General features: G+C 45.7%; 2 protein-coding genes across 3 annotated transcripts in view; both read left to right on the forward strand.

Annotated features, from left to right (window-relative positions):
• The first annotated feature begins 247 nt into the window (after positions 1-247).
• On the forward strand, positions 248-81,007 carry mxi1 (max interactor 1, dimerization protein). Of its 2 annotated transcripts, none has more exons than XM_056280653.1 (6): positions 248-554; positions 3,242-3,344; positions 9,809-9,838; positions 51,152-51,266; positions 78,859-79,069; positions 79,415-81,007. In XM_056280653.1, exons 1-6 carry the CDS (start codon positions 329-331, stop codon positions 79,576-79,578), a joined length of 849 nt encoding a protein of 282 aa, XP_056136628.1. In that variant the 5' UTR covers positions 248-328; the 3' UTR covers positions 79,579-81,007. The 2 variants fall into 2 exon arrangements, with proteins under 2 accessions (XP_056136628.1, XP_056136629.1); XM_056280654.1 differs by lacking the exon at positions 248-554 and adding an exon at positions 2,617-3,085.
• Positions 81,008-132,880: 51,873 nt separating this feature from the next.
• Positions 132,881-132,930, forward strand: part of dusp5 (dual specificity phosphatase 5) — a 6,770-nt gene continuing 6,720 nt past the window's right edge. Inside the window, exon 1 of the mRNA XM_056279743.1 lies at positions 132,881-132,930. This exon is cut by the window's right edge and continues 437 nt beyond it. The gene's annotated coding sequence lies outside the window, so the exon portion shown is untranslated.

Below are 132,930 nucleotides of genomic sequence, written 5' to 3' on the forward strand. Positions count from 1 at the left end.
ATAGGTTAGCGCCTTCGAAACCTGCACCCTAGAAAACAAAACCAACAATTACAATTGGGGTTTAGCTCCTTTGGGGCTTGCATCTAGAATAACAAAACATTGTACATGGCGGGCGCGTGGACCATGTGGAATTGCTTAAATAAGCGAGGGGGAGGCGCGCACTCATTTCCCTATGCGCCACAGTCCACAGACATTGGACAGTGCCCCAGATCACACCCCGTATTCACCAAAGTCCATCTGACTAGTGACTACGTCCACTGGTCCACTCAGAGGTTGTGCTATTGTTCTATTCAGAAAGTCGCTGTAAGCCCTATAAACTACGGCGAAAATGGCCAAAAGTGAAAGGCAAAGAACAGGTCTGAAAGCCGAAGAGGTGTTTCTTGATTCCGAAACGTCCATGGATCAGCACGATTTCGAGATGGCTAGTTTTCCTTTCAATGACGTCTTCAAGTCAAAAGACTCCCCTATGGATCGGATCAACACTTTTCTGAAAAATGTGCAAGTTTTACTGGAAGCTGCTAGTTTTATTGAGAGCGCCGAGAGAAAGGACGGAAGTGAGTGCATTTGTGTTGCGTTTGATCGTTTCGCTTACTTCTGCGTATCAGGAAAACGATTTTTATTGTCCCCAGTCTCAGACAACAAAAGGCTGAGTTCATTCAACTAAGCACCTCTTGCCTGTTATGACGAGCGCATCTATTCATGCGCAGTTGACTCATATTTGCTTAACTACATGCTTTTTTGGGAGGAAATGTCGAATAGTATTGCTAATTTTCAGACATTGCTGTACTTTAATTTCCACAGCAGCCAAACCGATAATCCTAAATCGCTTCTGCAGTGGAGATATATATATGACATAATAACTGTGGGCATGTTGGCAACCATGCACACCAATCAGATATGGTAAACCTAGCCACAGTGCAGCGCCCTCCAACTCAGTTTGGGGTGATGTCATTGTACACTGGCAGACTAGTCGAGAAAAAAAACTACATCCATCGAAAAAGCTATGGAGGCTACAGATTCTGACATGTTTAAAATTAGGATGTTTTGGCCTTGCGATGCGCTAATGTGTGCCTTAATAAACTGGGGGCATCGGTAAGCTATTTGCACACGTTTGAATCTAATTGTTCTTCGAAATGATAGCGTAAGACAACGTGTACTACTTTTCCTATCTACGTGTCTTGGCTTATTATTTGATTGTTATGTGTCTCAAAAAGCTATTTTAATTTTTTATTGTCTCGTTTGAAAAAGTCCAGATAAAACGGGATAGACTGTGGCATATTTCCCCTTCCTCCATGCGTCAGTCAAGAGCAGAGCATATAGGCTAATGCATTTTGCAACCCTCTAAACAACTGTACCCGTTATAATGTAACAGGCGAATCTTGCACCACCAAATCGCTGCTCTGCTGTTTTCTCGGCGGATTGTTTGCTTCCTGGTATTTGTGGGTGTTTTCGCACAGCTTCCACATGGCCCAGAATCGTTCCTGGTTGGTCGAATGTAAGTTGGCTCTTAACGCTTATCAAAACCTGTCACCAATCAGGTGCTTTTCTTATAGTGATGTCATGTGTTGCTGGGCCAGGCTTTGACAGGTAGGCACACCCCCAGCATGCTGATGAATCATGGGACTTGTAGGATTGTGGGACAATTTTAGAGTAGAACGCGAGTACGTTACTGTATCACAAATGAATAGCTTTCCCATCAGTCCATGAGGACGCGTTCTTACATTTGTCCCCTTTATAGTCAGGCTGTGAAGAGAACACCATGTCATTTGATACCGTGGTAGAGCTGTGATCCTTAATTCAAAGGCAGTAAACAAGAAAGCCCTCCTCTTTCCCACTATCCCCATCATCACTTTACACACCCATGACCTGCATATAAACCTACATAGAATAAGGAATGCTACATTTTGCCACCTAGTTACATAGTCGTTATGCAGTGCTTATTGCATATGAATAATCTTACTATTTTATGTATGCTAAATCGGAAATACGGCTATTACAATACTAAATTATAATCCACCCATTCGTTTATATTGCAGCGTTCACCGCTGTTAAAAAAAAATAAAAAAGCAACATACATTTCGAAACGTACAACTAAGCGTTGCTTTATTCGCGGCTGTTTGTCGGCCACAGCCACGCTGTCTACACCGTCATTAAACCCCACCGACGAGTCGCCTGTCTCCAGAAACGCGACCCACTAACCCTTGACCCCAGCAACAGCGTGCCGCCACCCGGAGCAGCAAAGCGTCTCCCCCCAACTATGTACAACTAACGCTTATACCCTCGTGAACACGCTACAATATACTGTAGCGAATGCGGGGGACAACGCAACCACAGGAGCTGCCGCGGCCGGGAAGCGAACCCGTATCGCCCGCACCGCAGGAGACATCGCTAACCGCTCGACTAAAGGGTCAGGCCCGCGAGCCAGCGGCCAGCGTGTCTACTAATCCATGCACGTTACAATACTGACCATCACAGTCGCGTGGCTACGGCGCGTTATACATTTCAGTTAAACACTCAGTTTCCCAGAAAGCATCGCGATTAAACGGCCCGCGCTCTCCGCGCAGTCCGCTCCTCAATGGTGGAGCGAGGTAAACAAACAGGGCAGGAGAAGAGCGACCGAACAGCTGACAGTTTGCTGGGCTCTTGGGGGATATTTTATATTGTTTTTTTTACGTTTTTCACCTCGTTTCCTAGACAATTTTAAGATTACATTGGTTGGATTTTTGTTCACCAACTCTGGCCAGGCTTTGATGCTGTTTGCTAGGTTAAAACACGGGCTCTTTTTTCTTTTTTCTTTTTAAACAAAAGCTGTTCAGCTAGCTGGGACCCTGAACCAGATATTTAAGAAATACAAAAAAAAAAAAGAAAGAAAACAAAAGCAACGTCCTCTGTCGCTCCAAGCGAGGCGCGTTGTATTATTCTCTCTTTAGAGTCCACCAGTCGGACCTGGGCTTCGGATCGCGACAGCAAACCCAGAGAAAAGACGGAAACGCCGGTCTCCCGTAGCACAGAATGACGGCGGTCCAGCTGATAAATATCCAGCGTTTATTGGAAGCTGCGGAATATTTAGAAAGAAGAGAAAGGGGTAACGCTTTTGTCGCCTAATTCGTTGTTATGGCAGACACATCTAGAAGTGATGTCTTACATGGACGTTTCCGTGGCAACATTGCCGCATATGGTTGAGAGTTCAGGCGTGAAGCTGTACACGAACTAACCCGGCGGCGTTTCTCTTTTCCGCCAGAATGCGAGCACGGGTATGCTTCCACGTTCCCGTCAAACCAGAGCACGATCTACCAGAGGCAACGGAAACTGCGAAACAAGAAGTTTAACAGTAACAGCAACCGGTAAGAATCAGTGTGTTATGACATTTAATCCCCCAAATAAAGCTTGTATTGCGTGGCTTTATTAAATGTCTCGTGTGTCGATGTCCTCGGTTGTGCGCTGGACAGGTAACACAATGTTGCGCGCGCAGCGTGTGATCGCCCCCTCGAATACTAAATGTAACGCTTGGTAAACAAGGGTGCCAGCGTCCATCCCTGAATGTGTTTGCTAGCAGCATACTTTTGGTTGTGTGTGTTGGGTGGGGGTGGGGGGGGGGGGTACAGCTGTTCCAGCAAGCGCTCCTCAGCTGATTGCCAAGCTGCCTGCAGTAGCGTCATTAAAAATTACATCCGGAGTGCGCAATTAACGCTGCGTTAATCTTTCAGCGCCTTTGTATTAATTTTAATTCACACAATAGCTTATTGGTGTATCATTTTTTTTCAACGTTTTTCTTATTTCTAGTTGTTGAAAATCATTTTCATGCTATTGCTAATTTCGGCTGCCCCCGTTAGGGGGCGCCACAGCGGATCATCCGTTTCCATCTCTTCCTGTCTCTCCATCTTCCCCTGTCACGCCAGCCACCTGTGTGTCCTCCCTCGCCACATCCATAAATCTCCTCTTTGGCCTTCCTCTCTTCCTCTTGCCTCCATATTCAGCATCCTTCTCCCAATATACCCAGCATCTCTCCTCCACACATGTCCAAACCAGCTCAATCATGCAAGAGTGGTTTGTCTCCAAACCGTCCAACCTGAGTTGTCCCTCTAGTATACTCATTCCTAATCCTGTCTTTCTTCATCACTCCCAATGAAAGTATTAGCATCTTCAACTCTGCCACCTCCAGCTCCTCCCCCTGTCTTTTCGTCAGTGCCTCCGTCTCCCAACCATAGCTGGTCCCACTACCAACTTGTAAACCTTCCCTTTAACTCTAGCTGGTACCCTTCTGTCTCAAATCACTCCTGACACTCTTATTCACCCACTCCACCCTGCCTGCACTCTCTTCTGTACTCCCCGTTACTTTGAACAGTTGACCCCAAGTATTTAAACTCATACGCCTTCGTCATCTCTGCTCCTTGGATCCTCACCATTCCACTGTCCTCCCTGTCATTCACACATGCGTATTCTGTTTTGCTCCTACTGATTTTCCTTCCTCTTCACCACTGTCACACTGCCCTCATACATATCCTGCACCACTCATACATACTTTTCTGCCACTCCCAACTTCCTCATACAATACCACACCTCCTTTCTCGGCATCTTGTCATATGTTTTCTCTAAATCCACAAAGACACAATGTAACTCCTTCTGACCTTCTCTATACTTCTCCATCAACATTCTTAAAACAAATATCACATCTGTAGTGCGCTTTTGTGGCATGAAACCATACTGCTGCTCGCTAATTGTCACCTCTCCTCTTAACCTAGCTTCCACTACTCTTTCCCATATCTTCATGCTGTGGCTGATCAACTTTATACCTCTGTAGTTGCTACAGTTCTGCACAATGCCCTTATTCTTGAAAAGTGGTACCAGTATGCTTCTTCTCCACTCCTCAGGTATCCTCTCACTTTCCAAGATTGTGTTAAACAATCTAGTTAAAAACTCCACTGCCATCTCTCCTAAACACCTCCATGCCTCCACAGGTGTGTCATTGGACCAACTGCCTTTCCACTCTTCATCTTCTTCAGAGCTGCCTTAACTTCCTCCTTGCTAATCCACTGCACTTCCTGATTCACTATCCCCACATCACAGATTCTCTCTGTCTCATTTTCTTTATTCATCAGCCCCTCAAAGTACTCCTTTAGCCTTCTCAACACACTCTCCTCACTTGTCAGCACATTTCCATCTCTATCCTTCATCATCCTAGCCTGCTGCACATCCTTCCCAGCATGGTCCCTCTGTCTAGCCAATCGGTACAACGCCTTTTCTCCTTCTTTAGTGCCGACGTTTCATACAACTCACCATACACCTTTTCCTTTGCCTTTACCACCTCTTTCTTCACTTCACGCTGCATCTCCTTGTACTCCTGTTTACTTTCTTAAGCTCTCTGACTATCCCACTTTTTCTTCGCCAACCTCATCCTCTGTATACTTTCCTGTACTTCCTCATTCCAACACCAAGTCTCCTAGACTTGCTTCTTCTGTCCAGATGACACAGGAAGTACCTTCCTAGCTGTCTCCCTCACTATTTCTGCAGTGGTTGCCCAGCCATCCTGCAACTTTTGACTACCACCCAGTGCCTGTCTTAACTTCTCCCTGAACTCCACACAACAGTCATCCTTCTTCAACTTCCACCATTTGATCTTTGGTTCTGCCTTCACTCTCTTCCTCTTCTTGATCTCCAAAATCATCCTACAGACCACCATCCGATGCTGCCTAGCTACATTCTCCCCTCTCACTACCTTGCAGTCTCCAATCCCTTTCATATTGTGCCTTCTACATAAGATATTGTCCACCTGTGTGTACCTTCCTCCACTCTTATATGTCACCGTGTTTATTCACTACAGCCATTTTCATCCTTTTCACAAAATCCTCCACCATCTGTCCTTCCACATTCCCTGACACCATACCTACCCATCACCTCCTCATCATTTCTGTTGCCTTCACCAACATGCCCATTGAAGTCCGCTCCAATCACCACTCTCTCCTCCTTGGGTACACTCTCCACCACTTCATCCAACTTACTCCAGAATTCGTCTTTGTCTTCCATCTCACACCCAACATGCAGGACATATGCGCTGATAACATTCATCAATACACCTTTGATTTCCAGCTACATACTCATCACTCTGTCCTACACTATCGTCACCTCCAACACACTCATGACGTACTCTTCCTTCAGAATTACCCCTACCTACCCCATTTCTCCTATCCGCACCATGGTAGAAGAGTTTGAACCCACCTTACTCCCCTTACACAAAGTATACCTACCTTCCTTCTCTCCATCATATCAACCAGCTCTCTCCCTTTACCAGTCATAGTGCCATCATTCAAAGTTCTGACTCTCACCTCAACACTCCTACCCTTCCTCCTCTCTCGCTGCCTCTGGATATGCCTTCTGCCTCTCCTTCTCCTTTGATAAACAATTGCATAGTTTCCACTGGCACCCTGCTGACCAACAGTACCGGTGGCAGTCATCTGTAACCTGGGCCTCGACCAATCCGTATGAAAATCTGATTTATGATCCGCATATTTGATTTGGCAAAGGTGGTATGCCAGATGACCTTCCTGACGCAACCCTCCCCATTTATCCGGGCTTGGGACCAACATTAACAATGCACTGCGTGAACTTCCTCAGTGGCTGCGTTAGTTGAAAATCATTTTTAATCACTGTATATGAATTCTCCACTTTAGGAGCGATGGGTTGTTTCACCTCTAGCCCTAAAGAGTAAAAAATATTATTTATGGTCGTGCTGTTTTCAGGAAACAAGGTGAATACAAGTCCTTTGCAGGACTGCTTGTGGGTCTGTGAATTAATTATAGATATGTCTAATACCTTAAGGTGATTTGTATTGATTTTTTTATTTCGTGAAATTTCCCATCAATAACTATATGTAAAACATACTATAGCTCTTGTATTCTTGTTTTTACAAGCATGCTTTTATTTCTGTAAATGTATTTTGTGTAACATGACTCTGAGAGTCAGATCATTATTCAACCAAATTCAGCATTGCTTTGTTATTGAATCATCCATTGCTACAATTTTGCCCAATGCGTTGCTTTCATCATAGTGAGAATTGTGCAGATAGGAGTAGGAACAGGGGGTGGAAATCTCCAAAGATAGACCAAAACCGATTTGCATTGTGCTCTCCTTGATCACAGCACATACTTACTTTAATCTTTCTATTGACTTCCATACATCCCCCACCTCGAGGACCCATGTAATATTAATGCATGAATGAGCCACAAGCAGGAATTGTACATTGCTCATCATGAGTGAGGCACACAGCCTCCTAGTCTGTGCATGGCAACAGTCCTGATCAGATAAAGGCCTGGGCTCTCTCCAGGTAAGGCCACATTCTTTGTAGCATGTCATGGCTTAATGTGGGCTTATCTGATTCTGTACCCTTTCACCTGCTGTTTGCAGCAAGACCGGCATTCACCAACCCTGTGTGTGCAAATGTGTGCGTGTGCACGTGTGTGTGTGTGTGTGTGTGTGTGTGTGTGTGTGTGTGTGTGTGTGTGTGTGTGTGTGTGTGCGTGCGTGCGTGCGTGCGTGCGTGCGTGCACATATGCGCACGTGTGAAGACCCATGTAGACATGCATGCCTGTGAAAGTAGTGTGCATGTGCCCCTGTGCCTGTTCATTCATTGACGTAATCTTCATCTGCAGTGCATTGTTGTCGATCTCCAGACATGTTGGCAGTCGATATGGTAGGCTGAAAATGAATTTTTAATGATCGAAGCCTAAAGGAAATGGTGCCGACTTCAACAGATCTTTCTAAATCAGCTCTGCAGGTCCATTGAAAGTGGTGTGGTGGGCTGACATAAGGATCGCCACTGATTTAGAGAATGGTCTCCACCATCTCAGTGTGATGGATGGATGGATGGATTGCCTCTGGTCGACTGATTCAAAAACAGAAATTCAAGGGCAATACATGAGAACGGAATGAAGTCTTGCTTCCTGGAATGAGAGCAAAAAAAGTTTTGGAACTTGTGGGAATTCTTTTTGGCATGCCTTTTGTGGAAATTATAAGCACCCAGATTCTTTAGGATAAATATTTTGTTGAAATACATAATTTTTTGTTGATGATGTTGGCACAACAAATTGCTCTATCCATCTGTTTTAATCCCCATTCAGCCCTCACTAATGGTCATGAGCTTTGGGTAGTGACCGAAATGGTGAGGTCGCAGATACAAGCAGCTGAAATTAGTTTCCTCTGTAGCGTGTCTGGGCTCAGCCTTAGAGATAGGGTGAGGAGCTCGGACATCCGGAGGGAGCTTGGAGTAGAGCCGCTGCTCCTTTGCGTCAAAAGGAGCCAGTTGAGGTGGTTCGGGCATCTAATTAGGATGCCTCCTGGGCGCCTTCCTTTGGAGGTTTACCGAGCACGGCCAACTGGGAGGAGACCTTGGGGTAGACCCAGAACTCACTGGAGGGACTACATGTCCAATCTGGCCTGGGAATGCCTTGGGATCCTCCAGGAGGAGCTGAAGGGTGTTGCTGGGGAGAGGGACGTCTGGAGTGCCCTACTTAGCTTGCTATCTCTGTGACCCAACTCCGGAGAAGCGGCTGAAGATGGATGAATGAAAGTCTGTTTTAATTTTTTTTTCTATAAAGAGAACTCAATTTTTTTTATATATCATTGATTTCAAAGTCAGTACGTCAAGAATTTTCACTGCTTTTACATGTATGTACTAAAACAGTCACCAAATGTGAGACGCTTATAGCCGGTGTAGACAGAGGCACAGCAGTGCTGATGTTCAGGGTAAACAAGGAAATGTTTAGTGTCACTCCTTCCTCCTCACCATGTTTTTTTACTTCACCGTTAACTGTTGGGTTTAATATAGAATAACCAAATACAACAGAGAAGGAAAAAAAAACATGCAAAGTTTGTGAATTGGCCCAAATAAAAACAAGCATTGTCGGGCATCCGGGTAGTGTAGTGGTCTATTCCGTTGCCTACCAACACAGTGATTGCCGGTTCGAATCCCCGTGTTGCTTCCAGGTTGGTCGGGTGTCCCTACAGACACAATTGGCCGTGTCTGCGGGTGGGAAGCTGGATGTGGGTATATGTCCTGGTCGCTGCACTAGCGCCTCCTCTGGTCAGTTGGGGTACCTGTTCAGGGGGGAGGGGGAACTGGGGGGGAATAGTGTGATCCTCCCACATGCTACTTCCCCCCTGGTGAAACTCCTCACTGTCTGGTGAAAAGAAGCAGCTGGCGAGTCCACATGTATTGGAGGAGACATATGGTAGTCTGCAGCCCTCCCTGGATCGGCAGAAGGGGTGGAGCAGCAACCGGGCTGGCTCGGAAGCGTAGGGTAATTGGCCAAGTACAACTGGGGAGAAAAATCCGCCCCCCCCCAAAAAAAAACCAAACAAACAACGAAACAAGCATTGTCCACCCACCCTTTCTTCAAACTGCTGTCCCCTGAGGCAGTGTGCGGTGCCTTTAGTTTGGATAGGAAGCCATTTAGCATCAGGACTAGGACTTGTCACTCTGCAGCATCGTACAGCATAAAGAAGCTCTGAGGACCAGCTGATTCCCTTTACATCACTAACAGAGCACTGGATGCTGGTTGCCTCATTCAGCTGCTGTGTGTGTGTGTGTGTGTGTGTGTGTGTGTGTGTGTGTGTGTGTGTGTGTGTGTGTGTGTGTGTGGGCTGGGGATTTACAATGCAGTAGGGGTTAGTCATGGCATCGTCATGTAATTTAAATGTAAATTGGGCTGGTTCATACCAGGATTGGAGTGGTGTGTTATCTTCTTACAGTGGTATTCTATAAAACAGTGGTTTAGCTTGTTAAGTGATCATTTATTTTCTCTTTTCTTTACAGGTCCACACATAACGAGCTGGAAAAGAATAGGTGAGCTTTTACGCCATTTTAATCCTTAGCTGCATGAGGAGCACGCTCCTTGCCCGAACAAGTCACTGGGATCCTACTGTCAGGTTTTACTGCTCCCCTCTTGAAAACATGTCTTCAACAGGTTTTAAAACCACAAACATGGGGTGGCCTACTTCTGTTGAGCTAAGAACATTCTCCTTTCCTCTCTTCCTCTCCTCTCTTCTCCTCTCCTCTCTTCTTCTCTTCTCTTCTCTTCTCTTCTCTCCCCTCTTCTATCTTCTTCTCTTCTCTCCCCTCTTCTCTTCTCTTCTCTTCTCTTCTCTTCTCTCCTCTCCTCTCCTCTCCTCTCCTCTCCTCTCCTCTCCTCTCCTCTCCTCTCCTCTCCTCTCCTCTCCTCTTCTCTCCTCTTCTCTCCTCTTCTCTCCCCTCTCCTATCTTCTCTTTTCTTCTCTTCTCTCCTTTCTTCACTCCTCTCTCCTCTTCTCTTCTCCCCTCTCTTCTCTTCTCTTCTCTTCTCTTCTCTTCTCTTCTCTCCCCTCTCTTCTCTTCTCTTCTCTCCTCTTCTCTCCCCTCTCCTATCTTCTCTTTTCTTCTCTTCTCTCCTTTCTTCACTCCTCTCTTCTCTTCTCTCCCCTCTCCTCCCCTCTCCTCTCCTCTTCTCTTCTCTTCTCTCCTCTTCTCTCCCTTCTCCTATCTTCTCTTCTCTCCCTTCTCCTATCTTCTCTTCTCTTCTCTTCTCTTCTCTTCTCTTCTCTTCTCTTCTCTTCTCTTCTCTTCTCTTCTCTTCTCTTCTCTTCTCTCCCCTCTCTTCTCTTCTCTTCTCTTCTCTTCTCTTCTCTTCTCTCCCCTCTCCTATCTTCTCTTTTCTTCTCTTCTCTTCTCTCCCCTCTCCTATCTTCTCTTTTCTTCTCCTCTCTCCTCTCCTCTCCTCTCCTCTTCTCTTCTCTTCTCTTCTCCTCTCTTCTCTTCTCTTCTCTTCTCTCCTCTTCTCTCCCCTCTCCTATCTTCTCTTTTCTTCTCTTCTCTCCTTTCTTCACTCCTCTCCTCTCTTCTCTCCCTTCTTCTCTTCTCTCCCCTCTTCTCTTCTCTTCTCTCCCCTCTCCTCTCCTCTCCTCCCCTCTCCTCTCCTCTCCTCTCCTCTCCTCTTCTGTCCTCTCCTTTTATTCCCTCTCCCTCTCTGCCCTTCTCTCCCTCAGACTTGCGTGCGTGCGCGCACACACACACACACACACACACACACACACACACACACACACACACACACACACACACACACACACACAACACACACTGTTGCTGTGTGGCGTTATAGGACAGTGTGGCTGTTGATGAATGGGGGCAGCGTGAGCACAGCAGGGTGCATGTGAGCCGGACTGGAACTAGAAACAGTCGCTCAGTACCACGTGTCAGGCAAAGCTGTTTATTTTTATTGTTGTTTTTGTGATGTTGTTATTGTTGTGTGTTTGAGGAGTGGATATTTCCCAGCAAATGTAGTCCCATACTGAACCGATAGCTTCCACACTGCACCCTTTTTAGTGTGTTATCAGATGTGAAATAGATACCTTTGAGCTCAGCATTCTCTGAAAGATTGCGTCTACACATGGGCAAATTCGGGTATTGAAGGAGACCTTGGTTGTGGGGATGTAGCACATCTCATCTGAAGAGAGCAAATAGAGTGGTTAAATATAAACAACAATTGTTGTGTCGTATTCCTGCTCATATGCGATACCATCTCACACCATACGGCTAGCTGGTCAACCCAGTAGTCCAGCACATACTGGCACCCATGTGCACCTGATTCACCACTGTGCCACATACTCTCACTGCTCATTCCTACTGTCCAGCTTCAGGCAGTTTTATTTTATTTTAGGAGACACTAGATTCACATCCTTTTAACTCTTAAAGGCCCCAGGAAAAGGAAAAAAAATGTGTCATTTGTTTCATTTTTTCATACTCTTTGGTGTACACTTAATTTCCATCTTTTCACACTGTTCTTGAAACTCACGAAAATATTGGAATTTGTGTATGAGAAATGTTTTTTTTTCTATTCTTGAAAAATACAATAATTTTCTAATTATGTCACACTACACTCGCGGGTGTACACTAAACAAAATTTGTCCAGTGAATGGCAAGCAAGATGAGTGGTCTTCCTCCAAATGGAAACTAGCCACTAGCATATCAAGGTTCACATTCTCCTAAAAATGCTTGGTCATTATTGGCTGTTAATCAGATCAAACTCCCTTCCCTCAAAAAATCCCATCTGACCATTTGGATATATGTTGCATATAGGTGGTGCAAGTAGGTTTATGATGCTTTAAATGGTATGGCACCTTTAAATTGTGGGCTGTTCCTTATACATTGGCAGCATTTTGGGAGTGCAACAAATTAATGGCTGCTGCCTGATTTTGAACTATCAAATTACCATATGATCAGAAAAGCATATGACAGGGTGCCAAGAGAGAAGGTGTGGTATTTATTGTATGAGGAAGTCGGGAGTTGCAGAGAAGTATGTAGGAGTGGTGCAGGATATGTATGAGGGAAGTGTGACAGTGGTGAGGTGTGCGGTTGGAAAGACAGATGGGTTCAAGATGGAGGTGGGATTACATCAAGGATCGGCTCTGAGCCCTTTCTTGTTTGCAATGGTGATGGACGAGATCAGGCAGGAGTTTCCGTGAACTATGATGTTTGCAGATGACATTGTGATCTGTAGCGAGAGTAGGGTGCAGGTTGAGGAGAGCCTTGGAGAGATGGAGGTATGTACTGGAGAGAAGAAGAATGAAAGTCAGTAGGACCAAAACGGGATACCTATGTGGGAGTTAGAGGGAGGACAGTGGAATGGTCAGGATGCAAGGAGTAGAAGTGACGAAGGCGTATGAGTTTAAATACTTGGGGTCAACTGTCCAAAGTAACGGGGAGTGCAGAAGAGAGGTGAAGAAGAGAGTGCAGGCAGGATGGAGTGGGTGGAGAACAGTGTCAGGGGTGATTTGTGACAGAAGGGTACCAGCAAGAGTTAAAGGGAAGGTTTACAAGATGGTTGTGAAACCAGCTATGTTTTATGGTTTGGAGACAGTGGCACTGACGAAAAGACAGGAAAGCGGAGCTGGAGGTGGCAGAGTTGAAGATGCTAAGATTTGCATTGGGATTGATGAAGAAGGACAGGATTAGGAATGAGTATATTAGAGGGACCGCTCAGGTTGGGCGGTTTGGAGACAAAGTAACAGAGGCAAGATAGAGATGGTTTAGACATGTGTGGTGGAGAGATGTTGGGTATATCGGGGAAAGGATGCTGAATATGGAGCTGCCAGGGAGAGGCAAAGAGGAAGGCCAAAGAGGAGGTTTATGCATGTGGTGAGGGAGGACATGCAGGTGGCTGGTGTGACAGAGGACGTTGCAGAGGACAGGAAGAGATGGAAACAGATGATCCGCTGTGGTGACCCCTAACGGAAGCAGCCAAAAGTAGTAGTAGTAGTAGTAGTATAGTATAGGATGCAGTCCATTTACTGTTGCTGAGTTATAGAAAATGTAACCACTGTGATGAGCTCATAAATTTTCTTTGATACAGCATCAGTTTTACATTAGGGTTTGCAGCTGAAAACTGTAAAAAGTTGCCTATACTCAGAACAACTCAGGCCTGGAACATGACATGCCATTCCCTGCAGCAAAGCACCAAGTCATGATACACTGAGGTTGTGTACGGTTTCGTGTTGATTTCATCATGCTTGATTGTTATTTGTGATATTTGAGGCTGGTGTTGGTGTTTCCCAGATAGCATCCGGATGTGGGCCACTTCAGGCAATGATGTGGCACTGATGGCCTTCTTCTGGCCCTGACAAAATGGATGTGAGCCTGAAGTGGCCCATATGTATAATAGAAAATTTGGCCCATATATGCCAAGTCAAACGTGGGCCTTTTTTGGCAAAGATGTGCTGCTCTCGGCAACATGTAATCTGGATGTGACCCTAAAGTGGCCTGTGTGGTAAATGGTCCAATGGCCCAAATATCACAAAACAAATATGGGCCACCTTTGGCAAATATGTGGCACACACAGCATTGCTGCCCAAGTGCAAGTGCCATCATTCCACTCAGTGTGTGGGCCGGATGAGAGTGTCGGGTGTGGGACAGGTCCGGACCACAGCAATTTTGCTATCTGGGTTGCTATTTGAACACCACTATCCTAATTAAATTTTCATTTGCAAATGAAGGGACGAGAAGAAAATGAGATGGTAATAAATCTTTTTAAGAGGCACACATAAAGGTAGAATGAGTAGGATTTGTCAGTTGAAGTTTGCAAACACAGCATTTAAAGTTGGCTCCCCCTTCCCGGCTCAGCGACACCAGGAGCGCACATCCCCTGATCGCAGTTGCCAGAACACATCCCAATGTACAGGCTAGCTCCACTAGGGCCCCAAATAGTCAATCAAACGTTAGTTGATGAGAAAACTCTCAGTTGATAAGGTTTTCAGTGGTTGCTTAATCACAGAAAAAAAAATCCCTGTTAAAACCTGTATTAAACGTATGAGGGCTTTTAATTTGAAACAACGGACACAGGAAGTGGCCATACTCCCACTCACTAAGTGAGTCCGGGACAGACATTCACATGTACACGGCTGGTTCCTGCGGTGATAAGAGAATGTCGGGCAAAGTCCAAAGAGTGGGATTAAAGGCTGTTGTATTTATCATTTGTTTTATAAAGTTATCCAAAGGATATAAAGTTATTGTGTTGGTGTTACAAGTTCATAAGTTGCATGCTGTTATACTGTGTTGAAATCCATCCATCCATTATCCGAACCGCTTATCCTGCTCTCAGGGTCGTGGGGATCCTGGTGCCTATCCTGGCAGTCACTGGGCGGCAGGCAGGGAGCCACCCTGGATAGGCCGCCAAGGCCATCACATAGGGCCGACACACATACACCACTCACATTCACACCTAGGGACAATTTAGTGCAGCCGATTCACCTGACCTACATGTCTTTGGACTGTGGGAGGAAACCGGAGTACCCAGAGGAAACCCACGCAGACACGGGGAAAACATGCAAACTCCACACAGAGGACAACCCAGGACGACCCCCCCAAAGTTGGACTACCCCGGGGCTTGAACCCAGGACCTTGTTGTTGTGAGGCGACTGCGCTAACCACTGCGCCACCATGCCGCCCCTGTGTTGAAATAAATTGTTCAATCTTCATGCACCGACCCCCCCCCCCGACACATTCAGAATCAATAGTCATTACGTCTTTTGCTGGCGTCGTTAACAGGCTTTACGTTTTATGTGTGCTCTTGTAAAATTTTTGTTTTAAAGGCTCATAATTTATTGTGTTGGTGTTACAAGTTCACAAGTTCACTGAAAGTTGAATCAGTTCATCTGGACACGTTTATTGGGAGAAATTTTTGATCATTCATCTAAGTGACCTCTTCAGTCTCAACTGACTGTAGGTATCCCCACCCTTATAATTAATTAATTAATTTACCTATATTAATCCCCTTGGGGAAATTCATTTACTGCAAATTAACCCATCCTAGCTGTGATCTGTGTAGCTAGGGGCAGTGGGCTGCCGCATTCATGCTGCGCCTGGGGATCAACTCCACTTCTTTTCCCGTCACCTTGGTCAGGGCATAGACAGGCGTATAAACCCTAACATGCATGTTTCTTTTTGATGGCGGAGGAAACTGGAGCACCCGGAGAAAACCCACCATAGACATGGGGAGAACATGCAAAGTCCACACAGAGGACGACCTGGGATGACCCCCCAAGGTTGGACAACCCTGGGGTTTGAACCCAGGACCTTCTTGCTGTGAGGCGATAGCGCTAACCACAGGGCCACCATGTCGCCTAAACAGCACAGTTGCATAACGACCATCCCTGAACTGGGGGGGCTAAGAGTACATCTGTCACCATCTTGCAATGCTGTGATTGCAGCTACTACTCATTCCTCTGTGAATAGTGAATAGTACACATGGCCATTGTTACTCTACTTAATGATCATGTCAACTTGCATATGAAACTGATCGTTGGTTTGGGTCGTTATGCCACTCTATTGTTTATAAGGGTGGGGATACCTGTAGTCAGTTGAGACTGAAGAGGTCACATAGATGAGTGATGAAACGTTTCTCTCAATAAACGTTGGGTCCAGATGAACTGATTCACCTTTCTGTGATGTCCTCACCTGGATTATGGAGCATGCATCAAGACAAGTTCATAAGCTGTGTGATGTGACTATGTTGGAAATCAACAAAAATGTTCAGTCTGCTTGCTGGTTGTTCCGACATATTCAGCATCATTACCACTTTTGCTGGTGTTATTAACAGGCAGCTCACTTCATGCCCCCGCTTGTAAAATGTATATTTTAATGGCTCATTATTGTGGTTTTGTATTTCTCTGCGAAGTAGCACAGGTTTAACAATGTTACTTATGACATTCTTTCTCAGCCCTGGAACTTGAGTCATTTTCTCTTATAAACGTGCGATAACTAGTCGACTAATGGCTCGAACTAACGACTATTAGTCGACTGGGAAAGTCTTTGGTTGGGGGCAGCCCTATACTCAGCGTCGCTCTTCGTTCTCATCCTCTCCTTCAGCACTCACCAGTGGGTTAAAGGTAACCCCAGATTCGCTCTCGTTATGGGACGAGCTTTGTTCGCTTGGCGTTTCGCCTCGCTATATTTGTGTCTTTTTGGTGTTGTGTCCACTATTGCCATAGCCTCCTCTTCGATGCGTGTCGTACCTGGTCAATACATTTTTTCTAGAGTCCCGTTGCCCAAAGGTTAACTCCCAGGAACGTCCTGTACACAGCAAAATAAGAAAATACAGGCAGAGGACAGGGTCTCTGCAGATACAAACACCGCCACACACATCTAGTGGGTCATAAGTGATGATTGAGAGGGCTTTTTTTTTTTTGGCTTTTTTTTCCCTCCTTTTTCTCCCCAGTTATATCCGGCTAATTACCCCACTCTTTCAAGCCATCCCAGTTGCTGCTCCAGCCCCTTTGCCGATCCCGGGAGGGCTGCAGACTGCCACATGCCTCCTCCGATACATGTGGAGTCGCCAGCCGCTTCTTTTCACCTGACAGTGAGGAGTTTCATCAGGGGAACGTAGCACGTGGGAGGATCACGCTATTCCCCCCAGTTCCCCCTCCCCCCCGAACAGGCGCCCTGACCGACCAGAGGAGGCGCTAGTGCAGCGACCAGGACACATACCCACATCCGGCTTCCCACTCATAGACTCAGCCAATTGTGTCTGTAGGGACGGACGCCCGACCAAGCCGAAGGTAGCAGGGGGATTCGAACCAGCGATCCCCGTGTTGGTAGGCAACGGAATAAATCGCCCCGCCGCCCGGACACCCCGAGAGGGATTATTGTTGTATGCGGCTATATATTGATTCTTTGGAAAATGCTACTTGTTCTGCCTTTTAAAGCAAAATCTCTTCTACCCTCCTTTTTTTACTGTAATGAAACCAGTTCCTTGTAAGTGCATACCCAGCTGGAAGCTACATATGGATCAGGCATAGTTGTGCACTCAAGTGTGAGCAGTTTACATATATTCTACAACAGGAGCAGCCCTGTTCCACCCTGGCAGTCTTGAAAGTGCTGTAAATATGAAGATTACCCCTTTCACAGGGGCCCCGGCTGGGGCCTTTTTTTTTTCTTTTTTTTTTTTTTTTTTACTTATCAGCCTCTAATATCTCCGTTGGACATGAAGTCTTGCCTTTTGGAGCCAGCACAGGCTCAGATAACGCCAAAAGAGACCAAAAGACGACTGGACAGAAGAGATGGCGAGATAGGGATGAAAGAGGTGCCTGACTAAAAACACATTCCAGATGCTTGCGTAGCATGGCCCAATGAGATCATGCTGTAGCCTCACAGCTTTGATCCTGTGCTTCCTAACCACACCGTTTCACTTCCTCACCTCACTACTGAATTACACTGTAGGGCCTACTGGTATGTATGATGATGCTGTACTGAGTGGGGGGCCAAGGTAGGGATTATATGCTCCCAGTAGGTCAGAGTCGCACCACGCATTTGATCGTAATGACTATTAGGCGTTTTTCTTTTTCAAAACGTGCAGATGACAAATTCCATTGCATTAACAGGCCAGCTCAGTCTAGTGGTTTGGTGAACCTTGTTTGGTATAACACGGCTGAGGTTTTTCACGGCACAGGGTTTAATCTGTGGGATTTGAACAGTATGGTTTTTTTGGGGTTTTTTTTTTATTAGTGATGTCTGTGTTTTCTGATAATCAGTAGGACAAGCTTTTACTCACCCACGTAAATCCAGGAGAGTTTTCACTCATTACCCCAAACCCATCCCTCATTTTAAAATTGTTTATCAGGGGGCATCCGGGTGGTGTGGCGGTCTATCCCGTTGCCTACCAGCATGGGGACGGCGGTTTGAGTCCCCATGTTGCCACCGGCTTGGTCGGGCACCCCTACAGACACAATTGGCTGTGTTTGCGGGAGGGAAGCCAGATGTGGGTATATGTCCTGGTCGCTGCACTAGCGCCTCCTCTGGTCGGTCGGGGCGCATGTTGGGGGGGGGGTAACGTGATCCTCCCACATGCTACGTCCTCCTGGCGAAACTCCTCACTGTCAGGTGAAAAGAAGTGGCTGGCGACTCCACATGTATCGGAGGAGATATGGTAATCTGCAGCCCTCCCCGGATTGGCAGAGGGGGTGGAGCAGCAACCAGGACAGCTCAAGAGTGGGGTAAATGGCTAGATACAGTTGGGGGCGGGGGGGCAATCCAAAAAAAAAAATTGTTTATCAGTCCCTGTTCTAGAAGAAAGACTGTAAATGACATTGTCACTGGCACCTGCATCATAGTCAAGTCAAGTCAATTTTATTTGTATAGCCCAATATCACAAATTATAAATTTACAGTATTACAATAGTAACAATATTCATTTGTCTACTCAATTTTTTTGAAAGGTACAGTTGTGCAAACTGTTGTTTTTTGATACCTTTTAAAGGGAAATTTTGTCAAAGGTTTTGTGCATGTGCGGTCAGTATTGATGGGTAATTCTGTCAATCACAGCGATAAAATCAGTGTTCTCCTGCTCACACAGCCCTTTTGACAGTACCCACATGTATCAAAATACATTGTGCGCAAGCTTCTGTTTTGTCCACGAAATCCTCCGCACTCACAGGAAGTCATTTCCACCGTCGGGACACATAGCTCAGCTGAGAGAATGAGAATGTATGTTTTCAATGATATTTTTAGAGTATGGTGGAGATTAGAAGCCAAACTAAACTAGGCGGCAGTATTTCATCCAGCAGTTGACATCACAATACACTTGGCAGACAGAAAAACACCTGTTTCACTGTCGCCCCAGAGATACAGAAATGATTAGGAACAACTGCATGAGTTTTTCATATAGTCATATAGTTTGCATATAGACAGACATAAGGTTGAAAATCAGCAAATATTCCCTTCAAGCATAAGATGTCTCTTTCTGGAATGTTATCTGAAATGTGGTCTGGCCCGTTGCCCTTGGGTGGCACTCAAAGATCATCCTGCCCACTTAGTATTAGTTTGGGCTCGGTGGCACAGAGTATAATAAAGATAGTCACACCTCATTTTAGAGCATCTTGGGAATGCGTTGTGGGCATTCACAAACAGTTTAATTTTGATGGGATTTTTTCTTGTTTTGGGAATGCTGATGCACGCATGACCTGTTTAATGTGAATATTACATTTTGGGTGTCATTAAATGAGTGGGCTGTGAATTCTCTGGGCCTTTTGTGTCCCACTGTTGTACTGTCTAGTGGGCCACCATCTTACCTACCTTGAAATTCAAGTCCCTCCAACAATTTCTGTTGTATTGATAACATTCATCAGATTGTAACAGTTTCTTATGTACAGGCCTTAAGAGTGTCATAACCACTGTAACTGAATAGTGAGTTATGCAAGGCAATCATTTTGTAAAAGCAGCTGTCATTAATTCATGATGGATAACTCCTTTTGGAGTGAAGCTCTTCCATGTGTTTTCTTTCTTTCCAGCCAATGGGCTACAAAGATAATACGTCAGCTCCTGCTGTTGGTTGGCCTTGAACAGTCATTCACAAATGAGCCTGGACTTTCTCTTCTCAGGATGTGCTCTAATGCTCTTTGAAGGGAACCAAACTGCTGCACCAGGCTCTCTTTTGTCTGCCCAGTGAGTGTAGCCTATTCTGGGGCTTCGCTTGAGGGCCTGAAACCAGGACCATTTGTTCACTCCAACGTGACTTCTAGTAGACCTAAGCTTTTCTTGTCTCTGGAAAGCAGCTTACAGGACTTGATCCGTGGTCTGATGAGCCCAGCAAGAGTGCTGCAGAGCACGCACACATGCTTGGGCAATACCCCTCCCTCTGGCCATCAGTGGCTGAGGCCCCAGATAGCCTAACCTGGCTAAACGGATGACAGTGTCAGAGAGCAAGGAAGTACTTGACAGGCTGATGGGAAGAGAAGAGGAATAGGTCAAACACACCTGACTCAGGAATGCCTCTTGCCACACACGAGCCATATCTTCTCCCCCAGTGTTAGTGTGAGCACAGTGAATAACCCCGTCCTGTAATTAACACAGACACATGAACCAGTACCACAGTGGAAAACTTACACCAGCCACAACTCAAACACTGGTTAACATTGTTTGTTTGTCTTCTCAACCAATATTAGGAAGTCCTACTTTATACTCAAACTCACAACTGATAAGTGTTTGGTAAATTTGGGGATTTATCAGTTGTCATGGCCTTTGGACAAGTTCCCACCTGGCCTTGCCATACATAACTAATAAACATTGTGAGAATGGTAAAGGTGGACTGATGATCAGACCCGACAGATAAATCAACCAATATTTAACCTTTTTATTAATATTTGCATCAGTTGATGATGCTCCTGAAAAGGCCAATACCAAGTTGAAAGGCAGCCCTATATCACATGGAATGAAACTAATTTTGACAAATGCAGTTCTTACCTACTATACTTATCAACAACACAAACAGTGTGTCACAAATAAGTGAATGGTGTGAGGGCTACCTAGAAGGAAGCCATTTGGGCATAGTCCTGAACTCCCAATGCTACTATGCATGCCTCTGGCAGACCTGGAGATAGAGCAGCTGATGGCCATATCATGTAATCACCAGCTGCAGCTAGTCTGCAATCACTCTACACAAGCCAAAAAGATCAAGACTTTGGGGAGAGATGGAGTAGACTGGAGGGGAGAAACGTGAGTACAGCTTGTTGAAAAAGGAGATGTGCGTTTTTGACAGTATTCTGTGATGGAGGCATCGGAGGAAGAGTGACCCCGGCAACCACATGGCAGAGTGAGAGATGACCATGGACAACAGATGAATGGCAAAGACGGCTTGGTACCTTGTTTCCCTCGTGTCTCACGCCCTCTCCTTTCTGTCTTCCAGAGTGACCCCTGTTAAGTCTCCCAGCACACCGTAAAGAAGGACCCCAACCAGGAAGAACCTCAGTTTGATTCAGTCCCACTCCCTGACCCACCATTTAATTAATAAAGTGTATTTGAGTTTGGCAATGCTAGTGTATCCCTGTCAAGCATTTTTCCCAGACCAGGAGCCCACACATGGTGGAGAATGCAGGCACTGTGATTGTCACAATTGGCCAAATGAGAAATGGAAGCAGCCTTTGCAGAACTTTTAAAGAGCCAAGCCACGCTGGCAATGGCCGTGCAACGACTATCCCAGCAGGGCCAACACTCCCAGGATAGAACTCCCACACTCAGAGAGGTACTGACTAAATTGACAGCTGAAGACGATGTAGAGGCCTACTTGGAGATATTTGAGAGGACTGCACACCGTGCAGGGTGGCCACAGGCAGAGTGGGAATCCTAGCCTCGTTCTTGACTGGAGAAGCTCAATGAGCCCGTTAGGACCTGACCCCACGCAGGCCAGTTCTTACCACACCCTGAAGACCACCATCCTCTCCAGGTATGGATACAGTCTGCCAGCTTGGGCACAAAGGTTTAATTCATGGAGGTATGACCCCACCCAGGCCGTCCGTGCTCAGATATCATCCTTTTGCTGCCTGGCGTGAAATCGGCTGGCAGAGAAGGATGGGCCTTCAGCGGTTGATGTTGGACCGATGCATCCGAGCCCTACCATCCGACACCAAAAGGTATGCTGCACAGACCAGCCTACAGAGGGTAGATTACCAGGTGAGCCTTCTGGAAAATCATCAGGTAACCATGGAGATGATGCGGCCCGCCAGAGAAGAATGGCTGAAAGGGGGAGTGGCAGCACAGGCTGGTACCAAACAGACCGACCTGAAAGAGGGAAGTTCTAGAGGACGCTGGCCGGGGGAAGCCCCACCCAAAGAAGACAAGCCACTGAGAGGGATGAGAGGAGGTGTTATACATGTGGAAAAGAGGGCCACATAGCGTGGAATTAACCAGACAGAGATGTGACCATGCTGTCTGCTGACTCAGCCACTCTAACCTGCCTTTATGTCACATCCTGCTGGGAGCATGAAGACGTGAAGGCCTCACACATCCCCGTACGGGCATAGACGGAAGAGACATGAAGGGCCTTCTAGACTCCGGCAGCAAAGTAACACTTTGTTAGGGTTAATACTCCTGTCTGTGCCCCTGACCGAGGCATTGCAAGACGAACTGGAGTTGGTCCCCGGGCACTGCACTGCAGCTGCCCGCTGCTCCTCGCTACACAGCTAGGATGGGGTTAAATGCAGAGAAAGAATTTCCCCATGAGGATTAATTAATACATTATTAAAAAAACAAAACACTTGTCAGACCAAATTATGCAGGAGAATCTATGGCAGGTGAGGTTGATGTATCCTCTGTATGGTGATGTAAGGGCTTACCTGCTAACCTCTGTGTACCTTCAGACCACCCAAGGATAGACAACGTTGCCCACCAGAGTGGTCAACAACCTCCCAGTTCCTGTATTAATTGGTAAGGACTGCCCTTTTTTCTCCTGACTCTGGAAAAAGTCGTCCCCTACCTATTATCGAAATCCCATTCAGCAGTTTAGCCATAGACATCTTTGCCCTTTGCTGAAGTCAGCATGATGTCACCACTACATCCTGGTGATCCTAGATTACGCTACCCGGTACCCAGAGTCCATACAATTGCAGACCGCCGCTGCCAAAGCAGTTGACAGGGAGGTATTTTTACTCTTCTCCCGGTTGGGGATTGCCTCAGAAATATTTCAGAAATATTGACTGATCAGGGGTCATGTTTTATGTCAAAGGTGATGAAGTGATACCGAAACTGCTAAAGGTTAAATGGCTGAGAACCTTGGTGTACCAACCTCAGACAGATAGATTGGTATAAAGATTTAATAGAACAATTAAGGGGATGTTGAGGAAGCTTATAAACATAGATGGGAAACACTGGGATCAGTTTTTCAATATGTACTATTCTCTATCTGGGAGGTACCCCAGAGCTCCACAGGCTTCTCATCCTTAGAGCGGCTGTATGGCCGGCAACCCAGAGGCCTACTAGACATAGCCGAGGAGATGTAGAAACAGCAGCCCTCACCTCACCATTCCGTGATCAAGCATATGGACTAGATGCAATACTGCATGACACAGATCTGACCAATGATGAGAGAACACATGCAGAAAGCCCAGAAGGGGCAGGCATGGATATTTAATTGCGGGGCCCTGATCTGAGAATTCCTTCCAGGTGAGAAAGTGCTAATACTGGTCCTTCCCACTGAGTGTAAATTCCTAGCAACATGACAGGTGTCATTTGAGGTGATGGGGGAAAAAATGAGTCCGGTGAACTACCAAGTAAGACAACCAGGGCAGCTAAAGGCCCGCCAAACGTATCATGTGAAGCTCATGAAGAAGTGGCATGACCTGGACCTAGCCCCTGCAGCAGCCCTGATTGGCCCAAGGTCCAAATTTAACACAGTAGCCTATTTCCATGGGAGACCAACTCTCGGCAAATCAAAAGCAAGACCCGAGGGAGTTGACAGGGAATTCCGAGATGTGTTCTCCAACCAACCAGGTAGGACCACAGTAATGCATCATGACATTGTCACAGAACCAAGAAGAATGCTGCACCAATAGCCATATCATATACTAGGGCCCAGGAGCAGATGGTGAGAGAGGAGGTTCTGAAGATGCTTAAATGTGTGCCCCAATCTAAATCTAATGGCACCATATGTGTGTAGGTACTTGGATCTAGTGGTTTAAAGATTGTGTAAGCATTGCACTGAGTTAGGTCGGCTGATCGGTTGTGAGAGTGTTTCAAAGGAGAAACTGATATACTGTACACGTTGCAGTTAGTTATGAAACTGCTCATTTATTCTCGGATCTCCATTTTTCCTTGTTGATGATACCCCATAAACATCAGTTCATGGTTGTGCTATATCATGGATATTGTCACTCTGCATGCACAACGTAGCACTCCCTCTTGTGTCATTTTGCTTAAGTAATCTCAGTTACAAGGACATAAAGTCTTCCACTTGAATTACAGTTTTGCACCAATGCATTTCTGTTGTGTGATTGAAGCGATTGAAGATTGTGTTACCTTACACAGAGTTCCTCATTTTAGATGAAACACCACAGTAGTGTGCCATGGGCCTCTAAAAACATGCCCCACCCTCCCTTGTTCAAAGCAAGAAAGTGTGGTGTCACTAGCAGGGAACGGCTTTTTAAAATTATTCAATTTGAAAACTAATAAGAGGAAGGGGGCTGGTGCCTTGTCATAAGGCATGTTAAGCACCTCCTGTGCAGCAAGCAGCTCCATCCATACCGCTAACAGCAGCTGGTCAGGCCTGTTCATATCACGCCAAGCAGCAAATGGACTGGGGTTGCTATTGCAAGATGTTCCAGAATGGAGTGCTTCCTTCTTCATGCTTAAAGCACAGTACCCTAAACGATAGAGCAGGACAATGAGGAAAAATAGAGGAGAAAAGGGTGAAGAGGAAAGGAGGAAAAGAAAGGATGCTTTTTCTTAACACAACACAGGCTCAATTAGACTCACTCTCAATACCTGCTCTACTTTTATTCTCACAGCTGGGTAAAAGGGGGAAAAAAACGGCTCGCTTTTGACCAATGACAAAGCCCCCTGGAGGGTAGTGGCTCATCAATGAAAGCACATGCCCCACCCCCCACACTCAACCTCCAACCCTACCACCTTAGATCCTTTTATTCCTGACATGCATGGAGGGAATCATGCCCATCCATCCATTATCCAAAATACTTATCCTGCTCTCAGGATTGCATGGAATCATGCCCAATGGCTGTTAAACCTACTGAGTTGAGTCAAGTGACTAGACATTAGCCAGGTCAAGTGTCATACCATGTTCATACACATAGATGTGTGTGCTTGTGTTTATAAATGCCTCTCCCCCTTTCCAAACATGTAGTAAAGCAGCCATGAACAGATCCATAGCTATGGAAAAGATAGGGTCAAATGGGGACACAGAGCCAACATCTGGCTGGATCTGCCTGGGTTAACACAGGCCCGTTTCAGGAGCCAGGCCATGTTGGGGTTTTAATCCAAAGCTTCTAGCCTGACCCCTGAGGCATCACCCCAGGCCAAAGCAAAAGTGTAGGATAGGGATGAGAGACGTGATTGCGAGGAGAGCAGCCAGAGAGAAATAGGAAAAAAACAAAAGGGGAGATTGTTGGCAGGATCCATAATGATGCAGACACTTGTTTTTGAGTAGAGAAGGCTATCAGAATCACATGAGCTGCTGTGATCCTTGACACGGGGTGAGTGTGTGCGCTTAAGAGAGGAGCAAATGCGTGCTCTTTCTATCCGGTCTCTCTTTGTCAGTGGAGCAGATTAAAAGGCAGTGTGCACATTTGAACTAATCCATTTGTTAGTGATGGGTCTCAGCCCAGTCTACTCACACCACAAACAGCTGGCATGTCCCAGAAACACACACTCCCCCACCCTTTTCTCCCCTGTATATGCAGCGCGTGTGTGTGTGTGTGTGTATATATATATATATATATATATATATATATATATATATATACACAGCGTTTTGGGTTTTTTTTCCCCGAAACCATCAATGGTGTTGAGTGCTCGACTAATGAGCGGAATATCAACACAGATACAGGAAAAAAGATTTTTATGCATAGCAGTACAGGCCTGTTTCGTGCGTCTCACACTCATCAGCTGCTAATGTTTTATTCACAAAGAATCATACAGTTACATTGCCTAGCGTCACACCCCTAATTTCAGTTGGACAGCGACCAATCAGATGGGGAAACATTCAAATTATAACAGCCAATGGGGTAGGCACTTAAGATGCACAGCAACCAATGGAGGGGTAGAAAACATTACAACCAATGGGACTGGGGTTTGTTTTGAAAAGCATTTAGGGGCCAGGGTACTGTTGAAATGGCGTACATTAAAAATATAGCAAGGTAACTTATGTCAAAGCATCAGCTACTTGTTGATAGAGCAATCACCCAAGACTCTTAAGATCAGACAGAAAGCCTACGATTTAATGCCCCACACCTGGTTACTGGAGTGCTTGGCGCTATACAAAGCCAACAGGACACTAATAGCCTTCATCAAGAACTCAGTGCGGTAGTGGAAAACAACACTAGAGGTCAACTTGAAGACAGCCACACAGGTAACCATCAAATGTGGCATATACCAAGGTGATGCACTATCCCCGCTACTGTTCTGCATAGGCCTGAACTCCCTCAAGCAGATCATCAAAAGGGTGGATATGAATACAAGTTCAGATGTTACGACTCACGAATGAAGACCAGAGACCAGTGTAGCAAAACCCAAAGGCAGGCGGACACAGAGTACCAAGAAACCCGAAGGCAATTTTAATGCAGGTTAAAATAAACAAACTGCCACCAAATAATAACAGGAGAATCTAAGGTGGGGGGAATGTATGGTGCAAAAAACTTCTGTTAGTGGGATGTGTGAATAAACTATGTGTGGTGTCCAGCGGTTTGCGTATATGACTATGTGTGAGTGTTTCTAGCCTATGTGTGGTGCGGTATGTAAATGACAAGGTGTTGAATAATGTGCGTGCACCTGGCAAACAAGTCCAGTCCGTGATCCGAAAAGAGTGAGTCAGGGCCCGATGCGGGTCCAAGATCCAGGAAGTCAAGTCCGAATAGGAGGGGTCCAGGTAGAGAGGCACGGAGGGAGATCGCTGGAGAGGGCCAGGGGAAAACGTGAAGGTCGCTGGGGGCGAGGAGCGAGGGAGACGCGGGGAGCCGTGGGAGTCGCGGAGGGAGAGTCCTGGGAGGGAAAAAGGAGAGACACGAATATAGACAATGGGAAATAAACGGAATAGCAAGAGGGCAAGGAACGCTGGAGGGCTTATCAGAGCTTTACCGCAGGGTTCAGTACGTCGAAGCACGGAGAGACGTTCTGGCAGGCTTCTTGCAGAAGGCTGCCTGATTACCGCAGGTGTGCCTGATGGAAGATGGCAAAAACCTGGTGCAGCGCAGCGCTCGTCTCCTCAGAGCGTGAGCCGAGCGCTCGGATGTTTCCGGCACGTCCGAGCTGGGGGAGTGACTTGAACGTGCCGGGGAGGCAGCTCGGGGTGGTGTAACCACAACATCAGAAGTAGAATTGCCATCAGCCACCTCCTATACATGGATGACATCAAGCTTTATGCCAGGAATGAGCGACACATTGACTCGCTGATCCACCTCACCAGGCTCTATAGCGACAACATCAGGATGTCATTCAGACTGGACAAGTGCGGTCGAATGGTGGCAAAAACAGGAAAAGTGGTTAGCACTAAAGGGGTTTGAATTACCAGATGGCAGGACATACAGGACAGTTACAAGTATATGGGCATTCCAAAGGCAAATGGAAACCACGAGGAGGCAGCAAGGAGGTCAGCTACAGCCAAATACCTCTAGAGAGTGAGGCAGGTCCTGAGGAGCCAGCCCAATGGGAAGGATCCAAGCCATCAACACATATGCCCTACCAGTCATCAGATACCCAGCTGGAATAATAAGCTGGCCAAAGGAGGAGATAAAGGCCACAGGTATCAGGACACAGAAATCCCTCACAATGCATGGAGGCCGGGTGAGTTTGGAGTGGAGGATATCTGGGACGATGGTGTTGAACACTGTACTGAAGTGCACAAACAGGACCCTTGCTGTCCCTAGGGAGTCGAGGTGTTGGAAGATATAGTCCTCTCATGAGACAGAGAGTCTCTAAGTTCACAGAATGGAGAAGTATTTGACAGGGACGAAAAGAAAGACATGCGATGCTTCCGAGACAAACAAGACAAAGTGCTTAGCTGATGGTAATCAACCAAAAACCAAGTTAAGAAAATATGACGAAGCCTATCTTGCCGTTGGGTTTACAGTGAATGTGGCGGGAAATGAGGAGAAACCAATGTTTATTTTATGTCTGAAAACTCTGGCAGCTGATAGTGTGAGACCAAACTAATTAAGAAGACACAGAGACATTATACCCCAGTCATGTCAGTAAGCCGCTCGAGTTCCTCAGAGAAAACTTGGTGCATACCGTCAGCAGGAACACTGCTTTGTAAAAGCTGCGTCAGTGAACAAAAAAGCACTAATGGCAACAAACAAAGTCACATACAGAATTGCCCAGAGCAACAAACCACACACAATAGCAGAGGAGCTCATACCTCCTGCGGCTTTAGATATGGTGTCAACTATGTTTGATGAGACAAGTGCTGCAAAATTGAAGGCTGTCCCTCTGTCCAATGATACAGTTGCAAGATGTATATATGCGACATTTCAAATGACCTTGAAGAACAACTCATTGAAAAACTGAGACAAGCGTTTCACCTTACAAGTGGACAAGGCTACTGACAGCAATAAAGGTTGCTTGTTTATTGCTTATGTTCATTTTGTCATGTCAGTCACTGTGTGAGAATTTGCTCTTTTGCAAGTACGTCCCAAGTACAGCAACAGCTGATGAGCTCTTTAGCCTTCTTGGCTGTCTCCTGACAGAACAAGGGCTGAAATGGGAGAAATGTGCAGGCATTTGCACGGATGATGCGCAGACCATGGCAGGGAAAATGAAGGGATTGCAGGCACTAATCAAGAGGGTCTCACCAAATGTGCAATGGACGCACTGTGTCATACACAGCAAAGCGCTAGCATCAAGACAGATTAGCCCTGACCTAAACGAGAATTCTCTTTGAGAATTTGTGTGAATTTGCTGAAACCAGTGATTCTGGAGCCACCACAGTGATTTCATGTCTTAAGGAGCACATCTCCTCCCTGAGAGGATTCTTTCAAAAATACTTCCCAAACAACAGTGCTCAGTATGGCACTGTTGTTTGGGATCCATTCAATGCAGCAGCACCTGCTGATTTCAGCTCTGCTGAAGAGGACCAGTTCATCGAGATGACATCTGACTCCACCCTGAGGCTAAGCTTTACACTTCAGGCACTGACCGAATTCTGGCTTGGTGTGGAAAGGGAGTATCCACTTATAGGACAGAGGGCTGTGGGTATTCTGCTTCCCTTTGCCACATCCTATCTCTGTGAGATGGGCTTTTCTGCTGTTGCCTCACTTAAAGTACAGATCTAAGCTCAACATTGAGCATGACTTGAGAGTGGCAGTATCAAGCCTGCAACCCCATTTTGAAGAGATGTGCAGTGTAATACAGGCTCATTGCAGCCACTAATGCAATGATAAGACCCGAGCTCTCACAATTGACTTGCTCATTGTTTTTCTGTTCTTTTTTTTTTTGCACAGATTGAACTTTTTTTGTTATTGTTCTAGCAAAGTGATTTTTACATTTTATTTCGTTTTTCTCTCTTTTTGAAAAAGCACACAGAGTGATGAAACAATCTTGTGACAAATGTCCCAAAAATAGGTTTGATAAAATTGAAGTGGAACTTGCGTTTGTTATTTGCACAACCGAAATTATTGAAAGAAAAGTGAAAGGAAGGTTCATGATCTTGATGTTATTTAAATAAAGTTAAAGTTGGCCCATTTTGTCACCATTTTGTTGGGTTGGGGGGCATGAACTTTTTTCTTCCTCCAAAGGGCATGACTGAAAAAGTTTGAGAACCACTGTTATAGTGCAATCTCATGTTGACTGCATCATCCACTGACCTGTTTGCTTGGTAGGCAAACTGCAGGGGGGTGAGTAGGGAGCCTGTAATTTCCTCCAGTCTCTCAAAGGATTTCGTAAGACTTTAGGGCAATGGGCCTGTAGTCATTTAACCCTGTGATACAGCATTTTTTGGGGACCACGGTGACAGTAGAACTCTTGAAGCAGGATTGGACTTAACACAGCTCCAGTGATCTGTTGAAAATCAGTGTGAAGATGGGGCCCAGCTGGTCAGAACAGATTTTAAAACATGAGGGTGACACACCATCCGGGCCCGATGCTTTCCTGGTCTTCTGACTCTGGAAGAGCTGGTGCACATCCTCAACACAGATCCTGAGTGTGGGTGGGGGTTTGGTTGGGAGGGGAGAGTGGCTTGGAGGGAGTGCAGTTGGTTGTGAGTTGTGGCCGGAGAGGGGGAGGGGTGTGAAAGTTTGCTTTTCAAACCTGCAGTAAAACCCATTTAGGTCGTCAGCCAGTTGATGGTTCCCTGCAGTGTGGGGGGATGGTCCCCTATAGTTGGTAATGTCTTTCAAACTACTCCAGACTGATGATGGGCCATTGGCAGAAAACCTGTTTTTCAACTTTTCAGAGTAGCACCTTTTTGCTATATGTTATCACTCCAAATTTCAGTGCTTTAAAACTTATTTTTAGAGAAAGTGTTTTCAGAGCAGGTTTCACAGGTAATCCCTGACTTAACATTTCACCTCATGAATTCTGCTCCCTGCTTACTTGAGCAACACGCTCTCTTCCAGATGCTACATCTCTCGCTTGCTCCTTTTTTTTGGGGGGGGGGGGGGTTTGACATGCATTTGTGGAGAGGGTGTGTGGGAAGGAATTGAGATCAGAACAATAACTCAAGAAAAGCATTATGAATCTATTCAACATCAGGAAAATTAGACCCTACCTTTCTGAGTATGCAGCACAACTCCTGGTACAGGCTCTTGTTATATCACGTATTGGCTACTGCAACTCCTTACTGGCAGATCTCCCTGCCTGCACTTTCAAACCTCTGCAAATGATCCAGAGCACAGTGGCACATCTGGTCTTCAGCCAACCCAAAACAGCACATCACCTTGCTGTTCCTATCCCTCCACTGGCTCCCAGTTGCTGCCCGCATCAAATTCAAAACCTTAATGCTCACTTACAAAACAGCAACTAAAATAGCTCATGCCTACCTGAACTCCCGCATTCAGGTCTACATTCAGTCCAGCTCACTACGCTCTGCCAATGAAAGGCACCTGGCCCTTCCGCCACAATGGGCCCTAAGTCACTAGCTAGACTCTTCTCTTCTGTAGTTCCCTGGTGGTGGAACGAGTTACCAAACTCCATTCGATCCACTCAGTCCCTCTCCATCTTTAAGAAGAAGCTAAAGACCCAGCTCTTTCTCAAACATCTCCACACCTGATGGTATTATGATATATTTTTTTTAAATCGTTTCTATGCATCCTATGCATTGCCTTTGTGCACTGCCTGATGACGCCTATGTCCTATCAGACTTGAACCTAGCTTTTTGGCACTTACTTGCATTGTTGTCTCCTGACTAGAGCCTTGCTTGTGTTGTATTAACTCACAGATGTACGTTGCTTTGGATAAAAGTGTCTGCTAAATGAAATGAAGAATCAGAGCGGCACAACATGCACACACAGCAGTTAACACACACACACACACACACACACACACACACACACACACACACACACACACACACACACACACACACACACACACACACACACACACACAGAGTTGACTTATCACTCCTCTGCATCCCCCTCCCCATTTCATCTTATTTTCCTGAATGCAGGATATGGGTCATTGTTTTGTATAGGTTGCTTGGAGCGCCAAGATGTGTTAATGGTTACTCCGTTCTTCAATTGGAGAGGGGGGGGGGGGGTTGGCAAGGGCCTAGAATACTTTGAAGGCTAGAGATTCCATTCATTCCTTAGACCTGTTTGTTACATGTAACAATTGGCCACCAGCTTAGGTTAAACACTGTAAAGCCCTCAATAGATGAGCGTTGAATCAGTTTGTACAGAAACAAGGAGCTATGCCTCCCAAGGCTGAGTGAAGGCCAGATCTAGCCTGCCTTCTGTAATCCTCCCAAAGTTCAAGGGCTGATTATTTTAAAGCACAACTCTATCAATGTATGGCAAGGTGTCTTTGGCTCAGTGGTCTGATTAGCTGCAAAGGGCTGGGGGAGTTGTTTAAGTATTGGAACAACAAGAGGTTATTGCAACAGCCTTCGCTAATCCTGGTTTACTTCAGTTAGTCTGTGGTTCTTTATAGCTCACTGTAGAGTGTGGCAAGGATCTGACAGTTCCAGAGTCAGGGGTTTGTTTTCCCTCCAGGGTCAACATCAGAAAAGGTTTTGGACTAGATGTTTCATTGAATAGTGGGGTCTTGTTCACGAGTGAGGGTAGAATGGAGTGCGAGATTGACAGGCAGATTGGTGTAGCATCAGCAGTAATTTGGACACTGTACTAGACTGTTGTGGTGATGAGGGAGTGGTAAAGCTCTTGATTTACCACTCAATCTCTGTTTCATTTCATCTATGGTTATGAGCTTTGGGTAGTGACTGAAAGGGTGAGATCGCAGATACAAGCTGCTGAAAAGAGTTTCCTAAGTAGGGTGTCTGGGCTCAGCCTTAGAGATAGGGTGAGGAGCTCGGACATCTGGAGGGCTGGGGCATCAATTGGGTATGGCAAGGTATGGCAGCTGCCATATCTTGGCTGCCTGGTCAACGTGAAATAATATATTTCAATTACACATTTCTCAGTGTTTTATATGGTCCTGTTACTGTAGCAAAATCATTCATTGCACGAAGTAGAATAAAATCGAGTGAATCGGCACCTCACTTGACTCAACTCCTGTCTTTCGGTTGTCACTGACTCAATAGTGAGAGGAGCTGTCTCTCTCTCTCTCCCTCTCTCTCTCTCTCTCTGCGCATGTGTCAGGTGTGTTGCTAACTGACGCGGACGCCAGAAACAGAGGGGAAGAAGAGCATGTGTACTGTGTAGCTAGCTAATAACTGTAACATACGCAATGGATGACTTTGAAATTAAACAAAAACAAATAGCAACATAGCTTTTGACCGAGCTTTATTAGTGTTTTATTTTAACATTTCTTGTTTGTATTTCTTTTTGATTATAGGATCATAGGCTATGGCAGTTCCATATTGACAGGAAGCTATGTTTATATGATGTTTTAAGAAACTCGAAGAATCAATTAATTGGATAGCTTTAGTAGGCCTTTGTTTTTATTTATGGAATTAATGTAGGTTGATAGTAAAACGTAGCCTATTATTCGTCTATAAAAAGTTACAAGAGAGTGTTCAAGAGGATGCAATAAACTAACATTACACTGTTCTTTCTTTATTTAATGCAAACAATAATACTGTAGCCTAATTGTGGGTGCAACCGCAAAAGGAAAATACTTCCACAATAATTGCCATTAGCATGCCTAATGTAAACAAAGTAGTTAAAATGTTAAACCATAATCTGCGCATGTTATTGGACATCGTAATTGTAACAGAATAGGCGGAGGAGCACAATAGAATGTTCATGCAGGCCACGTATTTTCGCGCTCACTATATCATCTATTTTTGGCAACTGCCCCCCCCCCCTCCATCAGAAAGTCAAACTACGTAGTTGGAATTCCCAGTGGCATAGAAACATTTTGAAACATCGATAATCTTGGAAAAATAAATTGTTGACTGTGTGGTTTTCTCCAGTGGGGTTTTGTCCATTTACCGGTGACCATTTTTTTTATTTTTAGTAACCATCTTTAATTTTGTGAAAAAAGTTTCACTTTGAAGACATGAAAAACAATAATACATACTTGCCGTATTATAATCTGTAGCAGGGCCAAGACGTTCCACCTGTGGCAGGGGATACAAATTCCGTTGCGGGTGATGAGGAATGTCTAGGTGAATCAGTCAAGGCTCTGACTGTATTACGGTGACGCGATTGTATAAATGAAAGAAATAGTTGTAGCTAACTGCCAGCACACAGCCACATGGTTGAGATGGAATGAGAATTTGAGGGAGTTGATTTGATGTCGTGTGATGTCAGATGTGACATCATCTGACTTTGCCATACCTTGGCTTCTGGTGAATTGACGCCCCTGCTGGAGGGAACTCGGAGTAGAGCCGCTGCTCCTTTGCATTGATGGGGCCAGTTGTGGTGGTTCGGGCGCCCAGGAGGCATTAGGATGCCTCCTGGGCGCCTTCCTTTGGAGGTTTACCGGGCATGGCCAACTGGGAAGAGACCCTGGGGTAGACCCAGAACTCACTGGACGGACTACATGCCCAATCTGGCCTGGGAACGCCTTGGGATCCCCCAGGAGGAGCTGGAGGGCAGTGCTGGGGAGAGGGACATCAGGAGTGCCCTACTTAGCTTGCTGCCACCACGACCTGACCCGAGAAGCGGCTGAAGATGAATGAATGAATAGCATGTTACATTAGCCCAGTTACTGGTGGAGATGTTGCTTTGATCCCTCCATTTCTAGCTCTCTGTAGATCCCAGTGCTAGTATTGAGGGCAGATTAAGCATAAACAGAGCTCTCATCTCTCTTTCTTCTCCATCTCTCTCGCTCTTCATCTATCCCATCTGTTTGTGTTTCATAAAAGAGAAGAGAAAAGAGTCGGTCTGCCCGTGGAAGAAAAGCTACAGCGGCTGTGAAGCAGAGCCTATACTAATCTGAGTGTGTGTGTCTCCCTTTGTCTGTGAGCATCCATGTCTGTAAACCTAGAAACCTAACGGATTAGCTGCCTTGTCACTATTGGGCAAAATGTTACTTTGACCACTATGGCTTCAATGTATGGGTCAACCCTGGACATTCCAATTATGGACTTGTCTTTTCTAGGGCTGCAGCGAATGATTATTTTCATTTATCTATTGATATTTTTTCTGATTAACTGATTGATCATTAAGTTTTTGCTTATAAAATGTGCTTATAAAATGTCACAAATAATAACAAATGTCCATTAAAATTCCCATTTCCTAATGTCTCATTTGAGCAGCACAAAGAAAAGGTTATTCATTTTATAATGATATGAATCAGAGAAAAACAAGCAAATCTTCATATTTGTTAAGTTGTAACCAGCAAATATGTAGTAATTTTACTTGATAAATAAGTAAATGATTAATTTGATTACTGAAATTATAATTGATTATTTTTTTGTCTACTAGGGGTTGTGTAACCGAGAATGTTTGTTTATTTACCGATTTTTTTTTTTTAAATATCCCCCCTCTTTTTCTCCCTAGTTGTACTTTGCCAATGACCCTACTCTTCTGAGTTGTCCCGGTCTCTGCTCCACTCCCTCTGCCGATCTGGGGAGGGCTGTAGACTACCACATGCCTCCTCTGATACATGTGGAGTCGCCAGCTGCTTCTTTTCACCTGACAATGAGGAGTTTCGCCAGGGGAACGTAGCACGTGGGAGGATCATGCTATTCCCCCCAGCTCCCCCACACTCTTCCCCCTAGTTCCCCCTCCTCTCTGAACAGGTGCCCCGACTGACCAGAGGAGGTGCTAGTGCAGCGACCAGGACACATACCCACATCCGGTTTCTGACCCGCAGACACGGCCAATTGTGTCTGTAGGGACGCCCAACCAAGCCGGAGGCAACGCGTGGATTCTAACTAGCGATCCCCGTGTTGGTTATTTACCTAATTTTGAAAGAGTTGATTGATAATTTTTACGGAGTCGACATAAGGAATTGGCTTTGTTGGCTTTTTGAGAAAAGTGACATTCCTGTTATTTACAGTGCAGAGACTCTGGAGCGGTGAGTGTATTGCATGGCAAAATTCAGATAAATTGACATGTGACTGTCTTTGCTAAAGCATTATGAAAATGTTATCTACATGGCAGGCAGCTATCTTGCTGTCTATTTAAGTAAGGCTACTGACATTTGAAAAAGTGCAAGCGATTTTGCTAACACACGTACATGAAGTGGCGGCACGATGGCGCCGTGGTTAGAGCAGTTGCCTCACAGCAAGAAGGTCTTGGGTTCGAGCCCCCGGGTAGTCCAACCTTGGTTCTCCCCGTGTCTGCGTGGGTTTCCTCCGGGGGCTCCGGTTTCCTCCCACAGTCCAAAGACATGTAGGTCAGGTGAATCAGCCGTACTAAATTGCCCCTAGGTATGTGTGTGTGTGTGTGTGTGTGTGTGTGTGTGCACGCATATATCGGCCCTGTGTGATGGTTCTGGCGGCCTGTCCAGGGTGTCTCCCTGCCTGCCACCCAGTGATGGCTGGGATAGGCTCCAGCATCTCCACAACCCTGAGAGCAGGATAAGCGGTTCGGATAATGGATGGATGGATGTACATGAAGTTCCAGTATGAATAAATGGCATGTTTGTTTCAGTCTTTACATCACTTTTGACAGCAGTATAATCCACGGATGCACAATTCCATCACAGAGATTATATTTGTTAACACGAGCACAAATATGACAGGTAAAAACAGCCTATGACAAGAATTTTGCAACTTTGTCATTCAAAGTGAAGGATCATGATTTATTAACCCACTGCTGTCCACCAGTCAATTAACTGATATCATATCAGCATTTATCTTTTTCAACAAAAACAATAACCAGGATGTAGTTTGAACTCTCATGCAATACATGTTCACAGTCAAGGACATGTTCCTGGACGTGCTGTCCATCATGTGTCCATGAGGTTAAGCGTGGAGCGCCATCACGCATTAGACAATAGCACATCAACTATTGGTCAGTGTTTTGTCCTTCGTCACAAAGCACGTAGTGATGCAGAATGGGTAGAAACCTAGAATAAGCTGTCAAGGCTGAGGGTGGCTTCCAGCCTTTTGTCTTCCTCCCTTCCAGAACTAGACCCATTCCAGATCAGGGCAGATGGAAACATATCTATACTTCCTGTGCATGCCAGCACATGTGGTGAGGTGAAGCTGTGTGATGACTCTTACAGCAGCTACTCCAGCTAACAGTCAGGTCCCACCACCCATCTGTAGGGGCAAACGTGAACATGGCTATAACCCCATCGCAGTCATGTGAGGGGGGGCAGAGAAAGAGTGAGCGATAGAAGCCCACCCCTCTTTGAAAGAGAAGAAAGAAAGAGAGAATGGAGAAGCACCGGGATGGACATTTGCGCCAAGAAAAAACACAACCCTTCCCATTGTGTTAGCTTAGCCAGCTAGTCAAAATAAAGACACGTTAGTGAGCAAACACAAGGAAGCATTGTGTGTTGTTGTAGGAGAGACTGGTGTGTGGGCACGTGTGTGTCTACGTAACCCTGTGACCATATATGTGTGTATGGGCCCCATTGAACAGAAGTGGACAGTTCATCATGTATAGTCCTAGATGTGAGTTCACCCTCTACGCTGTACAGCAGGGTGTTTACAGCTGGAATGCCAGCAGTTGTTGAACAATATGCAGAAGTAAGGAATAAGAAAGTTAATTCCTCCAAATACCACTCCTCAAATAATGGCGATTGAAACTGACGATGACAGCAACTAGCAAAGTAATCCTTTATTTTTGTAGACATAATTGTGTGGTGGTGACAGGGTGTATGCTGGGTGTCCTGGGTGTGTCCAGCATTTAACGGTGGTTGCTATGGTCACACAACCAAGCACTTTAAAAAGCCTCTAGGCTGCCAGCGTGTTTAGCCATACTCTCCACACATATGTTGTGTGTCACCAGTTGCCATCTTGCAGAGTACTGTGTTTCCCTTGGATTTTTTTTTCCAACAGTGGCACCGTTGTGTGCGTCATGTGTCCACGAGCATGCAACACTGGCCTGTATTCATGTGCTTAGGTATAGCTGAAAAATTGTCAGCATTTTCTCTAGGTTTGTGGAAGATTAGACTTAGGTACACACATTTGGCGGTGGCGGGAGGGTATGGGGGTCCTCCCCCAAGACAATTGTACGTTTTTCAATAAAAAAAATATGCATTTCAGGCATCTGGGTGGCATAGCAGTCTATTCTGGTGCCCACCAACACGGGGATTGTGGGTTCGAATCCCCATGTTACCTCTCGCTTGGTCAGTCATCCCTACAGACACAATTGGCTGTGGCTACTGGTGGGAAGCCAGATGTGGGTGTTTGTCCTGGTTGCTGCACTAGTGCCTCCTTTGGTTGGTCGGTCGGGGCGCCTGTCCGGGGGGGGGGGGGCTGAGGGGAATAGCGTGACTCTCCCATGCGCTACATCCCCCTGGCGAAACTCCTCACTGTCAGGTGAAAAGAAGTGGTTGGCGACTCCACATGTATCGGAGGAGGCATGTGGTAGGCTGCAGCCCTCACCTGATCAGCAGAGGGGGGTGGAGCAGCAACCAGGATGGCTCGGCGGAGTGGGGTAACTGGCCGAATACAATTGGGGAGAAAAAGGGGGGAAATCAAACAAAAAAACTTGTATTTCACATCATTTTGGACCATTATTATTACCATATCTGTGTGTAAAAAGTTGGAAAAACTAGAGCAGATAATAAATAAACAAAACTCAAAAAGCCCTAAAGATAAAATATGCTAAAGAGGCCCACTGGGAGCCATTAGATCTAGGAAAAGACACTTAGTTAGTTTTGATGCTCTCCACATTGATTTTACATTCATTTGCCTTAGGTGGTGCTCAAAATGGTTTGAGTGCTGTGCCAGACTAACAACTTACTGCTAACTTGCTTTGCTCGCATTCACCGTCAGTTTTCTGCTGCTCACTCACTCAACACTCGCTCAACCACACACTCACTATGCACACATGTTGCGCACTGCCCTACTCCTTAAAGTAACCATGCTACTCATATAACTACCTTTCACATAGATGTCCTTTGAAGAATGAGAAGAGGGAGGATTCCGGGATTTGATGTCGATGACTTAAAACAATTCCACAGCGATGCAGGGCGTTATTGAACTCGCACAGTCTACTACTACTTTCGGCTGCTCCCGTTAGGGGTCGCCACAGCGGATCATCCGTTTCCATTTCTTCCTGCCTTCTGCATCTTCCTCTGTCACACCAGCCACCTGCATGTCCTCCCTCACCACATCCATAAACCTCCTCTTTGGCCTTCCTCTTTTCCTCTTTCCTTGCAGCTCCATATTTAGCATCCTTCTCCCAATATACCCAGCATCTCTCCTCCAAACATGTCCAAGCCATCTCAATCTTGCCTCTCTTGCTTTGTCCCCAAACTGTCCAACTTGAGCAGTCCCTCTAATATAAGAGTCCTGGTGGATCCAAACTTCTTCCATTTACGAATGATGGAGACCACTGTGCTCTTCAGGACCTTCAAAGCTGTTGAAATTTTGTTGTACCCTTCCCCAGATCTTTGCCTCGATACAATCCTGTCTCGGAGGTCCACAGACAATTCCTTTGACTTCATGGCTTGGTTTCTGCTCTGACATGCACTGTCAACAGTGGGACCTTATATAGACAGGTGTGTGCCTTTCCAAATCATGTCCAGTCGATTGAATTTACTACAGGTGGACTCCAATCAAGATGTAGAAACATCTCAAGGATGATCAGTGGAAACAGGATGAACCTGAGCTCAATTTTGAGTGTCATAGCAAAGGGTGTGAACACTTATGTACATGCAATATTTCAGTTTTTTATTTTTAATAAATTTGCAAAAATTTCTACAAAACCTTTTTCATTTTGTCATTATGGGGTATTGTGTGTAGATTGATGAGGAAAAAAAAGGAATTTAATCCATTTTGGAATAAGGCTGTAACATAACAAAATGTGGGGAAAGTGAAGGGGTGTGAATACTTTCCGGATGCACTGTATGTATTCATCACAGCCATTTACATCCTTTTTGCAAAATCGACCACCATCTGTCCTTCCACATTTCTCTCCTTGACTCCATACCTTCCCATCACCTGCTCATCACCCCTGTTCCTTTCACCAACATGTCCATTGAAGTCCGCTCCTATCACCACTCTCTCCTCCTTGGGTACCCTCTCCACCATGTCGTCCAACTCACTCCAGAATTCTTCTTTCTGGTCCATCTCACACCCAACTTGCGGGGTATATGTGCTGATAACATTCAACAATACACCTTCAATTTCCAGCTTCATACTCATCACTCTGTCTGACACTCTCTTCACCTCCAGCACACTCTTGACATACTCTTCCTTCAGAATTACCACTACCCCATTTCTCCTCCCATTCGCACCATGGTAGAAGAGTTTGAACCCACCTCCTATACTCCTGGCCTTACTCCCCTTCCACCTGGTCTCTTGTACACACAGTATGCCTACCTTTCTTCTTTCCATCATATCAGTCAGCTCTCTCTTTACCAGTCATAGTGCCAACATTCAAAGTTCCGACTCTTACCTCCACATGCCTACCCTTCCTCCTCTCTAGCTGCCTCTGGACAGGCCTTCCCCCTCTCCTTCTCCTTCGCCCAACAGTAACATAGTTTCCACCGGCACCCTGCTGGTTAACAGTACCAGTGGCGGTCGTTGGTAACCTAGGCCTCAACCGATCCGGTATGGAAATCTTATTTATGATCCGCATATTTGATTTGGCAAAGGTGTTATGCCAGATGACCTTCCTGATGCAACCCTCCCCATTTGTCCGGGCTTGGGACCGGCACTAAGAATGCACTGGCTTGTGCATCCTCAGTGGCTAGGTTATCGTGCTCGCACAGTGTGTGAGTGAAAATCATTAGCAGCTCGTTGATATTAATGATCGTGTGAAATTTTAGCAGTGGCATGCATAATATAGGGGAATCACTGGAGCAGAACTAGATTAGTAAAGCCTAGAGTAGAACTAGATTAGTAGAGCCTAGATTAGATATAACTAGATTAGTAGAGCCTAGAGTAGAACTAGATTAGTAGAGCCTAGATTAGATATAACTAGATTAGTAGAGCCTAGAGTAGAACTAGATCAGTAGAGCCTAGAGTAGAACTAGATCAGTAGAGCCTAGAGTAGAACTAGATTAGTAGTAGTTCGCATGCTCTTCCTCATTATGATCAGGCTGGGGGACACAATAAATGCTGTTTTGTTGGATTGCAGTGTTTTACAATGTTGGACTGCAAAAAGTCAGCACTGTATGCTCACGTGTACTTTGTACCACTGAAATTGTGGATTTAATCCTTTTTCAAGGCAATTCACTTGCACCAATAAAGGAAAAATGTCTCTCCCATGTGTCTTGATGTTGAATGGCCTGCCAGCCTGTACAAAGTAGGATCATTTGGAGGCTGATGTGATACTGGGATTTGTGGACAAAGTCTAGTCTAATTTTTAAACTACAACTACTGTTACAATAATAGTGGACATCACTTCCTGAGTTATGATTTACAGTCATCCCTAATGACCCTCCACATTGGATTAGGAGCAAAGGAAAAGAGATTCTTTTTGCAGCTGCAAGGCCTGTCAGATTTTCTTTTTTCTTTTTTTAAGCTAACGGGGCCCATGTAATGATAGATTAATTTCCATGCACACATCTTTTTAGGAAGTTGCGCCACAGAGATTGTAATTAGGGATATGTAATTTGTGTAATAATTGGATGAAGGGTCATATTTCCACTCCCTCAGCGAGGACTAGAAGTAGGTCAGTAGGTCAAATGGGGGACTTGGGCGCATACGTCAACTTCGGTTTTCATGTGTGTGTGGTTGTGTGTGTGTGTGCGCATGTGTATGTGTGTGTGTGTGTGTGTGTGTGTGTGTGTGTGTGTGTGTGTGTGTTAAATTTACTTGAGAAAGTTGGTTAGTTTGCCAAAGGAGTGTGTCGATGAATACCCTCCCCTTCAAGAGAACTGTCAGTAATTATCGGAGTTGGGCAAGTTTCAAACTGAAATATATTACATATTATGAGCATAAAGATTCAAGAACTTCATTGTCATTCTGCCAAGCACAATGAAATTGCAGTTGTGTCAACCTCAAAATGGTGAATACATAAAAGAGATAAGAAATATAAAATCTCAGCAGTGAAAAACACAGAGTCTAAATAATATAAGTGCAAAATATAAGCAGTATAAGGTATAAAATACAATACAGTTAATGATAAAATACAATTTACAAGGGGCAAAAACATCATCAGCAAAAATGCAGTAAAGGTGCGGTAGACATATGAAGCGGCTTAAAGTGACGTGAGTAAATATTGCAAATATTGCACAAACCTAGCGGTGGCAGCACATCAGTCTGGTCAGACTGAGGAGATGTCTGAGTTCAGTAGTCCCTCAGCTTTTGGAGAGAAGCTGTTTTTCAGTCCGTGTGTGGACAGATTGATCTGAAGCACCTACTTGATGGGAGGGGCTGAAACAGATGATGTCCAGGGTGTGTAGTGTATTTTATGATGTTGTTAGCCCTCCTCACACAGCGAGCGCTGTGAAGATGTTCTATTGAAGGCAGCTCAGTGCCAACAATGTCCTGTGCTGTTTCCACAACACACTGGTGGGCTTTTTAGTCGACTTTGGTGCAGCTGCTGTACCAGGCTGTCATGCAGTTTGTCAGGATGCTCTGGATGGAGCATCTATAAAATTTGACAAGCAGCTTTTAGGGGAGATTAGCTCTCCATAGCATCCTCAGAAAATAAAGGCATTGCTGTGCCTTACACACCACTGCTGAGGTGTTGTCAGCCCAGGAGAGGCCCTCTGTCATGGTGACCCTCAGGAACCTGGAGCTGGGGACTCTTTCCACAGCCTTTTTGTTGATGTGGACAGGACTGTGTGTTTGATCTTCTTGGAGTGCCTAAAGTCCACGATAATCTCCTTGGTCTTTTTGTTAAGACCAGGTTGTCAGCACATCATGTTGTCAGATTCTAAACCTCCTCCCTCTATACATCTTCGTCGCTGTCTGATATGAGCCCGATGACTGTCGTATCATCCACAAACAATAGTGTTTGAATTGTGGATGGGTTGGCAGTCATGTGTGAACAGTGCATAAAGGATGGGGCTCAGCTCACAACCCTGAGGGATGCCGTTGCCCAGGATGAGGGTGGAGGTAGTGTGCTTGTCCGATGTTACAATCTGGGAGCGGTTGATGAGGAAAACCAGTCTCCAATTGCATATGGAGGGAGTTAGTCCTACTTTGTGGAGTTTGTTGACCAGCTTGTTCGGTATGATGGTGTTAAACACCAAGCTGTAATCAACAAAGAGCATCCTGACGTAGGTGTTTGGTCTTTCCAGGTGAGAGAAGGCTGTATTTAGAGCCACACAGATGGCGTCCTCTGTTGATCTGTTTGCCTGGTAGACAAACTGGTGTTGGTGTAGATCAGCTGGAAGTGTCTTTGATTTGGGTGAGCATCAGTCATTCAAAACATTTTGAAATGACAGGGGTGAGAGTGACTGGCCAATAGTCATTGGACAGGTTACCACGGGTTTTTTTGGGAACGGGCATGATGGTGCTGGATTTGAGGCATGCGATGACTGTAAATAAGGATAGAGAGAGGTTGAAAATGTGTGTGAATACCTCTGCTAGCTGGTCAGCACAGGCCTAGAGTACACATCCTTGTACACCATCAGGCCCCACTGCATTCCATGTGTTGATGCTGCGGAGGGTCTGCCTCACCTCTGGAGTGTGTAGAACATCCACGATAATCTCCTTGGTCTTTTTGTTAAGAACAGGTTGTTAGCACATCATGTTGTCAGATTCTAAACCTCCTCCCTCTATACCTCTTCGTCACTGTGATATGAGCCCGATGACTGTCGTATCATCCACAAACAATAGTGTTTGAATTGTGGATGGGTTGGCAGTCATGTGTGAACAGTGCATAAAGGATGGGGCTCAGCTCACAACCCTGGGGGATGCCGTTGCCCAGGATGAGGGTGGAGGATGTGTGCTTGTCCGATGTTACAATCTGGGAGCGGTTGATGAGGAAGACCAGTCTCCAATTGCATATGGAGGGAGTTAGTCCTACTTTGTGGAGTTTGTTGACCAGCTTGTTTGGTATGATGGTGTTAAACACCGAGCTGTAATCAACAAAGAGCATCCTGACATAGGTGTTGGGTCTTTCCAGGTGAGAGAAGGCTGTATTTAAAGCCACACAGATGGCGTCCTCAGTTGATCTGTTTGCCTGGTAGACAAACTGGTGTTGGTGTAGATCAGCTGGGAGTGCCTTTGATTTGGGTGAGCATCAGTCATTCAAAACATTTTGAAATGACAGGGATGAGAGTGACTGGCCAATAGTCATTGGACAGGTTACCACAAGTTTTTTTGGGAACGGGCACGATGGTGCTGGATTTGAGGCATGCGATGACTGTAAATAAGGATAGAGAGAGGTTGAAAATGTGTGTGAATACCTCTGCTAGCTGGTCAGCACAGGCCTAGAGTACACGTCCTTGTACACCATCAGGCCCCAATGCATTCCATGTGTTGATGCTGCGGAGGGTCTGCCGCACCTCTGGAGTGTGTAGAACAAGGATCTGTGGGTCTCCCAACAGTCTGAAACTTGACTGGAGGTTGGTTATTGTCTTTGTCAAACCGAGCAAAGAAGTTGTTAAGTTCCACCACTAGGTTGGCAGTGTTGTTCGCTGGTGTATGCTTTGTGTTATTTTCCCTTTTGTAATCTGTGATGGCCTGGAGGCCTTGCCACATCCTCCATGGGTTGGCGTTACTGTTGAAGCCCCCCTCTATTTGTGGTTTGTAGTTGTGTTTTGCAGATCTGATACCTCTCTTAAGGTTTCTCTCTGGCAATGCCGTAGGCTGAAGTGTCTCCTGATTTAAACACTGTGTCTCTTGCCCTGAGCAGCTGTTTGACTTCACTGTTCCTCCATGGTTTCTCGTGTGGGTACACTCGATATTGTACACTCGGTGCTAATCTTTACAAGTTGTTGACAACTGTAACAAATGTTTGCCCTCATTCCCTTGACAAGGTAGATGATAATAGTCAATATTAATAACAACAGAAATAATAACTACAAGAAGCACTAGTAAGAGGCGCACAAAGCTGCTGCATCTGTGCGCGCCACCACCCGTCACTAGCTTCTTTCATATGTTAACTGCTTATATAAAGGCTTATATTCAGGTTACTTGTGCTATTTCTCACTGTAGAGAGTTCCCTCGGCTTCCCTTGACATAGATTCAGGGTGCAAACTACATGGGAGCTAGGGGGAGCTTGACTCTTAATAAGACATGAGTTTCCCTGAAAACATGATTTGTGAAATTTGGGGGGGTCTATAAAATATTGACGTATGCTATTTCTGTCATGCATTTCTATTTTTCTGTATCTTCATCATCATGGATCACGTGTAAAGTTACCCTATTATTAATATATGATTCATGCATGAAGGTGAGTCATCACTAATTCACTTTAATAAAGAGGTTCCCCCTTCACTGTGAAGTGCTTTGGGTGTCAAGATAAAGCGCTTTATAAATGTAATCCATTATTATTATTATTATTATTATTATTATACCGCATGCATGCTATTCTTGCCATCACCATCAAAGTGCGGCAGCACAATAGGTCACTTTCACTCGGAGATCAGGGAAAAAAAACTTTCTTAGTCCCACTCAGTCTGTGCACCAAATCACCATTATTCATTTCTCTGTTTTGTGGTCAGCATACAGATATGTCAGAAAACAAGGAAGCTGACTTGCAAATTTTGGATTTACCAAACCAAATTTAAGCCAATCGACTCTGAAGAGCAACCAGAGACAGGCTTCTGTGGTTGCTTCTGTTTTAAGGTAAGGGCTAGTCCCAATTAACTGTGTTATTCACTATTATCAATGTATGTGATGGGTGCTGATGAGGACTGGAGCCCTTGTAGGCAGCCTGGCATATTTCTGTTAGTATTTACAAAGCTCATGCATGTATGTAGTGTTACTATAGGCTGGTTTGTTGATTCGTGACCCTCGCATTTGATGTTTTAATTGTACTGAGAAATTATTGTGCTCATCTGTATGTGATGGATAACTTTAACCGTTGTTGAGGAGGACTTGGTCCCTTACAGGCAACCTGGCAAGCTCTGTTTTTGATTTAATGCTCATACATTTGTGTTTTGCTGTTTGACCTATCCGTGTACAATTTGTGCCGTTGAACTAAATTATAGAATATCCCCAGACCCTCCCAGTGCCTGTCACCTTGGCCAACTCCGGAAAAGTAATGAGTCCAGCCCCTCTCCAGCAATTTGGTACCAGAGCCCATGCTATGTGTGGAGGTGAGCCCAACTACATCTAGTTGGTACCACTCCACCTCCCGCACCAGCTCAGGCTACTTCCCTGCCGGAGAGGTGACATTCCATGTCCCAAGGACCAATCTGCGAAACCAGAAGTCTGCATTCCCCAGTGCCCTTTTTTGCCTGCTGCCCAGCCTGCATTGCTCCCTACCCCAATGCTCATCACCATGTGTGGTGGGTCCAACGGGTTGGTGGCCCCATGTTGTTTTTTCGGGCTGGGCCCAACTGGGCCCCATGGGCCAAGTCCCAACCACCAAACGCTTGCCGGCAAGCTCCCTTTCCAGGTCTGGCTCCAGGAGGGGGCTCCGGTTTCCCTTTTCTGGGCAAGATGCTGTAACTCTGCTGGTGTAATTTCATTGGGTTTCTTGGGAATCGGTCTTAGTCTGGCCCCTCCCCTGGGACCAATTTCCCTTTAGAGACCACACAGCTCCCAGATCACCGGGACACACAAACCCCTCCACCATGTTAAGGTGGCGATTCTCGGAGGGGATGCCTCACTCTGCAGAGTGTACTGTGCCTCGTTTTAGTGGGTCGTATTTGATCATACCGTGATGTTCGGTTTCGATACCTGTGTGGAGGTTCGATGTGGTCATTAAATGATTGTTATATCAGATGTGCTGCATAAAGCAAGTAGGCCTACATGCATGCAGGGCGCAATGACGAATGTTGGAAACGCCTCTCTCAGATCTGGCACTGTTCCCCACATTCTAAATATGGCTGCTGTCTTGACCGTTCTGAAACAAGACCTTGACCCGAATGACCAGATTCTATACATGCTTCTCCTTGCCATGCTGATGACACCCAAATCTACCTCAACATTAAACCCCCTACCCACCTCCCCCTACCAGTCATCTTCTGAGCCCTGTGTCCAGTTCTCTAACTGTAACCCTTTGCATTGATTTCTAATGTTTTGTATCATCTTGTTTCTTCTCTTACTGCAAACAGTATCCTTGGTTTTATGGAAGTTGCTTCATGGATTCAATTGATTATTAATTGTTATTAACATTAGCATGCAATCCATTCAGCGGCAAAGACAAAGGAGGGGCCTGTTGACTCTTCCTGCACATTTCTTTGATGATTTCCAGGATCCTCTCGTGTTGTAGCTCTTAATCAACCTTCCGCCAAGCATCTTCTTAACCTGCCAGAGATAGAGGTGAAGTTCTTCTCTGCTCAGTTTTTCTGTAGCTGTTTATATAACTAGCCAGTCTCTTCTCGGAACTAATGCAGTAGTCCCCATCGCCACTTACTGTGTTACATCTGCTAGGAGGGCGGCTCCACTGGCGTAACATATTTATTATGGGCCCTGGTGCAAGCAACCCTCGTAGACCCCCCCCCCCCGTCTCTCTCTCACTCGCTCACACACACACACCACCACCACCATAGGTGGGTTTGGTAAGTAATTTTAGTAATTTATTTGTATAGCACCTTTCACAGATATACAATCACAAAGTGCTTCACAGCATAAAATATAACAAATAAAATAGAAATATCAAAGTAACAGAAAAAGTTTCCACAGATTAGCTATTGTAAAGGTCAGTACGTCAAAGATTGGCTACCCTTCAGAACCACGGAGAGCGGACGCACCACGGACAGAGTTCGGAAACCTAAACAGACGGTCTCTAAATCAAATCAGTCGACAAGGCAATGAAACAAGTCAACAAAGCAACTAGGCTGTAATATAGCTAATAGCCTTGTCATTCGACAGTAACGGGAGCACACATCAGACTCAAAACCTGCTACATTGCATGGTTTGGCACGCACGCAGCACACATTGCAGCTTTTCTTTTTTCTCCTTACTCTCCTTTCTCTTTTTACATCCACTTTTATGTGTGTAACTCATGCTTGCTTGCTTGATTTTATTTTTCTAACGTTACTTAGATAGGCTAGATAGGTAAATGATATTGCGCGCGCTAAACAAGCTATCATCACATGCTCAAAACAGACACGTAACATTGGACTAGGACAATGCATGCAGAAATATTGACGGGCCCCCCCTAGCGACAGGCTCTGGTGCCACTGCACCGGCTGCACCACCTATATTTACGCCTCCAAAGCAGCGCACAGGTATTCAAAACCACAAGTACTGGTATTGTCGGCTGTAGAGTGCTTAAGATCTTTGGTTCCGGGTCCACATGATAAACAAGCACCTTCATGGATTTAGACCTTTGACCTGGCTGATGATCAACACCAGTTACCAGGATCTTGTGACATTTAACCGCTTGTGCAGTGTTTTCAGATAGTGGTTGTTGTGTAGAAACCTGTGATAGACACACTATCTGTAGGCATGTCTGTCTGTCTTGGTGCCTGTCACTTTCTCTCGCTCCCCCTCTCTCCCTCCTACGTGTGTCTCCCTCCCCCTCTCTCCCTCCTGCATGTACCCCCCCCTCCCACATGTATCTCCCTCCCCCTCTCTCCCTCCCACATGCATTGTCTTTGGCCTCCATGGAGCAGTGGTGTAAGTTTTCCAATGAATTTATGTTTGAATTTTACTTTGTTATATACTACTATAGGGTGGCACGGTGACGCAGTGGTTAGCACGGTCGCCTCACAGCAAGAAGAGCCTGGGTTCGAGTCCCAACCAGGTAGTCCAACCGCGGGGGTTGTCCCAGGTCGTCCTCTGTGTGGAGTTTGCATGTTCTCCCCGTGTCTGCGTGGGTTTCCTCCCACAGTCCAAAGACATGTAGGTCAGGTGAATCGGCCGTACTAAATTGTCCCTACATGTGTGTGTGTGTGTGTGTGTGTGTGTGTAAGGATAAGCAGTTTGGATAATGGATGGATGGATACTACTATAGACTTCCCTTTCTGTACGTGTCTCCTCTAGATTTCTCTCTCTCTCTCTCTCTCTCTCTCTCTCTCTCTCTCTCTCCCTGGTTATGAATAGTCCGTGCCTTTTGTACTCATCAGAATGTTCCACAGAGGAGCGCTTCATACATAAATGCATACAGACATGCAACACAAATATACATAGCGTACCTGTCAATCAATGTTGACCCACTCCCTGAACCCACAGGGTGTGTGTTGTACAGTTGAACAGCACCAGCAGCTACTAGTGTTTTGATGAGAGGAGTGCACACAATACATTAGACAGCTTGGAAAAGACACACCTTGTAATGGTAACATCATGTCGGATACCCACGGTTCAAAGCTGTCACAGCAGAAACGGGGGAATCAACAATCTTGACCATAGAAGCCTCTAGTTACTGCACTCCCTAAAACAAGTCCAAACATACACTGAGTATATAAACACAAATGATAGCACCGGGTCTGCACAGCTGGGTTATACATACTCAACATGCACCCTCGTGTTCCGGTGGGGGTAATAAACCCAGATCCTCGGGTGGGCTATGACATGGTGAAAGACAGAAAACTGAAGTAAAAGATAACATCTTCATCCTGGTATAGTGCCACGTGCTACAGTGCTGGACACCGCTGCTTGTGTTTGCATCATTATAAGAATTACAGATGTCCCCTGTTCATATACTTATATAGAGCATGTTTTGGGCCTTAGTCCTAATAATCATAACGAGACATTACTTGCTCACATATGCACCTAGGGACGTGCAGGAGATGCTGGTGATCCTCGCCAGTGTTTGTTTGATTGGGGACCCTCACAAATGCACACACACACACAGGTCCCACACACTCGTCACCATGTCATGTGGACAGAGTGAGTGGCGGTGTGGTAAGTGGAGGTTATCTGAAGTCATTGTTTTAAGCTTAATAAGAGCAGAGGAGGTGAATGAAGAGAAGGTGAACAAGGCCCCTACCCCCGGAGTCTGGAGTTCAACATGACACCCAGCCAAGCAGACAGACAAGACACGAACGTCCAGAAATGTCCCCACGGCTGCATCTTGGCATACTCTTGTTGGGCAGCAGGGTGGCTCAGTGGTTAGCGCTGTCGCCTCATAGCAAGAAGGTCCTGGGTTCGAACCCCGGCGTTGTCCAAACCTGGGGGTCATCACAGGTCGTCCTCTGTGTGGAGGTTGCCTGTTCTCCCTGTGCCTGCGAGGGTTTTCTCCAGGTGCTCCAGTATCCCCCACCATCAAAAAGACCCCATGTTAGGGTTGATACTCCTGTGTGCGCCCCTGACTGAGGCACGGCAAGACGAACCGGAGTTGGCAAACACACAGGGCTTGTATTTCTACATGTTCTAAGTACGTTCTCACAGATGCCTGTTGTACTGTCCTACTTGTGTGCTTATCAGGACCGTCCATGCATATGTTAATCGTTCTTCCACTACCCCAGAAATACACACACATACACTTGCATGTATACACACACACGCACGCACGCACGCACACACGCACACACACACACGCACACACACACACACACACACATGCACGCGCACTCATAATGCAGCTATCCAGCCCAGTTCCCTCTGGTCCTTGTGGTCCATCATTCAGGCACTTGGCCATTGAAGGCCATGGGAATGATGGGAATGGGTAGCTTCACTTATTGAGCCCTTCTATCTTCTTTCTTATCCCCCCTCGGCTGCGTGAAAGGGTAGCCCCTTGCTAATGGAGTCTGAGATGGCTGTTATAGAAATAATGATCTGTCTTTACCTCTAACATCTGTGACGTTAGCTGGAGGGCTGGTGCTCAGGGCTCTTCCACGGGCCCACACTGAGGAACCATGATGGATAGGGAAACAACACCAAAGAATGCCATGGTACCTTTCCTTCTTTCCCCTACATCTATCAGCTGACACTAGTTTTCCTGTCATTTAGACCAGGAGGGGGACTAAAGCTGGCCAGGTTGGGAAACAGGGAAGAGATACCAGCCCAGGATTACGTTGCTGGCTTTTCCTGGTCTTGCATGACACATATATGACATGTGAGCTACCAAACACCATACTGCGAGCAGCAGCTTGTCAAACCAGAGTACAGGGCTCACAGTGACTTATGGGCCCGCTGCCACAGGGTGGGTGCAGCACTTTAATAATGAGCCCAGATTCCAGCACATTATCATTTGAGAAAAACATGCTGTCTTTGGGAAATGTAGGAGCAGCAACAGTGGAGAGAAGCCAGATCGTGAAAGAACGCAGGTTTAAATCCCAGACCATCTGTACAATTAGGAAAGTTACAGTCAATGAGTTTTACTCTCTCCTTCATGATGTTGCCATTAAGCAAAGTGCTCCCCCATTCTTCGTGTAAGTCCATGGCCTACACCATGTTCTGTACTAAACCACTGGATCACCTAACATCTCTGTCTCTCCTTCTCTCACCCTGCTTCTGTCTCTTCCTCCTCTCTCTCGTGGGCAGGCGAGCTCACTTGCGGCTGTGTTTGGAGCGGCTGAAGGCTCTCATACCACTGGGACCAGACTGCAGCCGCCACACCACACTGGGCCTCCTCAACAAAGCCAAAGCACACATCAAGGTAAACGACTCACCCGCCGCCATCCTCTACATCATGCAGTACATTACATTATGCACCATAGCTGCACAGGCACGCCATGTTCTAGTACTGTTTATTATTGTAGCTGCAACAGGGTTATGGACCCATCATTTTACCAGGTGGGCACATGGAATTACTGAGCAAACTGAATTGTGGGTTGGCTATTGCAGTAGCATCACAGAAGCCAACAAGGCCAGCCCTCCCACGGGGCACCAAATAGGTTATCAAATGAGCCTCATAAAATGATTAACCCTTAACTTTGGTGTTTGATATTTTATAATTAGCGGCACGGTGGCACAGTGGTTAGCGTAGTTGCCTCACAGCAGGAAGGTCCTGGGTTCGAGCCCTGGGGTAGTCCAACCTTGGGGGTCATCCCGGGTCATCCTCTGTGTGCATGTTCTCCCCGTGTCTTGCGTGGGTTTCCACCGGGTGCTCCGGTTTCCTCCCACAGTCCAAAGACATGTAGGTCAGGTGTACCGGCATTACTAAATTGTCCCTAGGTATGAATGTGCGTGTGTGTCGCCCTGTGTGCTGGCCTGGCGACCTGTCCAGGGTGTCTCCCCGCTTGCCGCCGAGTGACTGCCGGGATAGGCTCCAGCATCTCCGCCACCCTGAGAGCAGGATAAGCGGCTCAGATAATGCATGGATGGATATTTTATAATTAAACTACTACAATTTATACAATAATCTAGTCGTAACACTGTGCTACAGCGTTAGCTGTTGCACTACTAACATTAGTAACATTACGAAGTCTATGACACTCATCAAACTACTAGGTTGATGAAGGCAATGAGGGTATTTTTCTCGGCAGAGGATGGCTTCAGTGAATATTGTAGCAAAAACAGGCAGGACATCAGCTTATTCCAATTAAAAATGTATTAAAATAATCAACACTAGTTATCAAACTGATACTGATCAGGTACGATCAATAATGAGCAGCAGTGATCAAGGCACAGAAGCGATACGAGTTTTTGAGACTTTGCAAATATTCCGGTGTAGGAGTGAATGAGTGTAAACGTGGAGATGTGCTAGGATGACAGAGGAGGTAGGTGTGTGTGTGTGTGTGTGTGTGTGTGTGTGTGTGTGTGTGTGCGTGTGCTTCACTACACACAGAAGGGAGGACAAGGAGAGAGGCTGTGTGCATGTGCACAGGTGAGATGTGTATAATAAAAAATTTTGGAAGGGGGGGGGCTGTGGAACAAAATGGAGTAAGGTCAGGTTTCCCGAAGCTCTCCCAAAAGTTATTTAACTTAAAGCACAGTTTCACCTTAGTTTATGGAAATACTGTTTTCTATATTCAGGGCCTGAATTTCAGTGTGGGATTGCAGGTGTTGTGCGTAATTTCGTGATTCCAACAATTCTTGCACTCATAATGCGGGAACCTCCCGCACACATTTACAGCGATGTGTAATGTTCAGTCAACATTTGCACTGGTGTGGTATGCAGGATGGGCTGGCTGGAAGTGACGCATCAGACTTGCAGCCTGGACACCACACTGGGGTGCACTCTGTCACTCTCTCCACGAGGCTCTGATGCCCCTCTGCTGCTGCAGCATCACTTGCTGCCATATAGAGACAGCAGGCTGACCTTACACGTGGGACTTTTTAACGCAACTTAGTCACATGCAACTGAGTTTCATCAGAGTTGCATTGCATATCAGCCCTCACAATTAACTGAAAAGTTGCGAGAAACTTAGGTGCATCAGGTTGAAACTACTTCAGCTTGATGTAACACGGTTCATGCAACAAACAATCAGAGCATACCTGTCGTTTGATGTCACATCATGTCGCAAACCTGACCCATTCTGTTGGGCTTTCAAAACCCGATGTTAAACCATGATGGAGCGACATCTACCAACATGGACCGTAAGTCAAGTCAAGTCAATTTTATTTGTGTAGCCCAGTATCACAAATTACAAATTTGCCTCAAGGGGCTTTACAGCAACACAACATCCTGTCCTTAGACCCTCACATCGGATAAGGAACAACTCCCTTAAAAAACAAACCTTTAACAGGGAGAAAAAATAGGAAGAAACCTCAGGGAGGGCAACAGAGGAGGGTTCTCTCTCCCAAGACAGACAACGTGCAATGGATGTTGTGTTTACACAATTTACACAATACAACATTGAAAGGATACAACATTGGGCGTTGCTGGGGAGAGGGACATCTGGAGTGTCCTACTTAGCTTGCTGCCACCGCGACCCGACCCCGGAGAAGCGGCTGATGATGAATGAATGACCTTACACAAGGAAATTTGTTTAAAACTGTGATGTCCATGAAAAAGACATTTTTAAGATAATAAATCAGTTTAAGAAACAGGTGTTAATTTGAACAGCTCTGCCATTTCACATTAAGGGCATACAGCGCTTTTGTCTCACTGAATGAAATTTGAAATGTGTCCACTGTTCTTACCTACAAAGTATAGGCTGGCAATTACATCTTCAATACGTGAGAGAGTAAAATGAATATTTAATGGCTATTTAACGGACAATCTATTCATATTGCTCTGACTAATCTCATTGGCTGTTGCACATAGTTTTGATTGTATTTAAAATGCTTGATGTAACTGTAGCGAATTTGGGGGGGAGGCTGGGATGCAAACCCGGGTCGCCAGCACCACGGGCGACTGCGCTAACCAGTCAACTAAAGGGTCTGACCCGTTAGCCAAGTGCTAGCGAGTCGTTATCCATGGTCGTTACATTACCCCACCTCCTTCGGGAAGCGCGTCCCCATGCTTCAGCATATCAGCTCCCTCACGTCTCTGGGCGCACACGCTTCCTATGGCCTCACAGTCTCACCATCCCACTTCTGACACCAATGTAGCCAATTCAGGGGGCAGCCCGGGAACCGCCACAGCCAGGGCGTGAACCTGGGTCTCCCGCACCACGGGCAACTACATTAACCAGTCGACTAAAGGGTCTGACCCGTTAGCCAAGTGCTAGCGAGTCTAGTTATCCATGGTCGTTACATTACCCCACCTCCTTCGGGAAGCGCGTCCCCATGCTTCAGCATATCAGCTCCCTCACGTCTCTGGGCGCACACGCTTCCTATGGCCTCACAGTCTCACCATCCCACTTCTGACACCAATGTAGCCAATTCAGGGGGCAGCCCGGGAACCGCCACGGCCAGGGCGTGAACCTGGGTCTCCCGCACCACGGGCAACTACATTAACCAGTCGACTAAAGGGTCTGACCCGTTAGCCAAGGGCTAGCGATTCTATCCGTGCACATTACACTACGGTTGTGTTGCACACACATTATGCAGCTTGTAACTCAAATGCAACCAAATTGCATGAAAAAGTTTATCGTGTAACATCGGCTGTAGGAATCAGAAGAACTTTGTGGTTTCAATGATATGAACATGGAAGACAAGCAAACATAGACCACTGGCTAAAATGTAAATCTACATCATCTGAAGTTGAACCCACTCAGAAAAAAACACAGGACCCCCAAAAGGACTAGTGCAAATGGCAGTACCAGTGAAGTCAACATTAGCAATGTTCATCTTCAGGATCCTCAAGACAGGTAACGTTACTGTTACTAAGGTAATATTACAAATTTCAAGCTAATTGGCTCAGAATATATTCTTGGCTCAAACTTGACAACATAGACAACTATGTATGTAGTTCAGAGAAGCCTTAAGTTGGAGGAGAGCAAGAATAGGCAATTTGAGGTAAGAATGGGATATGGTAAGACCTGTAGTTAAGCTCACAAATAGCATCCCCCCAAAGTGTATAAATCCCCCCATATGAAGCGTTCGAAGGGGCATTCCCCCCATTTTGAAAAAGGAATTTCAGGCCCTGTATATAGTATCTGCCGATCCCTGTTGCTCTTTCAAACGACAACTGATGGCTGTAAACCACTTTTGAGTGACTACTGTTGCAGGCTGTACACAAAACCTTGGACTGTCTTGAGCCAGCTAACGTCACCCAACGTTGATGGGAGCTGCGGACACAACTAACCCTCATGACCACACTTTCTTTCATGTCGGGATTTGTTTTGCTTGCGGAGGAAGCTGACGTCATTTCCCCCCTCCAAAATAAAGAAAGAAGTGAGTAAATTGTGATACTAAATAAAAACGCTACTTCCCTGCTAGCACTTCTACTAACATCGCTCACTAGCTAATATTACCACTAACAAGAGATACTGTCACGTAGAATAAATAGTGATCTTTATCAACTGGTCTGTAAACTGAACATTTCTATCAGACTGTATTCTTAGAAGTATAAACAGAACTTTGACCGCCTGATAGATTGCTAGAATGGGTGACAAGAAAGAAATCTCCAAGACTCGGCCTAAAAGGAACCCTTGCAGAAGTGGGCCTCAGCAGACCCCAGTCTTCCTCAAGCAATCAACCTCGCAAAACAACTCCCCAATTGGGGAGGAAAATTGTAACAACCAGGATGTGCCACTTAACCTGGAGACGTTCAACAAAGCACTTGAAGGGGCATCCAGGTAGCATAGCGGTCTATTCTGTTGCCTACCAACACAGGGATCTCTGGTTCGAATCCCCGTGTTAACTCCGGCTTGGTCGGGAGTCTCTACAGACACAATTGACCATGTCTGCGGGAAGGGAAGCCAGATGTGGGTATGTGTCCTGGTCGCTGCACTAGCGCCTCCTGTGGTCAGTCAGGGTGTCTGTTCAGAGGGGTGGGGGAACTGGGGGGATAGCGTGATCCTCCCACATGCTATGTCCCCCTGGTGAAACTCCTCACTGTCAGGTGAAAAGAACCAGCTGGCGACTCCACATGTATCAGAGGAGACATGTTGTAGTCTGCAGCCCTCCCCGGATCGTGAGAGGGGGTGGAGCAGCGACCGGGATGGCTCGGAAGAGTGGGGTAATTGGCAGGATACAATTGGGGAGAATCCAAAAACACTTGAAGGGCTGAAGCAGGACAAACTGGACTGAAAATTTGACACATTTTCCAAAACACGGGGCTCAGAAATGACTGAAATAAAAGATGAGCTAAAATCATCCATGGCTACATTACGGACAACAGTGAACTCACAGGGATCTGCCATAAAGGACCTTGAGCTGTCAGCTACAGATATCACTCCATTCATTTGCAACAATTACTGCAGCGGTAAAGGCCGCACCCATAATCACCAGGTAGCGAGTGTGAGCAGTCCAGTCTGCAGTCTCTCTCTCTCTTTGGTTCGAATCCCCGTGTTGCACTGGTGTTCCAACTAACTTCTATGTAAACCCATCTGAGGCAATCCTTGATGCTCAGGGCAATTGCTGCAGTCATCCATTCTCTCCAATATTAACCCGACCACGGCATTATAAGACGCTTTACTGCCTGGAATTATTTTCTTCACCAGCCCAGTTGCCAAAATAAAATGTTGGCATTTTATGTCGCTGCAAACCATGGATACATGAAAATCTTGACATTGCTGAGCGAAAACTATGTTTCATATCAACATTTCAACGTATAGCCAAGGTTGGTGGAGCCTGCATCCACGTCATGTTACTGTCAAGTTTGCCTGCAGAAAGAAAACTTGGCTGACATTCCTTTTATTCTCAGTGGAAAATGCAATATTTTAAGATATTTTTGGCATTAGAATGCATTTTGATAGCATTTATAGCGAGAACTGTGCATTTTATTTTCATAATCTTCGTTCAGTGAACATAGATGATCTTTAGTTGGTTAGTTATTATGAAGGTTTTTTCAGGTGTAGCCAGAAATTTGTCTTTACACCTGCAAGATCACCGTCCCTGAAAAGACCTCGGCACGTTGTGAACATCGTGACAATGACCTTTCTCATAAGCAGTATTATGACCATAAAAGAGATTATTTTGGAAATTGGGTTTGGGAAGGAAAATCCAAGCGGGCTAGATCAGACGCCATACAGGACCTGCTGTCATCCAGTCAAGACCATACCAGCGGGAGTTATGCACCGTCGACTTTTGATGATCTCAAAGACCACTTGGTTGGAGAGATTGAAGAAACTGAATGTACCCACCGACTGATGATTAAGACAACGGTAAGCAGCATAATTTAAAGTTACCGTCATTACATCATTACATTACTGTAATAATTCGTTTTAAGTATTCACATACCCAGTTTTGTGTGGTATTGATGTTGTGAATACAAAAATGTAATGCATCACTAATTATCTTCTGCACATGTTTGCATGTTTCCCAGACAAAACAGCAGATGACTAAAGTGTTCATCTTTGCCTTGATTCCAGCGATTCAGATTCAGTGCAAGATGAAGAAGCAAACATCTCCTGGTTTTTTTTTTTTGTTTTTTTTTGGTAAGGACAAAATTACCTTGGAACATAAAAGTAAAAGGTTACATACAGGCTTACCCATCCACATATGCCTTTTTTTCCCACATCAGCTTTACACTCACAGTATAGTTTAAATTTCTGTTGGGGAACTATGAAGTAGATTCTATAATAAACAATTGAATTACAAATAATTCTAAAGGCACCCAAGTGACGTTCCTACGGAATACTTTTTAACAGTTAAAGAGTGAATAAATGACCACATTCATTGCACTGAAGCACAGCATGGTGGTCCAGTCAGTGGTTAGCACTGTTGCCTCACAGCAAGAAGGTCCTGGGTTCAAACCCCAGGCCATCCCAGGTCCTTTCTGTGTGGAGTTTGTATGTTCTCCCCATGTCTGTGTGGGTTTCCTCCCACCATCGAAAAGACATGCATGTTAGGGTTGATACTCCTACCTGTGCCCCTGAGCAAGGCAATGGAAAGAAGAGCTGGGGTTGGTCCCTAGGTGCTGCAGCTGCCCACTGCTCCTATATAACAGGATGGGTTAAATGCAGAGAACACATTTCATTGTAACTAAACAACTGAACAATGGCAAAATAAAGTGGCTTTCTGTATTTATTCTCTGAAGCTGTTTTAGATGTGCACTGAAACGGAGTGAAAGTCTTTTAACTCTCAAGTGGAAATATTCATGTGCTTAAATTTGTACTCTACATTTACATAGGATGAGTATGTGACTGAGGAGGATGAAGAGGAGGAAAGCCTTGCAGAGGAGCAGAGTGAAGCCCATCGTAACATGCAAGTTGGAGAGGGACATGGAAGTGATCAGTCTCCAGAAAAATTAGAAGAATTACCGATGAAACTTGGCCATGATGATTTAGCAAGCAACCTTCAAGATTTATGACAATGCTGTCACCTCACTTCTTTTGTGTATCAAACAGCTCATGAGCCAGTTTCCATTTCAATACAATTTGTGAAGCAATTTCAGCAGAGTCAATAGCTTAGTATGCCAAGGACATGTGAATATGGTGCAGGGCATGTGAATATGGTACTGAGTACGTGAATATGGTGCAGGAGATGTGAATATGGTGCAGGGCATGTGAATTTGGTGCAGGATATGTGAATATGGTGCAGGACATATGAATATGGTGAAGGACGTGATTATGGGGCAGGATGTGAATATGGTGCAAGGCATGTGAATATGGTGCAGGACATGTGAATATGGTGCAGGACATGTGAATATGGTGCAGGATGTGATTTGGTGCAGGACGTGATTTGGTGCAGGACGTGACTATGGTGCAGGATATGTGAATATGGTGCAGGGCATGTGAATATGGTGCAGGACGTGAATATGGTGCAGGGCATGTGAATATGGTGCAGGACGTGAATATGGTGCAGAACGTGATTTGGTGCAGTACATGAATATGGTGCAGGAGATGTGAATATGGTGCAGGACATGTGAATATGGTGCAGGACGTTAATATGGTGCAGGGCATGTGAATATGGTGCAGGACATGTGAATATGGTGCAGGACGTGAATATGGTGCAGGGCATGTGAATATGGTGCAGGACGTGATTTGATGCAGGACGTGAATACGATGCAGGATATGTGAATACGGTGCAGTGCATGTGAATATGGTGCAGGACATGTTAATCTTGTGCAGGACATGTGAATATGGTGCAGGACATATGAATCTGGTGCAGGACATGTGAAAATGGTGCAGGACATGTGAATATGGTGCAGGACATGTGAATATGGTGCAGGGCATGCGAATATGGTGCAGGACATGTGATTTGATGCAGGATGTGAATCTGGTGCAGGACATGTGAATATGGTGCAGGGCATACGAATATGGTGCAGGGCATGTGAATATGGTGCAGGACATGTGATTTGATGCAGGACGTGAATATGGTGCAGGGCATGTGAATATGGTGCAGGGCATACGAATATGGTGCAGGGCATGTGAATATGGTGCAGGGCATGTGAATATGGTGCAGGACATGTGATTTGATCTAGGATGTGAATCTGGTGCAGGACATGTGAATATGGTGCAGGGCATACGAATATGGTGCAGGGCATGTGAATATGGTGCAGGACATGTGATTTGATGCAGGACGTGAATATGGTGCAGGGCATGTGAATATGGTGCAGGACATGTGATTTGATGTAGGACGTGAATATGGTGCAGGATATGTGAATATGGTGCAGTGCAAGTGAATATGGTGCAGGACATGTGAATACAGTGCAGGGCAAGTGAATATGGTGCAGGACATATGAATATGGTGCAGGACATGTGAATACAGTGCAGGGCAAGTGAATATGGTGCAGGACATATGAATATGGTGCAGGACAGGTTAATCTGGTGCAGGACATGTGAATATGGTGCAGGACATGTGAATACAGTGCAGGGCAAGTGAATATGGTGCAGGATTTGCCAGTATTTTGGGAAGACAAATGGTTGGGACGTTGTCACGTGATGACACAGCTTTATGTGAAGCACGGTGTTTTGGTGTCAGCAGAAAGACTTCTCTTAGAAAACTGTATGGTGCTGCCGCTGTCTTCGTTCCACCAGGTCATCTTGGATGAATTTGACAGACATGTAATGTTGACAATGAATCATCACATTTACCCTGAAAACTGTATGACTGAGGTTGACTGTTCTGCCATGACATGCAGAAGGGTAACATATCGAATGTAACTTTCTCCACAGATGGGACTAGAGCAGAAAGGTCAGCATATATATATATATCCACATGGTTCGGTTCTGGGTCCTCTCCTTTTCTCCCTGTACATGACATCCCTGGGTTCTGTTATTCACTCGCATGACTTCTCTTACCATTGTTATGCCAATGACACCCAGCTGATCTTGTCCTTTCCTCCCTCTGACACACAAGTAGAGACACGCATTGCTGTGTGCTTAACTGACATCTCGGAGTGGATGGCGACACACCACCTGAAGCTCAATCTGGACAAGACAGAGCTGATATTTCTCTCAGGGAAAGGTTGCCCACACTGAGACCTGGCCATCACCATTGACAACACCGTGGTGACGCCAACTCGGACTGCGAGGAATCTGGGTGTGAACCTGGATGACCAACTGTAGTTTGCTGCAAATGTTGCATCAGTTGCTCGCTCCTGCAGATTTCTCCTCAATAACATCAGGAGGATTCGCCCATTCCTCACCGACGAGATGGCACAGGTGCTCATCCAGGCTCTGGTCATCTCCTGGCTGGATTACAGCAACTCCTTCCTTGCTGGCGCCCCGGCGTCGGCCATCAGACCTGTGGAGCTTGTTCAGAAAGCTGCAGCTTGTCTAGTGTTCAACCGCCCTAAGTTCTCCCACACAACTCCCCTTCTCATGTCCCTACACTGGCTCCCAGTTGCTGCTCGCATCCAGTTTAAGACTCTGGTGCTAGCCTACAGGGCAGTGAAAGGAACAGCTCCTTCCTATCTTCAGGCCATGGTCAAGCCCTACGCCCCTGCCTGACCACTTCGCTCTGCTGCCTTGAGACGCCTGGTTGCCCCGTCGCTCAGAGGCCCCTGCTGCCGATGGACCCGGCCACGGCTCTTTTCTGTCCTGGCCCCACAGTGGTGGAATGAACTCCCCACTGATGTCAGGACAGCGGAGTCACTGCCCATCTTTCGGCGCAGATTGAAAACTCACCTCTTCAAGAACTACTACCCTGTTACTTGTTCTTAGCACTTATTGTATTCACTCATTTAAAAAAAAAATCTTTCTTGCGCTTTTACTTCAGCACTGGTTTTGCTCTTAGATGCTTGTTTAGATGCCCTGATGACTGGTAGTTCTCCTGATTTCCTACGTCAAATGCACTTATTGTAAGTCGCTTTGGAGAAAAGCGTCGGCTAAATGACTGTAATGTAATATAATGTAATATATATATATATATATATATATATATATATATATATATATATATATATATATATATATATATACACAGTGCATATATATATATATATATTTACACACAGTGCATCCGGAAAGTATTCACACCCCTTCACTTTCCCCACATTTTGTTATGTTACAGCCTTATTCCAAAATGGATTATATTCCTTTTTTTTCTCATCACTCTACATACAATACCCCATAATGACAAAGTGAAAAAGGTTTTGTAGAAATTTTGCAAATTTATTAAAAATAAAAAACTGAAATATTGCATGTACATAAGTATTCACACCCTTTACTCAGTTGAGGCACCCTTGGCAGCAATTACAGCCTCAGGTCTTCTTGGGTATGAAGCTACAAGCTTGGCACACCTATATTTGGGGTATTTCTCCCATTCTTCTCTGCAGAGCCTCTCGAGCTCTGTAAGGTTAGATGGGGAGCGTCGCTGCACAGCTATTTTCAGGTCTTTCCAGAGATGTTCAATGGGGTTCAAGTCTTGGCTCTGGCTGGGCCACACAAGGACATTCACAGACTTGTCCCGAAGCCACTCCTTCGTTGTCTTGGCTGTGTGCTTAGGGTCGTTGTCGTGTTGAAAGGTAAACCTTCGCCCTAGTCTGAGGTCCTGGGCGCTCTGGAGCAGGTTTTCATCAAGGATCTGTCTGTACTTTGCTCCGTTCATCTTTCCCTCGATCCTGACTAGTCTCCCAGTTGCTGCCACTGAAAAACATCCCCACAGCATGATGCTGCCACCACCATGCTTCACTGTAGGGATGGTATTAGCAAGGTGATGAGAGGTGCCTGGTTTCCTCCAGGCGAGACGTTTGGCATTCAGGCCAAAGAGTTCAATCTTGGTTTCATCAGACCAGAGAATCTTGTTTCTCATGGTCTGAGAGTCCTTTAGGTGCTTTCTGGCAAACTCCAAGCGGGCTGTCATGTGCCTTTTACTGAGCAGAGGCTTCCGTCTGGCCACTCTACCATAAAGGCCTGATTGGTGGAGCGCTGCAGAGATGGTTGTCCTTCTGGAAGGTTCTCCCATCTCCACAGAGGAATACTGGAGCTCTGTCAGAGTGACCATCAGGTTCTTGGTCACCTCCCTGACCAAGGCCCTTCTCCCCCGATTGCTCAGTTTGGCTGGGCGGCCAGCTCTAGGAAGAGTCCTGGTGGATCCAAACTTCTTCCATTTACGAATGATGGAGACCACTGTGTTCTTCGGGACCTTCAAAGCTGTAGAAATGTTTTTGTACCCTTCCTCAGATCTGTGCCTCGATACAATCCTGTCTCGGAGGTCCACAGACAATTCCTTTGACTTTATGGCTTGGTTTCTGCTCTGACATGCACTGTCAACAGTGGGACCTTATATAGACAGGTGTGTGCCTTTCCAAATCATGTCCAATGAATTGAATTTACTAGAGGTGGACTCCAATCAAGATGTAGAAACATCTCAAGGATGATCAGTGGAAACAGGATGAACCTGAGCTCAGTTTTGAGTGTCATAGCAAAGGGTGTGAATACTTATATACATGCAATATTTCCGTTTTTTATTTTTAATAAATTTGCAAAAATTTCTACAAACCCTTTTTCACTTTGTCATTATAGGGTATTGTGTGTGGATTGGTGAGGGAAAAAAAGGAATTTAATCCATTTTGGAATAAGGCTGAAACATAACAAAATGTGGAGAATGTGAAGGGGTGTGAATACTTTCCAGATGCACTGTATATATATATATTTTTATATTAAGTGGTGGTTAGCACGGTGGCACAGTGGTTAGCATGGTTGCCTAAAAGCAAGAAGGTCCTGGGTTTGAGCCCCAGGGTAGTCCAACCTTGGGGGTTGTCCCGGTTCATCCTCTGTGTGCCATTTGCATGTTCTCCCCATGTCTGCGTGGGTTTCCTCTGGGGGTCCCGGTTTCCTCCCACAGTCCAAAGACATGTAGGTCACGTGAATCAGCTATACTAAATTGCCCCTAGGTATGAGTGTGTGTGTGTGTGTGTGTGTGTGTGTGTGTGTGTTGGCCCTGTGTGATGGCCTGGTGGCCTGTCCAGGGTGTCTCCCCGCCTGCCGCCCAATGACTGCTGGGATAGGCTCCAGCATCCCCGCCACCCTGAGAGCAGGATATGTGGTTCAGATAATGAATGGATGGACGCTAAGTGGTGTGCAAAGAAGAACAGTTTGGAGGACCCTGTCCTTGACCCTCTAACAGAACTACAAGCAGCCATTATAAAGCAGGTCGTAGTTGTTAATGTCGTGTCAAAAGGTAATGCATTCAAACATGTCATTGCAAAAGTTTCCTGGCTTCATTCCCATCTGGACAGACATTTTTATGGAGAGACAGTAGAGGTTTGGAGCTTGCAGGGAACAGACACCTCATACCCAGCATCATTTCTCCCTGTTGAGCACACTGCTGGAAGATGTGTGGTGAAACACATCCACTGTGCATTTAAGCAGGACAAAAGAAAAGGTGGCTGCAGTCATGCCACTACGTGGGGGGGGGGGGGGGTGTAGGATAGTCAAGGCTCAGCATTTTCGGTTTTTACCGATTTTCACGCAGATTTTTTTTAAAAGAAGCATATCGGTTTAAACTGACTTTCACCTGGATTTAATGTTTCCACGGATCCAAAAGTTGTTCCTGTTCATGTGATGTTATGTAACTGTCCTCTTGTTTCGAAATGTGGCATGCTGGATGGCTTTGAAAAATAGAAACCAAAAACGCTGAGCCTTGAGGCTAGTGTACGGAGCTCTTCATAGTGTGTGTGTGTGTGTGTGTGTATGTGTGTGTGTGTCCTGAGCTCTTCATGGTGTGCGTGTGTGTGTGTGTGTGTGCGTGTGCGTGTGCGTGTGTGTGTGTGTATGTGCTGAGCTCTTCATAGTGTTGGTATACTGAGTTCTTCATAGCGTGTGTGTGCGTGCGTGTGCATGCACTGAGCTCTTCATAGTGTGTGTGTGTGTGTGTGTGTACTGAGCTCTTCATAGTGTGTGTGTGTACTGAGCTCTTCATAGTGTGTGTGTGTGTGTGTGTGTACTGAGCTCTTCATAGTGTGTGTGTGTGTACTGAGCTCTTCATAGTGTGTGTGTACTGAGCTCTTCATAGTGTGTGTGTGTGTGTGTGTGTGTGTGTACAGAGCTCTTCATAGTGTGTGTGTACTGAGCTCTTCATAGTGTGTGTGTGTGTGTGTGTGTGTGTGTGTACTGAGTTCTTTATAGTGTGTGTGTACTGAGCTCTTCATAGTGTGTGTGTACTGAGCTCTTCATAGTGTGTGTGTGTGTGTGTGTGTGTACTGAGATCTTTATAGTGTGTGTGTACTGAGCTCTTCATAGTGTGTGTGTGTGTGTGTGTGTGTGTGTGTGTGTGTGTGTGTGTGTGTGTGTGTGTGTGTGTGTGTGAGACGTTCCCAAAAATGCTTTCCTAAGTGAACCTGGTAAAGAATATTCACATCAGTGTAATCTGCCAGGCCAGCGCCAGCCTGCTGAAGGTGTCGTGGAATGTGTGGGTGCATTGTTGTCCCAAAGCAAAACACCAAAATGTGAAAGTCATTCTGGATGTTTAGCCGTTTGTAGCACGATTATTCATACGGGGGGTGTCTTTGGTTTCCAGGTTTGAGCCATAGAACGGGTCACTTCCTGACTCCTGCAAGGCCTGATGATGTGCCGATGGACTTTACAAAATGCTGCAGACAGGATGCTGTGCTTTTGTTAATTCATTGCTGTTTTAGTTCTTGTTTATGTTTTTTTTCTCTTTTGCTTCTCTTTTTTTCTTTTTTTGGTCTTTTGTACTTTCTCAAATAAAAAAAAAAGAAGGTCTGTGAGAGAGTCAAAGAGAAACCACCCACTGACCAGATGACGAATATTTCATGTATGGCAAAGTTGTTGTTTTTTTTTAATTTAAAGAAAAGAGAAAAGTGCAGTTGTGATGAGATGATCTATTGCTTTATAAAATGCTGTGGTACCAAGTCCTTCGGTGAAAAATGAAAAGAAAAAGCACATCAGAATGTGTGTAACATTACAGATGCCTAGAAGAAAAGGCAGTGATAGCATGCAGATGTGAAACTCTGAACCACTGACCTTCACTTCACCACTGACCATCACTTCACCACTGGCCATCACTATTGGCCATCACTTCACCACTGACCATCACTATTGGCCATCACTTCACCACTGACCATCACTTCACCACTGGCTATCACTATTGGCCATCACTTCACCACTGGCTATCACTATTGGCCATCACTTCACCACTGGCTATCACTATTGGCCATCACTTCACCACTGACCATCACTACTGGCCATCACTTCACCACTGGCCATCACTTCACCACTGGCCATCACTTCACCACTGACCATCACTATTGGCCATCACTTCACCACTGACCATCACTTCACCACTGACCATCACTTCACCACTGGCCATTACTACTGGCCATCACTTCACCACTGACCATCACTTCACCACTGACCATCACTTCACCACTGGCCATCACTTCACCACTGGCCATCACTTCACCACTGGCCATCACTTCACCACTGACCATCACTTCACCACTGGCCATCAAACTGGTTTTGAAAATAAACACGGCACAAAGGTGTGTATATGCACTGAAGGAAGTTGTATAAGTATAGAAGACATATCACTTCAATATTAATGTGTTTCATGGAGGCATCCAAAGCTTTTGACTGAATGAATCCATGGTAACTAGTTTGTTAAACTACAAGAGCAAGAGCGCCCCCTTATTTGATAAGCATCTTACTAAAAGCACTCTGGTATTCATATCAAACCATGCAAGCTGGATGGCGTAAGAGTATATCTGAGTACATATGAGTACATCTGAATACATCCGAGTATATCTGTGTATACATGAGTATATCTGAGTATATCTGAGTACATCTGAGCACATCTGAGCATGTCTGAATACATCTGAGTATTTCTGAGTATACATGAGTATATCTGAGTACATCTGAGTATATCTGAGTATATCTAAGTACAGCTGAGTATATCTGAGTTTTTTATTAGTATATCTGAGTACATCTGAATATATCTGAGTACATATGAGTACATCTGAGTATATCTGAGTACATCTGAGTATATCTGAGTACATCTGAGGATGTGAGTATATCTGAGTATATCTGAGTACATCTGAATATATTAGTTTTTTGAGTATATCAGTATATCTGAGTACATCTAAGTATATATGAGTATACATCTGAATATAGCTGAGTACATCTGAGTATATATGAGTACATCTGAGTATATATCTGAGTATGTTTGACAACACAACATCCATCGCACGTCGTCCGTCTTGGGAGAGAGATCCCTCCTCTGTTGCTCTCCCTGAGGTTTCTTCCTATTTTTTCTCCCTGTTAAAGGGTTTTTTTTGGGGAGTTCTTCCTTATCCGATACGGGGGTCTAAGGACAGCATGTTGTGTTGCTGTAAAGCCCACTGAGGCAAATTTGTGATATTGGGCTATACAAATAAAATTGACTTGACTTGACTTATATCTGCACTCTTCTAGTGACCAATGGGTGAAATAGTGTCACCTGTTCTCTTCAATCTGCAGCACAAAATTAATAAGTATACAAAAAAAGTGGAAAAAATAGGGAAGGACTTGGAAAATAAAAAAAATCTTGAGAAGAGTCTTTGGAAGGAAAGAAAATATAAAAAGAATAGTATTGAAAAACAACATTTTGAAAAACTTTAAAAACCTCTTTTTTACTCCAAGGCGGACCTGGCTATTTATCCTGCCTGGCTCTGGGCATTTCACAGGTGGGAGGATGGTTTTCATGTGGTGCATCTCCATCCATCTTCTCGTTGATGTTCATTCTGTGATTTTAGGAGAGAGGATTATTTAATGCAGACTGTCCCAGAAAGTTGAATCGGTTCATCTGGACACTTTTTAGTAATTCACACAACCAGCTGAAACTCCATGGCCCATCAAAGGGAAGTGTGTTACAGCATATTACCTAACACACCAGAGAATGTATGATTAACAACGAGCAATCATACTATGACATCTAATATTTATCCGAAATGACATCTATCTAAACTATCCAGAAAAGCAAGTTTCTAGAGGTACTATCAGGAGATGAACAGAAGTTAACCAATGACTCATTGATTGCCATGCAATAAAATTACCATCTTACACAAGAAGATTAACTGAATAACATCAATAAAATAAAATGAAAGGAAATAATATGGTTAACAGCATATCATTTGACCCGAGAGACTTAACCGCCTATGGCCACTAAACGGCAGTAGACATGACACGTTAGAAATGCAGTTAAAACCTCGAATCGACATCTTAGTCAGTTTAAGCTCTACAGTTATTGGAGCGAGGTCATGGTTCATAAAATTGTTTGCTGAGTAATATTAGCCAGGTCACTAGAGGGTTAAACAATTATTTCATATCAATTCAAACATGTACCTCAGATAAGATCACCAGCATCTGGCACAGTTAAGAGAGGGATTTTGAGTGTGTGTGTGTGTGTGTGTGTGTGTGTGTGTGTGTGTGTGTGTGTGTGTGTGTGTAGGTGGGTCAGAGGTAGAGAGAGTGGAGAGAATGAAACTTGAATTGATTAACCCAAGTCATTGTCCTTACCAAGAAAAAATGTATTTAATCTCAAATACACAACACTCATCTTCACCAATGATGAGATGAGAACGTTCTTCTTCTTCTGTGGAAAAGAGTTCTTGTCTTGTGTTGAGATGGGATTAACTCTCCTTCCCATGATCAACGGTGAAGATATCCAAAACATGATTACTTCGGGAGGTCCTCTGGTCTGGTTGATGTCAGTTTGGCTCCTTTATGTGAGTTGGGTCAAGGGCCACTTTGCAAAATCAGTATATGAAATGACTTTGCCTACTTATCTCTGATGAAATTCCAAGGGGGGGGGGGGCAGGAAGGCAGGGAGTCATCGCTACAGTAATTATAACAATAATTCAAACACTTGTCCTACCGAAAACAGTCACTAGATGGCAGTTTGGCCAAACGGCAAACAGTACATTAAATCTGAATTTTAATAACTCATTTTGTATCGCACAGATATAGGGGTGGAACTATACTTCATGAAAACAGTTGCTGCGTAATATTAACTGGATTACGAGATGGTCCAACAATTGAATCACATTAATTCAGACATGTAGAGAGCTAATTGTAACTCCATTGTAATTCCAATGGAATTACAACAGCAGAGCTACAGCACCTATTCCGGAAAAGGGAAACCAGGACCCCCTCCTGGAGCCAGACCTGGGAAGGGAGCTTGTTGGCGAACGTCTGGTGGCCAGGCCTTGGCCCATGGAGCCCGGTCGGGCCCAGCCCGAAAAAGCAACATGGACCCACCACCCGCGGGAATGAGCATTGGGGTAGAGTGCAATGCAAGCAGGGCAGCAGGCAAAGGCAGGGACCGGAGCATGCCGACTTCCGGCATCGCAAACTGGACCTTGGGGCATGGAATGTCACCTCTCTGACAGGGAAGGACCCTGAGCTGGTCCGGGAGGTGGAGCAATACCAATACCAACTAGATAATAGTTGGGCTCACCTCCACACATAGCATGGGCTCTGGTACCAAATTCCTGGGGAGGGACTGGAGTCTTTACTTTTCCGGAATTGGCCAAGGTGACAGGCGCCGAGCGGGTGTGGGGATACTCACAAGTCCCAGGTTGAGCACTGCCGTGTGGAAGTTCTCCCTAGGGAATGAGAGGGTAGCCTCTATATGACTGCGAGTCGTTGGGGGAAAGGCTCTGACTGTTTTGTGTATGGTTATGCACCGAATAGCAGTTTGGAGTATCTGGCCTTCTTGGAGTCTCTGGGTGGTGTCCTGTATAGGGTTCTGCCTGGGGACTCTATAGTTCTGCTGGGGGACTTCAACGCTCACGTGGGCAATGATGGAGAAACCTGGAGGGGCATGATTGGGAGGAACAGTCTTCCCAATTGGAACCCGAGCTGCAAGAAATTGTGGGGGCAGTGTTGCGCAGTGTAGTTAATAGCTCACGCGCGACCAGCCAGCAACACACAACAAAGAAGACGAAGAAATGGCCGAACTTTGTGAGGAAAGGCTGTGCGAGTTAGTACGTAGTTATAAACATATTTATGATGTTACCTCGCCTGGGCACAGAGACAAACAACTGCTAAAGAACAGTTGGGAGGAGATTGGACGTGAATTGGGAGTGAGTTGGATGGCAGTGAAGGAGAAGTGGAGGTCTGTGCAGGACTGATTTGTTCGAGCCTACTACGCTGCCTCTTTTTTTGCTTATTTTTTAACAGATACATGCTCATGATCTCCTCCACCGTCGCCATGTTTGCTCTCTTCTTCTTCGTGTGAATTTCCGGCAGCCTAGACACCTTACCTCTGAACTCGGAAGTGAACTCTGAACTTAACTCTGAACTGCCCTCTAGTGGATGTATTGCTTAACAACCATGCCAACGTAAAACACAGATGGGAAGTATGTGGGCAGTGACGTTTAGAACATTTGAAATGGACGTATCTATTTACGTACGTAAAGGGAGCATAAATGAGCCTTAATGGATTGGCCATAACAAGCACCACGTTCAAACATAAGGTAGTTCATAAGTGTACTTGGTACCAGAACAACTTAGGCTGAAGATTGATGATAGACTTTGTGGTCATATCATCAGATCTGCAGCCATATGTTTTAACACTCGGGTGAAGACAGGAGCAGTGCTGTCAACTGATCACTCCCTGGTGGTGAGTTGGATCAGATCCTGAAGAAGTTCTCATGTATCCCAAGGGAGGCTGGGAACATGGAGTCTGGGTGGGCCACGTTCAAAGCCTCTATTGCAGATGCGGCAGGTAGGAGCTGTGGTCATAAGGTCATCAGTGCCTGTCGAGATGGCAACTTAAGAACCCGCTGGTGGAAACCGGTGGTAAGGGAAGTCGTCAGACTGAAGAAGGAGGCCTTTCAGGCTTGGTTGGCCCAGGGGTCCCCTGAAGCAGCAAACAGGTACCGGGAGGCCAGAAGGGCTGCGGCTTCGGTGATTGCGGAAGCAAAAACTCGGGTGTGGGAGGAGTTTGGGGAGGCTATGGAGGAGGACCTTCGGTTGGCCTCAAGGAAGTTCTAGCAAACCATCCGGCGACTCAGGAAGGGGAAGCAGGACGTGACTCAGGAAGGGGAAGCAGGACGTGACTCAGGCTGTTTTCAGCTGGGGAGGGGAACTGTTAACCCACACTGGGGATGTTGTCCGGCGGTGAAAATAACTCTTTGAGGAGCTTCTGGACCTGGCTAACACGTCCTCAGTTGAGGAGGTAGAGTCTGAAGATTCGGGGGGAAGCCCCACCCATATCCCTGGCAGAGGTCTCTGAGGTATTTAAGAAGCTCCTCGGTGGCAAGGAACCGGGTGTTGATGAGATTCACCCTGAAGGCTCTGGACATTGTTGGGCTGTCTTGGCTGACACGCCTCTTCAGTGTCACGTGGAGGTCGGGGATAGTACCTGTGGAGTAGCAGGGGACCGGAGGGTGTACTCCAATTATTGGGGCATCACACTGCTCAGCCTCCCTGGAAAAGTCTACTCTAGGGTGCTGGAAAGGAGGCTCCGACCGATTGTCGAACCTCGGATCCAGGAGGAACAATGTGGATTCCGTCCTGACCATGGAACAACAGACCAACTCTATCCTTGTGAAAGTGCTGAGGGAGGCATGGCAGTTTGACCAGCCAGTCTACATGTGTTTTGTAGACTTGGAGAAGGCTTACGACCGTATACCCCGGGGCACTCGGTAGGGGGTACTGCGGGAGTATGGGGTACCGGTGCAGTTGCTACAAGCCATGCGGTCCTTATATGACCAAAGTGAGAGCCGTGTCCTTATTTTTGACATAAAGTCAAACACATTTTCGGTGAGTGCTGGACTCCAATTCTGTTTGTGATATTCATGGACAGAATCTCAAGACACAGCCAAGGTGAGAAGCGTGTCCATTTTGGGAACCTCAGAATTGCATCTCTGCTCTTCACAGGTGATGTGGTTGTTGGTGTCATCAGAAAGCAACCTCCAGAGTGCACTCGGGCGATTTGTAGCTGAGTATGAAATGGCCGGGATGAGAGTCAGCACCTCCAAGTCTGAGACCATGGTTCTCTACCAGAAAATGGTGGATTGCTCCCTCCGGGTTGAGGATGAGTTTTTGCCTCAAGTGAAGGAGTTCAATTATCTTGGGGTCTTGTTCACGAGTGAGGGCTGGATGGAGCGGGAGATTGACAGGCAGATTGGTGCAGCATCAGCAGTAATGCGGACATTGTACCAGACCGTTGTGGTGAAGAGGGAGCTGAGCTGGGAGGCAAAGCTCTCAATTTACCAGTCAGTCTTTGTTCCACCCCTCACCTATGGTTATGAGCTTTGGGTAGTGACTGAAAGGGTGAGATCGCAGATACAAGCAGCTGAAATAAGTTTCCTCCGTAGGGTGTCTGGGCTCAGCCTTAGAGATAGGGTGAGGAGCTCGGACATCCGGAGGGAGCTCGAAGTAAAGCCGCTGCTCCTTCGCATCGAAAGGAGCCAGTTGAGGTGGTTCGGGCATCTGATCAGGATGCCTCCTGGGCACCTTCCTTTGGGGGTTTTCCGGGCACAGCCAACTGGAAGGAGACCCCGGGGTAGAACCAGAACTCTCTGTAAGGACTACATGTCCAATCTGGCCAGGGAATGCCTTGGGATCCCCCCAGGAGGAGCTGGAGGGCATTGCTGGGGAGAGGGACGTCTGGAGTGCCCCACTTAGCTTGCTGCCACCGCAACCCTACTCTGGAGAAACGGCTGAAGATGAATAAATGAATTTTCAAACAATGTATTTCACTCAGGTAATGGAAAAAGGGGTCAAGACTTTCAGACAGCTTATGGGATTGGTGAGTTTCAGGTGGAGGACCGTTACTTTCCCGAGTCACCAGTGCCAAATAGTGCGCCAGTTTTGTATCAAATTGTCTACGCATTTTTATAAGACTAGCACCAATGGCAGGGCTTTACACTACACCTCAATGTGACTCCATTTGTCTTTGGCCTCCTTAATTGCTGCTTGCATCTGTATTTTACACTGTTTTTATTAACCAAATGTTCTTGTTAACAGAATAAGGAAGGGATGATAGACGGTTTGTGCAAGTGAAAAGGAATCACTCAGATTCAAAAACACTTCTCCTAAAATGAAATGAAGTATTAAGGTGAAAAACACACTGCTGAGGCTACATTAACCTGTCTGCATTGGTTGTAATATTAACGGTGTTCTACGTATGCTAACTGTGACCAAAATAGCGAATTGCAGGCTATGAAGAGTAGACCTCTTATGTGTGACATACATTTCATGCCCAAATTAAGGATTCCAGAGCCAACCCTGTTTCAGTCCAATGTGAAAATATATAGGGGTGTCAACTACTTGCCTTTACCTTTGTTCACCACAAATGCCGATTCTTTTTGCTTTTAAATATTGCTCTCATTTGTGTTTCTAGATTAGCGAAGGTGGATTTAGATCCGTTTTGAAGCTGCATTAAGAAATTGCTTGCAGGGCATCCGAGTGGCATGACGGTTTATTCCGTTGCCAACATGGGGACGGTGGTTCGAATCCCCGTGTTGCCACTGGCTTGGTGGGGCATCCCTACACTGTGTCTGCGGGAGGAAGCTGGATATGGGTATTTGTCCTGGTCACTGCACTAGCGGTTCCTCTGGTCGGTCGGGGCGTATGTTTGGTGGGGAGGGGGAACTGGGGGGAATAGCGTGATCCTCCCACGCGCTACGTCCTCCTGGCGAAACGCCTCAATGTCAGGTGAAAAGAAGCGGCTGGCAACTCCACATGTATCGGAGGAGGCATATAGTAGACTGCAGCCCTCCCCGGATCGGCAGAGGGGGTGGAGCAGCGACCGAGACGGCTCAAAGGAGTGGGGTAATTGGCCAGCTACAACTGGGGGAGGGGCGCCCCCCGCCCCTCCCCCCTCCCAAAAAAAAGAAAGAAGTTGCTTGCAATTGGTAGCTTAGCACAGTGTTTCTCAACCGGGGGTCCGCGGGCCCCTAGTGGTCCGTGGTGTAATTGCAAGGGGTCCGTGAAAATAAAATATCTTTAAAAAAAATATCCTATGACATTTATAGAAATAGGATTATTTTACTCAAATGTGACTGAGACCTTTATCTACCTAAACTATAAAGGGCAACAGGACTTTTTTCTCTAATTACATCTGTTTCACAAGTGTAATTTATTGTATTTTAATAAGAGATCTCGCTCCCGTTTGCATTGTTAAAAGTTACTGCATAAAAATTCTGTTGTTACATATATCTGAAAGTTACTGCATAAGAATTCTGTTTTGTTTAACTACATCTAAGTTACAACTGAAAGCTCTTATTTTGCCCTAAAGAGTGAATAAATGCTATAATGCAATTTAAAATGCAGTTTCTACTGTTTCTATCAAATTGCAACCCCCCTCCCCCAAGATCAGGTGGAGGGGTCCTCAGGGTAGATCAAAAATACGCAGGGGGTCCAGGACCCCAAAAAGGTTGAGAACCACTGGCTTAGCATACGATGGATTTGCCCCTGGTGTCTACTGGCAGCATGTGCATAACACTACTAGTGGTCCCTTCATAGCCCAGTGACATAACATACACACCATGGATGTTAGCGAAATGACTTGTGTGTTGAAATACATTATAACCTCATCATGTCATCTCTGCTTATATTCCTTGATAATTTAAAAGCAGAGTGATACAATAAACCCTATTCTTTTTTGCCGTTGCCAAAAAAATAAATGATCTAGATGTAGTCCTAGGGAGCAGAAATTATATCTATGGCGATGTATCATCCTGCTGTTTACACCGTGGTGATGTCTAGTCACGTTACAGAACTCCTCTATCACACCAGACAGCGTTGGCAACAGAGAAGGCAATAACATAAATTAAAGAGGGAAACCGAACTGCCACGTTGCATCACTCAAGACAAATGAGTCTGCTTTCAGACAAATAAATCTGCAGTGGCCTGGATTTTATTAATGCCTTGATTTCCTGTCAGCCTCAATTAAGTCACGCGGGGACCACACCATCACACTCAAACTGTTGGTAACAGTACACACAGCTACATGCAGGGCCTCTGGAAAGAAAGAAAAAAGTATGCAGACGTAACTGACAAGATCTCATTGTCGACTGCAGTCACACTCGGGGTTTCACAGAATAGTCGAATAGTTGACTGACAAAACCACTAGTCCACACTGTGCATAGTTGTGGACTAATCGTTCATCTGTGGTTTTAGCGGTGTGCGATAATAAAGCAGTTGCAATGCATCCACAGCAGACATGCAGCTGGGGGGGGGGGGTCGCTGTGGTTTCAACATAGATTCGTTTGGTTTTGTAAACTACTAATAAGACATGTTAGCCCCTAGCTAACGGGTCTGACCCTTTAGTCGAGCGGTTAGTGATGTGGCCTTGTGGTGCAGTACACCCCGTATCGAATCCCGCACCGGGCAAGAAAATAACCGGTTACAGTTTGAACAATTATTTTCTGCATAATGTTGAATAAACAGAATTTAAGGTATTTGGAGAAGGAAGGACTCCCGCTACCCCCGTGTTTCTGTTTAACGGGTGACCGTGTTAACTGGTGACTTAAGTGATGGCAGCTGTTGAAAACACGAACAGAACACGTGCTCAGTGCATTCATATGCACAGTTAAGTCGAGCAACGGTTAAAGCTCGATTAGGCCATGTAATTAGACTACTGTCGTCGTCCCAGTATACAAGAACCGGAGGAGAATCGATTTATTGACGGAAGTATGTCCGACCCCGGTACGGTAGGTGGCGATATGCCCCCTTTCAGCCGGTTGCTGTTGGACCGCGGGAACTAGGGATCATGCGCAGAACGCCTAGGCCAGTTCGGGGCATGCCAGAGTGAATCGATCTCCAGCCGCATTAGCTAGCTGTGTTGGTCCGACTTCGAGAAATTCTGTTTAGTAGGATTTCAGTCGGACTGGCACGTTTACATGTATTTTAAAAGTCCAGTTTTAGTCGGACTAACACAATGTAACCGGTTATTTTCTTGCCCGGTGCGGGATTCGATACGGGGTGTATTGCACCACAAGGCGACATCACTAACCGCTCGGCAAAGGGTCAGAGCCGTTAGCTAGGGACTAACGTGTCTTATTAGTAGTTTACAGTCGTCACCCTCTCCCGGAAGCGCGCCCTCGGGCTTTGTTCTTCCCGCGCTCCGAAGAGACTTCTGGGGATCGGCACACTTCTGGATCCCACCGCTGCCACCAATGTAACCGGTTATTTTCTTGCCCGGTGCGGGATTCGATACGGGGTGTACTGCACCACAAGGCGACATCACTAACCGCTCGGCTAAAGGGTCAGACCCGTTAGCTAGGGGCTAACGTGTCTTATTAGTAGCTTACAACAATAATTCAATCAAGTTGGACGTGCCAGTCCAACTTGACTGAATAAATCGACTTTTTCTGACATCATGTAAACGTACTGAGTGTCTTCCTAAAAGTGTCTCATTTTAATCTAATAGGTTTTAAATACACACTCATCCGTATTTAATATCTACACATACCATTTACCTAAGTTAAAATTGTGCCCAGCAAGACTCGTTCACCTCTCGTAACGTTTCCTATAATGCGGGAAGTAAACCGCAGCTGGCAGTGCAGCTGTATCTTATACCGTTATCCTGAACGGGAGGGTCACTCGTCTTTATTCATTTAAGCTGTAACATCATAATGTCAAACTCCTCATTAAAGGCTAGCTACTCTGCTAGCCTGCTTCAAGAATGCTTCTTGTTGGCGACACAGTTTAATTTACATAATGTAGGAAAAAAGGACCCGATAAATTGAAAATTCAATTTAAGATAATTTAAGGCGCGGTGGTGGCGCAGTGGTTAGTCACGGCAAGAAGGTCCTGGGTTTGAGCCCCAGGGTAGTCCAACCATGGGGGTCATCCCGGGTCATCCTCTGTGTAGAGTTTGTATGTTCTCCCCGTGTCTGCGTGGGTTTCCTCCGGATGTTCCAGTTTCTTCCCACAGTCCAAAGACATGTAGGTCAGGTGAATCGGCCGTACTTAAAATTGCCCCTAGGTATGAGTGTGTGTGTGTGTGTGTGTGTGTGGGCCCTGTGTGATGGCCTGCCGCCCTGTCCAGGGTGTCTCCCCGCCTGCCGCCCAATGGCTGCTGGGATAGGCTCCTGCGACCCTGAGAGCAGGATAAGCGGTTTGGATAATGGATGGATGGATAATTTAAGGCTTTTAGGCTTTTCAACTGCTGCCATCACCACGACAACCACGGACCTTTTACCTTATAATAACAGCTTCAAAATCATTTTGATGGTACACTGACTTCGCTATCCTAGGAAAAAAATATATCACTGGCGGGACATCGTACCCGCTCAACCCTAGTTACGTTGTGCAAGGAAAGGCATTTGGGGCACAGAGTGGGAATGAAAGAGGCAACATTCTCCCTGTTACAAGTCACCCACACGTCCATGTCGCCAGTGTGTGTCTGGCATCCATTTCTCTCTCTGCCGGCGTCTCTGATGTGCAGTGAATAGGCCGAACTTCTTTTGCTGGCTGGTTTTTGATTTTCCATGTCGTACTAGATGAGCCTTCTCCGATAACTCAATCACACGTTGGAAAGTGGTCTCATCTAGACACAACGTGAACCTCTGTTGGATCTGCTCCTCTTTGGCTTTCAAAGCGTCAATGGTAAAATTAGTTTGTCTCACCCGTTTGTTCAACAGCTGGCACTGTGCCTTCTGGGGGTACTGGTTAGCTCGGTGGCCCTTGACTGAACATTTCATTTGCAAGCTCTTAGGTGTAATCCCGTTCTGTCTGCACCTGAGGCTGAATCTCAGGTGGTTCCTCTAGTCTGCCATCTTACGCACCATTTGCTTGTACTTGCGTACAAGTTTAAGTCAATCCTCTCCAAAATGGTTCAAAATGTCTTGATGCTTGCTCAATAATCCGTGTAAAGAAATCACAGAAAGTTGAATCAGTTCATCTGGACACAACGTTTATTGGGAGAGAAACGTTTCATCACTAATCTAATGCCCCTTTTTCACGACATGTTCCTGGCTCAACTCGGCTCGACTTTTTTGTTTTCCATTACTGGAAAGTACCGGCGTTTTAGTAACTGTTACCACTTTTCTGGTACCCCTTTGTGGACTTTCCAAAAAAATCAAAATTAAATACCAAAATCAATGCAGACCAGCTACACTGAGGGGGTACTGTTACGGTAATGGAAAACGACACTGCGAGTCGAGTCGAGTGGAGTTGAGCCAGTACCATGTAGTGGAAAACGGGCATAAGTGACCTCTTCAGTCTAAACTGACTGCAGGTATCCCCAGCCTTATAAACAATACAGTTGCATAGCGACCGAACCAACGATCTGTTTCATATGCAAGTTACCGTAACTAGCGTTACAATGGCCACGTGTACTATTCACAGAGGATTCGGGAATAGTTGCAACCACAGCATTGTAAGATGGTGACAGATGAAACGGTTCTCCTAGTAAACCTTGTGTCCAAATGAACTGATTCAACTTTCTGTGATTATTGATAGCTTGTTAGTTCAGACAGAAGTCACACTTGCCATCATCATTAGCTTGTGACGTTGAGCTGATGTTTGCATGTAATGCAGCCACTTGATCCCTGTCATGGCCTTTACTTAATGTGTAACACCATGGGTCATCAACCACAGGTCTGGGGCCTCATGTATCAATCGTTACTCTGGGCAAATTTGTTCTTACACACCCATGGAATTTTTTAGCCCTCAAGATTGTCTGACAGGCAGTTGCAAAGCATGATGGTTATTTGTAATTCCTTCCTCCTAACATCTATTGTCTACCTATTACAACGAAAGATCACCCAGGCCTGCAAAGACACCAGTGTTAGCCCATCGGTGTCTAAATTCAGGGGTTACCCAGGTTCTACACTGGTCTCTGAGACAAACTTCAGGGCTAAAAAATCCCATGCGTGTGCAAGAACAAATTGACCCATAGTAACGATTGATACTTGAGGCCCCTGGTGAGGAAGGCAACATGGTATATGCAAGGCCATTATAGGGAGGTGGCATGCGCTTAAGATTTGTTTCCTACTGAAATGTTTTCAATCCAACAGAGTTTAGTTTTGATGTGAAAATAATTCCCAAAATAATCAACTATTTGTCCTGTATCTTCATCATCATCATCATCATCTTTAAACCCCTATCATCTTTGTTTCAGGTTTAATTCACCTCCTCTTCCCAGTTCTTAGTCATTTTCTTACTTTTCTACACCTTTCCATTTTCTCTGTAGTGCTGACAAACAGTTTGATTTGTTTGTGCTGTTTTTCCATCTCTGGCCATCTGTGTTTCACCACTGTCCCCTTTCTATCCCCCTCCTTTTTATGGTCCATGAATTTTGAAGTAATTGTTTCTGTTTGTTTGTCTTTGTATCTGTTTCTCTCTCTCTCTTTCGCTTGTTCTACCTCTTGGTTTTCTGTCTCTTACTGTCTCTTGCCTGACCAGAAACTAGAAGAGGCAGACAGAAAGAGCCAATACCAACTGGAGTCGCTGGAGCGAGAGCAGAGGCACCTCCAGCGTCAGCTGGACCTGCTGAGAGGAGGCAGTGGTGCCAGTGCTGCGCCTGGAACCCCGGGTTGCCTGGCAGAGGGAGAGAGAATACGCATGGACAGCGTGGGTTCCACCCTATGCTCCACCTGCTCCGACTCTGACCAAGGTGAGCAGCTGTGGGCGCCATGCTGTAACTTTGATAGACTGAAGCTATGGTCTATCAGAGCTTCCATGTAGCCATCACTAGAAGACTGGAGATGAGCCAAGGCAGGACTCAGGTGTGAAAGCAAATGAATGGGGAGCAGTGCATTGCGGAAAAAAAAGCATGCAAGCTCAGTAAACTTCCTTGGATAAAGGTTTTTAAAGTTCCATAAACAAAATACCTAATTAATTCTCATGATACATAACCAAAGACTAAGAGATCCCTATGAAGAATAACTGTTATTTTCTTTGTCTTCTCCCTGACCCTTCTTTTTCTGACTGTTCCTGCCTCCTCTGTCCATGGCTGCAGAGGAAATCGAGGTGGATGTAGAAAGCACAGAGTTCTCCCATGGAGAGCTGGACAACGTGAGCACAGCCAGCACCAGTGACCTGGATGACCACAGCAGCCTACAGAGTGTGGCCAGTGATGAGGGCTATTCCTCGTGCAGTGTTAAAATCGCCTTCTCCTCCTAGAATAATCCCTCCTCCCCTCTGAAACCTAAACCACACTCCTCAAACCAGTTTCTACCCTCGAACCCTGACTCCCCACCCATCCATCCATCCATTCATCCATCCATCCATCCATCCATCCAATCACCTCCAACAATGAATGCGCACACAGCTGATGGCGTTCTCATTGCCCTGGATTCTCTTGCCTCTCAGTGACTTCCTGTTGTACCCAAAAGCCTTTGGTTGGTTTCACCCCGCCATCCCCAACGACGCTGCTGAATCCACAGTCTGAGGAGCTCCGAACAGGAGGCCCCTCCAATTAAAGCTTTGGAGCCTGAACTACGCAGACACCAGAGAGCCAGTGATCAACTCTAGCCCGGAGCCAGCTGCTGGAGCAGTATCTGGATGATCTTGGTGTGTGACAGGAAATTGTTTGGTTTTTTTTGATAGATCAGAAATTTGGTCAACACAAAAATCCTTTTTCAGTAACAGTTTTTACCACTTAACCCCAACGCAAAGGTCGAGGGATTTTCCAGGGTGATTTCTCTACTCCCTCAATCATCTGGAGAATTTAGGCAAGCAATCCCCAAATGTGTCCACTTAGGTAAATATAATTTATAGTGTCTTCTTCATGGTGTACATGTGTGCATACACGCATGTGTATGTGTGAGCTGGTCCCATGTGTTCGAACAAAACCTTCTGCTATGTGAAGCTGAAGGAGGGCGGATGCAATGGGTAACCTTTCCATATTAGCCTCGTTTGTTCTATTTGACATCCTTCTGTCTTTTTTTGAAGTGAATCATCTTTTCTCCTCCTGTGTCTCTGCTGGACGGTGCAGCAGCTTGGACAGTCGACTTGGTGCTATGGTGACACGAACCAAACAAGGAAGTAGATCTGATCCACATCTAAGCTTTGACGGCAAGCAACTGCTTCTGACACTTTGTTTTTCCTCTAGCCAGTCTCAAAGGAATATTTAGGTGTTTCAGCAACACTGAAGAAAAAATGCTATACATTCCCTTCAAACACGGGTGCTCACTTGTATTTTGAAGAAACAGACATTGTGAGGGTTTTTTTTTCTTCTTTTCTTTCTCTCTCATCTGAAAAGCAGCTACCGACAAACTCTCCTGCACTCGCCTACTTTGGAGCAGTCCGTAGAAACTGGCACAAACCAAGAATCGAGACAAAGACAAACAAGTTGGAATCCAAACAGCAGACTTCGGAAAAGATGTCCATCCTCTCCAGCACTAAGAAGCAATAAGTCCTCGTCACCGTGGTGTCGCAACACTCAACCACACCTTCCCTCTTCTCAAAAGACACACACCCGCATGTGTGTGAGCGTGTGTGTTCCTGTGTGCGCATGTGTGAGACACAACAGCAAATTCAACTTGCTTGTTTTTTGTACATACATACAAATAGTGTAATGAGTGGAAAATAAAGTTAGAAAAAGGGTAGAGCTCATGGATGGAACTGTTGCCTCTTGCTGTTTGACCTGTGTTTAATGTGCATTTTAAATTATATTTTTGGAGAGATTTTTATCTTCTTCAGAGCGGCAGCGGATGTGGCATGGACAGTATTACTTTGTTCCTTTTGCTGGATGAAAAGTTCAAAACTGACTCACTATACCTGTTCCAGGGAAAAGGAGGCTGGATCAGACATGACAGAACCCAGACAGAAAAACTTCCTATCCAACCACATATCTAAATGTCTTCGATCTTGTGGGACATTTGTGTGGCACTCTCTTATTTATTGTTTCTTTCCCTCTTTTTGTTTTTCTGAGTTTCCATGAGTGAAAAACCTGCATGGCATTCCACCAGTGGTCTGATGTTGTGTGGTGCAGGAGTCCGAGGTGCAGGAGTCTTGAGGTGCAGGAGTCCGAGGTGCAGGAGTTCGAGGTGCAGGAGTCTGAGGTGGGGAAGTGGGAGGTGGGGAAGTATGAGGTGGGGAAGGGGCAGTCAGATTGTCTGCTCTGTTGTCCTGCCTGCATGGCCTCATCAAGGTCACCCCCAGATTACACTTCAGCTTGGAAGTCCCCGTGTGTTACAGAAAAGGAAAAACACAGCCCTGGTTCAGACTTTTAGATATCTATTTCATGAAGCCCCAGAAAACACAAAGATTAGCAAAAGAAATGTTTAACTTGTTTTATTATTTTTTTCTTGTTATGCTTATCTCACGCCTCTGTTTGATGCTCATTCCTCATTTCTAGTTTTTGAGTGTTTATTCTATGGGTCGATATTTTTATTTTTATTTTGGGTGGGAGTGTTATGTAGTTATTCTGTTATTATTGTTCTTAGTATTTTGTTCTATGGACACTTGAAATGTAATTTGTCCCTGAAGCGGATCCTATAGTTATATATATATAAGCTCCTATAGTGTTGAGCCTCACCTGTTTCCAGTCCACGGCCTTGTGCAGAGCAGAACACTGAACTGCCCCCCACCCCCTCGACGCCCTGTCCACGGCTAGTGTAGATCGATTGTTTATAAACCAAACACTTCAAAGTCTGTTTTCCTTCATGCCCAGCCTGCCAACACAAAAAGAAACATTTACCATCTTCTGTCCGACAGGGGTGACCCTCCTGGTGTGTCTGGCTGTGAGGGTTGACCTCCAGGCAAGGCGGACAAACAGCACCATCCAAATGGTCAATACTGCGTTGACCACTACACAGTAGTAAAAGTCCACTTTCCTCTGTTGGGGAAACTGTAGTCTCTGTTAGACTTACTTTCAGTGGACTAAGTGTGTCTTATATTTACAAAGAAAAATGAAACCAGTCCTTCTTTCCACAAGGGCATCGTATAGGTGTAGTTTGATGTCTTAAGCTCTTGACCGAGCTTTATTTAGGTTGTCGGACTTGGCACTGACTAGAAGGTCCCCACTGTGGTGCTCAGTTTTTCAAACCACCTCAGTGTCATTTCTCTGTCCCTCTCTGTCTTTCTCTGGACAGGGTCTCATTACACTTCTCATCTCCATTTGTTCCTTGTTATATATTCCTTCGAATATGTTTGCTTTATGAACCTGCACTACTGAGAGGAAAAGGGTCCACATGTTTGACAGCAAATGTTTCCCTCATTCCTGGGTCAAGCCTTTGTGCTGTTTGTTCTTTTCTACTCGGAGTAAGAGAAGGGGGGGCTTTACAGCATGAAGGCAACTCAGGTTGTTTTACTTTTTGCTGTTGTCTGTCACCGAAAAGAGCGCTTGAATTGACTTTCTGTTTTCCTAAAATAGTCTCCAAGTTTGGCACTTGTTTCCCATGTTTGCAAATCCTACTGACCCTGTTTTCCAGGTAGATTAAATCAAACATGCAAGAAACTGTTTTTAAGCACTCTTTCACCAGGTCTGTCCTCGTGTGTGTTTGTTCCTCATGACCACATGAAGACCATGGGAAGGATTCCTGGTCCCACACTGGCCTGTACTGACAATGGCTGCACAATCAGTCACAGCCCACAGAAGTGGACATTATTAAAACGAAAAAACTGGAAATATTTTGTCATAAAAAGGAAAGTTATAACCAGTCAGTGTTGTTCGGACATTTGGGAATAACATTTAGAATTCAAGTCCTGTCAATATTCTCTGACTTGAACGATACATTTAAGTTTTGAGTTGAAGGTTAAATGACCCTCACCTTGGTGCCAACCCAAGCCACTTTGACATAAGGACTTGGTTACAATGAACTCAGGATGGACACCAGGATAGTTTGGACCACCCTGGCAAAGTGGTTTGCACTTTCTGAAAAAGCTGCAAAGTCAAAATTCCTCCATGGCTTTGAAATTAAACTGATTTTAAATAATTCTATTTTTCTGCTGTATGTAAGATCGCTGTTAGGCCTCTGGTGATATTGAGCCAGGGATTTAGCAGAGAAGGGTAAGGTTGCGTTCATGATTAACTATGAAGATATAAAGATGGTTTTCAGCCTTGCTTGCAGCTTGGCCAGAACTGACATCTTCTGGCAAGGTGAACAGCCGGTTTATTTAAATCCACACTCCATTTTCTGGTGTCCTTCTCTCGTGGAGCACCGTGGGAGATGGAGCAGAGAGAACAGATTCCTCGACATCAAGTTTGCCCTACTGAGCAACCAGTCACAGTCTAAGGGACCCTCCTGTTGTTCTGAACGTGTGGCCATCCTTCGTAAAACATGCACTCTAATGACGACTGTAGCCCTGTGCAAGTTGAAGATGCAATACCTTACAATAAAACAAGATTGTCAAACTGTCTGGCCTCTGACTTCTTTTAAATGTCTTTGATGAAATTTCATGTAGTCATTAATTATAATTAATGTAATGATGGCCTGGCGGCCTGTCCAGGGTGTCTCCTCACCTGCCGCCCAATGACTGCTGGGATAGGCTCCAGCATCCCCCGCGACCCTGAGAGCAGGATAAGCGGTTTGGATAATGGATGAATGGATAATGTAAATAGTTATTTACACCTTTACATTAAAGGTGAAGGAGGGTATTCAATGAATACGACAGAAAAACCTCTATTCCTTGAATGCCAAAATGAATACATCAATATTAAATAATAAAGTCCTTCCCACTGATTGAATAATTGGCACGTGAAGTTATTCGACTATTTCATGGAGGCCTAAACAACAGAATGTCTTACTTTGGAACTAAAAGCAATCTTTTTGTTTTATGATTTCAGACAACTTTCAATATTGTTATATCCTTCATATAAATATCGCCATAATGTCATCTATTAGCCTACCTAATCGATGCATTGCAGGGGCCCAGCATATAGAACGTGTATCTAAAATGATGGGCAACAGAGAACGCCTGTATTAAACATCTCACTTTTCTCTATATTCTCTTTATTGATCTGTCATGTCCAAGGTATAGCTAGCTATACATATTTTCAGGATGGACAAACCAAACGGACCATGTTGTTTAGTGTCTTGTTGACTTGACACTGGGAGAATGTCGAGAGTAAAGCAGGTTGAATTGTGTTGCATGCTACCACCTAGTGGCCAAAATGGGTAAGTACTCAATCGGCGCGTTATCAACATGACCCGGCTGAAGAACCTAAACCAGTGGTGCCCAACCCTGTTCCTGGAGAGCTACCCTCCTGCCGGTTTTCACTCCAACCCTGATTTAACACATCTGATTCAATTAATGAAAGTCTTGGTCAGTAGGTAATTAGTAGGATCAGGTTAGGGTTGGAGTGAAACACGGCAGGATGGTAGCAGGATGGTAGCAGTGTTGGGCACATATTTACAGATATGTGCTTAATCGTTAGAACAAGAAGAAAACACAGGATACAAGACATTCAGCTAAAAGTTTAAAACAGACAGGACAGAAGAATAGTGAGGGAACCTGTAGGTTCTAGCATGGCTTCCATCCTACAGACCCCCACCAAATCAAGGAACTCAAACAAAAAGTACACACGTACCATCCATCTTACCCCACACACTACACCATTTCACCAAAATCTCACACCACCCCCCCTTCTTCCCCAATCACAATGAAAGTGCTCCCCTCCACAATAAACTCTTCTTCCCTGACATAACTATACAACATATTAATATTTCTTTCCATTATACTCCCAAACACATTTCACACCTCAACTCCCCTCTTTTCATAACGGGTTATATTCCTCCTAAGCTGGACAGCAAACCTTCCATGGCTCGAAACACAATTTAATAAATTCACATTACACCCTCTCACCTTACCAGTCACCCCAAACAACAACAGTTCCCTCCATCCCATTCTGTCAGCAAACCCACCTCTCCAACATCTACTTATTAACTCCCTCATTTGCATCATGTATCCCTCCAGCTCACAACATTCAACAAACTCATGCACACGTTTCCACTCCCACACCACACACATCACATTCCCTCTTCACATTCACATCAAACTTACCAATCATTACATTATTGAACACCCTATTGTGTCTTCATAAGAAATACAAATTCTCACATTCAGCACTGTTCCACTTCACTCTCAGATTCCTCCATGTCCTCCCTACATCCATCTCATTCATAACCCTCTGCCACACTTTCTCTGCAGCCGGCCTTCTCACCTCTTCCCCTCTTAAACATCTATACATCACTCTCGTTTCCACGCTCATCAGACTCACTCCCTTCTCTCCTTTTCCCACATGCATCTCTGTCTCTCCTTCCTCATCCAACACAGCCTCTCTCTCCATCACACTGACCAGTTCTCCAGGCATCCCCCTGTTGATCTCTCCAAATATCCTCTCCACCATTCCCAACCACATTTCATCACCCCTTCCCCTCACTTCATCCACTTCATCATCTTCATTTACAGTACCTGTGCCCTCATAATCCTTGGTACACACTCGTAAACTAGATCCCTTATCTTTCTAAACCCCACTCTCCAAATCACCCTGTTATATATTGTGTTCCCCTCAAATGTGACTTTTGGGTTTAAAAACACTGGTTGTTCCCACACCTGCTTCACATTCTTACATTCACACTGCACACATTTCACAAACGCTCCCCACGCTCCCAGCACCTCCTTGTAAAACTCAGGCACTCCACTCAACACACCTTTCTTCAGCTGCATATATATACTCCATTCTCCCCACACCCTCCACATTTATAAACTGTCTCCCTTAAAAACATCTTCCATCTGTGACCCCTCTTGTTTCTTAAATATCTCACCACCATTTTCACCCTAAGTGCTTTCTTTTTCACCCCTGAACTGATTAACTTCACCCCACCATCTTCATACTCGTTTTCTATCACCTCCCTTGCTATCCTGACTCCCTTCCCATCCCACAGAAACTCACTCACCATCCTTTCCACCTCCTTCAACACTATTTCAGGCACATCCAACACATCCATTACATACACAGTCGTACTCACAACTAATCCATTCACAACCACCACCTTCCCTTTCAGCTTCAACCTTCTAAGTTTCCAAAACCCCAATGTCTTCCTAATCTTATTCAATATCTCTTCATACTGTACATCTCTCCCTTCCTTATCCTCAATCCCCAAATTCACACCTAACACCCTGAAATCCTTCTTCTCTTTTAATCCTATTCCTAAATCTTCTCTACCTACCCTGCAAATCCCTACAGCGGATACTGAAGACGGCTGGAAAGATCATAAGAACTGCTCTCCAGTCCATCCAGGCCTTCTATGATGCACGGTGCACCCGGAAGGTTCTCAGCATCGTGAAGGACCCCACCCACCCTTTCCACATCGCCCTCCTACCCTCTGGCAGGAGGTACCGGAGCAGCCATGCTGCCTCCACCAGACTATGCAACAATTCCTCAGGCCGTGATGTTCCTCAACAGCCGGAACACTTAGACCGTCCATAAAATTACTTTTTGACCTCCTCACTCACTGTCCGTGTCAGGTGTGCTTGTGATGTCTTGGTCTGTGAAGTCATTTTTCATGCACTTTTTTTTTATCCCCCCCCCCCCTTTGCCCCAATTGTACTTGGCCAATTACCCCATTCTTCCAAGCTGTCTTGGTCGCTGCTCCACCCCCTCTGCCTATCCGGGGAGGGCGGCAAACTACCACATACCTCCTCCGATACATGCGGAGTTTCCAGCCGCTTCTTTCGACCTGACAGTGAGGAGTTTCACCAGGGGGACGTAGTGCGTGGGGGGATCACGCCATTTCCCCCAGTCCCCACCCACCCCCTGAACAGGCGCCCTGACCGACCAGAGGAGGCGCTAGTGCCGTGACCAGGACACATACGTAGCATGGGGATTCGAATCGATAATCCCTGTGTTGGTAGGCAATGGAATAGACTGCTAAACTACCCAGATGCCCCATTAATGCACTTTGGGTTTTTAATATTTATTGTGTGTTACTTGTTTTTATGTGGCATTGTGGTCCGTGTGAAATGCAATTTTGTTACCTTGTATGTATGAGACATGCATAAAAGGCAATGACAATAGAAGCAGTCTAAGTCTATATACCAAACTTCTGACGTATCTATATTTACTTTAGCCCCTGATGCCCTACCATACAGCTCTAAACTACCTAATACTTCAACTACACATTCCCTGCCCCTTACTGTAACTGTTGTGTCATCTGCATATTGATAAACTAAACTCATCTGCCCTTCTGGTAACTCTATATATACCCCTAATCCTATCATTTCCCTTCAGTAGTGCCGCTAACGGTTCTGCCGACAAGGAGTACAGCAGAGCCGGCAGGGGACACCCTTGCCTGACTGACCTCTCTATCCTAAATGTGTCTGTGACTATCCCACTGATTTTAATACAACTTACTGTCCTATCGTACATCCTTCTGATCCATCCTACCAGCCTGTGCCCAAAACCAACTTTCTCTAACACCCTGTATAAATAGGCGTGATCTACTCTACCAAATGCCTCGTTCAAATCTAAACTAATAACTATCCCTCCTTTGCCTCCCTTCATAAAGTCAATTGTGTCTCTGATGCCGCTTATTGTGTCTGCTATGTCCCTATCTGGTATGTTGTAAGCCTGTGTGCTTCCCACAACCGTTGCTATAACTCTTTTTATCCTGTTGGCTAACAAAAACCCTTGCAAACATTTTATAATCATTATTTAACATGCTAAGTGACCTATAGTTTTCTAGTCTATTCCTACTCCCTTTCTTGTAAATAATGCTGACTAACCCTGTTGACATATTAACTGGCATCTTGTTCTTTTCTTCTATCCCCCTAAATAATCTATCTAACACTGGCACTAATTCCTCTCTAAATTCTATGTGAAATTCACCAGTTAAACCATCTACCCCTGGACTCTTGTTCCTACCTACCCCTGCTATTGCTGCCTCTATTTCTCCTGTCCCTACCTCGCCCTCACACATCTCTCTATCATCATCACTTACCCTGGCCTTCACCTGATCTAACACTTGTCCTATGCTGTCTTCATCAATCTGTTCTTTCCTAAATAAATGCCTATAAAAATATTCGACTCTTTCAGCAATTCTCTCTCTCAACTACATATCTAGCCCTGCCTCTAACTATTGATCCCATACACCTCTTTTGTTCTATCTCCTTCAGTTCATCTTTTATTCTAATATATCACCCTAAATCATAACCTGCCTCCCTACCTGCCCTCCCTGCCTCTCTAGTTAACACTCCCTTTAACCTCCTCTTTCTTTTTCTCTCTATCCTATTTCTGCCTCTGCTATAATCTCTACTCATTATCTTTAACTGTTCTTTCACACTCCCTCACCACCTCCCAATGTTCTCCTCATGCATACTCTCATTCTTTCTCCTCATTATACGCTCTCTCACTATCTCGTTATATTTCTCATCTCGCAGTAACTCACCATTCAGACACCACACACACACACCCTTCTCCTCTCTACACTTTAGCCTCAGCTAAAATCTAACACCAACTGATCACTAAGTATCGTATCTTTGTATTCTATTTCCCATATCTTACCTGCTGTGCCCTCTGTGCTCAAGACTGAATCTACCCTTCTCTGTTTTAACACCCCTTTCACCACTTGTCTCCTGGAAGTAAAGCCCTCCCCTCTGGAGTCCTCTCTCTCCACACGTCAATCAGCCATTTCAATCTCGTCACTTCTTTCAACACACCTCTCAGTGAATCACTCTTAAATCTCACACTCGCAGTCACATCCAACCTTCCATACCATACATTAAAGTCACCCACTACCATACAGTTCTCACCAACCATCCCTCCCAGTTTCTAAACATAAAAAAACCTCTTCTTCCTCTCATCATTCGATGCATACACATGCACCGAATGATGAGAAGGAGAGGAGCATTTAGGTAAACAATTGACATTTTTTACCTAAATGCTCAAAAGTAATCCCTATCGCTCTCCCCTCATCATCATCATCCAGGCATTCCCTAACATTCTCAACTATACCTCTTTTCACTAATATTGCCACCCCTCTTGTTCTGACCCCACCATTGTTCCAATGAATTTCTCTCAACCTCTCTCACACACGCCTCATCCCAGTGTGTCGTTTGCAAACATAAAATATCTGACTTACATACCATGAAGATTTGCTGTCTCCTAATTCTATCCCTTAGCCCATTTGCATTAAAGGATGTGACTTTAACCATCAAGAGTAAAATTGGAAAGAGATGTCCCATTTTAACTATCTAATCTATTTTTTCCACTTTCTTTTGTTATCTAGCAGATTTCCTCCCCTTTGGGTTTTCCTGTTTGTAGCCAGCTTTCCAAGTTTGTTCTTCTTACTGTCTGTATTGTCCGAAATAACCCACTTTGCCCTTCCCTTCTCTACCCCAGTAGCCCCCCCTGCTTCCCCACTGTTCTTCTTCCCTTCTTTCACTCTCACCGCCACATCATCTTCCTTCTTCTCTCCTTCCTTCTTTCTTGGCTTACTGTCCGTGTTGTTGCTGGTCTCCTCAGTCTCCTTCTCACCTTCCGCCTCCATGGGTGCCGTCTCGTCCTCCTGTCCTTCTCGCTCCACCACCTCCTCCATCTGCTCTCCGTCGTCATCTTCTCTTACAACATTGTCCTCTGCTCTCACCTCTTCTCCTCCACTTCCTTCTTCTCTCTGCCGCTCCTCCTCTTCTCTCTTCATCTCTCTCCGCTCGTCACACTCTCTCGCGTGGTGTCCCCTCTTGTCGCATTTAAAGCAAGTGAACTCTGGGCACTTTCTAAAAATGTGGCCCAGGTTTAATACAGAGTCTGCACACACGAATGTATCTGTCATGAATGACTCTAAAATATTCTGCACCTCTTAGAGTCTCAAATGCTGTGGCGTAGGGGAGTGAACGAGTCGTTGAAACTACTTTTGCAAATCTCGTTCCGTCTGCTATTTCTGTACCAGGCCACGTGCGTCGTTTAATTGGTGATAACGCCTTCACTCCCCATTCTTCCAGCTTTGCCGGTATCTTCCAGTCTTCCAGATACACAGGCAGGTTGATGAAGGACACCAACATGTCATTGTTTGTGATGTCTCTGGCGTGAATCATCGCCCCTTTCACTCGCATGCCGTCCATCAATTTGGATTTCCCCTCTTCGTCCTTTATTGTGATTTCAAAAACCTTCTGTGACCCACTCTTGGGATGCGCAATGCTTTAGGTTCGGGAGGAGCTAAGAGCAGAGTGTAATAACCACACACACACACACACAAATTAATTTGAACTGCACCTTTAGTGTGCTGGAAAATACAAATACAATTTACAAACCAATGGAAATAATAAACTGGGCCCTTAAAATAAAGAAATAGTCCTGAGGTGTGATTTTCTACACTTCATTGGGTCAATGACTAGTCAGAGTTAATTGTCAGAGTGCACTCTGGGATTTTGTTCAAAGGATACCAGTCTGGGTGACTGGCACAACTTGCCACACTGGATGGTAAGTAGAGTTGTCCTGCTGTGGTTCAGATCCGCTTCTTACTGCTACTCTGGTGGCTCGCCATCTATCAGCTCTCAAATGACTGCTCAGGATTCTGATCATAAAAAAAAACCTGACCAAGACACGTGGGATGCGATAACCTCGTTAGAACGGCACTCTTCACAGCCCGTGGCTCGTGCAAGCTCACACACGTTGCAAAGCAATTATTGCTTGATAAGCTGCTCGCAGCGTCCACGCTCTTGTCTCATGTGTCACTGCCCCTCCCTTCTCTATTCACACAGACACGCCCTCTATCCTAGACTCCATCAATCGAGGCAGGTAAGAATGGAGCCGATAGAGATAACCGATTTTGACGGAGTAATAAAAACATGAACTTAAAACAAATTAATATTTATAACTTACATAGTTTTTAAATAAGTTTCTTTTTTTTAACCCATTACTTCTGGCTGGGTTACACTTCTCTCCTCTTACTCTGCAACCAACCACCTCTCCATACTTTCTTCACCTCCTTCAATAGTTCCATTATAGTAACTCTTTCACTTCCCGCCACCTCCACTTCCCCCGTAACTCTTGGTTGTGTTTTTCTCTCCTTTCTCCGCGTCCTTCTCCACTGTTTTTCTGTCGTTCGCCGTTTGTTCGCTAGTTTGTTCCGTTTCCTCTGTCATTGTTGTTTGCTTTCCCTTGTAGTGGTTATGGGGATACATAATTCCCCTTATTGAGCTAGTAGGAACATTTGTTTACAGCTGCTGTTTTCTCGGTTCGTGTTTTACAGTGGTACACTTCCGCTGCGCGGGTTTTTGTGGTTGTTATGGTGAAGGAATAAATGGTGCACGTTCTGTAGCCGAAAGAGAAAGTTGTCACGACTCCTGATTGAGCTCCTCTACACCCTTTTGGTTATTGGTGGACCACTTCAAATGTTCTCTTATGTGTGCCCATATCTTCAAGATGGCAATAACGATGGAATTAGCTGCATATTTTGAGGGAGACAAGGGCAGGGTATCGCATGCCAGAGACTGGGGTGAAGAGGATTAAACATGAATTAGTCTCAAATTGGCACCAGTTACTCAGTGGGGAAGTAAACCAAAGTAGAAGCTTGTGCATATTTGCAGCCCAGTAATAGCACAGAAAGTTCGGTAAGCCAAGTCCGCCTGACGACCTATTCCGTTGCAGAGAGACTTTACTGATTCTCGAATTCTTGCCCGCCCATATGAATGAGATGACAGAGTCAATAGATTTGAAAAAGGATCTGGGTAAGAAGATAGGGATACGTTGGAAAATGTATAAATATCTGAGCAGTATGTTCATTTTAATTGTTTGCACTCTCCCTGCCAGAGAAAGAGGCAAGTGACTCCAGCTTTGTAAGTCAGACTTAATTATTTTTTTTTTGTTAGGGCCGTAAAATTCTTTTCACGCAATGAACTAATGGACCGTGTGGTAATAACGCCCAAGTATTTAAACCCTGATTTGGAATGATGGGATGGAATTGATGACGGAGATATTTCTAAGGTTGGTTGATAAATAGAGAAGAATTCGCTTTTTTTAATATTCAATTTATACCCTGAAAATGCGCCGAAAGAATTTAGAGTTAACAAAATGTAGGCGATACTAGATGGTGGATTACGCACATACAACAAGAGGTCGTCTGCGTATAGCGAGACTTTATGCTCTGTTCACCATCGCTGAATACCTAAAAATCGAGTTTCAGTTTTCAGTGCTATCGAGAGCGGCTCGATGGCGATGGCGAATAACAGCGGGGAAAGTGGGCACCCTCGACATATTCCGCGAGGGAGGGAAAAGGGTTTAGAGCGATTGGTATTTGTACATACTGATCAGAGTCGGCCCAAGGCTTTATGGGGCCCTAAGCAGAATTTGATTTGGGCCTCCCACCACCGACAATATTATGACCATGCTTGATCGTTACCATACCATTGTCGTGACTTACTACTGTGCTGGAAAGTCTTAAAATAAACCAGCAGACAATGCATTTACTGAACAAGTTAACTATTTCAATTGCTTTTGAACTGTGCAAAAGTGCAGAACAGTAACAAAGAAATAAATTATTTTCTTGCATAATATGCAAATGCACAAACAGACAATATTAGATAGATTAAACAGAAACTTAAATAATGGCATACAATGAACAGAGGAACTTCAACACCTAACAATATAACAATAAAGATTAAAAAATACGAATAAAAACTTTTTTGAAAACTATGGTGTTCAAAGGTGTGCTAATGGTTCAGAAAATATCCCAAAATAAAGTGCTTTAATTTATCATCACTATCATCACTATCAAGGACATTATTCAAACGCAAAGACCAGCTATGTTCTCTAGACTTTTAACTGACTAGCGAGCTAACAGTCGGTTACCAACCATAATGCCTTCTTTGGTCTACATTACATACAGCATAACCTAGCTAGCATGCAGGAAAGTTTGCGTGTTGTTTAAACATCCTAAAACAGCATTGACATCTTAAATCACCATAGCGCTATGACTAGTAGCCATAGACATAACTGTCGCTACTGGTATATTTTGTTAGCTCATGTTAGATTAAAGCACTAGCCATCTAGCTAGCTAACTATGCTAGCTGACATTAGCTCACTATACCTTGGCTCGTTTGAGGCATCTATTTAACTAACGTTATTGTTAGTGAATGTTCATGATAACATGCCGTAATTGGTCATGGAAACATACCATTATCCTGCTTTTTTTTTGTCCTCCTCTGCTTTCCTCCTCTGTCGCTTCTCTGCGCCAGATGGATAAACCCTTTTAGGTGACATACTGTCCCGATGTACTTGCTTACAGTTATAATGCGCGTGAACCTGACCCCAGCTGTGACACAGGCAGCGGAAATGATTAAATCAGTAGCATTATAACTCAGTCTGTTAACAACATGATATCAAAATATTTAGTTTTTGTTTTTTGGTGATTACTACTGATATGATATCACACACACACAAAAAAATATATATTTATCAACCTTGCGTGTTTGACATTTCAAGCGCTTTTGGGGGCCCCCTGCTGGCGCGGGGTCCTAAGCGACCGTTTAGTTCGCTTATGCCTTGGGCCGGCTCTGATACTGATGCATGAGGAGAGGTATAGGGCAATCGGATGCAAGAGATGAAACTATCCCCAAAACCAAACCGCTGCAGCGTAGAAAACAGGTAGGCCCACTCCACTTTGTCGAAGGCCTTCTCGGCATCCAGAGATATAACTACTTCTAAATCAGAAGGAGAAGCCAGAGTATGACTGATGCCGAGAAGCCTCTGAATGTTAGTAAATGAATGCCGCTGTCTAATGAATCCTGTTTGATGTTCTGATATGATTGAAAGTGCAGTAGATTCTAATCGACGAGCAAATGCCTTCGCGAGCATTTTTACATCAAAAGGTAACAGTGGGCGGTAGGAAGAACAATCAAAAGGATCTTTGTCCTTGAGAATTAGAGCAATTGAAGCCTGTGTGAGAGTGGGTGGCAAGGAGCCCTGTTGGCATGACTGTCTAAGCATTTCAAGCAGTAGTGGAGCCAACTTCCCTGAAAATTTCTCTAATTGTCTCAGTAATCTCGGAAAGTCATAAGGGATTATTTAATAGCTGCCAGTCATCGGCTGGGCTCTGGGTCACATCTAGCCGCGCAACGAATTCAGACATGTGGGCTTCATCGTTGGAGCACTTTGATGTATAAAGCTGGGTGTAAAAAGCTCTAAAGACGTTGTTGATCTCATTAGGATCGGCGGTAAGAGTGCCTGTGTTATTACGAATCTGAGTGATCTGTTTTTAAGTGGTTCCTGCCTTCAATTGATGAGCCAAAAGATGGTAGGCTTTGTCCCCAGACTCATACAAAGTACCTCGGAAGCGAAGCAGGAGTTGCTCAGCTGCTCTGGTGTTCAGAAGATCAAGCTCTGTTTGGAGTTTCAACCTTTCCTTATAAAGATCGGGAGACTGACTAGTTGAGTAGCGACTGTCTACGCTAACGATAGACTCTTCTAATTCCCTTTGACGAGCTCTACAACATTTATTAGCATGAGATGTGTATGATAATTTTACCTCTAATAAATGCCTTTAGGGGTTCCCATAATAAAGAAGGGGATGTGCCTTCTATTATGTTAGTCTCCAAGAAAATGCCAATGGCTTCAAAGACATATATGCAGAAATTTGCATCAGCTCAAGGATTACTGTAGCATGGTCTGATAGAGCTATTGGTGAGCATTGTGCAGAGACTACTGATGAGATAAACGCTTTATCAATGAAGAAATAATCTATACTTGAATAGGTCCGATGTACATATAAAAAAATAAATATTGTTTTGCAGAGGGATGTAAAAATCTCCAGGGATCGATCTATCAGTATTGTTCCATAAAAGCAGAGAGGGTCTGGGGCATTTTGGAGAGTGTCATAGCCCTAGGACTAGATCTGTCAAGTATAGGGTCAATGACACATTTCGTGTCTCCCCCCATTATCAATAAATGGGAATTTAAATTGGAAAGGGAGGATAACAGACCTCTCAGTTAGGGGCAGATACAGACAGGTATAGTGTACAGGAGACAATGATGTAACGGCCATTCACGTCTGCAAGAACGTCACTCAAGGTAAAGTGTACATCTTTCCTAATTAGAATAGCAGCACCCTTTGTTTTCAGATTACATTTTGAAATAAAAATCTGTCCTACCCAATGTCTACTTAGTCTCTGTTGATCGGCATTAAGTAAATGTGTCTATTGGAGGAATGTTATGTCTGCTTTTAGGCTTTGGATGTGTGAAAAGATCTTTGCACGTTTTAGTGGGACACTCAACCCCCCCCCCCAACATTTAATTAAATGACCCCGCCTGTCTGTCACCTGCTCGTACATTAGCTACTACATTAGCCATGGTATGATATTTGATACAGAGTATACCAGATCAGTCCAAGTTGTATGGCAAAACGAATGAAATATTTTTTTTTAAAAACAGGTGAATAAAACAGATTTTTTTTAAAAAAAAGCAAAACATGAGTTGAAATGATAAATGAAAAGGTTGTCCTGCATGCCCAGATCTGTCCCTCCCACCTCATCCCCTCCGCACCCTCGACTCCTTTGGTACGGTGCTTCTCTGCCAAGTGCATTGGCGTGCTCTCTCCTACCTTTACATAACCTTCTCCCTCATCAAAGTCTCGGTTCCCATATCTTATTTAACTTAAAATGATGCATGAATCATTAGCAGACATTCCAAGCTGCAAACCAACGAAGGACTGACTTCCAAAACTGAATTTAACCGTGGCAGTATCGATATAGTCCAGCGTAAAACTGACGAACTGTTATGGCAACGGCCGGAGCGGAACCAAGAGGCAGCGGAATCTTTAGCCGCCGGGAGCAGGGGCGCCCCCAGAAATATTTCATAGGGGTGGCTAAATGGGGCCATTGAAAAACTTGGGGTGGCACACAAAACCAAAAGCCATGACTGAATTTGAGGTATTCTATTATGCTGTTGTAGTATACTGTATAGGCTAGTTGAAAACTGTCAATATGGGGTATATGTGAGCCATGGCGCATATAGCGGACCCAAAAAGCACTTCCTATATGACGTAATTTATGGAGTCGATTCCATCGATTCTCATATTTTAAACCAGAGTCGGAGTCGATTCCAAAAACTTCAGAGTCGTGCACCCCTATAGCCAGCTAGAAACAGAAGCTGCTCAGCTGCTGTCAGAGGCAGACTGTGCACGAGGGAGGGAGTGTGACGCAGTGACGGACGATCAAAAGCGGCTGGCTGCCTGGCTATGCATTTGCTATTTTCTTTGACATGAATTATGAAAAATATATAATATTGATTTAATGTAAAATGTAAAATATAGAAGCATATTATCCATAATCAGAAGCATATTCTGCATATGCGACTCCTGGCTGGGGGGGCCAGCGGGGGGGGGGGCAGGGATAGTATCAGGGTGGCCCTGGCCACCCCTTGGGGGCACCGCTGGCCGGGAGGGAGGATTTATTTTAACATTAAACAAGGACAACACAAGAATAAAGTGTATTGTGTATGGTGCCTTGTTCGTCTTGTTTGTGGAACGTCCGTCTAAACTATGTGTGATGACCAGCGGATTGTGTGTCTAGGCTATGCGTAAGTATTTACTCTACGTGTGGTGCGGTATGTAAATGGCGTGTCCAATGTATGAAATGTGCGTGCAGGCAAAGGTGTCCGTGGTCCGTGATCCAAGAGAGAAGTCTAGGAGAAGTCCAAGCGTGGTTTTCCAGGGTCGGTAATCCATGAGAGAGAGTCCTTTAGTCCCAAGTGAGAGATTATGGCCCGTGGGAGAGGGTAGAGCTCCATGGGTTCTTGAGGCGACAGGGAAAACAGGATTAAACAGGACACCAGAAGACACGAAGGAAAACTTGAGTTGACAATTTAACTAAGAGGCACGAGTAAACGAGGTAGGCTAGACAACGTTGCCGACCGTCGCTTAGGCACATTCTGGCGACGACACAATGGGTTGGCTGGGGTCTTGTAGATTGGGGATGAGCTGATCCCTCGCAGGTGTGGTGGTTGTGGATTGTAGACAGGTGCGTTGTTGTTGGTCGTGTCTACGCGACGCTCTATGAGCGCGCGCAGACGTGTCTGGTGGTTCAGAGACAGATGATGGAGATGTGCTTCGTGACCTCACGGTGGAGCCAGAGGGCCTAGCAGGGGGCTGAACCACAACACGAACACTACCAACATTAGCCCGCGGCAACTGGCCTCGGTTCACATTAACATAGTATGTGTTATATATTGTGATTATACCTGGTCCGTTGCTGCCACCTATAGGCGGACCAGGGTGTTGATATTACGGGCGCCTTTGAGTGTCATGTGACAGTTGTTGTATAATAAAACCACGGGCTGTCATGACGGCAAATTTCGAATCCCTCTCCCGACTGATTTATGTTGTAACCCAGCACTATACGTTGGGCAATACTCTAAGGAAGATACAACAAAGGGGCGACGAGGATCTTATTCGACATCCGCGTGTGTTTCTCCGCTGGTTTTGAAGATTCTGAGCCGGACTGTTGCTGTTGTAACCGGTTATTTTCTTGCCCGGTGCGGGATTCGATATGGGATGTACTGCACCACAAGGCGACATCACTAACCGCTCGGCTAAAGGGTCAGACCCGTTAGCAAGGGACTAACGTGTCTTATTACTAGTTTACAGTCGTCACCCTCCCCGGAAGCGCGCCCTCGCGCTTTGTCATTCCGCGCTCCGAAGAGACTTCTGAGGATCTGCACACTTCCGGATCCCACCGCTGCCACCAATGTAACTGTGGCGTATTGGATCGAGCACTCGCTGCTCGATTGTGTTGGACTGTCACCACTACTGAGTTCTGTAATGCACTGGTCGAGCCTAGTAGTGTGTGATGTCTCCGTCAGTAAAGATCAGACTTGTGGCGCATCCTCGTCTCCGTGTACTTATATATAATAGTGATTAAGTCAGTAACCCACGAATAGTAACACTACAATAGTGTACATAAGAGAAGTCACAACATGGTGTCAGAAGACGGAGTTACGGTATAATTCGAGGGCGGTACTTCAACGAGTTCGCTGGTAGCTGAGGCAGCTAGCTAACACGTGCTAGCCTGGGCACAAATATGGAGCAGTTCAAGCCGCCACCACCGCTGATACTTACCGGGAATGTCGCAGAAAACCGGAGAAGATGGGAACAGCGTTTCCAGCTGTACATGACCGCTTCAGGTGCGTTGGATAAGGAAGAGACGGTTAAAATAGCCATTCTGCTTCACACCATCGGCGAGGAGGCGCTGGAAGTGTATAACACACTCACCGTCATCCCAGAAGGAGACGACGAATCGATGGAGGACGTCTGAAAGCCTTCAAGGACTACTGCAGCCCTCGGAAGAACGTCGTGTTCCAACGCCATCAATTCTGGTCGCACACGATGTCAGCAGGAATATCGGTGGACAGATTCATCACAGAGCTGCGCCAGAAGAGCAAAGACTGTGAGTTTGGCAGACATGAAGATGACATGATAAGGGATAAAGTAGTGTTCAGCATAAATGATGCCCGTTTGAAAGAAAGACTGTTACGTGATAATGAGCTTACTTTGCGCAGGGCCGTAGAGATATGTAGATAAGCCGAGCTCGCTAAGTCACAAATACAAGTGATGCAGATGTCACATGTTGTCCAAGACGCCTCAGTGGAGGCACTGAAGAAAGCAACAGGGCAAACGCGCACGGGCAGCTGGAACAAGAACAAAACGAGCAGCAAGAGGCATGTAGCAACAACTCTCTGCCACAAGTGTGGAAATAAACATGAGCCCCGTCAATGCCCAGCTTATGGTGCAGTGTGCCACAAATGTGGTAAGAACAATCATTTTTCCAAGGTGTGTAAATCAAGCACTGAAAAAAGCGGCAATTACAAGACAAAGACAGTGCATAATCTAGAAAGTGAAATTGATTCCTTATATATAGGCATGATTGGAAAATACAAAAACAAAGCAGCCCACCAAGCTAAAGGCACTGTATGGCGTGAAACAGCCACGGTCAGAGGCGTAGCAATTAACTTCAAGTTGGACACAGGCGCTGATGCAAATGTGCTTCCTATGCGCGTATTCCGGCAGCTACCAGGTCCCGTTCAGTTACGGCCCACAAAGACTGTGCTGATTGCTTTTGGTGGTGCACGACTACCCTCAGATGGTGTTGCATCTCTAGATTGCCGCACATCTAAGCATACGGCTATATTGGACTTCCATGTGTCTAGCCGAGCTGACAAGCCAATCCTGGGTGGAGATGCGTGTGAAGAGCTGCAGCTGGTGAGAAGAGTCGAGGCGCTTGCAGTGGAGTCCCCACAACCAACAAAACCTCCGGCCACCAAAGAGGAGCTGCTGCAGAGGTATGCGGAGGTCTTCACAGGATTAGGCGAATTTCCTGGAGTTCATCACATACACATTGACCCCAGCGTCACGCCTGTGATTCACGCGTGCAGGAACGTACCACTCTCCATCATGGACTCACTAAGAGAGACACTCACAGACTTGCAGAACAGGAAAGTCATAACTCCTGTCAATGAACCTACAGAATGGGTGAACAGTCTTGTTGCCACAAAGAAAAAAAATGGTGCGCTAAGGGTATGTTTGGATCCTTGCAACCTGAATGAGGCAGTCAAGCGTCAACACTACTCCATTCCTACACCGGAAGACGTGCGCAGCAGGCTAACAGGAAAATCCATCTTCTCCATCCTAGATGAAAAGGATGGATACTGGCAGATCAAGCTAGATGAGCCGTCGTCTAAGCTATGCACCTTCAACACGCCGTGGGGCCGGTTCCGCTTCCTCAGACTCCCATTCGGGATCAAATCGGCCAGCGAAGTGTTTCAACAAAAGAACTGTGAGACCTTCGGCGATATCCCAGGTGTGTACATTATAGCAGACGACATGATCATCGCAGCGTCATCAGAGCGGGAACACGATGAAATCCTGCAGAAAGTAATGGAGAGAGCCAAGACCGCACATGTGAAATTTAACAGGGACAAGATCCAGTTTAAAGTCGATACTGTAAAGTACATGGGACACGTCATCATGGCAGCAGGACAGAGAGCTGACGACACAAAGATCAAAGCGATTGTCGACATGCCAACCCCGGAAGACAAACAAAGTCTCCAACGTCTGCTGGGAATGACAAAATTCCTAGCGCAATACATACCAAACGAAGCCTCACTCACGGCACCCCTCAGACAGCTGCTCAAGAAGGATGTAGCGTGGCAATGGTGCCCGCACCACAGCTCAGCGCTAAAGGCACTAAAGACCATCCTCACACAAGCCCCTGTGCTGAGATACTACGATCACAAGCAACCTCTCACTCTACAAGCAGACTCCTCAAAGGATGGACTGGGAGCCTGTCTGATGCAGGACGACCGCCCAGTGTGCTATGCCTCACGAGCGCTCACCGACACAGAAAAGAGGTACGCACAGATAGAGAAAGAGTTGCTCGCTATAGTGTTTGCTGCTAAGAGATTCCACCAGTATGTCTACGGCAGACCAGTAACTGTCCAGTCCGATCATGAGCCTCTGGAGGTCGTCATGCGCAAGCCGCTGAGCAAAGCACCTGCGCGGCTGTAAGGTATGCTTTTACAACTGCAGAGGTATGATCTGAGTGTAACATACGCACCAGGCAAGCACATGTACATTGCCGACACACTCTCACGTGCTACAGCTAGCCGAGAAGGTGACCATATTGATGAAAACCCTTGTGATGAGAGAGTTGTGTATGCCTTGGATGCCACAGATGCCTTGAGCGAGGAAACACTCAGCCAATTAAAGAAAGCAACGGCAGCAGATAGCGTGCTGCAAGCTGTGTGTGAGAAACACAAGAAAGGCTGGCCCATGAAAAAGAAAAGTTTGGACAGAAAACTACACGCCTACTGGGCAGTAAAGGACATAAGCATGGAAGATGACATTGTCTTGGTCGGAGACAAAATCATCATACCCCAGAGCTTCAGGAGCACGATTTTGGAGAAGCTGCATCTTGCACACCAAGGAGTGCAGCGCACAAAAGCCAGAGCAAGAAAGTCTCTCTACTGGCCTGGCATGGCACGAGATATAGAGGCAATGGTGGAAAAGCGCGTGCAATGCCAGCAGCTACAGCCCAAACAGCAGGCTGAGCCACTTATGCCGCATCAGGTCCCAGAACTGCCATGGATGAAAGTCGGAGCTGACATCTTCGAGCTACACGGTCAGTCATACCTGTTTTTAGTTGATTACCTAACCAAATATCCTGAAGTGCTCAACATATCTGACAAAACAGCATACACAGTAATCCAGAAGATGAAGTCTGTGTTTGCCAGACACGGGATTCCTAGGGAGATAGTGAGTGACCATGTCCCATTTGCCAGCTATGAGATGAAGTCATTTGCAGCTTCATGGGAGTTCAAGCTCACACACTCCAGCCCAGGTTTTCCCTCTTCAAATGGCATGGCTGAGAGAGCCATAAAGACAGTGAAACATGCGCTGAAGAAGGCAATGCAGACCGGCACTGACCCACATCTGGTGCTGCTGTCACTGAGGAACACACCGGTGACAGGACTGGACGTATCACCTGTACAAATGTTGATGGGGAGAGTTCTACGAAGCACACTTCCGTGCTCCAGTGCTGTGCTGACACAATCAGTCCCACAGCACATTCACAGCAAGATCTGGAACCTGCAGTTCCGCCAAAAACAACGTTACAACCAGCGTGCAAAGCCCCTGCCAGTGTTGACCCCAGGAGACACCGTACACATGCAAACGCGGCGCGGCTGGGAGCCTGCCGGTCTGAGGGACGACTGCTGCTCCCCATACCTGGATGACGTGCTCTGCTTTCCCAAAACCTTTCATGACCACGTGGAGGATCTGAGAAGAGTGCTGTGTCGCTTACGGGAGTATGGTGTGAAGTTACGCCCAAAGAAATCTGAGTTGTTCAAGCGCCAAGTGAGGTATGTTGGACGCCTGGTGTCAAGTGAAGGTGTTCAGGTAGACCCTAAGGACATGGAAGCAGTGCTTCAGTTGAAGGAGAAGGAACCGAAGAACGTGGGAGAAGTCCATGCTCTGCTAGGGTTCTTAGGCTACTATCGATCCTTCATTCAAGACTTTTTCAGGATAGCACGACCGCTGTTTAAGCTTTAAGAGGGCCCCGGGGAGTCTAATAAGCACCCTGTTACATCTACGTCTGCTAAGGCTACACTGAAGGGCACAAAGAATGGCCAATTGCCATCCAAGACACCCATACAATGGACCCCCGAACACAGTGCTATCGTGTCTCGCCTGGTCAACATGTTGACCAACCCGCCCATCTTGGTATACCCAGACTTCAATTTACCATTCGTCTTACACACCGACGCATCCAACGGAGGCCTGGGGGCAATGCTCTATCAGGAACAGAGAAATAAACTCTGTGTCATTGCTTATGGATCCAGGACACTCACACCTGCTGAGAAGAATTACCACATCCATTCTAGCAAGCTCGAGTTCCTCGCCTTAAAGTGGGAGATCTGTGATAAGTTTAGGGACTACCTGTATTACGCACCTACATTCACGGTATACACAGATAATAATCCCCTAACTTACGTTTTAAGCACGGCCAAGTTAAATGCTGTTGGACACCGCTGGGTGGGTGAGTTGGCCGACCTCCATTTTACGATCAGATACAGGCCAGACAAGGCAAATATTGATGCTGATACCCTCTCTCAGTATCCATTGAAACTCCAAGACCACATGAGAGAATACACAGAGACCATGCCCCCTGATGTGATCTCCGCCGTCTGGCAAGGGGACAGGGCCAAAAGAGACGAGGATGTGCCATGGATGGCAGCATTACAGCTGGGTTCCATTGATGATGACTCACCTCCTACGAGCACGCCCATGTATACCCCAGAGGACATCAGAGCTGCACAGAAAGATTATCTGTCTATCTGGGAACTGATAACCTTAAAACAGAGGATGGAATCCTAACGATAAAGACAAGAGACAGATGGGACTGGAAACATGAAGACTGATACATGAGTGGAACAAACTCAGACTTGACAAGGGAATTCTGTACAGGCAGACAGAACAACATAAACAACTCGTTCTTCCCAAGACGCTCAGGTCCACTGTACTAAAACACCTGCATGATGACATGGGACACATCGGGGCTGACAAAGTCATCCACCTGGCGAGGCAGAGGTTTTATTGGCCATTCATGCAGCGAGAAATCGAAGATTATGTCATTCGCCAGTGCCAATGTATCAAACAGAAGCGACCCACCATCCCAGAGAAAGCGCCAATGGGCTCGATTACAACCAACAGTCCCTTTTGAGTTCATTTCTGTTGATTACCTCCATCTCGAACCAAGCCGAGGAGGTTACGAGTACATCTTAGTCCTGGTAGATCACTTCACACGATTGACCCGACTAAGAACAAGTCAGGCAAAACCACAGCGGAGAAGATTTTCTATGACTTTATTCCACGCTTCGGGTACCCTCAAAAACTACATCACGATCAAGGCCGGGAGTTTGAGAACAGACTATTCCGATGACTTCAGCAGCTGGCGGGAATTGGCCATTCTCGAACCACCACCTATCACCCGCAGGGGAACCCCGTTGAACGCCTAAATAGGACGCTTCTTCAGATGCACTGCACCCTGCAGGAGACAAAAAAAGCTGAGTGGAAAGATCACCTGCCAAACATGGTCCACGCTTACAATTGCAAACGTCACGAAGCGACAGGCTACTCACCTTCTTCCTCCTGTTTGGAAGAGCGCCGCGGTTGCCCATCAATTTGCTCTTTGATCACGCACCTGAGCAGCAGGCACAGAACCGACAGGAATATGCACAGAAATGGGCTTCTCGGATGCAGGAGGCATATAAGATTGCCTCGGAAAACAGCAAAAGGTGCTCAGCAAAAGGAAAAAACTACTATGATCGAGGTGTCAAGGGAATCATGCTTCAACCCGGTGATCATGTACTCATCAGAAATATGTCTGAGAGAGGCGGTCCAGGCAAACTTCATGCATATTGGGATGAAAAGGTCCGCCGCGTGGTTGAAAGACTGAGAGATGGTCCTGTGTATAGAGTTCAAGCAGAGACCGGGGACGGGATCCCCCGTGTGCTTCACCGTAACCTCCTCCTGCCAGTAAATGATTTGCCAGTCAAGCTGGAACAGGATTGTCATGGACAAAAGAAACCACAAAGACGGAGACAACAACAAACAAACAAACGACAGAGAGACAGCAGAGGAGGACTCCAATGAGTCTTCGGAGGAGGAAGAGTTCTCCTACAACTTCCGACATTTACCTGTATACGAAAGGAAGACCGTCAGAGTTCCATCACCTCAGGTGGAGCAACACCATCAGCTTAGAGCTGCAGCACCAGAATATCAGTCAACGTGTCAGGAGACTGAGTTCAGCGATGTGCAACAGCAAAATAAACTTGCTGTAAGGCCAGAGTCAGTACGAGTACCAAACACCTGCTAATATGCCATCGGCTGTGGGAGCTCAGGAGCAACCCGAGGGGGATGATACTATGGACCATGGAACTCAAGGAGCACCTGGAATGGTGGTTGAACCTGTCTCAGAGTCAGGGGATGAGGAGGGGCCGCCCTTGAGAAGGTCTGCCCGGGAAGTAAGACCCAGAGGGATGTTTACATATGAACAGTTAGGGCAGTCCACATACCACCCATGGAAACTAGGAGCAAATGTAATGTTGACCTGTATGCCTTACCCCATTCCTACCTACCCAATACATCCCGAGGCCTGTTACTACCGTACACAAGCAGTGTGGACATACTAGACGCAAAGCGGAAGATTTTAATGAACAAAGGACATGAGAGACTTTTGATACTGACAAACATTGACTGTGATGTTACAGGTAGGCAGTTGACTTGTTTAATTCTAGATGTCCGGAGACAGCTCTGAAAGCAGGGGAGAGTGTAAGGGATTGAGAAATTGCCTTCATTAAAATTTTAGAATAACCCCCCCCCCCTATTTTTTAGATTAAATACAATGTGGGTTTACACCACCAAGTCAGTAGGTGGCGCTGCAACGCTTCTGGGGATCAGTGCGAAAGAGAGCAAAGCGTCCTTAAGCCAGACCGGAAATAAACTGGCGCGAGCTTGAGTGACAACATATTTTCATCGTGCCTCCCTTTTTGATTCACAGATCCACAGTGCTATTTAGCCTGTGTATCATTTGTTGCCACTCCGGGTATCCCCTAGGTCTGGAGGCGGTAACATTGTTGTGTAGTAGAAAGGAAGTGACATACAGGGAAACAGTAAGTAGAGACTGGAAGCCATCCATGCTGCAAGATGTTCATTAAACCGTAAATTAAGTCATCCATGTTCTCCTGCGTGCTTTATATGCCACCCACCTCTACAATTGGCAACAAGTTAACCCACCTGCTATACTACGAGTATAGATGACTAGTTTTTCTTTTTGCAAAGACGGCTGTAAATGTACCCAGCCCTGTCCCATTTCTGCCTTGTCCTGGGAAACCTGCTATCCAGTTCAAGATCTGGATGTGAATGTTTGACAACCATCTCCTAGTCATAAATGTAACAGGGAATGCATGGCCAGCTGCAAGAAAAAGAGCTGTCCTACTTCACTGCCTTGGAACCTAAGGTCAGAAAATCTTTTACTCACTGCCAAATACAGGTGATGATTATGATTCTGCTGTTGCTGCACTACAAGCAGATTTCACTCCTATGGCTAATGTGGTAGTGGGACGCTACACATTCAGAAAACGAGTTCAAGGGTCCGTGGTGGTGTAGCGGTCTAAGCATCGGCTTTGTGTCAGTGCAGTTCGCGCCCTGGTCTCGTCAGATCCGACTATGGCTGGACTCGATGAAGCAGCAATAATTGGCAGCGCTGTCTTTGGGAGGGGGGCGGAGTCGCTTTGTGTTCATCACATGAATGCGTCTCTGTGTGTGTCGGAAAAAGCAGTGGTTTGGCCTGGAGTCACCTTGTCACGGAAGTGGCGAGGAGTCTCCTTCGAGACTGCCGGCCGGAGAGATGCAGTTGGCAAATGCATGCAGTACGAGGGTGGGGGTTTGAATTAAAATAGGGAGCGATTGGCCACTAAATTGGGAGAAAAAGGGAAAAATCAGAAATAAATTATAAAAAAAAGAAAAAAGAAAAGGAGTTCAAGGCCCACATGAGACTGTTATTCAGTATGTGGCTGCTTTACGAGAGTTTGCTTCATCATGTGACTTCGGAGACAAAAGTGATGAGATGTTGCGTGATCAGCTTATTGAGTGTGTCTCAAATGCATGCATTAGAGAAAGGCTGCTGCTAGTGCCTAACCTCACTCTAGACAAGGCTATCACCACTGCCACACAGATGGGGTCTGCAGCTGAACAGGCTAAATGCATGGTTGGAGAAAAACCCAGCTTACAAGTACAAGCTGTGCCAAAGAAATCACGTCGACCACGGTACCAGAATAAGCCGTCTACACATGCACCTACCGCTATGACCGCAAAGTCCTCTCATACATGTTTCAGATGTGGCTCTGACAGCTATCTAGCGAATGCACCCTCATGCCCTGCTGCTAAAGCAACCTGCAAAACCTGCCACAAGAAGGGACATTTTGCCAGAGTGTGCTGCTCTGCTCCCACCCATCCCACCCATCCAGTGCGAGAAGTGGCGGTCCCGGAACTGACTGTTCTATGCATTCAAGGGTCTGCTCGCACAGCTGATAAAATAACATGTAATGTCAAAATCCAGCCATCAGACTCACCAGCCCATGTCATGGACCTGGTTGTTGACACAGAGTCCTCGGTGTCCATACTGCCCAACTCTGTGTTTAAAGGGCATTTCAGTGAGTCACAATTGACCTTTCACAAAGTCCCGCCCCCCTTAGTTACTGTTGCTATGTCCGTCAAGCATTTCAGAACTATCCAGGAAGTAGCCGGAAAACACCAAAACATGAAGGAAGAAATCAGCGCATTGTGTGGGTAAAAGTAACAGTGATAATACGTTAGCTGTATGAGCTATCAATAATAGCTAGTAGCAAGCTTAGCTTGGAGCAGGCAGGTATTTTTGTTGATTTTGGGTGGATTAAGCTGGCCATGGGATCTGCTATACTGCCAAATCTATTGCCGACATTGCGCTTCTTGTGTTCTGGGTTTCGGGAAGGGAAAGAAAATTACACCCCCTCCAAACTTTTCAGATACCTAGTATCCGATTTGCAGATCCCATAGGCACACCGTGTCACCATTTTGTTGTGTTTGAAAGCTTGACGGACCGTTGCTAAGGTAGGATTGGACAAGCACCGTTCTGGGGCGCTACTTTGCGAAAGGTCAATTCGCGCCACCTACTGTTCGGTTAGTCACATACTCCAAGACACACATACCCGTGTTAGGATGCCTTTCAGCTACGGTGTCCAGACATGACATCACCGCTCCAGAAATCTTCTTCATCGTGGAGAATGGAACACCGTTGCTGGGTATGGATCTGATGAAAGCACTGAACATCCACATAGTAGGCGGCGCTGTAATGTCTCCTTCTCCTCTTGCTACTGCTCCAGATGCCCCTGTCATGCATCTGTCCACCTATCCTCCACTCATCGGCTGTACTAAAAACTTTGTGCACCGGGTCACGCTTCTGCATCTGTAACCCCGGTCCAACAAAAACTGTGCCAACTGCCCCTGTCTGTGAGAGGTGCTGTCACAGGTGAGACAAACAGGCTCCTTGCCCCTGGTGTGATCGAGAGAATTTATGCTTCCGCCTGGGTGTCTCCTATCGTAGTTACGTAGAAGAAGAAAGGAGGCATTCATATGTGCGTGAAACTCCGGGAGCCAAACAAGGCTGTCGTCACACACTGCTATCCACTCCCACACATAGATGAGCTGCTGTCCACTCTGCGGGAAGCCGCAGTGTATTCAATGATCGATCTGGCAAGTGCCTACCATCAGGTGCCTCTACATGAGGAAAGTCGGGACCTCACCGCTTTCATTACCCATGATGGTCTCTTTCCCTACTGCCGTGTGCCATATTGCCTCTCCACTGCACCATCTGCATTCCAAAAGATGATGGCTACCATCCTGGATGGTCTGCCAGGAGTGCAAAATTATCTCGATGATATCATCATCTACAGAGCCAAAAGTACAGAGCATGATGCTCATCTGAAGAAAGTCCTCCACCGTCTGAAAGAGACAGGTTTACTCCTGAATGAAGAAAGGTGCTGCTTTAAATCAGTCGAGTCTACGCTTCCTGGGTCACGTGGTGTCTGCCGAAGGCATCACACCTGACAAAGAACACACTGAAGCTGAAACACCCCCGCTCTAACAGATGCTGCTGCACTGCACTCTTTTCTGGGCTTGTTGTCATGGTACTCAAAGTTCATCCCGAACTATGCGACAGAATCGGAACCGATGCACGCACGCATCAGAAAAGAAGCTGATTTTCAATGGACAGCTGAGGCACAGAAAAGCTTTGAGAAAGTGAAGTCACTCCTGGTGAACAGTGTCACCCTTGCCCTCTTCGACCCATCCCTGCCAGCAGTGGTGTCTACCGATGCCTCAGATTACGGCTTAGGAGCTGTGTTCATTCAGCTTCACCCTGACAGCACAGAACGCACGGTGGCTTTTGCCTCCCAGACCCTCACCGCAGCAGAATGCAAATACTCCACTGTAGAAAATGAAGCGCTGGGATGTGTCTGGGCAGTTGAGAAGTGGCACTCATACTTGTGGGGTCGTAGATTTACCTTACATAGATTTAACTTACATCAGACCCTCACAACCCTGCTTACCACGAAAGGTATAGGCCATGCTGGAATGTGAATTGCATGCTGGTCTGCCAGGCTTTTGACCTATGACTACGATGTGGTCTACCGTCCTGGATCTGAGAACTCCACTGCTGACTGCCCCTCCCGTCTTCCTTTACCTGTACCTGCCAACCCTGCTCTAGATGCTGAGACAGAACTGGTTGTACACGTCACTGCTGCTTTTGTTGCTTTACCCATTGCTGACTTCGAGGCTGCTGCTGCTTCGAGCCGGGAGATTTCTGCAATCCATGAACAGATTGCTCGGGGCTGGCCAAGGAAAGTGAAAGCACTGAGTCCAGATGTTGCTCCATACTTCCACATACGTCATGAGCTGTCAGTGAAAGACTCACTGGTGCTTCGAGGAACGTGTCTGGTTGTGCAGGTCTCCTTACGCGCTACTCTTGTAGCCCTTGCACATGAAACGCACCAAGAGGTGGTACGCACAAGGCAATACCTGAGAGAGTACTACTGGTGGCCAAAGATAGATACCCTGGTCCACTCTCCAATCCAGTCATTTGAGCCCTGTCAGTCTAACGACAAGACTGCAATGCCTCGCCCTGCTCCACTTCAGGCAGTGCCTTTCCCAGATAGGCCATGGCAAAAGCGGACTATTGATATCGTCGGGCCTTTTGAGACAGCTACGTGGGATTGTCGATACTACACTACTACAGCAAGTGGCCAGAGGTCGGTTTCTCTGCGACTGTCACAACAAAGGATGTTACAGCCTTCCTCTCCACTGTCTTCAGCAGACATGGCAATCCTGAAGCCATAGCAACAGATAATGGTCCTCGGTTTGTATCTGCTGACTTTGCTACTTTCTTGGCTGAACGGGACATTGCACACCACAGAGTGTCAGTGTACTACCCTGCCGCAAATGGTACCTTCGAGAGTTTCAACTGTGTCCTGAAACAGAGTGTGCAAATGGCAATCTCACAGTCTGAGCCATTGAAACCTGCCATTACTGCCTTCCTGATGACTTATCATGCTACACCACATGCAGCTACTGGTGTTTCTCCCTTTCAACAACTGCATGACCGGAGGATGCGTACGTGCCTCACGTGCTGTCAATGTCTCGGATGAGCAAGTACAAAGGAAGGTCACATGCCATCTAAACAAGATGAAATCCTATGCTGATCAGAAGCGAGGTGCACACACTCCGTCTTTTCAAGAGGGGAGATAGTGTGCGAGTGAAAACACCTTTCCGTGTGCCCAAGTTTCACCCGAAGTTTGGCAAACCTCAATGAATCAAGAAAAAGGTGGCCCAAAGCACATACCTACTGGAGGATGGTCGAAGATGGAACGACTGCCATCTAGCTCCTGACGTCTCTACAGTTCCAAGTCCACAGGACACTCCTGCTCCACCCACTCTTCTATCCTCTCCAGACTGTCCACGAGTCAGAAGGAAGCCTGCTTGGATGCAGGATTATGTGGCTGCTTAACTATGGGTCTCAAGATAGACTGCATACAAACATCCTTTCAGTTTTCTAAATGTAGAAACACACCTGGGTTGCGTTGATGTTCTATTATGCAGACAAATACATAATTGTAGAGGAGCTCAAGCAGGAGTCGTGACAACTTTCTCTTTCGGCTACACAATGTGCACCTTTTATTCCTTCCACCATTACAACAACAAAAACCCGCGCAGCGGAAGTGCACCACTGTAAACCCGAACCGAGAAAACAGCAGCTGTAAACTAACGTTCTTACCAGCTCAATAAGGGGAATTATGTATCCCCATAGCCACTACATAATAATGTTGGCTACTCTATTAGTATTGAGTAATAACACTCTTGGTTATGTACACACAATGTTATTTTCTTGGTTGTGTTTGTTATTTCTTACACAGTACTGCATAGAGACAAGGAACAATTTATATGTGTTAACTGTGTTGCAGGTTTACTAAATTCATTTTTACCCCAGAGGAAATTTAATTTTTTTACAAAGAGGAAAAATGTGTCCTCTAATGCTTGTATTATTATTTAGTCATATTTTCATTTAAACCACTAGATGTCACTGCTAACTTTTGAGTATTGTTTTTACCACACATGATGTTGTGTGGTAGAAAGGAAGTGCGATAAAGGGAAACAGGAAGTAGAGACCGGAAGCCATCCATGCTGCAAGATGTTCACTAAACGGTAAACTAAGTCATCCATGTTCTCCTGCGTGCTTTGTATGCCATCCACCTCCACAACATGGCCTCCCGGCATCTTGTGCGCTGCTCAAAGACCTCTGGGGCGTAATCTTCGAAGACCCGTATGGGCTTCTCCTGGTACTGGAGTTTATCTCGTTGCTTGCAGGCCTCGCGAATAACCAGCTGCTTTATCTGATAGCGGTGAAAGCGAATAATCACGGCCCGCGGCTTTCCGCCGGGGGTGGGGGTGGGGGTGCTGTGTGTGCACGGTCCAACTCAGGGGGAGATTGCAAAGCTTTGTAAAGGACTTTAGTTGGATCCATTGTGTGTACCTTTTTTTTTTCAGTACAGCAGGGTTATCTGACAAACTCGCCAATGAGAGAAAATGATCCTCAAAGCCCGTTTCGCACCGTTTCCAGGAAGCACGTGGTTCAATCTGGAACCCGTAGCAAAACAGTGCACGCCGTCCTCAGATCGAACGTGCCCCGGGTGACCGGCGCCAAAGCGTGAGTTGGTGCCATGCACCTGCACGAAAATAGGGCACTAAATGTTTCTGCACACTTGTGAGGGTGGTCCGACAGAAAACTAAAACCATTTAAAATCAAACTAAAGGCCAGCTTTGAGTCACTTTCAGTGACTGCATGGAACCCACACCTGCCGCCCGCTGTGGTCAGCTGAGGCGACCGGGTGGGAAATGAGTAATGTGGGCCTTGTTAGGAAACAGCGCCATGCCGCAGGCATCCAGTGGCTCCGCCAGCACATCAGGAAGCACCTGTGTGGTGGATGCGTTCCAGTGGAGGTGGCCCATTGTTTTTTGGTTCTTTTTATACATTTCATGGAAACGGTAAGTAGGAAATCACTTGATGTGCTTGCATACCAACGAGTTGCTGTCCAGCCATCACTTATTTTCCCTGGTACACAGACGAACTGCTTTGGTCTGGGCCCTGCACAATGATACACTTTTGTGAAAACAGTTACATGCAGTTCTGTAGTGGCAAACAAAAACAAGGATATATACATATCCTTTTGTTCAGGGTTGTGTTATAAATGCATTCACTTTTTCCAATTGTGTATCCAACTTCTCCTTCTCTGGGTGTTTTAGAAGATTAGTGATGAAGGTGGAAACTTATACCTCACGTTTTATGAACTGGGCATGAGTATAACTACAAGTGTAATGTGTGTAGTATGGGTGAGTAGTGGAGGTAGGGGGTGTTATATGTCATGCTGATGAGAGTAGATGTGATTGTTGTCAGGATTGTCTGTGGTGTATTGGTTGTTTTGGAGTTGTTGTGGTCCTAATTCTTCGACATGTCTGTAAAGGTAAATGCCAACTCAGCCTTTCCTGGACTTACCGTGACCTCAAGTCAATATCCTGGCCCGCCGTTACTCATCAGCGTGACACCATGAGACACATATTTACTCAGCCTTCACCCCAACTACAGCTTGATTTCACCCACCGTGCATTTCAAGTACAGATTTGAACTATTGTGTGTACTCTTTGAATAATTCGTCATTTCATGTCTGTTAACCACTATCAAAGACACACACTGAGACATTCACTTTGCCTTTACGGGCAAGGGTCAACCCCACTCTCCCAACCCCCATCCTATTCCTGGTCTGCTTCCTGCCCTATCGCTGCACATCAGCACACATCTGCACTGGGCCTTGATCATAACCAGGATCAGTAATTATCTTCTCGCATGTTTTTGGTAGATATCTTGTATGTATATTTTTACGTATTTTTATATGTTTGGTTGCATTTTATGTACATATTATGCTTGCTTGCCTGATTGATTGATGGCTCGATTGATAACAACAAAACCACACCACACCCCCTCTTACCAATCCACCTCTCTTTTCATATTCTTTACATGGGCATTGAGCTTAAAGCAACATTATGTAACTTTTTTACCTTAAAAGCTTGAAAATCATTTTGATGGTGAACTGATTGGTAACATGGAGAACCGTGTCTCTTTCATTCCCACTCCACGTCCTGAACAACTGTTCTGTAACTTGGGTTGAGTGGGTACAAGCTCCCGTGAGTGGTACTTTTTTCCTAGGATGGCGAAGGCATGACCCGCCCAACTGTGCCTCTGATTGGCCAGTACTCGTTGCCTTCATTGGTTGGTCGCATGAGGGGTGAGATTAGTTAGGGTTAGGGTAAGAATATCAGGATAAACCAATCAGAGGCAAGGTTTTCATCAAACTCAACCCAATGCACTTATGACCCAAACACCAGCGCATTGTTTTCACACGGTGTCATAACAAAGCCTCGACAGCTGACTAGCTGCACTGAAAGGGAGGCAGTAGCTATCTTACAGATTGCCTGCTAGCGGCCCAAACTTAGCTTAGCGCCATGATGGCATGAGGGAAAACCTGTTAGTGTCACGGTTCTCAGAAGGGGACCCAAGAGCACAACTCAGGAGGCAGATTTTAAAGTAAAGAGTCTTTCCTGTGGAAAAAACAGGTTACAAACAATCCAAGCAGGCAAACAGGCTACAAGGGGTTGGAATGAGGCAAAGGCAAAAATACAAGCAAGGTCAAAAACACCATCAGAATCTAAACAGGCAGGCAAAGAACAGAATGCTGGAAAGCTAAAGCATACGGCAAGTGATAACTGATATATACTTATATATATATATATCGTCACCTTTTTAAAAGAATGGCCTAAGTCATATTTTCAAGTTTTTCAAAAAACAGAATAAACTGACAAATGTTGTTTCAGTTTCAGTTTATTCTGTTTTTGAAAATATGACTTAGGCCATTATTTTAAGAAGGTGACGATATGTGTGTGTGTGTGTGTGTGTGTGTGTGTGTGTGTGTGTGTTAGGGAGCTAATGAGGGAATGGGGAGCAGGTGAGCAGGTGGGGAAAAAAGAAGTAAAGTCTGGGGCCCCTGGTGGACAGGTGGATACATGACAAGGTCTGAATTGACAGCAGAATCAGGACATGTATGCACAACCATCCATCCATCCATCCATTATCCAAACCACTTATCCTGCTCTCAGGGTCGTGGGGATGATGGCGTCTATCCCAGTAGTCACTGGGCGACAGACGGGGAGACACCCTGGACAGGCCGCCAGGCCATCACAGGGCCGACATACATACACACACCCATTCATACCTAGGGACAATTTAGTACGGCCGATTCGCCTGACCTACATGTTTTTGGACTGTGGGAGGAAACCGGAGCACCTGGAGGAAACCCACACAGACACGGGGAGAACATGCAAACTCCACACACAGGACTCGAACCCAGGACCTTCTTGCTGTGAGGCGACTGCGCTAACCACAGTCACATCTATGTACAACCAACTGGTCCGAAATTATTGAAAGGCTGAATGAGCAGACTTAGAAGGACATGTATGGACTCAAACCCAAAAAGAGGGAGACAGAGAAGGAGGGAGGAAAGGGAAGAGAATGAGAAAGGGTGACATGGACATTAAAAGATAAACAGGTTGATAAGGAGAACAGGAAGGAGAGAGGGGTGGAGAGGGGCAGGGAAAGAAAAAAATAAGAGGGGGGGTTGGTTGGAGGGAGGAAAAGAGCGAGAGAAACAAAGAGTGGCAGGGAAAAGAGTAGTATAAAGACGGAAAAATAGTATAAGGAAGAAAGAAAGACAGAGAATGTACTTGTCTTTATCTAGCTTCTCTGGGTCAAGTGTGTTTTCTTTACAGCTCACACCGATAAACCCGAGGGCCTCCCCGCTAATCAGCCATGATGTCACAGGCCTGGATTAGACTGGACCATATGGCACGCTGCCTGCTGACGCTCTAATCCCCAAATGCTACCCATTCATCCCTCTCTCCGTTCCTCCGTCTAGTTTTCTATTTGTTCAGTCATTTTTCATCTGTGTACCTACACATGCATGTATACCTGCGCATCGATTCGACTATGTACATCCATCATCCATATAGTAATTCAACTTGCAAATTTTCAATCTCTAATATTCTATTCAGCCAGTCACTTAACAGACTCCCATTCATCCATCCGTTTATTTTGCAATATTTATCAATCCATGTCAATTTTATTTGCATAACCCAGTATCCCAAATTCATGTGTTTTCTTTGTATGGCCCAATATCACAATCCATCTCAGCATCCGCCTGTCTGACATCACATCATTCCAACTATCTATACGTCCAACCAGCACTTCCCAACTCAGCTATCCATTTAATTACCACTAACATGCAGCCTTCTACTCCCATCAACTACTGCCTGCCTGCCTCTCAAGCATTCATCTTTCATCCACCCATTCAGAAAGTCATCCATCCACCCTTCAATTTGATCAAATCACACCCAGACAGAAGTCAAGTCAAATCAATTTTATTTGTATAGCCCATCCATCCATCCATTATCCAAACCACTTATCCTGCTCTCAGGGTCACCGGGATGCTGAAGCCTATCCCAGCAGTCCTTGGGCAGCAGGCGGGGAGACACCAAATTACAAATTTGCCTCAGGGGGCTTTACAGCACCACAACATCCTGTCCTTAGAACCTCACTTCCAATAAGGAACAACTCCCTGGAAAAAAAAAAACCCTCTGACGGGGAGAAAAAATAGGAAGAAGCCTCAGAGAGAGCAACAGAGGAGGGATCTCTCTCCCAAGATGGACAATGCTGCCAGTCCTTTCCGTCCAGGACTGGTGGCCTGTCCAGGGTGTCTCCCTGCCTGCCACCCAATGACTGCTGGGATAGGCTCCAGCATCCCATGACCCTGAGTAGGATAAGCAGTTTGGATAATGGATGGATAGTTAGATGGACGCCAAGTAGATGCATGTCCAGATGCCACTGGAAGAGACTAGGACCTGAACCATGTGACTACCATCACCACCATCACCATGTAGACCTGGCAGGAGGACAAACTACACATGCACACAGGGGAGACACGTTACACCATTCACATACACAGGAGAAGAGGCAAGATAGACATTAGTCACACATTAGAGACAGAGAGAAGGATACAACATTGAAACAGGATAACAAAATTGTGTGGATTTATAAGATATATATAAAGAGTGTAATGAGGATGCCGAGCAGCGTCCAGGTGGTTACCACCATCACCATGTAGACCTGGGAGGAGGACTCACATCACACCATTGACAAAAACGGGAGAAGAGACAGGAGAGGGCATTATTCAGAGAGCAAGAAGATGTGTGAGAGAAGAGAACAGTAGTTAGTAGTAGTAGTAGAAATAGTCAATAACCTATACTCTATAATCTCATCGGCAGAACAGTGCTTGCAGTACAGGTCGTGAAGTACTCTTTTACATTCTTAGACAAGATGGCCACCATGAGGCTTGCCCCGATACCTGCTCTGCTGCTGTCTTGCACGCTTGTCCGTGGTTTATGTCAGAAAAGCATCACGTCTAAGGAAATACAACTGCTGACGAGTTGCTGTACATCAGGAGGACTACATTTGGCGATTTGGGACTATCTGCCAACATTCGAGAGGATATACTGAGGATAACACTGGATCGCTACCCTGGGGAAATACACCTAGCACAGGGAGGTGGAGAACAGGGGTGCTGTCCAGGTTCAGGAGACAGCCCTATCGGCCCCTACTACCAGCACTAATCTTATCCAATGTGTGATCCCTCAAAAATAAAATGGATGACCTTTTTGTCTTTAACACAAACTGTCAGAGACTATAGAGACTGCTCAGCCTTCTGCTTTACCGAGACATGGCTGGATCAGTAGTATATACATTTAACCCATCCTAGCTGTGTAGGTAGGAGCAGTGGGCCACCACCGTGCAGCACCCGGGGACCAGCTCCAGTTCTTTTCCCATTGCCCAGTCAAGGGCACAGACAGGAGTATAAACCCTAACATGCATGTATTTTTGATGCAGACCAAATTACCTTCCGAGAGAATTCGCTTCAATTGTGTTTATTGGAGTTTACATTCCACCACAAGCCAATACCAACACAGCCATTAGCAAACTCTCACAACATATTTGCTATGTTGAAAACGCCAACCCTGACACGTCTGTCATCGTGTTAGGTTTTTTCAACCATACAAACATGTCCCTCGAACTCCCGAACTATAACAACAAGTCACTTGCCATAGCAGATAAAACAAAACATTGGATCACTGCTATATCTCAATTTCGAATGGTTACTGTGCATTCCCAAGGACTCCACTGGAGAAGTCCATCCCAAAATACAGACAAAAGCTTAAATTCATCAAGAAAACATCAAACTCTGTCAGGTCCTGGTCCAAGGATGCCATTGAAATGCTTCAAGGGTGCTTTGAATGCATTAACTGGAATATATTTACTGCAGCTTGTGACTCCCTCGATGAACTCACTAACACAGTGATGTCATACATCAAGTTCTGCAAGTAAATGTGTATCCGTACCAAAACAGTGACATTGTATGGCAACAAAAACAAACAAAAAAAACCCCTGGTTCTCCAAAGAATTACCCCTCCTGCACAAAGAAAAGAACTGGGCGTACAAAAACGGGGATCAATACAGAGCAGCCAAGTTTACGTTGCATGCTACAATAAGAAAAGCAAAGTCCAACTATGCAACAAAATTGGAACATTACATTACATTACAGCCATTTAGCCGACGCTTTTATCCAAAGCGACTTACACAACTGCATTTAATGTAGACAATCAGGAGAAGTACTAGTCATCAGAGGTCATAAGTGCATCTTCTCTCTAAACAAGCATCTAAGAGCAAAATCAGTGTTAAAGTAAAAGCACAAGAAAGAGTTTTTTTTTTAAATGAGTGAATACAATAAGTGCTAAGAGCAAGTAACAGGGTAGTAGTTCTTGAAGAGGTACGTTTTCAACCTGCGCCGAAAGATGGGCAGCGACTCCACTGTCCTGACATTTAGGACAGTGGACATTTATGTTCCAGTCTCCTGCAGGCCTGCTTAAGAGCATGTGTCTTGTTGTTAAACTAGGGTGTAGGCCTCTTTAGTCACCTAGCTCTGGTAGTGAGAGGTGCAACTGAATTGAGGAGACTAGAGAGGGCCACATTTAAGTCACTAGTGAAAATTTTAAGAGTCAGTTACTACAGAGCCAAGACTTCAGCCAAATGCACCGACAGTGGAGAGACCAATGTGGCGAGTGGCAATTACATCTGTGCTGACATTAACTGGACAGGCCAACAATGCTTCAAATTTGATGAGAAAATGATCTGACACAGCAGATGTGGTTGGCAAGACAGACAGATCAGAAACAGCTATCCCTTTAGATAAAACCAAATCAACGGTGTTACCACTGCAATGAGTCGACTCTTGAGCAAACTGAGTGAACCCAAAAATATCAACTAGTGCCAGAAAGGCTTTACTTAAAGGATCAGCAGCCATATTTAGATAAATATTGAAATCACCAAGAATTAGAATCTCGTCAGAGTGAGTAACAAGGCCTGAGACAAATTCTCCAAATTCTTCAAGAAATAATGAGTAACAGCCAGGGGGCTGATAGAGTATCACAACTCGAACTGAGCCGAGTCTATTCATGGCGGAGCGAGATGGACCAAGAACAAGAGCCTCAAAAGACTGGACTTTAGAGTCAAGTCTAGAAGCCAGACTGAAAATAGATTTATATATTAAGGCAACACCCCCACCTTACTTATTTGCCAGAGTTACATGGGCACAAATATAGTCGGTGGGGAAGCTTCATTTAAGGGAAGGAAAACGTGGTTTAAGCCAAGTTTCACATAACCCAGTCATATCAAAACTATGTTCAAGAATCAGATCATTTATTAATTAGTAAGGCTTTGGTAGACAATGATCTGATATTTATGAAACCAAATTTAAGCATCTTGTAGAAGTGATAAGTAGTAGGCAGAACTTTAGAGCTACCAAAAGGTGAAATATTAATTAGAATTAGACACCTTGTTGACAATTTTGACAACCAACACTTTGGATGATATGTGGTCACGTTTTTGATAACATTAGATGTTTGGTTCTGTAGATTATTAGGTACTTCATTGCACATTTCACTACCACCAGTGGGAGGAATAATTATTAGATTATTGTTATTCATACATTTAGGGGAGGAGCGCTTGGGAGCAATACAGCAGGGTAGGGAGATGGTCTCAATGTTATAGACCAAGCTGTCAGTCTGATAATCTCTACTCTATGAGAAATTCCCCGACTAATCATATTAATTAAACTACTTGACTCCACATCCGCACTAGATTTAAACCTAGCAGGCTCTCTAATCACCTGCAACCTGCTGAATGATAAGTCCCTAGTGTCAAGCTAAACGTAAACAGCTATCTATAACCCCCAGCCGACCGGCCAGTGAGTCTTTTGTAGTTTACAGTAGTCACCTTCTCTTGGAAGCGCACCCTCGTGCTGTGTCATTCCGCGCTCCGAAGAGACTTCTGAGGATCTGCATGCTTCCGGACACTTCCGGATCCCACCGCTCCCACCAATGTAACGTAGCTCAGTCAACGCCCGCTACAGGATCCGATCCGAGGTGATCTACAAAAGGTACAAAAGTGTAATGACCACGGATGTGTAGACTCGCTAGCCCCTGGCTAACGGGTCGAACCCAGTTTTGATTCCCAGTTGCCACCAATGTGGGAAGCCGGGAATCGAACCTGGGCTAACCAGTCAACAAAGAGTATTTGCTGATGAAATTGAATTGCTTGGTTGGAACAAAAACCTGCACCCACACCGGACCTTTCTGGATAAGATTGCCCAGCCCTGTAAGCCGCTTGCCTGAGTCTAGTTGCAAATTGTTGCACTGTCTCTCCTTGTTTTTGTGAAAGTGTATGAAATGACTGCCGCACAAAAGTTATATTAACTCGTGGTGCAAAATGAGCATTCTAGATCTTTGAAGCACTCACACATCGGAATATTCACTTTATCCATGTTGAAAGTAAGCTCACTTATTTGTGCTTTCTGCTGAATTAACGTTAGCCATCCTACAGCGAATTAATTGTCTTGCCAAGACATAAACATAAAGTGTGCCATTCAGGCGGAAAATGACACACACCCACACCGTGCTCTTGCGTTCGAACAAGAGAAGAATATTTATTTGACACATGCGCAGATCTATATATACAATACGGGTCCTCATAGGATCAAACAGCTGGTCATTGACAATGCGTGGATGAGACTGCATTAGATCACATGTTCAACACCCCCACTCAGGCTCATCTTTACAGCAGTGTCAAAATAACAAAAAACAAAAACATGTCACCCATGTTCCCATACACCAGTAGAATCCTATGGTTACCTAGGTCCTTCCAAACAAGTAACACTTAAACCTTTCTAATTTTGGTTTTGTTAGTGGCTTGGTCAGCACATCTGCCACCATGTTCTCGGTGGGACAGTACTCAATTGTAACTTTACCATCAATATGTGCAGACCATACAAAATGGTATTTTACATCTACATGTTTACTCCGTTGTCTACACACTGGGTTCTTAGACAGCTCAATAGTTCCCTGGTTGTCTTCATATATTACAACTGGTGTGTGCGGTTTATCTTTATCTAGACCATGAAGTAACTGTACCAAATACATGCTCTCTTGGACAGTAGATGCTAGAGCCATATATTCGGCCTCACATGTTGACAGAGCCACTGTAGGCTGTTTCCTGCTTTTCCAGGATATCACTGGACCATCTCTGGTTAAGCTAAAGCAGTACCCGGTGGTACTCCTCCGGTCACTCTGATCTGACGCCCAATCGGCATCACTGTAACCTTCCAGCTTAAGGTCCTGGTCACTTTGCTGGTAAGACAGTTCAAGATCAATAGTGCCCTTCAGGTACCGTAACACCTGCTTTGCTGTTTCCCAATGTTGTTGTTTCAGCTGTGCGGGGTGCTGGGACAATTTGCTGACTACCCAGCGAAGATCTGGTCTTGTAGATGTCATAATGTAAATCAGACTACCCACTATCTCTCTGTAGCATGCGGCATCCACAGTTTCCCCCTCTCCATCAAGATCGAGCTTCTGCTCACAGGGAGTTCGTCTCGGTTTACACTCAGACATTCCAAACCTTTTGAGCACTTTTTCAATGTGTCTTTTCTGACTCATCTTTATCACACCCCTGCTTTGTTTGAAATCGATGCCCAGGAAGTGTCTGAGTTCCCCGAGATCTTTCATCTTAAACCTCTTTTCCAGCATCCCCTTTACCTCTCTGATCAGGTTATTGCTGCTGGCTGCAATAAGTAGATCGTCCACCCAAATGATCAAAATCACCCTTTCACCATTAGACTGTTTTTCATAGACACAATTGTCTGCTGCGTTCTGTTCAAAACCATTTTCTACCAGGTGATCATGAAATAGCTTATTCCAATTACGTCCAGATTGCTTTAGACCATACAAAGACTTGTTGAATTTACATACTAAATGTTCATTAGTTTTAGACTTTACTTCAAATCCGTCAGGTTGCTCGATGTAAACCTCACAATCTATTGGAGCGTGTAAATAAGCTGTTTTGACATCCATTTGGTGGAGCACAAGGTCATCCTGTGCAGCTTTCTGCATGAGAATCCTCACTGAGGTCATGCTAGCGGTCGGAGAGAAGGTCTCCTTGTAATCTATACCTTCTACCTGGCTGTACCCCTTTGCTACATATCTAGCTTTGAAAGTCTCAGGTTGGTCAGGGCTTTCTTTGACAGCAAAAACCCAACGTCCCCCCACTGCTCTTTTTCCCTTTGGCAGTAGACACAGGGTGAAGGTGTCATTCTCTTTTAATGAGGTAAATTCGTCCTCCATTGCTTTGACCCACTTCTGAGATCTTTCAGAGCTAATAGCCTCCGTATATGTTTTGGGTACATCATAGACAGCTCTATAGAAATAATCCACCTCCTGTTCATCTTCAATATGTTCAGTCTTACACTAATAGTCCCTAAAATATGCTGGTGGTCTTCTACTTCTGTCTGGGTAGCGGCGTGTGCCCCCACTATCACCTTGAACCCGAGGTGATGTGCCACTTTCACCCCTTGCCTCTGTAGGCGCTGTCTGACGAGCCTGGGGCTGTTCACCCATCCTAGTTGGTGCTCCATTCAGCTCAGTGTCATCATAACAATCATCATCAGAATAGTCATGTGGACCTGTCTGGATCTGGCTGCCCTTCAATATGGGCTTGACTTGTCTGTGCTTTGACACTCTCCCTGTCTCTGGGAGGTACACGTTGTATGCAGGGCTATATACCCTATGAAAATGCCCTTTTCACACCTTGGATCAAGTTTCTTTTTGTCTTGCTTATAAGCATAACACTCAGTACCAAATACCATCATGTGAGCAATATTGGGAGTTTTACCTGTGAAAGCACTATATGGAGTTTGCCCAAGTCGCTTGCAATAGCATCTGTTGCGTATCTGTGCAGCCGTTCGCACTGCAAACCTCCATAGCTTTTTTGGTAATTTACTCTCAATAAGCATGCACTGGCCCATGTCAAATAATGTTCTCCAATTTCTCTCTGCTGTGCCGTTTTGATGCGGCGAATAAGGAGCACTAGTCTGATGACTGATCCTGTTCTCCCTAAGAAGGTCTTGGAACTCTCTCCCAGTGAATTCTGTACCGTTGTCAGAGCGTATAGTCTTGACTTTCCCGTATGGGGCAGTATCAGCTAGGAATTTCTCTGTGGCTCTGGATGTGTTGCTTTTTGTCTTAAGGAAATAGGTCCAAGTCATACCACTATAGTCATCTGTGAAGGCTACTGTGTATCTATACCTGTCTCTTGTCGGTTGGGTCCATAGGACCACAAAGGTCAGTGTGAACTAGTTCTAGTATCTCTGTAGCTTTGCTATCAGCCTGTCTGTTTCTCATCTCAACAGTTTTGCCCTCTATACATATGTCACAGTTGAGAGTGGACTTATCACCCTTTCCCTTGATTTTCATGCCATCAACCACATTCTCCAATCGGGAGACATCATCAAAGTTACAGTGTCCAAGTATTCTGTGCCACGTTTGAATATCATGACACACCTTGACCTTGTCATTGTTTTCATCAGTAACCGTGGGCAGATAATACAGTTTACCACAAACCTCAATGTTAAACTTTGTAGCATCATTGACACCCATCCAGTTATCACCATCTTTGAAATGCAATTCTGCCCCGTTGCCTGTAGCTGCCCTCACAGAGAAAATATCCTGTGGAAAGGTTGGTATATACAAAGCATTTTTCAGTAGTGCTGTCACCTTGTGACCCTTACTGTCTACAAGTGAGATTTCTGCTTCTCCTCTGGCTTTGGCAACCCCAGTAACTTTAGTACCATCAGCTAGTTCAATCACATGGTTCTCGGGTCTGAAAGCTTTATCGCTAGTCTTAAACTCCTTAAAGTCACTTACCATGTGCGATGTCGCACCACAGTCGACCATTAAGCCTTTAGTGTTAACCGTCCTCTTCACTGGACTACCGCTATCGATCAGCTTAAAACAATACGACCCGTTATCGCTGCAGTCCCCATCGTCTGCGTCTCGTCTTCGCCCATGCTGGTCTGCGGCTCTTCGTTGTGGCTCTTCTCCCATCGCTCGCGACATGGAGTCCCGCTGTCTTCCCCGGCGTGGCGTGTCGCTCCTGCGGTCTCGTCTCCTCTCGTCAGGAAGGTTGTTGTTGGGACACGTCCTGGAAATGTGTCCCATACGGTGGCATCTCCAGCATTCAACGTTGGTCGAATCTGGTCCTCTGTCCTCCGATCCTCCGTCCTCTGCCTCGTCCCCGTGGCTGGTAGCTGGCTGTCCCCGCGGCTCGCATCACGTCGTCCTCGGGCAGGTCACTCGGCTTGAATCTTTCGGTGTCCTCGAAGTTCCTCAGCTTTGCCTTGAAGTCACTGAACGTCAGATTCTCGCCCGTCTGAGTAATATGGACCACAAACGGTTTAAATAAGTCCGGCAGGCCTTTCACTACCATCGCAACTTTCAACCCGTCACTTATATTCTCGTCTGCCCCGCCAACGAAGCGAATATTGTCTCAGCGCGAGCAACATATTCTGTGACAGTCTCGTTGCTTTGCACGTGGAGGGCCGCGAGCTCGCAGTATAAACTTACTACACGCGGCTTTCCTTTGCCCGCATAATGCCCCCGTAGTATCGCCAATGTCTTGCGTCCGTCTCCCGCCGCCTCGCTCATAACAAGCGACAAACTCTTGTCGTCTAAAACTTGCACCAGTTCCGCGTGTGCCTGTGCATTCTTCGCAGCGTCGGCTGCTGGTACAGCGTTGGCTGCTCGTACAGCGTTGGCGTCCTCATCTCCGCCAACCTGCGGCTCGGCTTTGATTGCTGCCGAAAGCCCGCGCAGTTCCAAATGTGCGAGGAATCTCGTTTCCCACAGTTCGTACCACCTTTCATCGCCATCAAACAACAGCCGGCTAAATCGTTGGCTAGCCATAGCGCTGGGCCCATAACCTGTTGAATTAACGTTAGCCACCCTACAGCGAATTAATTGTCTTGCCAAGACATAAACATAAAGTGTGCCATTCGGGCGGAAAATGACACACACCCACACCGTGCTCTCGCGTTCGAACAAGAGAAGAAGATTTATTTGACACATGCGCAGATCTATATATACAATACGGGTCCTCACAGGGTCAAACAGCTGGTCATTGACAATGCGTGGATGAGACTGCATTAGATCACATGTTCAACACTTTGCCAGTTCTCGGCGCCCATGTGGTATTGTCCGACTTCTTTCTTTAATTCCTTTAATTAGTGTAGTCTGTAGTGTATGGAGATACACACGAAAGCAAATGTTTTTATTTGCAGTAATATGTTTTTTATGTTTGACCTCTGACCCTCGATGTCTATTGGTTGTGTATGTTGTATACATGTACGCGCGCCGCTCTGGCGAAGAAGACGGAGCAAGAGGGTCACTTGTGTGTTTTGGTGCCTGCTTAACGCAGTCGTTTTGTAACGTTACTACGGTCTAGCAAATAAAAGAGGAAGACCAAGGTACACCTTGATCGTTGTATAATTCAGTTATCCTGTAGATACACGACAGGTTTTGGCGACGAGGATGGGATCTTCCTCTTTATTTTTATGTGCAACGGGGTTGCTCCCGCCTGGACCGGCAATGTTGGAACGATGCTAGCAGCTTAGCGGCTAACGTAGGCGATGGCACTGTATAGTACAGATGTAGGACTGCGGTTTGACGGAACGGCGGAAACCTTCGACAAATTATGAAGAAAGGCTCATGCAGCTCTTGTCTGCTAACAACACTGAGCAAGACAGGAGAAGAGCCGTGTTTTTGTCCGTGGTTGGACCGAAGAATTTTGCCTTGCTGAAGGACTTGATATCACCGGACAAGTTCAGTGAAGTTGCTTTTGCACCCTTTCTACAGACGTTGCGGGATCTTCACACGCCAAAGAAGAAGGTCTTGGCGGAAAGATTTGCTTTTAGACGCCGTCGACAACAGTCTGGAGAGACTTTTGCTGGTTACATTGCTAGCTTGAAAGGATTAGCTTCTACATGCCATTTTGGCGCGAGCCTGGAGGAGCAGCTCCGAGATCGGCTCGTGTGTGGGACGTCTAACAAAGAGCTGCGCCGGAAGTTACTGAATGCCGCCATTGGCGAGGGATTAACGCGGCAAAAAATGGTGGAATTAACGAACCATTTCGAACGCACGAATTCTGGATTAGAAAGCACGCAGACGGGACGGTCGTCTGTGCATATGCGAGCGGATCATGTTGGGGTGCGGAGACACCGAGAGCCCAGGACTACGCGGAACCAGAGGGAGGTCAGCGACAGCCACCAGGACCGCTACAGGTGCCTCGGGAAAGGACACGGACCGGGGAGCTGCCGCTTCAACGACTTGCAGTGTCGTGGATGTGGAAAGAACGGACATCTGGAGCGAGCCTGTCGGAACCAGCGCACCGACGCCGGTAGGGACCAACGGAGGTGGTCTGCTGGACATTCGTCTGCCTGCCCGCCTCGGACCAAAGGCGGCCCGGAGGTGAACTTTCTGGACCAGGCATACGCAACTCGCGAACCGGACTCAGGGAGTAATTCTGAACAGCGAACTGATGTGAGACTGCCTTCAGTAAAGACTGAGTGTGAGTATGTGAAACCTTACAAGGTGATGGTAAAATGCAGTGGTGTTAGGATGTACATGGAGGTAGATACCGGGGCAGCAGTGTCAGTTATCTCAAGAGAGCCTGTACAAATCCAAACTGAAAGGGTCGAAATTGCATTCATGTGACGTTACATTGAGAACATACACAGACCAACCGTTAGCTTTGTGGGGTAAAATCCTAGTGAATGTGCAATGTGGGAAGCAGCATTTACAGCTACCTTGCTAGTGGCCCGTGGTAAAGCACTGGCGCTGATGGGGCGTGATTGGATTCGAGTGCTCAACTTAGATTGGTCAAAAGGGAATCGCGTTGCCGCATCTGCCCCAGTGGAGCAAGTGTGCTCAGAGCACAGAGCAGTTTTCAGCGCAGAGCTGGGCTGTGCAAAGGGCGTCACTGCATCCTTGCGTGTATCACCGGATGCTATACCAAAATTTTGCAAAGCGATGCCAGTGCCTTATGCACTGCATGACGCCGTGGATAAAAAGTTAATCGAACTCGAACAACAGGGAATTCCTGTGCAGCATGGACAAATGTACATGGTGAATGGGCTGCGCCGCTAGTGTGCATTCCGAAAAAAAGATGGATCAGTGCGCATTTGCAGAGATTTTAAGGTGACGGTAAATCAGTGGCTTGATGTAGATCAGTACCCACTTCTAAAACCGCAGGATTTATTCTCCACTTTAGCAGGTGGAAAGCATTTCACTAAACTTGACTTGATGCAGGCCTACGCTCAGCTCGACATGGATGAGAAAAGTAAGCCGTTTCTCACCATCAATACACACAGAGGTCTCTAATGTATGCAACCGCTTGCCATATGGGGGCGCTAGCGCACCCGCTATTTTCCAGCGCACTATGGATGAAGTATTAGAGGGGTTGATGGCGTGGTATGCTACTTAGACGATATTTTGATAACAGGAACAGATACCACCGCACATCTGCGCAATCTTAAACAAGTGTTACAGAGACTGGAAGAACATGGGTTTAGGTTTAACAAAGAGAAATGCGCCTTCTTTCAGAAGAGTGTGGCTTACCTCGGGCATGTAATTGATGCTGAGGGTATGCGCCCAATTAAAGAGAAACCTGAGACTACTGACAAAGCTCCTGTGCCGAAAAATGTGACAGAATTGAGGTCGTACTTAGCCATGCTCAATTACTATGGCAAATTTATACCAGACCTGTCCAGCGATATTAAGCCTATGACTGAGCTCCTACATAAAGATAAAGACTGGGATTGGACAAGAAAATGTCAAGAGGCATTTGAGCATACTAAAGCACAGCTTGTAGCCGCACCAGTGCTTACACATTATGATCCTAAGCTGCCTGTAATTTTGCCATGTGATGCTTCGCCTTATGGCATAGGTGCCGTGATTTCACATCAGTTTCCAGACAACAGTGAGAAACCTATAGCCTACGTGTCTAGGACACTCATGAAAACAGAAGTCGACTATTCTCAGATAGAGAAAGAAGCACTTAGTATCATCTTTGGGGTGACCAAGTTTAATGACTATCTGTATGGACGAAAGTTTACTCGGTTACAGACCACAAACCACTCCTAAAGATACCAGGTCCCAAGACTGGAGTGCCTTACATTGGCAGCAGCTAGGCTGCAGAGGTGGTCATTAATTTTAGCAGCATACCAATATGACATACATTACAAGCCATCCTTACAACATGCAAATGCGGATTCATTATCGCGTTTACCACTACAGACTCAAGAGGCAGACTCAGATTATAGCTCTGTGTTTAGGGTCTCATTCTTGGATAAAGTGCCAGTGTCCTCACAAGAGATTGCAAAACAGACAAAGACTGATGCAGTACTACAGAGAGTGAAGCACTTCACATTGAATGGTTGGCCAAAGCATTTGAATGAAGATGAGTCAAGGCCATACTTCATAAGAAATACTGAACTGACTGTTGAATCTGACTGTGTGATGTGAGGTTTCCGGGTAATCATACCAGAGGTGTTAAGACCAAAGATGTTACTTGAATTGCATGAAAATCACCAGGGAATTGTAAAGATGAAGGCATTAGCCCGTAGTCTCTTTTGGTGGCCAAACCTTGATTCTGACATAGAGTCACTGGTAAACAGTTGCCAGACATGCCAGTTAAACAGACACCAACCTGCCACAGCTCCTGTTCACAATTGGAACTGGCCTAACCGTCCTTGGCAGAGGATACACATAGATTATGCTCAGAAGGGAAAGTTCAACTTCCTAGTGGTCACTGATAGCTATTCACGTTGGCCAGATGTAGCTTTGATGAGTAGCACTACATCTGAAAAGGCCATAGAAGTTTTGAGGGGATACTTTGTCACTTGGGGTCTTCCAAATGAACTTGTGTCTGATAATGGACCACAGTTTGTATTTGCTGAGTTTGAAACATTCCTGAAAAACTATGGAGTGAAACACATTAAGAGTTCTCGTTACCACCCAGCTTCTAATGGGGCTGCAGAGCGTTTGGTGCAGAACCTGAAAACAGCTCTTGAAAAGGGAAAGAGTAGCAATATGACGTTGCAGCACCGCATACACAATTTCCTATTCTGTTATAGGAGTACACCACAGTCTACTACAGGGAAAACACCTGCAGAATTGTTTCTCAGATGTGAATTCAAAACCAGGTTGTCTCTCACCAAACCTAATTTCACAGAGTCCATGCAACTGAGACAGGACAGTCAACAGTCCAAGCAAGCAGATAAGTTGGCACAAGTCAGACACTTCCTACCAAAACAGAAGGTGTTGGTTCGAAACCACAGGAGAGGGGAAGGTGTTAAATGGGTGCCTGGGTGCATTGTAAAGGCACTTGGTCCTGTCACATATCTTGTGAAAGTGTATGGAAAGGTGTACAAGAGACATGTCAATCAAATGATCAATACTGAAATTGAGAACTGTAATGTGTCAGATGAATCTGATGAGGATCTGAGGGTTGTTCCAAATGTATCACATGCATGTGTAGCAACGCCTGTAGACGTTCCAGAATCCACCGAGAGGGTTGTGCAGCAAGGATCCAGTGAGACTGCTCCCTCTTCAGTTGCAGAGGGTGTCCAGAGGCCGCAGCGGCATGTGATAGATTAAATCTGTGAGAACCCAGTTGTTGTTATAACAACGTAATGTTGAAAAGATGTAAAAAAATGAAAATAAAAAATGAAATGTTGTTGTACTGTAAAGGTACTGGGTTCAGATTTCAGGGGAGGAGTGTAGTGTATGGAGATACACATGAAAGCAAATGTTTTTATTTGCACTAATATGTATTTTGTGTTTGACCTCTGACCCTCGATGTCTACTGGTTGTGTATGTTATATAAATGTACGCGCACCAGAGTGGTGCGCACCCTTGGAAGAAGACAGAGCAAGAGGGTCACTCATGTGTTTTTGTGCCTGCTTAACGCAGTCGTTTTGTAATGTTACTACGGTCTAGCAAATAAAAGAGGAAGACCAAGATACACCTCGATCGTTGTATAATTCAGTTATCCTGTAGATACACGACAATTAGGTTACATACACTACCGTTCAAAAGTTTGGGATCACCCAAACAATTTTGTGTTTTCCATGAAAAGTCACACTTATTCACCACCATATGTTGTGAAATGAATAGAAAATAGAGTCAAGACATTGACAAGGTTAGAAATAATGATTTTTATTTGAAATAAGATTTTTTTTACATCAAACTTTGCTTTCGTCAAAGAATCCTCCATTTGCAGCAATTACAGCATTGCAGACCTTTGGCATTCTAGCTGTTAATTTGTTGAGGTAATCTGGAGAAATTGCACCCCACGCTTCCAGAAGCAGCTCCCACAAGTTGGATTGGTTGGATGGGCACTTCTTTGAGCAGATTGAGTTTCAGGAGCATCACATTTGTGGGGTCAATTAAACGCTCAAAATGGCCAGAAAAAGAGAACTTTCATCTGAAACTCGACAGTCTATTCTTGTTCTTAGATATGAAGGCTATTCCATGCGAGAAATTGCTAAGAAATTGAAGATTTCCTACACCGGTGTGTACTACTCCCTTCAGAGGACAGCACAAACAGGCTCTAACAGGTACTATTTAATGAAGATGCCAGTTGGGGACCTGTGAGGCGTCTGTTTCTCAAACTAGAGACTCTAATGTACTTATCTTCTTGCTCAGTTGTGCAACGCGGCCTCCCACTTCTTTTTCTACTCTGGTTAGAGCCTGTTTGTGCTGTCCTCTGAAGGGAGTAGTACACACCGGTGTAGGAAATCTTCAATTTCTTAGCAATTTCTCGCATGGAATAGCCTTCATTTCTAAGAACAAGAATAGACTGTCGAGTTTCAGATGAAAGTTCTCTTTTTCTGGCCATTTTGAGCGTTTAATTGACCCCACAAATGTGATGCTCCAGAAACTCAATCTGCTCAAAGAAGTGCCCATCCAACCAATCCAACTTGTGGGAGCTGCTTCTGGAAGCGTGGGGTGCAATTTCTCCAGATTACCTCAACAAATTAACAGCTAGAATGCCAAAGGTCTGCAATGCTGTAATTGCTGCAAATGGAGGATTCTTTGACGAAAGCAAAGTTTGATGTAAAAAAAATCTTATTTCAAATACAAATCATTATTTCTAACCTTGTCAATGTCTTGACTCTATTTTCTATTCATTTCACAACATATGGTGGTGAATAAGTGTGACTTTTCATGGAAAACACAAAATTGTTTGGGTGATCCCAAACTTTTGAACGGTAGTGTATCTCTATCATATAGTTCCTTTAAAGGTACAGTACTACATTCAGTATATGACAATGAGTTTAGGTTATCCATGTAGTAAAAAAATGTGCAGAACTGTAGTAACTACAGGGGTATAACGTTGATCAGCCACAGCATGAAGATATGGGAAAGAATAACAGAAGCTAGGTTAAGAGGAGAGGTGACGATTAGCGAGCAGCAGTATGGTTTCATGCCACAAAAGAACACTACAGATGTGATGTTTGCTTTGAGAATGTCGATGGAGAAGTATAGAGAAGGTCAGGAGTTACATTGTGTCTTTGTAGATTTAGAGAAAGCATACGACAGGGTGCCGAGAGAGGAGGTGTGGTATTGTATGAGGAAGTTGGGAGTTGCAGAGATGTAGGAGTGGTGCAGGATATGTATGAGGGAAGTGTGACAGTGGTGAGGTGTGCGGTTGGAAAGACAGATGGGTTCAAGGTGGAGGTGGTATTACATCAAGGATCGGCTCTGAGCCCTTTCTTGTTTGTGATGGTGATGGACAAGTTGACGGAGGAGATCGGGCAGGAGTCTCTGTGGACTATGATGTTTGCAGATGACATTGTGATCTGTAGCAAGAGTAGGGTGCAGGTTGAGGAGAGCCTGGAGAGGTGGAGGTATGCACTGGAGAGAAGAGGAATGAAAGTCAGTAGGAGCAAGACGGAATACATATGTGTGAATGAGAGGGAGGACAGTGGAATGGTGGGGATGCAAGGAGTAGAGGTGACGAAGGCGTATGAGTTTAAATACTTCGGGTCAACTGTCCAAAGTAACGGGGAGTGCGGAAGAGAGGTGAAGAAGAGAGTGCAGGCAGGGTGGAGTGGGTGGAGAAGAGTATCAGGAGTGATTTGCGACAGAAGGGTATCAGCAAGAGTTAAAGGGAAAGTTTACAAGATGGTTGTGAGACCAGCTATGTTTTATGGTTTGGGGACAGTGGCACTGACGAAAAGACAGGAGGCGGAGCTGGAGGTGGCAGAGTTGAAGATGCTGATATTTTCACTGGGAGTAACGAAGAAGGACAGGATTAGGAACGATTATATTAGAGGGACAGCTCAGGTTGGACGGTTTGGAGACAAAGCAAGAGAGGCAAGATTGAGATGGCTTGGACATGTGTGGAGGAGAGATGCTGGGTATATCGGGAGAAGGATGCTGAATATGGAGCTGCCAGGGAAGAGGAGAAGAGGAAGGCCAAAGAGGAGGTTTATGGATGTGGTGAGGGAAGACATGCAGGTGGCTGGTGTGACAGAGGAAGATGCAGAGGACAGGAAGAAATGGAAACGGATGATCCGCTGTGGCGACCCCTAACGGGAGCAGCCGAAAGTAGTAGTAGTAGAGCCTAGTAGGGTCATTGTGAATGCCTGTATATCGAACACTGCACAACCACAAACATGCTGAGGCTATGCCCCAATCGGTCATAATCAGACAGGGATACATATCTCTGATATCCCTGATTCTGTACAAGCACACACATGAACAGAAAATGACTCTTGGGCAGGTCTGCCATTGAGCCGTGTGTGAGAATTGATTGCATGTCACATAGTATGACGTTTAAGCTTGCTTTTTCATTTGTATTCGCTGGTGGATATAGAGTAGGTGACAGCTCTACATGGGATCACTGTTTTTCAAGCACACGAATGTCCTCTGAATCACTCATATTTATTTATTTATTTTATGCTTGCCATTCCTATAAGCCCCTCCCCCCCGTGGCTGGGCCTTGGCTCTTTCTTTCTTTCTTTTTTTACTTTATGCTCCACTGCTTTGATTACCCTCCCATTAGACGTTGTTATGCCTCTGAGAAACACCTCGTATTCATTTCTCGAGTGGGCGGTAAACACAAAGATGACCTGAAACCGAAACGGCCGGCCGAGGAATGAGTAACGCTGACTTAAACGTGGTGAGGGCGGAGTCCCAGCTCCGTCAGCGCTGCTGTGGGCGGGGTCTGCTGCGGCTCGCCGCTCTCCATATTTGGCTTGTGATGTCACGCGCCGGAGATTCATTCACATAAAGGCGGGGGCCGGAATCCCCCCGGAGGAAATGGAGGAACACACGCAGACGGGGCTGT

This window comes from Lampris incognitus, chromosome 5 (genome assembly GCF_029633865.1).
Source record: "Lampris incognitus isolate fLamInc1 chromosome 5, fLamInc1.hap2, whole genome shotgun sequence".
Classification (NCBI taxonomy): Eukaryota; Metazoa; Chordata; class Actinopteri; order Lampriformes; family Lampridae; genus Lampris; species Lampris incognitus.

Excerpts from the sequence above, each read along its gene's own strand:
- mxi1 (XM_056280653.1), top strand. The coding sequence starts at position 329 with ATGGCCAAAAGTGAAAGGCAAAGAACAGGTCTGAAAGCCGAAGAGGTG. Across the intron at positions 3,345-9,808 it reads TTTAACAGTAACAGCAACCG|GTCCACACATAACGAGCTGG; the intron begins GTAAGAATCAGT and ends TTTTCTTTACAG. Across the intron at positions 51,267-78,858 it reads AAGCCAAAGCACACATCAAG|AAACTAGAAGAGGCAGACAG; the intron begins GTAAACGACTCA and ends TTGCCTGACCAG.